Source organism: Dasypus novemcinctus, chromosome 1 (genome assembly GCF_030445035.2).
Source record: "Dasypus novemcinctus isolate mDasNov1 chromosome 1, mDasNov1.1.hap2, whole genome shotgun sequence".
Taxonomy (NCBI): domain Eukaryota; kingdom Metazoa; phylum Chordata; class Mammalia; order Cingulata; family Dasypodidae; genus Dasypus; species Dasypus novemcinctus.
Window position 1 is genome coordinate 63,755,287 of NC_080673.1, and position 144,179 is coordinate 63,899,465.

Sequence of the window (144,179 nt, forward strand, 5' to 3'; positions counted from 1 at the left end):
GCATTTTATAAAACACAGTAATTTAAAATTTAATAGATGCCAGCAATTTGCAACTGAAAGTAGTTTTACACTATAGATAGCAATTTGATATTATTAAACTTAATTTTTTTTGCTGAACTGATGGATGAAAAATGTGATTTCATGAAATTCCATAAGCCACAAGAAGTGTAAATTGATACAATTGATTTGGTAAAATTTTCATCAGCCTCTAGCTAAATAAACATCTGTATATCTACAGTTCCAAACTTCTGTGGTTAGTTATATACCCTAAATAAACATATGCATATGCCCAGAATTCATGTCTATATATATGTTCATTTCAAATTTGTGCTTAATCTTCCAAATTGCAAACAACACCAATTTTGTCTTGAAGCATAGGCTACATAAATTGTCATTTATACAAATTCTGGAGTACCATAAGAGCAATGAAAAAAAAAAAGAAAGAGCTACAGCAACTTGCAACAGAGAAGTCTGTCATAAACATAAGTTGAACAAAAGCATTTCACACAAAAAAATTTTTAAATGACAATTTCATTTGAATTTTCAAATAAGACAAAATTAAGTTATATTGTTTAGAAAGACATATGTGTTGTAGCTCTTTGAAGCACATTGTATTAGTCAGGGTTTTCTAGGGAAAAAGAACTGACAGGAGATATTTGTAACTAGTCTGAGATTTTATAAAATTATCTCATATGACTGTGGAGATGCGCAAGTCCAAATTCTGCAGGGAATTTGATGAAGGTTCTAAATGACTTCCCCAAGACATGCTGGCTGCCTGAGGTAGAGATGGAAATTCTCTCTCTGAATGCTGAAATCACTTCTCCTTTTAAGACCTTCAGCTGAATAAATGAGACATCATTCAGTGCTGAAGGCAAACTCCTCAGTTGATTGTAGATGTAATCAGCCATAGATCCAATCAATTCACTGATAATTAAATCCATGAAATGCCCTTGTATTACCATTACAATTAGTCCAATACTTGCTTGGACTGGGCACCATTACCTGTCCAAGTTGACACATTAGTCAAAGGATCACATACTCAATAAAACTACCCTAAATTTACCTCTCTTGGGAAAGGACACATGAGAGATTCTGTTGTACTGAAAATATTGTTATTCTTAGCCTAATTTGTTGTAGATAGGTTGGTTTTAGAATTATCAATTAAGTTTCACAAATTTGTTTTATGAATGCTTTTGAATCTGAATAAAATGTGCTATCTCAAAAGTTTAATTTACAATATGTGATTTTTAGTGAGTTTGATAGTTTTGGGATCTTTTGTTTTTACTCTTCCAGTAAATGCCTATTTCATACACTTGTATATATCTTATGGTTACTCATTCTTGAGTCTTTTTTAAGAAGGCAAGAGAGTCATATCTCCTGAGGATGTATTGTGAGGATTTGGGTCAGAAAAAGGACAGTTTTCAGCTGGCAATACCTAGAAGACAAGTAGTGGTGACATGTGTCCCTCCCTGTCAACAAGTGTTCTGACTACAAATGGGGCAAGTGAATGGCTCAGAAAAAAACAGGCAGTCTTGCAGAAAATCACTTTTAAAAAAGATGAATGCTAAGGCCAAAAAAAGAATCAATAATCATTTAAGAAATGCCAGCATTATAGGTACAGAGAAAAAGATCTTAAATAAAATGAAATAAACAAATGAGGGACCCTTATAATAGCAGAGGAAGGACAATAAGGGGAGGGCTTCCAAATCACTATAATTAATTTCCTCAGACGGATGCATCCATAGGAAAATAACAAGAAACCTGAAATGGGATCATCAATAAAATGAATACATATATGATCAGCTCCACTTTTCTTTGCTGTGATTTCTGATCTGCAGTCTGCCTTTATAGGAAGTAATAAACAAAAGACCCCTTTCCTCTGGCTTCTGGGTGAATTTAGCGGGATAATGTGAATGATTTGGACTCTAGGGAAGGCAGAATGAAACCAAGGTATTTTTAACCCTGGCTTCCTGCCTGTGACTGGCTTTGTCCCTAAAGCATAGATTATCGTTGCTTCCAAGGTAACTATATTTCCTCCTTCTTTAGGCCACTAAACTTGCTCTCTCAGTGGCCCTGTTAGCCCGGAGGTAATAAAGGCTCTACTCTCATTAACCAAGCATAACTGTACTTTCTTGGGTTCCTTGTCACCCTTTAATAATTTTGTAAAGAGTCCCTAAGCTCTCCCTACATTATCCTTATTGAATTGTACCATCAGTTTCTTTTTATGACCCTGACTGTTACTTGGATTTTCTAGTTACAGAAATGATAGACTTAAAGCACCCTTTTTTTTTTTCCCATGTTCAAAGCCAGAAGGTAAATGTTTTCTATTAAGGATGTGAAACAACTGAAGTGACAGTTCAGTTTAGAGCTGTGCTTTAGAACTACCGATATTGAAAAATACAGCTTCATTTTTCTGACAGTTTGTTCTCTGCTGTCTGGGAGATTTACATTTTCCTTTCCCGTGGAGAAGGTTAGAGTTAGATGGATTGAACATTAAGAATAACTTTAAAAGATCGTTTAAAACACAACATGTCCTAAATGATACTTGTGAAAGCCTCTATTTTAAAATTCCTCACTCAAGGTCAGTGATTTAGAAATCAAGTCAAAATCTTCTTATCAAATGAATGCACATATAGTAGATGAATGTTAGTATTCTAGATGATAACACAAAGCAGATTTTGACAGCATACCCAGGATCTTTGAGCAATCAGCATTTGACAATCGCTGGATTTTCTTTTCATTTTTAAATTTGAAAAGAGAAAAAATGAGCACATGCATAGATATCTATTGCTTTGTAAACAGATGCACACATAATGGAAAACTACCAAAAGATGGTAACAGAAGGAAAGTAAATTTTAAAAAAAATAAAAAGAAAGAAAGAAAAGTTCTTAGACTTTGGTAGACTTAGAAGAATGTCTAGAAATATGCAACTAATGACGATCGCAATAAAATTCAATTTAATCCATACACAAAGAAGAGTTTAAGGTCAGGAAGAACACAAAAAATTGGGCAAATGCCTTATCTTTCACTAGGTACCTTATGTGGAAAAGGTTATAACCTCTTACTTGGGTCAGGAAAAGAGGACACTGATCAGCTGGCATCATTGCAAGATAGACAAAGTGCTTGCTAGCACATACATGCATCTGGATCAAATTTTTAAAATTGACATTAGTTCCCTTCAATGCAATTGTTTCTTTTAACTTTTATATTTTGAAAATTAAAATTCTGCCTAAATGTCTCCATGGATCTTAAACAGCATTGCAAACCAAGTATAAAACAATTAATTCATAATAAAACTTTATGTTTACTGACTTAATTTGTAAGTCAAGGGTTCAAAAGTGGAGCTACTTCTTGGTTTTTCTGCTGTGAGTAATACCAAGTATGAGGTCAAAATGTAGGTATCCATAGTCAGGTATCTTTTTAATTGCATTAACCTTTGAAAATAAGCTTATGTCCAAGCAATGACTTTTTAAAAAACTAAATTATTAAAATTACTCTGTCATTATTATTTCAGCAAAGGTAAAAATTTTAAATTGTTTTATAAGCATGCCCAGGATAGTTATTTGGGAAAATAGCAAATACATAGTTTTTCTGTTGTTTATTTTTGATTGATGATAGATAGTGGTCTGATTTTAATAATCTTTCATCAATCATAACAATGTTTATTGTTAAAAATAGGACAATTATAAAATAGAGCTGTCATCAATTGTAGCAAGTGTTTCACACCAATCTCAGGTGTTTGTGGTGGGGTGGTGTATGGGAACCGTGTATTTTGTGCATGAATGTTCTGTAAACATTCAAATTCTCCAACAAATAAACTAAACAAAAATGATTGGGTAAGTGTGTGACCATTATGGGATAACAAAAGAGTTTTTTTTGCAGTGATAAAATAGTTTTGTATTCTGATTATTGTTGCCCACTCAAATCTACATATGTGATAATATTTCATAACTGTATAATATCCTTTTCCCTGAAACACACACACAAAAAACAAATACAAACAAAGTCTTAGCCCACCTTCTATGTAGAAATCTGGTGAAATCTGAATTAGGTTTGTATCAGATTTAATAGTATTCTACCAATATCTATATCCTGATTTTGACAATGTTTTGTCATAATGTAAGATACTATTATTGAAGGAAGCTTAGTCTTTTGTTAGTCTCAAACTATTTGAAAACAATTTAAATAAAAGAAACATGACTTATTTCTATAGCTAATTACCTGGTTGGGTAGTGTGATTGTTACATTCTTGTGTCAATTTGGCCACATAGTGGTGCCCTGTTGTGTGGTCAACCAAGAACTGGCTTAACTGTTACTGTTTTACAACTTGCATAACATTTTAAAATAGTAATTTCATTAAAAAACAATTGTCTTACCAAAACACTACTCATCCAGTGCAACTCTCCAAAGCTCAACTTAGCTTTATTATTTGGTTATTCCTCTTATCAATTAATATTATGTTTCTTAATTATTCAAGCATTTATTGAGTTCGAAATACTATTGCATTCAACTATAATTTAGTTTGCTTATGTTATTCCATTGGGAAATGAAAATTTTCACTATAAATATAAAAATATATTGTTATATAGATACTGAGATGTATATCACTAAATCAACAATGTTTTCTATTGCATATATCCTAATGTGTTTTTTGCACTCAGAAGGTAAGATAAATGCTTCCTTTCATAAGTTGGAAATTTATTTATTATTCTGCCCCAAATTGCTGTGATCCTGCATTATTCTTTTGTAGAATTCTGTTTCCTGAATTCTCAGATAATATTCACAGTGCAGAGATATTCAAGAAGCATTTTGTGGTAGTGAATATAAAGCACAGAATCAAGGTGATAGTGGACTCTCAGAATCCAATATCAGTATGCAGAATGATAGATATAATGGTTCAAAGAAAAGATTATAACTAAATAGTCTGAGTTAAAAATTGAGTTGACCATGCCCTAATAAAAAATGAAAGTGAAAATACACTTTTATACAGAAAACTTTATTAGAATAAAAATTTTAAAAATTTACATAGTAAACATTGTAATATAATGTAAGCATAGAAACATTCAGAGAAATACTAGTAGAGAAATATTATTATAATTATAATACTATTGAATATTATAATTCACTGATAAAGAGCAATGTACTACCATTAAAGGACTTAGAAGTCCCTTAATGCATTTCTAATTGAAAGTTTCTAATATTACAAATTACATACTGCATTATTCCATGTTATATTCTAGAAGAAGCAAAACTATAGAGACAATGGAAAGATCAAATGTAGGTAAAGTTTCATGGAGTTGGTAAGGAGGTATGGCTAGATGAAGCACAGGGGATTTTCAGGGCAGTGAAATAATTCTATATGCCACTATAATGTTGGGTACATGGCATTAGGCATTTGTCAAAAAATATAAACCTGTACAACATAAAGAGTGAGCCCAAATATAAACTATAAACTTTAGATAATATAATTTTTTAAGAACCAAGAAACATAAACAATATAATATAATTTTTTAAGAACCAAGAAACACAACATGAAATTATATAGGTTTACAAACAAAAACAAATTAAACTAATTATTATTATTTTACGTTTGTGATATAGTGATATGTGTGCTTTAAATAAGATCTTGTGACCACAGTAATTACATAGTGATGATGTGGGATATGGGTGGGAGGCTCTTCATCTCTTTGTAGATAACCTAAGCTGTCTGTGACTTGTGGGTGTAGGACGGTAAGAGGCTGCAGTCCTGCCCTTGGTGAACCATGGCAACAACTCCAGTCCCAGGAAACAGTTTAACAATGCAAAGTCTATAAACTTTAAATATTCAGGGAAAATGCAAACCAAATGTGCTAAAAGCTTATCTAGAATGTATAAAGTCCATGCTAATAGCTTACCTAGGATGTGGACGATATATGCTAATTCAAGCCTATTGAGCACTGAAACAAAGAACAATTTAACCCTTCCTCTCAGTATAAAAGGAACTCAAAATTCTTGTTCAAGGCTTGGGTTTGAAACAGAAATCTCCCGAGTCCGGCCGACCATCAATAAATCATTTTTCCTTCTCAAAATCATTCCTGAGTCCTGGCCTTTCTTTACACAAATAATTGAACCTCTCTCAACTTCTACAACATTTTTGGGGGCTCGTCCGGGATTGCAAACTAAGGCCAGAAATGGTAGCATTTTGATGACTCTTCCAAATCCCCAAGGAAGCCGGGAGGACTTGGGTGAACCCCAAATCTGGGTGCCCCTGGATTAAATTTAATCCAGAAAAGATGTGGGCTCCACCAGAATCTTCCTGACAATAATCGAGGGCAATGGAAGGTCTGAAGAGAAAGATTCTGGGAACAAAAAAGAACTCCAAACATGGAAGAAGGTAAGACTCCCCGGGTGAGCACAGTCTGGAGAACCCTAGCTTTAATTGCTAGGGAGGGAGGCTGGTCACCTCCTGAGAGAACCCTGGTAGCCCCAGAAAATTGGGGGGAAGCCATTCTCTGTAGGTCTGGAAAAAGGAGGAAAACCGGGAAAGAGCCTGGTGTTTTGGGTTTGTCTAACTGCATGTTGAAATCTGGTATTGGTCTTATAGCCACTGAAGGAGTGGAGGCTTGATTATAATAGGAAAGGATGTTTATAGGTTCGAGTCCTAACATCCTGGAAATTGGTCTGGATTTTAAAAACTTGGTTACAGGAAAATGGATTGGCTTTTCTAGTGAAGCTTGGTCTGGGTGTAAAGTTAAACAGTGACAAAAGTCTAGCTGGAATCTTTTCCTATGGTGCTGAATTGCAATAAATTGTCTTTATACCAGATGTTAATGTTAAGTGTTCTGTCTAAGGTTTGTGATGGCTGCAGGGGCAGCCATGCTGAAAAATATATACAATAGAACTTGTGGGTCAGATTAGTGACCTTTGTGCTTCTATCTGTGTCAACTCAGTGCTGGTGTTGGAGTTGTGTGGTTATGTAAAGTGGTGGAATTTAGTTGAGCTGAAACTCGCCCTTGCCATTGGCAAGGGGGTGAATTGATTATAGGGCAAAACTGTGGAGTCTGGATGTTTGCCCATGCTCTGCTGTCTTGTCTCTGGTCCACCCCTTTGCTGGGGCTTAGCGGCCATCTGTGTTCATGCCACAAACCTGGGCTTGTTGGGGCTGCCCTTTTAGGATGGCTGGGTCCCCAGGAGGCATACCAAATTTGAGTAGGTTCTGTCTGCCCATTTTGGCAGAAAGCTGGAAAGGGGGGAATGGTTTGCCCCTTTCCAGTGAGTCCATGCCTTCTATTCATAAGTGGCACTCCTATTTGATTGCTGTGCACCCTACTGCCTGGAAGGGGGAAGGTGAAGGGGATGAAAAGCAAGATCAAAGTAAATGCAGTAAAGTACCCTCTCTAGGGTGTCAAAGGCCAAAATACATTTTCATTCTGCCCAGGTTCTTTACTTTTCAGAATCTGTCTCTCTGTCAGACTAAAGAAATACTTTGAAATGTTTAGAACTGTAAACTTGTCTGAAAAAAGGAGGCTATTGCTTGAAACAATAGACCTCTAATCACTTGATAGCCTTTTCAATGGTCTGGCTGGGAACTTCAGGGTTGTGAGACGATAGAGGGAAAAGGAAAAAAAGAATGAAATGCCACTTTGAAATCTATGTTTGGCTTTTGTCAGTTGCTGGCGCCTAAAAATTCATGGTAAAAAAAAGTAAAAATGTAGTTTAAAATGAATCTTTAAATGCCAACACTGGTGAATTAAATGCATAACTTGCAGATGAAAATTTGTTCCATTACTAAGGAAAGGCAGGACTTCACAGAATTGTTACAAAAAAAATTCTTGTAGCTTAATTAATAAAGGTATCCAATTCACCTTAAGGTTAAAAAATTAATAAAAACTGTAACTAAGAGTAAAGATCATTTATAGATGCATTTATATTATAAAACAATGGAAAGATAATAACCTGAAATTATAACTGAGTGAATTTAGCCTGAAACTATTATTGCAAGTGTAAATTCTAAACTAACCTTACCTTCGTTTATGGTTACTTCAAGCCTAGCCTCACCCCTTCCCTTGCCTTTGCCTATGATTATTCCATAACAGCTTCTACCCCTATAGTCCAGGGAAAGGCAGACTTGGGGACATTCCTGTCTCCTGTGCTACTGGTATTAGTAACCTTGCTTTCTCTCATGAATCCAAGTGTAAACTAAATTGCTCCTGGTGGAATTCTTAGCCCTTGGGGTTAAATGACCACCGGAGTTTTATTATCTCCCAAGGACTGGGGGGTAAAAAAGGAAGTCTCCTGCCTTGACTGTCAAGTGTTCCTAAAAGTGACAATTCATGAGAGAAACCAGTCTCCCTGAGGCTTCAAATAGCCTCGGTAAATATACATAGAATTAATCTTGTTGTTTACCAAAATTCTGCTAAATTTAAGGTTAAAATATACGGTCTTGAAACAAAAGAAAATGTTGCTAAAGCATTGGGAACATTTTGGTTACAAGCCATTAGTTAAGAAACAAAATTCTTGTGTGAAACTGCACAATCATAGTGCAAATTAAAGTTTCAGGAGTCTTTGAAATGTTTTGTAGTCACACTTATTTTGTAAAAAAAATGGAATTTTTAAGTAACTAAAGTTATGTTTTTGTGTCAAACTATTCATGTCTGCCTATTTGCTCAAATTGTTGAGGTTAAATATGCAGTTATATAAGTAATATATATTTCTAGAACCCAAATTAAGCTAAACATTATATAAAATAATGCAAATTATAAGTAAAAAAATGAGTTGTGTTTCTGTGTCTAACTCTATTTGTGTCTGCCTGTTTCCTCGGTGTATGTCTTCATACATCAGGATGATAGTATCAAATTAACAAGTGAGAATTCTTAAAAGAGCTCTATTCAAATTGTTAAAAATTAAATATGCAGTTATATATGTGAATAATATTCCTCGAGCCCAAATTAGACTAAGCAAGATGGAAAGGTCATATAGAAATCTGATTATAGGAACTACTGAGAAAGTCCCTCCTCTTAGCAAAAGCTTTGAGGGCAGGACTAAGTGTGGCAGATTAAACCTATCTACTAGGCTGGGGAATTAAGAATCAGTTTACCCTGCAATTTCCCAGTTTAAACCTTTCGACAGCCATAAAATAAGCGTAATTAGTGTTTCTGTTGACAAATTTCAGTAAGTGAAGAAAAGTCCATAAAAACTATGGAGAAATCTTTCCTGAATTATGATTAAACAAATTAGGTAATTGTGTATTGTGTTTTGAAACCTGGTAGTCAGTATGCTTTTGAAAATTATTCATTTTCATAACTTAAACAAAGAAAAGAAGTTTTAGCTTCCTGAAAGAAAAAAAAAAACACATTGCTTGCATAAACTATAATGGTTTCAATTTTATTTAGCTTGGGTGTAATCTCCCTTAGTTTATAAAATGCCCATTAAATAAATTAACATTATATGTACAAAATCTTTAGAGTAATAAAAATTGTAAGTTTACATTAATGAAATTAAGCTAAAGAAGAAAGACTGTAGATATACTCTCTTAAATAAATAAATTTCTTTGGTTAGTAACTGTAATTTAATAAGTTTATTTAAATGTAAGGTAACTAGTCAATGTGGTTGTAGTCAATTATAAAGAGTTTGTAAAACATCTTCCAAACTGAAAATGTTTAAATAATTCTAGTTCTAGAAGTCATTGTTAATTAAAAACTTGGATTGTTATTGGTGGCAAAGAATAACTTCGTGATAATAAAAGTGTACCTTGAAGGCCACTGCAAGATGCATATTTAAGTAAATGGTAATAAAAAGTTATCTTGATTCTATTGGGAATCTTCTGTTTTCAAATTAACAATGAAATATAGTTTTTTTCCTCTTACTAAAGTAAAATACCTACTGTTATCTTAATAGTGAAATTGAAAAAGTAAACAGTCATTTGATATATGATGTGTTGCATTAAATTGTTTAAAATATATATAAAAACAAGGAATAAACTTTAACGTTGTCAAACTCTTTTGTGCATACAAACAGGCCTTGAATACATTACAGGTTGCCTCTCCATGTGAGTTATTGGCTAGGCTGGTCACTGACCCCTCTATTAGAAATATTTGTTCTGTCAGCCTCTGGTTCTGCTCCTAAAGTTGATGGAAACTATGTTGCAGTTTCAAGCTCCTGCAGCAGCCAATGATGACTCGGTACAGCCAAGTTTAGAATGGATATCACCTCCAGACTGGCACTGTTACATAGTGCCAGAGAGCACTATGCACCAGGCTGATAGAATACTGGAAACTCTCTCTAGGATCAATGATACTGTGACTTGCTCACTGTGTAAAGAACATGCTAAGTGGAGCCATGATACAAGGTTACTGTAAGCAAAATTTAAGCACAATTGGCATTATGGCTTGCTCCCGTGGAGAGATAACGTAAAATATTACAGTCCTGAAATTTAAAACTATTAATTGCAGCTCAAAATCCTAATACATTAATTAATATTAAAGTGTTGTACTTTTTATCCTATACTAAATATATGCCTAATAATTATAATGTTGTCTTTTCTATTTTGGATCAGGTACAAAAGTATATTAGACATGTTAAATTCCTGGTAACTTTATTTTCTAAATAGTTAATAAACATGTCTATAAAATAAGGCCACGGTCTTAGGCAGGCTCAGGCAACTTACTATTCTACTGTACTGTACTGTGTAGCCAAAATGAGGCTTGCTTGCTAATAATGGGTCACCTATTAAACAGTCAAAATTACCAAAATTTGTACTAATAAAATCAAAACATAAAAAACTTTATTCTGTAGTTCCGATCCACTCCCACAGCTAAAAGCTAAGAAAATTTTCATCTTAGTGCACTAATTCTGAATAAAACCAACTGCCCAAAAGGTGCCAGTTCACCAGAGGCATCTAATAGAACACATGAGTGCCAATTATTAAACAGCCTGAAATGCGTCTTCAAAACAAAGCTAAGTATCTATTGCAATTTCTCTCTAAAAATACCTTAGAGGGAAAAATATATATATATATATATATATATATAGAGAGAGAGAGAGAGAGAGAGAGGTGCCATCTTTATAAGTACCTAACCTTGTCTACCTCTGTAATCCAATGTCCTCTTTTAAAAGCGGTTATTCCAAAATTCTAATTAAGTTTGTTTCTTTCAGAATGAATATCTTATTAACCATATGAAAACTTCATCCAGCTTTATACAGATCCAACTTCCTCCAGTTAAAATAAGAGTTTTATACCTTGTTAGACAATGACTACAGCCCATGGCCAGCAGGAAGCAGTTACAGAAAAGAGATCATCTCCCTTCAGCACCCCTTTAAGATTAAAGGTGTAAACTCTTTAAGGGTAAAATAAAAGTAATAGATGGATCTGGAGCCTGACTGGAAATCTTCGTGAGCACCAGTGGCCCCAGGATGACCGCAAGCCCCGTCCCAGGATTCTGCTGCCCAGAATGAAAATTTCTAAACTTCTAAAAACAGAATCCTAGATGCTACACTGAAAATTGATAAGGAAAGTAATCAGTCAAAACAACAAACAACACCCACCTCATAGCTCCAGTAATAATTATTCCAAAGCTTAGCAAGTTAAGCTTTAGCATAAGGGAGGATAATGATGTGAGCTATGAGTGGGAGGCTCTTCATCTCTTTGTAGATAACTTAAGCTGTCTGTGACTTGTGGGTGTGGGATGGTAAGAGGCTGCAGTCCTGCCCTTGGTGACCATGGCAACAACTCCAGTCCCAGGAAACAGTTTAACAATGCAAAGTCTATAAACTTTAAATATTCAGGGAAAATGCAAACCAAATGTGCTAAAAGCTTATCTAGAATGTATAAGGTCCATGCTAATAGCTTACCTAGGATGTGGACGATATATGCTAATTCAAGCCTATTGAACACTGAAACAAAGAACAATTTAACCCTTTCTCTCAGTATAAAAGGAACTCAAAATTCTTGTTCAGGGCTTGGCTTTGAAACAGAAAGCTCCTGAGTCCGGCCGACCATCAGTAAATCATTTTTCCTTCTCAAAATCATTCCTGAGTCCTGGCCTTTCTTTACACAAATAATTGAACCTCTCTCAACTTCTACAACAGTGAGAGCCAAAATATTTCAAAATATCTGCAAAATTTTAAAATACAATGAAGCTGTTATTTCCATTTTTGATAATCAGATATCCCTTTATACGTCTGTGTTTTTTTACCTACATTCATAATTGAAAGATGTGCTAATTTCACTTAAAGCTAATAAAAATAAAATTGTAGTTTTCCCATCCATAAAAAAATTGCACAAAAAGAATTAAAAAAACTTTGAATATACAAATATTTGATAGAGAATGGTAAACACCCAGGAATAGGTAGACAAATTACTAAACTTTAAGAATTTGGGGAAAAAAATAACACAGATACTCCTAAAAAAAAAAAAAAAAAAGACTGACAAAATATTCTCCTCTAGTTTTCCCACAATGGAACACGGTCAATATATTTTTGTGAAAAAGCGTAACACAGGAGTTTAAAATCAAGCTGTTATGGTTAGGTTCATGTGTACACTTGACCAGGTAATGGTGTCTTGTAGTTTGGCCAAGGAAGCACTAGTCTAATTGCTACTGTGAGTACATTTATTGGACTGAGATGATTAGTTAGTTGATGGCATTTATTTCTGATTACATCTACAGTCAACTGAGGAGAGTGCCTTTAGTAATGAGAGAAGTTTCATCCAATCATTTGAAGACTTTATAAGGAGGAATGATGATTTCAGCAGTCAGAAGGGAGAATCTATAGAATTTTCATCTCTATGTTAGTCAGCCAGCTTCTCCTGGGAATTCACTGAAAACCTTCAACAGAGTCCTCAGCTTGCAGCCTGCCTTGTGGAATTTGAACTCATGCATATACATAGTCTTGTAAGACAATTATGTAAAATCTCATAATATTTACAGATATAACCTGTTTTTCTGTTTCCATAGATAACCCTGACTAATGCACAAGCCAAAATACCCTAATCACATGAAGGTAAAGGAAAGGCATTTCACACATTCAAGAAGTTAAAGAATAAAGCATATAAAATCCCTTAGGGTACAGGTTATTAGATGATAATATTGTGCCAACAATAAAGTAAAATACTAAAAAATAATTCATCAGAAATTGATACTAATGGCTGTGACAAATAAATTATATAAATATAGAATATATTTCCAGTTCAGGTTAGAATGTCCCACCTAACATTAGTCTCAGAATCCAGAAATCAAGCAGCCTGAAAGCCTATTAGAAAAAGTATTCTCAGTGGCAGGGCCCTCTCTACCAGAGGTGGATAAAAGCCAAGCAGTATAGATTTGTCTCTTCTCTGACAAAAAGTGGGGCTTGCAGAGGTTTCATATTATTGACCCTGAACCAGAGCAGTTTTTCAGCTTCCCCAGGTGTGGGGACCCAGGGCCCCCTACTCCCAAATGCTCATCACATAGCTACCTGCATGACCTAGACATAAGTTAAAGGTTAACAACCCTCCTCAGTGGGGAAAATGTTATCATAAACTACTATCTCCCCAAAGCATTAAACATCCTTGGTAAGCATCCTTCCTAAAGCATAGAGAAAATATCACCAACCCCATGTATATGACTCATGTGACCCTAGCAGGAACTCTGCTCTCATACCTTAGGGAGTGCCCTTATTTTGAAAACCTTTATGTATCACCCCTCATTTTCTCATCTCTTTGCAAAGTGTTAATTTCATTCATTTTTGACCAGTCATCATCAAAGATTCTCTTCTCTCTGTAAGTCCCAATAAAGCTTAAGCCTGACCAAATGCCAGGTGCATTCCTTGGTCTTGTGGCCTCATCAACTTATACCTTTCAGGAATTGTATTGTAACAATTGGCAAGCCAGGCAGAAGACAAAACAATCACCAGAACTAGTAAGCCTGAGTGGAGGGAAAGGAGAATTTGTGGGGGAAATCCCAGATTGGCTTCTAATGTCCACGTGGGGAGGGGTGGCTGCCCACATGGATGAGTGGGGACTGTTGAGAGAATATGGGGTCATCCTAAAAACTCCAATAAGTATGCTGGCTAAGCTATAGCAGGTAGCAGAGCAGCTGCACTTAAATAAGGAAAAGGGGAGAGTTTAATGGGATCTCATTTTGACAACGTTTTAAGTTTTATTCATATTTTATTTTGATCAGAATTTTTATCAGGTTGTTAAAAGAGAACTTTAAGTTTCGAGTCAATAGCTTATTCCTGAACTTTGTGTCTTAGTGTACTCCTGAAGAGTATCCTAGAATATGTAATTGTTAAATGTCTGTCTGTCTAAACTGTTAAATTAGTGCTTAACTACATTTATACTGCTCAAGTATACCTAACTGGTTGCTGGTTACTAATAAAAGTGTTTCCAAGAATGAATTGCATTTTATAGGCAACACTGATTCCAGAGGAGATCTTAAAAGCAGCAAAAATCAGAGATGCAAAATGATGATGAGCCTGGAGACAGCCATACCAAAGGAGTGACAATTATGGTCAAATTAGTGAGCTGTAGTTTCTATTGGTGTATCTTAACTCTTTTTGTGTTTGCCAAGTTTGCTCGGTGTATATTTTCAAACTTCTGGATGAAATTAAATTAACATATGAAAATTCTTAAAAGACCTCAATTCAAATTGCTAAAAGTTAAATGGGTGCTTCTATAGGTAAGTAAGTACTCCTAAAGCCCAAATTGGAGAAGCCAAACAGGATAAAGGGTCATATAAAATCTGAATAAAGAAACTGTTTAAAGGAAAGACACTAAAAACTTCATCCTAAATTTTCCCACAATAGGCTATTGTGCCCCCAGGGTTTTCTCCTAACCTTGAGTGAATTCCAGTGACTCATTAAAACTAAGGGGATGGGCTGCATGTGCAAAGATAGGGAGATGTGAGTTTAGTCTAGAATTCTGAATATAAGGCCTGGAAATTAAAATAATATGGAAAGAGGGGATATTACAAAATAAACCTTGTTTTGTATAGTCTGTCCTGTAATTCTCCAATTAAATTTTAACATATTGTCATTTGAGATGCCAGTAATAATTCAATAATCAAATTTTAGTAAGTAAAGAAAGTTTCTTGAAAGCTATGGAAAGATTTTCCTAATTATAATTAAACAAATTAAAAAATTATATTCCACAACTTGACAGTCAGTATGATTCTAAGGTTATTCACAATTTTAAAATTTTATTAAAGAAAATAAAAGGTTTTAGCTTCCTGTGGAGGAAGGAAGAATAAACAACATTTCTTACATAAACTATAATGGTTTCAATTTTATTTAGCTTGGGTGTGATCTCCCTAGGTTTCTAGGGTACTAATAAAATAAATTAGTATTATATGCATTAAGTCTTTATGATGCTGAAAATTGTAAGTTTTTAGCTTATGAAATTATGATAAACCTCTTTTTGAAAAATTGTTTTTCCTAAATTGAAATGAATAGTTTTGTTTTGTTTTTTCTTCACAGAACAGAATGAGGGACTTGAGACTTAAAATGGATATAGAAAGAAGTGAAAGGTTTGTGGAAATAGATTCATAGTCAATGCTGACTAAAATTTGTTAAGTTTGTTTAAGGGAATGTGTTTTTTCCTAAGATAAGATGGCTGATTTTCATAAAATTAGGGTAGAAATATATAAAACAAGGCTTGAAGGAATATAGAAAGTTGCAGAAGTTATTGTAGAAGATAGCATTGAAAAAGGGAATGTGTTTTGTAAAGGTAAAATTTGTCTTCAGATATGTGGTTAAGGATAGTTATGGGAAATTTGTAAAAGCATTTTCTAAACTGAAATATTTAAATGAATAATTCCAAGAAGCTTTATTAAACAGAAACTGAATTGCTGTAGATAACAAAAAGTAACTTCGTAGCAGGGAATCCTTTCAAAGGCCACTTGTATCTGCATATTAAAGTGGCAGAAGAGGGAAGATAATCTTGATTCCTTTGGGAATCTTAGATTTTCATAAAATAATAGAGAAAGTAGTTTTCTCTATATTGCTTAAGTAATACCTGTTAATTAGCATAATCATGGTAAAGGTGCAGAAGTAAAAAATAAAGTACTAAAATAGTTAAGTTCATTTGCTATTTTATAAATTGCATTGGAAGTATCTAGAAAGTATTAAAAAATTAAGAGATAGACTTTAGTACAGTCATACCTTGGTACTCAAATGCTTTGAAACACATCATATTTGGTACTCAATGCATTTTGACATGAAAATTTTGTCCTGGCACTCATCATTTGTTTGGTAATTGATACATATGCCAGAACTTGTCAGTGTCAGTTGCCTTGTGGCTCACTACCCTTTCCAGTCAAAACAAAGGGTCATGCATTAGTCACATGGTCTTATCTAAGCTTCTATAGTCATTTTGTGTATTTTTGCATTTTTCTCTTTGTGGGTCCTATGTAAATAAGAAACAATAGCACTGAGTAGAAAAGAAAATTACTTTGCACCATCATTGAGCAAAAAAAAATTAAATAAGGAAATATGAGAGTGGTATTTGCATTACTGATCTTGCTAGGGAACACAGTATGCCTAGAACAACAGTCTCTACCATCACTAAGAATACAGAAGCAATAAAAAAAGCTGATGTTGTGGAAGGAGTTAAAGCGTAACAAAGCAGCACTCCTAAACTCTTGAGGAAGTTGAAAAGTGGTTACTAATTTGGGTAAGAAACAGCAAGTGACAATGTATCAGAAGCCACGATATGTGAAAAAAATGTAAGTATTGCATGCCAATCTTTGAAAAACATACCAGAACTCAGTGATGACAGTATTGACATTTTTAAGGCCAGTCACAACTGGTTTGATAATTTTAAAAAGAGGATCAGCCTCCATAGTGGTGTGAGGCATGATGAGGCAGTGAGGGCTAATAAAAAACAGCTGATGAATTCACCAGTAAATTTCAAGACTACCTAGAGGCTGAGGGTTTTATTCCTCACCAAGTTTTTAACTGTGATGAGACCTGAGGGTTTTTTTTTTTGTTTTTTTTTTAATGCCACGTAGGACCCATATCATTAAAGAGAAGGCACTACCTGGTCACAAACCAGTAAAGAACAGACTCACTCTATTGTTGAGTGGGAATGCTAGTGGGGGCTTAAAACTCAACCTCTATTAGTCTCTCATGGTGAAAACCCATGAGTTTTCAAGAAGCATATGTCATTAAAAGCAAACTCCATATGATGTAGAGGGTAAACAGCAAACCTTGGGTCGTGAGATAATTTTTCACTGAGTGAATAAATGAAGTGTTTGTTCCCTCAGTAAAAAAAAAAAAAAAAATACTTGCTGGAGAAAGATTTGCTTCTGAACGCTCTCCTACTTTTGGACAATGTGCCTGTCCACCCTCCAGGCTTGGAGGATGACTTACTGGAGGAGCACAGTTTCTTCACTATAAGGTTCCTGTCCCCCAACACTACTCCTCTCATCTAGCCCATGAACCAGCAGGTCATTTCAAACTTCAAAAAGTAGTACTCCAAGGCATTTTTTCAGAGGTGCTTTGAGATAACCTCTGACATCCAGATGATCCTCACAGTATCCTTGAAGGAGCATTTCAATATCCTGCACTGACTTAACTTTATTGATAAGGCCTAAAATGAAGTCTCTTATAGAACAATGAATTTGGCATGGAAGACTCTGTGGCCAAAGCCCAAACACATGGGTACAGATATTGTGCATGATATTGTACTGGGCCAATCCATGGGTCTGGAGATCAATGCTTCTGATAATGAGGAGTTAGTGTTGGAACATCGTGAAGAGCTCAGCACTGAGGACCTGAAGGAACTACAGAAAGAGCAGCAACAAGAGGTGACTGAAGACATTTCTTCGGGTGAAGAAGAGACAAAGGAGGAAGTCCCCAGTTCCTTTATAAAAGAAATGTATAAAATGGCATAAGTTCAAAACTTTGTGGAGAACTACCATCCAAAGTTCTGATAAGCAGAAATGTGAATTTATTGAATGACCAAACAATTTCATACTTTCAAGGAATTCTGAAAGAGGATAGAAGCAGTCCTCATTGGATAAATTTTTGGCGATGGTGACAAAGAGTGTGTCAGAGCCTGTGGTGCAAGTCAAATAAAGGCAGAAAAGAGAAAACACCTGAAGTGCAAGTACCTGATATTCTATTGGAGGGGAACTCTCCTCCCAAGCAACACTATGATACCTCTCCTCCTCACCACTCTCCTCCCACCACCCCATTAGGCCATGGACTTTTCTCAGTACAGGTAAAGTGAAGTTTTTCTTTTATTTAATCTAAGTATTTATTAAAGTTTAGGCTTATTTCTCATGTAAAGTTGTTATACACAACCTTATCTTTTCACATATTGTCTTAAAAATGTGCATTGTCTTTGGTTTGGGAATGCATTACATTTATTTACATTATTCCTTATGGGAAAATTTTGTCTGATACCCATCATTTTTAGTATTCATTGTGCCTCATGGAACCAATTATTGATGACTTCCAAGGTACCACTGCATTGTCAGACTCTTCTGTGCTTTCAAACGAGGCCTCCAGTACTCTTCATGGTGCCTCTTCATTTGAGCTGTTGACCCCTAAAATAATAAAAATATCCACCACATCTTTGGACAGAGCTCCTAAAGTGGATGGAAAGTGCATGCAGTTTCAGACTCCAGCAGCACCTGCAATGGCTTGATATGGCCAGATTTACAATGGCCATTGTCTTCAGACTGGCTCTGTTTCATAGTGCCAAAGGATGCTTTGCACAAAGTCAGTAAAACACTAGAGCCTCTCTCTACGGCCAATGGTACTGCAGCATGCTGGCTGTGTGAACGATATACCAAGTGGAGCAATAATTACCAGAGTAATGTGAGTAGAACCTAAACAGATACAATTGGTATTATAGCCTGCTCCCATGGAGAGACTACATGTATGGTATTGCAAAACTGGGAGTTCAAAGAGGAACTTGTGCATTGACTAGTATTAAGTGTTATACATATATAACTGATGAATACAATATCTCTCCTATTATAGATCATATGCAGAAGAATATTGAATAGGTTAAAAGTTTTTGTAAACTTATTTCATTTTCTAGGTATTTGAGGAACATACCTAGTATTGTTTGTGTTTTGCTTACCATATGTTTACCTTGTTGCTTATATTGTCTTTGTGAGTTTATGTCTAGGGCAGTGCCTCTCCATATACCTCTCCTAGGTGCCCTGGGCATAACCAATACTGTGAGAACTAGAGGTGGCAGTTTCCTAGACAGCATTTGAAACTTACAAGATCAAGGCCATCAGCTTTGGGAAGATGTAGCCTCTGGAGGCTCCTGGCATTTCTTATTCCCATGGGCCGTATGTCATGGCTGGTCCCCTTTTTGGGACTTCCTACCACCATTTTCTTTATACTTTTAATAGCACCATATATATTCAAAATTCTAACACAAATTTATTTCTTCCAGAATCAAAGCTTTCCAGAACAAGGAATTTAATCATTTGGGAATTTCATCTAGTTCCAACCAAGGTGCCACACCTACCTTCCCTCAACCCAATTAGAATAGTCAAGAGAGTTTCACAACTCATCATCACAGTCTTCCTCCCCAATGAGCTGGAAGCAGTACAGAAGAATAACCATCACCCTTCATCTTCCCCATAAGAATAAGGGTGTGAACTCTCTGAGGGGGAAGTTGAGGCAGGTTAATATAGGAAACAGGGAAGGTGACTGGTCAGAACAAAGCCCACCAAAGACCCTGGTCACAAGGTCCAGTTTGAAAGTCCCAGACTACTTTGTTACCAAATTTTGTTTAGGTTCTTGACTAAGTGGCAAGAAATGAATTTCAAGAGCAAGTCACATTAATTAGGCCAGTAATTAATTAAGGTAGGTAGGGAAGAGAAATGGGGGAAAAAACAGATCTTGGGTCTCATGTAGAGAGGAAAGGGCTGATAGGTGATAAAGAGAACTGATTTACAGAGTATACTTCCCATTATAGATTATAAATCCCTAGGTTTACTTGCATATTGATCCAGGTGGGGGTGAAGAAGGCCAGAATAGGGCAGGAACAGGCACAGAACCAGGACCTGTTACTTTCCTGCTTGCCTTTTAAACCATTAATTACTCCACCCCTTTGCTAATGGCAGGGAGGGAGTTCCAGCTGGTTGCTGTTTTGATTGATTATCCCAATGCATCAATTGCCTGGAAGGGCCCAATGATAAGGCCCCTGGAGAATATCCAGGGATTCTCCTGGTTTCTGGAGGAAATCTCATTTGGAATGGGAGTTCTTGGTGAATCTATTAGCAGCCATCTTGGGGGTATTGATGTCCACATGCACTTTTTGCCAGATTCCAGATCTGTCTATTGATTCCTTATCCAGCCTGCTTCAATTTTCATTATCTATTAATGGAAATATTGTTTGTATACTGTTAGACCAGCGCAATCTGCCCCTATTGTTCCCTATAAACATCTTTTCACCTGTAGCATCCTAGCCAATACTTTTCTTCAGTGGGCTTCAGCAGTAACCTGCCATAATCAAACCCAATGTTGGGTTTGTACAGAATTACTTCCTTAGGTGCTACTGGCCTTCCTTGGACTGTCAGTCCTACAAATTTGATGGTGTGAAACACTTTGCTGGCATGACAGAATACAACCCCTCAAAAAGTTTGGAGCAAAACCTCATTTAAGACTGAGATTCAGTTGTCATCTCTCAGTGTGACTTGTAATTTATATTTGCCCTTATAAAGGAATAGGTGAATGAGCCCAGACCTTTTTAAGAATATGCTGTATATAATGGTTTATGATGGTTAAAGACTGAGTCTGACGCCATAGATTATATCTCCCTTGTCTGCATGAAACAACAAGAGGGAATCCATGATGTGTAGTGGTTACCCCCTGAGTTGTGTATTTTACTATTACAGTTAGATATAGAGTAAAGAGCACCCCCTGGTGGTTCTACATTTTTACCATTTTTGTGCCAGGTGAAACTGCAATTATCACTGAATAAGACACATAACAGCTTTAGCTGTTGTCTTTTATACTGTTGCTGTGCAATGTGAATACAATACTTGTCCTATGGTCAATGCAGGCCACTATGTGGGAGTGGATGGTGTGGACACAGGGTCCCCTGTCCCCAAACCCTCAGCTTATGGCTGCCTTCATGGTGTAGACATTAGGTTAGTAACCATCCACACAGGGGGATAAATGTATATATGTTATCATAAACTATAATCTTTCCAAAGTAATAAAAGTACTTGGTAAACATCCTTCCTAAGGGCATAGTGAAAATATCACCACACCCCATGTGTATGCTTCATGTGACCCTAGCAGGAACTCTGATCTCATATCCTTGTTCTGAAACCCCTTATATATCATCCCTCATTTTCTCATCTCTGCAGAGTGCTAACTTCAGTCATTCTTTGACTGGCTGCCATCAAAGATTCTCTCTTGTCTGTAAGGCCCAATACAGCTTATGCCTGACTAAATGCTAGCTGTGTTCTTTGGTCTTGCTGCAGCAGCAAATTGTACCCTTCAGGAGTTGGGTTGTAACACCAGAAGACTAGTTATGATGGGGCTTCTTCCCTTTTTCTTTTGGGCTTTTTGTGCTTTGTAAGTGACAAGGAGATTATTTGCCCTTTATGGACTCTTTATACTGCAATAAATGGATCATTTGCTGAAAGTTTCTATTGTGCTGTAAACCTGTGTTACCACATACACTGTTATAGCAACTCACTACACAATGGCTTTTGCCTAATTCTAGGGTATAGTATTAGAAAGTGTAATTGTTCTCAGATATAAGTCAGATTAACCCATATCATCTTAAACATAAAAGCTATTAATTTCTCACCAATTTTCCATATTGTTTGTTTTACTTTTTAAATTGGAACAAAACTTGGGTGTTTAAGAGGGTGCTTTTTAGTGGGACTTTCTTCTTCCCCATCTCTCATACCAACATCATGGACCAGGAATATGGAGAATTAGACAAACAATGAATTATTTTCATGGAGGTAAAATGTGTACCTAGTGGAATTAGCAAATAGGAAGTTTATAATTCTTTAAATTCCAATAAAGCAAAACACTCTATGAAATCAGCACCTATTCAAACTATAGAACTTTTTATCAACTCAGAAAATTCCCTTTTTCTCCTTCCATTTAATTCTTAACATCTTGATAAATAGGCAATCCATTCTTATTTCCTAAACATGTATTACCTTTGTGTGTTCCACATATCATGTAAATGGAACCATACAATATACATTTTTTTTGTTCCTTTTAGCAGCTGTCCCTTTGGAAACCCTCCATTGGTCCATTGGAAAAGCCGCTGTTTCCGAATAAATCATAATTACTGACTACAAATTGTAAATGTAATTTTAGTTTACTTCCTCGCACTTGCTAACTTATGTTTTACAACCCTGCTGTAACCAGTAGCAATCTATTTGTCCCTGGCGGCTTTTTGTTAGTCCTTTTGTTTTTGTCTCATTACTTGTTATCTTATGTTAATTGAACTATTTACATCACTAAGATAAACTGTAATCTAATGCTTACCCCAGCTCTTCAAATAACTTCTTTAGACATACATTAATTCTTCTTCTTAAATTTATATTAATCAATCTACTTAAAATACTGCTGTAAACTGTAACCCAGTACTTACTCTGACTCTTTAAGGACCTCTTAGACTCTTAAATCTTACTCTTATGCTAACTGAATGATTTACAATGCTGTTGCCTATAAGGTAATGCTTCTGCCAGCTCTTGTCAGTCTTTGGGCAAGAACTTACACTCTTCCAAATAACAATAACCAATCAATCAATCTCCACATCCCTTTGTCTAAATTCCATTGGAAAAAAAAAACCCTAAGCCCAAAAGACCGATATGAGCCTGTTTACCTCCTGTTTTCCTACACAGTGCACTCTATAATAAAACATTTTCTCACTTTGAAAAGCTGGCTTATATGGATGTCTGAGAGAGAATATGGTTTGGTAACTTTGAAGTTGGGAGAAGATGGATTCTTCTAGGTTCTTGGCTATGTTACATAAAAGAATTTAAGAACATGCCAGTTTAGTTAGGCCAGCAGTTTATTGAGAAAATGGGAGAAGAGAACAGAAATGGGAGAAAATAGCAGATTATATATCCCTAGATGTAGGTGTGGGCTTCTCCAGACAGAGAGAGAGAAATTTGGCTTGTATAGTTATCTTTATTAAGCTATTAATCACTCCTCCTTTGCTAATGCTTGGAGAAGGGGCACCAGCTATTTGCTGTTCTGGTTGTTGGCTCCACCTGTCAATTCCCCAGGAGCCCCAATGGTGAGGCCCCTTGTGGGTATCCTGGGCTATCCCTTGACCCTGAACATGATTTTGTTCCAATCTCTTTGTTCCAATCTCACTTTAAATGGGGTTCTCATGGGGTTCTTCTGGCAGCCCTTGGTGGCAGTCTTTCCCTCAGGGGGTTTCCAGTCTTCTTGCACAAAGACTGACAAGAGCTGGCATAAGTATTACCTTATAGGTAACAGGATTGTAAATCATTCAGTTAGCATAAGAGTAAGATTGTAAGAGGTCTTTAAAGAGCCAGAGTAAGTACTAGGCTAGTTTACAGCAGTATTTTAAGTAACTTGATTAATATAAATTTAAGAAGAAGAATTAATGTATGTCTAATATGTTGCATGGCCATGTTTTTTTGCCAGGTCATAGACTTGCCTTTCCTTTGTTAGAACTAGCCTGCCTCAACTCTTCTTTCTTTCCATGTAATATTTTATAAAGACCCAAACATTTTATGCATATTCCAGTAGTTCAATTCTTTGTTATTATTTCTGAGATACTGCTTCATTTTATATATATATATATATATATGTACACACACACATAGTATTTCTTTATCATTCTTTTGCTAAGGGGTGTTTGGGTTCTTTCAACTCTTAGGGAATTGAAGAATAAATCTGCTATAATTAGCTAAGAGTAAGTTTTTATATAAGCATATGTTATTATTTCTCTGGGATATATAACTAAGGATGATTATAATCACAGGTTAGGAATTAGCAAAAAATTATGATTACCAATCATTATATGGAGGCCTCTTTATTATAGAATATCAAAAGTTTAATATCTGAAATTACAGATACTATATTTATGGTTACTGGAGACTTAACCTCACCCTTGTGTATGCGTACTATTGTGATGACAATTATAGATTGAACTCACACTTCTGCATACGTATTATTGGAATGCTAACCACCCTACCCACTGCTGGTTAACATCCATATGAAATGCCTTCTAACTGACCTTGTTCGGTAACCTCTCTCCTAAATCCTTGTTACTGACCCTAGTTTGCTACCTGTATTAGTCTGGGTTCTCTAGGGAAAAGGATCAACAGGACTTGTCTGTGAATAGATTTTATAAACTTCTTTCACATGACCATGGGGATGTACAAGTCAAACAAGCAGGTTGCAAACCAGGGAATCTGATGATGGTCTGACAAAGGTCCTTGTTGAGCTCCCAGGAGACATTTTGCTGTCTAAACATGAGCTGGGAAGTTCTCTTTGAATGCTGAAATCACTTCCCTTTTTAGGGCATTCAACTGCTTGGATAAATATCATTCATTGCTGACAGCAATCTCCCTGTTTGATGTCAATGTAATTAGCCACCTAGGCAGTAAACTCACTGATGACTAAAGTCCATAAATGTCCTTGTATTGCAATTAACCCACCGCTTGCTGGACCAACAACTGGGCAAAATTATCTAGCTGAGTTGACATATTAGTCTAACTATCACACTTTCCCACTCCCATCCATCCTGTTCAGTCCCTTAATGTTTATTAAAGATGGAACCTGTATTCAACTCCACCCCAATTATTCATTAACATCCCAATGTAATAAAATATTAGAATTTCTGCAGATCATGCAGGCAGTTTTGACCCAGAAGGCCACTTTGCTCTATTACTTGCAAAACCAATGGAAATCTTTCTCTCTTTGAAACTCAGGTGTCTCTAGAACACACATGGTGGGAGGGAAAGAATCTGCTTTTACATGGTATCAATGATGACCTGGGTCAAAAGGCAAAAATATTTGTGTTTTAATTTTTAGGGATGTTATTAAACTATTTTCTGCAATGTTTGCCACATTTCATGCTTTCAGATTTAAAAATAAAAAATAAAAAGCTTCAAAACAGCTGCATATCCAAAATGTAACCAATGCTAAGAATTAATAAATGATTATAATTGCTGACTCATTGTACAGAAGCTTTTCTAGCATATTACAGAATAGCTAATAGTAAACAACTGAAATTACTGAAACTTGTTGAGCAAGAAAGCAGTTGCTTTGATCTCTGATAATGATTGTAAAACTATATAGCCTTTAACTTGTGACTGTAAAGACCTTGTGATTTATACCCCTGTTTTGTACCCTGCTTCCTACCCTGTTTTACAACTTTAAAGTTTTATTCCCTGTAACAGTGTGATATCATTTATGAATTCCAAAAATAGATATCATATTATGTTTGTGAACTGGTCTGTTCCTCTGGGCACATTAGATTGTATTCAAGTCAGAGATTTCACTTTTACTTGATTAAATTATGATTAGGGCTTTGATTTGGCCATGTCCATAGGATGTTGAGTCCCCACTCCCTTGGTGGGTAGGAAGAGATGTCTCCATAGACACAGCTGAGGACCCAAGAAGAGAGAAAGCCTGATAGTCTATAGCTAACATTGTGGAGAGAACAGAGCAGCACTGCCAGGAGAGAAACAAGCCCCAGGGAAAGAGATGAACCTTGTACCAGCCTGCAGCTGACACCAGAAGAAGCTGGAACCATGGAGTCTTAAGAGGAATGCTGAACCCTTCCAGAAATTGGCAGACATCTTGCTCTAACATGTGGCTAATGACTTTGGGTACTTCTTATGGTACCTTGAGTTGCACTCTGTAGGGCCTTGTGATTTTAAGCTTCTACTCCAAATAAGTACCCTTTATAAAAGCCAACAGAGTTCTGATACTTTGCATCAGTACCCCTTTGGCTGAATAATAGATTCCTTTTAATGTTTATTAAAAAAGGAAAATAAGCCAGCCCCACCCCAATTACTCACTTGCATAATCCGGCATAATAATGGATACTATAAAACTATCAAAATTACTGCAGTTCAGGGAGGTAGATTTTAGGCCATTATGTTTCTGACCTCCTTGCTATATGCAATAAACTCCTTCTTTGAAACCCAGGTGTCTCAGGAATTGATCTTTGAGGCATCAGGCTGAAAAGAACCCCATTTTTTCTCAATATCAACAGCATTTAGTGATTTGGTGCTTTCCATATTTCTTGTTTTTGTTTTTTTAAGAAGTCTAGTGGCTGTGCAATGGTGTCTCATATATATGTGTCAATATATATATGTGTCAATATATATGTTTTCCTTTGTAATTTTATTTTATGCATTTAAAAACATTATCCTTCTGGAGACTTGTTGGTGTGGGTGTGATATACAGTATACACAGTTTACACAGTATAGTGTGGTCTTAGTATAATTTTTATTTTGATGCAGCATGTTCTGAGTGCAGTGGACACTTTCTGCAAAAAGTTTGGTAAGGATGACAGAGATAGTTTTATGATGCCCTGGAAAACTCGAATTTCTAAATGTTTGCTGAAAGTGACCATTTGAACAGATATTGAACCAAGTTAGGTTATCAGGTATTGAAATTATGGGAAGGTTGTAAAATGTGATTTTGAATAATTTATTTAATTTGAATGAATTAAAATTTAATTTAAAGACATGCTGATGTTGAGTGTCATAAAACTATCTGCTGCTACATTCAGAAAAGGGGTCCATAGTACAAAAAAGGTTAAGAACTCCTGATTTAGACCATAGGTGATATCATAAATAGCTTCTGTCAATGTTAGTTATCAATGTCTTACAATCTTTTCTGTTTTCATGATTCCCATCAGTGCTTGTTTGCATAAACAGTGAGTCAGTAATTCCCCTCTGTAGAGTGCCTGAATAATCAATGGTGATTTTATTTTGAAGCTAGTATCTGGGTCAAAACTTCCAGCCTTGAAATTTATAAAACTAGGATCTCTATGTGTAGACATGTCTAGGAATGCTGTTTGTAAAGTATATGAGCTGTTAGTCTGATGCAGACAGGGTTGGGAGATTCGGCTGAAAAGAAAGTAGCAGCCATTAGAGACACATAGAGATACAGGGGATAAAGAGGTTAAGACAGGAAGTGGTAATCAATATCTTACAGTATATGGGTTACAGATTTGTATCTCTATATGTGTCTTCCAAATGGCAAGACTTTGGCTCATCAACTTACAAGGTTTAAATTACATAGCTTTTGATCAATAGATCATAATAGATTATAATCTATTTCTTTGTAGTGTTTTGTTTTTGTTTTTGTTTTCTGCCTGAGAAAGGTTTACTAGTAATGTCACAGTTTGACTTAAGATCATATGTCTGTTATATTGGGCTTCAAATTTCGGGGAGTTCTGGATCACAGAGTGTTTCAACAATGGCAATGGAGGGATACTGGTATGGGATACCAATGACAGGTGATATATGACTGACAGGGAGCTGTACAGAACATATGTCCAGGGTGCATGGTAATGTTTGGATATACTCATAGTGGCAACAATTAAAAACCACAGTAGGGGGGGTACTGGGTTCCTGGCCAGTGGTGCTCTGTCGTGGTCCCTAGGGGAGCAGCGACAGTCTCCCAGGTACAGTGGTGGGGACCGGGAGGGAGTGAGGGTTCAACAGTGAGCCCCAGATGCTAATGACTATGCTTGTGAGCTGATAAACCCAAAATAAGAACAAGGCCTAGAGCAACTTTGTGCCTGGGAATTTCCTTCTGTCAGCCTTCATGTTACTCAAATGTGGCCAGTCTCGAAGCCAAACTCAGCATGTAAATGCAATGCCTTCCCCCCAGCGCGGGACATGACACCCGGGGATGAGCCTCCCTGGCAACGAGGGACCACTATCAACTACCAACTGATGATGCAACTGGAAAATGACCTTATACGGAAGGTTCAATGCGGATCAGCAGAATATCCATGTCTACATAAAATACCATGACTTTAAAATGCTGTTTGACCTAAAGTAAGGGGGAAATGGAAAAGAGAAATGAGTTTATATGGCTACGAGTTTCTAAAAAAGAGTCTGGAGGCTGGCAGAAGGTTTGCCCTCATGCACAACTGAGCAGAGTCAGAGAGACAGATAAAGCAGATACAACCCCCAGATATTGGTTCCTTTGAGGGCTAAAGAGACCCATGGGAGTTATGGTCATGGCCGATGGGGTTAACTACCAGGGCAGATGGCCCCTCTTTGGAAATGGTGTTTATGTGTGATGAATCTGGACTCAGATGGGATCTCCCTTCATAAGACTTTCATGCTAATGTGCTGGAGGTGCAGTTAATGTTGGGGTTTAAGATATATTTAGGGGATTTGAATCTCTGGACTGACAATGTGATAGCCAGATCCTGAGCCTCAACAGACTCCAGCACCTACAATCTGATTTATTGGACTTACCACACTCAGCTAAGATGGAGTTGAAGAAGGACAACCACCACACCATGGAACCTAGAGTGATTACAACTGAAAATGGGAGGATTGCATCCAGCATCCAGGTGGAATCTGACCCTCCTCTTGACATAGAGGTGCAATGGACACAACCAATCCAATGTCCACATAGAAGAGGTGGCATTGGATTGGGAAAAGTGGACATAATGGACAAAGGGTATGGGGAAAGGCAGGAAGAGATGAGAGGTGGAGGCGTCTTCGGGACATGGAGCTGCCCTGGATGGTGCTTCAGAGGTAATCACCGGACATTGTAAATCCTCACAGGGCCCACTTGATGGAATAGAGGAGAGTATGGGCCATGATGTGAACCAATGTATATGAGGTGCAGAGGTGCCCAAAGATGTACTTACCAAATCCAATGGATGTGTCATGATGATGGGAATGAGTGTTGTTGGGGGGGGGGAGGGGGTGGGGGGGTGGGGTTGAATGGGACCTCACATATATATTTTTAATGTAATATTATTACAAAGTCAATAAAAAATAAAAAAATTAAAAAAAAAAAAAAAGATCATATGTCTGTGTTGGTACAAGTGGAAATACTATAAACTGTAATTCCTTAGGGACTTGATTGATAAAACCGAATTGCTCAGAGATGTTTATCATGTGGGCCTGGTTATGGATGGCAAATTCAATAGTTAATATGATTGAGGGGAGTGTCTTCTTTTTGGGATAATCTAATAGGATTCGAGTGGGAATTTTCTAATTTAACAATTTTAATAAGGAGGGTAGGAAAGAAAAAAGGTCTTCGGGTAGACTGAAGATGTACACCATCAAAAGAAAATTTGTGTTTCGATGGGTGTGAACCCATTTGTAAATAGTATCTTTGAATATGTTAAGGTAAGTCAGGGTGAACTCTTTTTTTTTAGGTACCAGGACCAGGGATTGAACCTAGAACCTCATGTGTGGGAAGCCAGTACTCAACCATGGAGCCACATTGGCTCCCTTGATTTTTTTTTTTTTTAAGGAGGCACTGGGAATTGAATCCCAGGACCTCCTATGCGGGAAGCAGGAGCTCACATACTTGAGCCTTATCTACTCCCATCTGAATCTATTGCCAACAGAATCAGAGTTCGTCTTAATCCATATCACTGGAGGCTTTATAAAGAGAAAGCCACATTAAGGAGACAGAAGTCTGTGGACAGCAAAAGAAAGATCTCCATCTGAAGGGAGGCCAACGTGTGGAAAAAAAACCCCAAAAACTAGGGAACCTCAAGGATTGCTGCAAGCCAGCACCCAAATGCTAGGAGGTTTCAGGGAGAAAACATGGCTTTACTGATACCTTAACTTTGGACTTCCAGCCTTTGAACCTGTGAGACAATAAATTCCTGTTCTTAAGCCAACTGGTGTATGGAAGTTGTCATAGCAGCCCTGTCAAACTGGTAATGCTATGCATACACAGGTATATCTATATCACTTTTCTTGATCAAGTAGGAGGCATGAACATCTGCTAAGAGTGAGGAGAGGGAGAGGAAGCAAAGGTTTTAAAAGTTTAGAGAATGGTACCAAGAATTGATTATATTATATTAGCTTTAAAGAGGCTTATTTTAAAATTTTTATTAATTTTTTAAATAGACTTTATTTTCTTTTATTTTTTTAGAAGGTACTGGATATTTAAACCTGGGACTTTGTACATGCAAAATGGATGCTCAACCACTGAGCTATACCAGCTCCTAAAGAGGTTTAATTAACATATAGTTGAATAATTATTTATTAAAGGTGAACATTTGTGATAATATATTCCATAAAATGGAAAATCACAAATGCACACATGGGATCTGAAAAAAATTAGACATGAATAAGATTACTAATGTAATGATGTGGCTCTTGAATGTGATTGGTGGAATAATGAAACAGGAAATGATATTATTCTCTAATTTCCTAAGTTAGGAAATTCAGTAAAATCAACAATGAAGAATCACAATCTATGCAAAATAATATCTAGTTCTGCTTTTGTTTTTATTTCAATAAAAGTGGAATATCTGAAATATTTTGACATGTTTTTATTACTGTTTTGGTTGTGTGTGAGGTTCTGTTTTTTATTATTTATTTTTCCTTTTATGATATTTTAAATACAGTTTCTTGTGTGCATGTTAAAATGTCATTTTTTTACTTTTAAAAATATTTTTCAGTATACCTTAGTTATTAGCAAATCTATTCTATATAAAATACTGTATTTTTTGTCTTCTAAAGAAAACAATTATATATTTTTAGGCAATGGTTGACCTTGAAAACACAAAATATTCACAGACGACACAATTTTCAAACTGAATTTAATTGTTTAACTGTTGTTTAATTCATTTAATCATTTTTCTTTTGAGAGAAAGAAACATATTGAATAATTAGGTAAAAATTCATTCATCAGCAGCAACCACATGTATTTGGTGATTTTTGTATGCAAGGCAGAATATGATAATCTCGAAGAAATATATTCTCTGGCTAAGAAATCTTATTAAAATATATATATTATTTCAACAAGAAGAATTCAAAATAAGTATTTTTATAAAAAGAGAATTTTGAATTTGTCAATAGGGCTTTCTGATCTGATTATAAGAAAAGAATACCAAATTAGTAAACAGTATCAATATTAATGTCTATCATGAATACATACCATTGATGCTGTTAACAGAACAAAAGGAAATGAAGTAAATGAAACCTCTTGCAAAATACTGACTTTCATAATAATATGTTTTTCCAGGATCATGGTATTTAATTCTTAAAATGCCTTGATAAACATCAGTAAGGAATATTATCATATGACATATTTCTAGTCTATTGCCATTTTCTTAAATAGGCTATGTTTACTTATATTTTATAGTTTAATGGCAGGGTCCTTAAATTTTGTTTAAATGCACAGTTGTGGTGAAAGTCCTTTTAAAAAATAAAGTAGTACATGTTCACAGCATTTACAGAGGCTGCATTAGTGCAACTTTAGAGAATATTCCTAATAAATGCAGAGGAAAAATTTTGAGAGGAAGTTAAGGGAAATATTTAAGTTTTTATGATAACTCTCAATAAAGGAATGGTATTCATTAATCTTCTTCATCTTCTTTCTGCTTTTGTTCCTTTCCTCTTCCCTTTATTTCATGCCTATAGGATCTGGGCATGTAAAATAAATAAGTAATATACATCAAGAATAATAAAAATAGACTTCGGTAAAATGAAACATGTAGATTCTGTTTATAAAAGACACCTTCTACTAGTCCATGACAACCTAATTTATACCAAGTGCTTCCATAACATCTGTTTTTTTGCCAAGATAATGTACATGTATTTTTAAAATTAAACACTGAAAATGTCCAATATTGGCAATGGACTGAAATAACAAACAAATCAACAAAAGCAAAACAAAGAAATCATTTCGATGGCCAACATTGAAATCCAAAATAATTTGGGAAGCGCATTTATCTCAGGTGCTTTAAAGTTATAATTTCTGTTTTAGGAAGTAGGTAATAGGATAAACCGTTGAGATTATCTATCTGGTTTTAAATTTGTATATAATATTTACTGAATCTATTGCTTATCCATTGTAACGTCCTTATATTTTGAATAGGGAAACTACCTCATATTTAAATCATATTATTTGAATACTAAGTGGGATACTGGTAATAAAGTACATTGGGCAGTTCTTAGCACATAGTAAGTATTCAATAAATAAATAGTACCTATTTTTGTTAATTGCCAAATAACTGCATAGATGTCCTAAAACTCACAATTCTATCAGACATTATTTCTAGCTGAATTCCCAATGTTGCTTTCTCAGAAACCAATATGGAGTACATACCTAATTAGACATTTAGAGGCTTTATTTCTCAGTCTTACTCAACTTTTAAATGTCAAATTAATGTCTTAGCTTGCCATATTAGTTTGATGCTATAGTATATAGTACACACTGGTGTGCAACAAGAGCAATTTATTTTCTCATGATTTTAGAGGCTAGCAGTTGAAAACCAAGCATTGGCAAGGCCTTGCTTTCTCCTCCAAATTCTGTAGCAAATCCATGGCATTCTTTGTCCTGCATATTAGGCTTCCAGTGAGTAAAATTATCTAGGGAGAATGTATAATGTGAAAGAGTAAAGCATTTGGACTAAATCTCTGAGTTAGTCCAATCATTTATAGGGAAATCAAGAGAAGATCAAATTGCCAAAGTATGTCAGAACTAATAACAAAACATGAGTTAAATCAGGATACTGTGATGTCACAGAAACTAAAGTAAGAACCACTTCAAGAGTTACTTTGGGGAAATAAGCATGAAAAAGATAAAATTAAACATTTTAATTTTAAAATGCTTTTACATTTTCTTATTATATGCTCTTATTTTTCTACTCTCACATTCAGAACTTACTATATCTAGCAGTTTTAAGTAGGTATGCTTTCCTACATATGCCCACATCAATAAATTACCTCAGCCATATTTTCCTCTACATTTCCTTATTCTGCTGGAAGACATACTGGTTTTAGCCATTTATGTTGATTTACTTTAGAGATTCAATGTTTTTTGTTTTGTTCTATTTTTATGTTTTACTGTTATTTGTTTTTGTAATTGTTGGAAAGAAAGCTGTACCTATAAGAGAATAAATTCTAACCTGATTGTGGAGGCGAAAAGAATTTTGTTAATGATCTTAAAAGAATGGGTGTGCAACCAGAATACAGAGATTGGCACCCTGAATGGTAGAACACAGCAATATTTATTCCCTAAGCTTAACTCACAGATCCCTCCCCTGTTTCTCCATTGACTGGGTACTCCAGAGGTTACAGCCTATCTGAGATGTCTGACTAACACACATGAGTCCCATTCCCCACATTCTGGTGACCCTGGTCTTCACTTATTTTTACCCACATAAAGAATTGGCTCCACTTTCAAACTTGGCACCACCTTTCAAACTTGGTGCCACTTTCAAATTCAGTGCCAGAGCCACTGAGCCATTTTTCCTCCTTTCCTTAACTGCAGAGACTCTTTTAGCTAGTTTCCCTATTAGGATGTGGATGGAAACCACAAGGCTGTCTTTAGTTTCTCTTTCCCTGATTCCGTGTCACTTTCATGTGAAAGCTAAACTTAACTCTTTGTCTTACATAATGGAAGACAATTCTGAACTTAGGAAATAGTACACTGTTTTAAATTTTGAGATTATTTTTCTCAAACATTATCATCTTCTCATGGACCTTTGAAAATGATCTTGAAAACTTCCCATAGAAATTGACAGTCATTCATCATGTTCAGAGAAGAATTGTGTCACTTTACACAATCTATAACAATAGAACATAGATGTGATTTTAATAACCATATTCACATCACTGAAGTTAACAAGCAAGGCAGACTCAGGCAAATATTTTGTGCTTGTTGTACATTGAGAATGTGCTTGTGCTGAGGGAATCCCCTGCCTCTCCCTTCCATCCCACTATGTAATGCTGGTACAGGCTGCCTTCTGATAATGGAGCCCTTGGGTGTGTGTGTGTGTGTGTGTGTGCGCTGTGAGCTGCAGGGTGTGCACCTGTAACAGTTTGTGTGAGCTAGCAGGCCAATCTGGGCTAGCAGCTGTTGCCTCAGCCTGTGTCCATTTATCGCAAGGTAACCAGCATTTGCTTCTGTACTCCGACCTGCTTCCCACCAGCCTCCCTATATAAGCCTCTGCAAACTGCAGTGGGGGACCCATAATTTGGAATTAAACTCTCCTCTGGGTCTGTGTGCACAGTAAAACTTCATTCCTCCATCTCTCCAAGTGTCACCTTGGTTTCTCAGCAAAACCTGAACCTCTTCTGCAACATTTGGTTCCCTGACGAGGAAACCCAACCGAGAAGGCCTGTTGTGTCTCCGGCCTGGGAGACAGTGGGCACGGCCAGCGGTGGGCTTTGGATGAATGACGTAGGTGCCACTTGTCCACTTGACAGGACCTTCTTCTGAGGAGTTTCACACAGGGCTGCGTCCCTGCAACCCGGCCTGACTCAGTGGAGAGAGGGACCAAATGATACGGGAAGACTTCAGGGAAGGTAAGGCCCTGGGTGCTGAGCCCAGTCCCAGTCAGGCCCATCTCTGGATGGAAGAGGAGACTGATAACCTCCTAAATTTCTTGGTTAACAAGAATACAGAACAGGGCAAACCCGCAGGAGGGCATGTTTAAACTCTGAGTGAAAGTGTGAGTGAATGAGGATGGCAGAGGCTTGCACCTGTCATACCAGTCTGTGGCTCCACAGCTTGTGCAATGGAGTCTGAGTGGGTCCCAACCTGCATTCCACGGCTACATCATATGGCATAATGGCCAATCTGGACTCTTCACAGACACCTCAACCAAGACGAGACTAAGTTCTCTGAGAGATGCAGACAGGTGGGCATCTGAGGGACCTCAAAAGGGGCACCCTTCTCATGCCACCAACACAGGAATGGGTTCATCACAGTTGAAACCCACCATTTTAACCTGCATGCTTAGGAATTTTAAAAAGGGCTTTTCTGGAGATTATGGCATCCAGATGAATCCAAAAATCTCTGAACACTCTGTAAATCTGAGTGGCCAACTTTCGGTGTTGCCTGGCCTTCAGAGGGGACTGTGGACGTTCCCAAGTTTCATGCGCTATGGATAGTGGTCACCGGAGATCCAGGGCACCCTGATTAGTTTCTCTACATTGACTCCTGGTTAGAGATTGCCCAAACACTGCCCCTGTGGGTTCAATTATGCACTGGGAAAAAGGGACAGAGTAGGATTTTAGTAACTCAGGAAGTGAGGCTTCAGAAGCCCGTCTTTCACCAAGGACCAACAAAAGAGGACTCTCTCCCTCCCCCCACCTCCATCACGACCATATGCCCCTACTGCACTGGCCCTTCCCCCAAACTCTGGTGCATTACCAGGTCTCCCAGAGACACCCCTTCCTTCGGTCTCTCCTCCAGGCTTGGAACCACGGGCAGACCCTCCTGCTGTGCTGCCTCCACCGGCAACCGCCTTGGACTACACATCCACTTCGGGGGAAGACCCTGGGACCCTGATGGCCAGGAGGCTCTAGTCAGCTCAGCCAGGCTTTCAGATTCCCCTCCAGGAAACACAGGGTCTGGATAAGAATGGGGCTTTCCAGCCTGGCTGGCCCATCCTCTACTATCATTCCTTTACAACCACAGACCTTCTGAATTGGAAACACCACACTCCCTCTTACTGTGAAAAGCCCCATGACCTCATCAACCTCATGGAATCCATTTTTCAGACCCATTGTCCCACCTGGGATGACTGTCATCAACTCCTCCTAACTCTCTTCAATATGGAGGAGAGATGGCAAGTCCTGACAAAGGCTCAGAAATGGCTACAGGACCATGCCCCACCCAAAGTTCTGGATCCAGAAGAATGGGCCCAGATAATGGCCCCAGACACCCAGCCCAATTGGATTTCAACACTGAGCAAGGGCAAGCTGCACTTCAACATTACCAGAAAGCAATCCTTTGAGGGGTCCTAGAGGGAGCCAAGTGGCTCATGAACATGACAAAAATGACCTCAGTTGTTCAGAAACCTGACAACTCTCCAGAGGACTACTACAAATGACTGTGTGAGGCCTTCTGGGTCTACACTCCTTTTAATCCAGAAGCCCCAGAAAACCAAAGGATGGTGAATGCCACTTTCGCCACACAGGTAGCCACAAACATCAAGAGGAAACTATAAAAGTGCTATGGCTTCGTGGGCATGAATATCGCTCAACTGCTAGAATTTGTGAACAAGGTCTTTGTCAATTGAGATGAAGTCACTGAACAGGAAGCCAGGAAGAAGTTGAAGCATCAGGCCTCCCCTAGCAGCAGCCCTGGGAAAACCTGACCCCGCTGGATGAGAAGAGCCACCCCAGAAAGGGGGCACCAATGCCAAGAGGATCCCACTGGCCAGAGACCAATGAGCTTATTGCAAAGAGAGTGGTCACTGGAAGAATGAGTGCCCTAATAAGACCCAGATGCATGGAGGAGACACTCCAAAAGGAAAATACTGACCTGAGCCCCAAGACCACCAGATCGGACTGGCAAACCTGGGCACTAAATAGGGGTGACTGGGCTCATTGGACCTTGACCCCCACAAGCCCTTGGTCAGGTTACAAATTGGGAACCAGACAGTGACCTTTATGGTGGACACCAGTGCAGAGCACTCTGTTGTCACGACCACCATCACCCCCCTCAGCAGGAAAACTGTTACTCTCATAGGAGTGATAGGGGACCTGTTGGACACACATCCATTCTGCCAGTTGAGGACCTGCTGGTTTGGTGGCCATAAGGTAACCCATAAATTCCTGTACCTGCCTGAATGCCCAATCCCCTTACTTGGAAGAGACCTTTTGACCAAACTGGGGGCTTAGATCACCTTCAAACCCGGGGAACCCGCAATCCTAAGCCTTTGGACCAGTCTCACTCTCCTAGTCACTGTTCCCTGGGATGAGGAATGGAGACTGTACTCAGAGGACAGCTTGATCCAGAACCCAAAAAAGTTACTAGAACTGTTTCCTGATATATGGGCTGAAAGGAACCCCCAGGAATGGCACGAAATCATGCACTGGTCATTGTCAGCTTGAAACCTGGAGCACTCCCAACCCTACAAAAACAGTATCCAAACCCGCTTAAAGTACAGTTGAGCATGATTGAGCATATTAACAGCCAAAAGAAGAAGGGGATCTTAGTCAAGTGACAATCGCCCTGGAACACCTCACTACTACCAGTAAAAAAGCCAGATGGGACTGGATATAACCAGTACAGGACCTGAGGGCCATCAACAATGCCACCCTCACCCTGCACCAAGTTGTCCCCAGCCCTTACACCCTACTGGGACAGCTGCCACCAGAGGCCACCTGGTTTACCTGTCTGGATCTAAAGGATGACTTCTTCTGCCTATGATTTGCCCCTGTGAGTCAACCTTTGTTTGCATTTGAGCGGGAAGATCCCAACACTAAAAAAAAAAAAAATGCAGCTGACCAGGACCCAGCTCCCACAAGGCTTCAAAAACTCCCCCCCACTTTTCACAGAGGTGCTGGCAGCAGACCTGGTAACCTACCCGCGAGAGGACTACAGGTGCACCCTCCTACAGTATGTTAATGATTTCCTGCTCACCAGTAAAACAAAGAAGGACTATTGAAAAGGAACTCAGGCCCTCCTCCAGCTCCTGACACAAACCGGGTACAAGGTGTCCTGGAGGAAAGCCCAGATCTGCCAACAGCAGGTCAGGTGCCTGGAATTCAATATCATACAGGGGCATCAGATCCTCAGACCCAATAGGAAGAAGGTGATCTGCACCATCCTGAACCGCACCAGGAAGAGGTGGCTCCATGAGTTCCTTGGGGCACCGGGTTTCTGCCGCATCTGGATTCCTGGATATGCAGTAATAGCCAAGCCACTCTACAAAGCTTTAGTGAGCCCAGAGAGGGACCCCCTCATCTGGGGAGAGGCCCAACAACAGCCTTTTGGGAAATCAAAGAACCCCTTGGATGAGCCCGGGTCCTAGGGCTCCTGGATGTAACTCAGGATTTCAACCTGTGCGTACACAAGAAAAACAAGGTGGCCCTGGGGGTCCTTAAACAGATAATCGGGCCTTGGAAAGGCCCATCACTTACCTCTCCAAGCAGTTGGACTCAGTGGCTGACAGATGGCCAGCCTGCCTGAAAGCCTTGACAGCCACAGTAACTCTTATTAAGGAAGCTGACAAACTGACACTTGGACAGGTTATCCATGTCACAGTCCCCCATGCAGTCACCGCCTTGATGTACTCACATGGACACTGGTGGATATCCAACCCCTGGCATGCACACCACCAGGCCTTGCTCTGTGAAAATCCCAGGATAACCACAGAAACCATGCACAACCTGAATCCTGCAAAGTTGTTACCCAAAGAAGATGGAACTCCCGGACACAACTGTATAGAAGTGATGGAGGAAGACTACGCCAGTTGTCCAGACTTCCAAGACAAACCACTCCTTTCCCCAGAGGGAATGCTATTCACTGATGGGAGTAGCTTCATTAATTGTGGAAAAAGATGTGCAGGGTATATGGTCACCACTGCTGAAGAGGTATTGAAAGCAGCGCCCCACAACCACAATGATGGTTGGCAAAACAGGCAGAACTCTAGGTGCTGGTCTGAGTGCTGAGGTTGGCCAAAGGACAAACGGTCAGCATCTACACTGATTCCGAGTACACGTTGGTGACCATCCATTTCCATGGGGCCATTTATAAAGAGAGGGGGCTCTTAACTGCCAGGGGAAAGGGAATCAAGAACAAGGAGGCAATTCTTCAGCTGCTAGAGGCAATCTGGGAGCCAGCCAAAATTGCTCTCATCCACTGCCGGGGCATCAATAGGGTGAAAACATTGTCACCCAAGGAAACAGGTTTGCAGACAAGTCTGTGAAACAAGTGGCAGGAGAAAACTATGTAAAGCTGGCCCTGGAAGTAGTCCTGCAGATGCCCCTCCTAGAACAAGGGACCGACCCATTGATCTACACCAAAGGAGAATAGGACTGGATTAAGGGAGAGGGAGGGAGCTTGGATACTCCCAGATAGTCGGGTCTTCATGTCTAAGGGAGCCCATGCCCCTGTCCAACAGTACCATCAGCTCACTCACCTGGGAAAAGCTGCACTGGAAACCCTAATGGGTAGATACTAGTACATAGCGCAACTGGCCTTCCTCTGTGCCACCATCAGCAACCAGTGCCAGGTTTGCGCTAAGAACAACTCTGTGCAGGGCCCTCACATTCAAGCAGGGGTCCAACACATGGGCACTGCTCCCTTTAAAGATATCATGGTAGACTTTACGGAAATGAAACCAAACCGGGGGTATAAATACCTGTTGATAATAATATGTACTTTTTCGGGTTGGGTTGAAGCATTCCCCACCCGCACCAAGAAGGCAAGAGAAGTAACTAAGACCTTACTCAGGAAAATAGTCCCACGGCATGGGTTGCCAATGTCAAAAGGAAGTGACAACGGCCCAGCTTTTGTGGCGACCATAGTCCAGGGACTGGCAAAAATGTTGGGAATCAAGTGGAAACGCCATGTCACCTAGAGGCCTCAGAGCACAGGGAAAGTTAAATGCATGAATTGAACCCTCAAAACCATCCTAGACAAGTTCTGCCAAGAAACTGGTCTCCCTTGGGTGGACTTGCTTCCTTTAACCCTTCTCTGGGTAAGATGTACCCTAGGATTCACCCTTCAAAATCTTATTCAGACAGCCACCCCTGATTGTTCGGGCGTTTAAAGAAAACTCTAAACTTCTAGGGGAGGTTACCCATGATTCCTTCCTCCAGCAGCTAAGGAAGGTCCTAGCTGAGATACACAAAACTGTTATGTCCCAGAACCTCCTTCCCATGGAACACCCAGTTCACCCCTACCTACCTGGGGAACAAGTCTGGGTTAAAAACTGGAAGAAAGAAACCCTCCAGCCTTCCTGAACAGGGCCATACACAGTGATCCTTGTAACCCCCACTGCTCTTAAGGTTGCAGGTGTCGACCCTGGGACCCAGCCCCACACCTGTGCCAGCTGCCCTCCCCCTTGAAGAAACTAACTGCAATTCCACTTACCCATTTAAAGGAACCAGATGATGTGCCAAGAACTCCACACTCTGGATCTCTGGTACTCAAGGGTACCAATGCTTGCCCCTGTCAAGCCAAGGCATGTGCTACCTAGCTTGGCCAGTACCATCATTCTCAGTATATGGAAATGAACTGCCTGGAAAACTCTCCCAAACCAAATGAGCAGTACAGGCAATCCTTATACTCCTGGGACTAGGAATGGCCACAAGTGTGGCAGCAGCCAGGGTCTCTCTCATGGTAGGTCAGCTGGGCTTGTAAAACCTGGCATGGGAAACATTGAAAGACCTTGAGGAAATAATGGGGCCCTCAGTAGGATTCAAAACTAAATAAACTTGTTCACAAAGGTGGTACTGCAGAATAAACAAGGATTAGACTTGCTAACTGCTAGCCAAGGAAGGATTTGTCAGGCCCTGGGAAAAGAGTGCTGCTTTTACACCAACTCTTCAGGTATAGTCAGGAACAAAATAGTTGTGCTAAAGAAAAGAGTTAAAGCCCACTTAAATCGATCTTACCAGGCAGCCGCCAGTGAAACTATCTGCAGTATCTCCTCTCCTGGATATTGCTGTTCATGCCAGCAATAGCAGCAGTTTTCTTCCTCATAACCTTTGGACCATGCATCCTGTAATGCCTGATGTAGTACGTCTCTTCCCACTTAAATGACCTAAAGTACCAAGTGATGCCTCAGGTGAAATATCAACTGCTAGGTACAAGGAAACAGTATTCCGTGTCAAAGGGTGATGCTCCATAAAAATTATTAGGGCATCAAAGGAGGGAATTTTAAGGGAATCCCCTACCCCTCCCTTCTATCCTGCTATGTTATGCTGGTACAGGCTGCCTTCTGATAATGCAGCCCTTGGGTGTGTGTGTGCTATGAGCTGCAGGGTGCACACCTGTAAGACTTTAATTGTGTGAGCCAGCAGGCTAATCTGGGCTAGCAGCTGTTGCCTCAGCCTATGTCCATTTATCACAAGGTAACCAGCATTTGCTTCTGTACTCCCACCTGCTTCCCGCCAGCCTCCCTATATAAGCCTCTGAAAACCGCAGCGGGGAGCTCAGAGTTTTGAAATTAAACTCTCCTCTGGGTCTGCACACACAATAAAACTTCATTTCTCCATCTCTCTGAGTGTCGCTTGGGTTTCTCAGCAAAGCCTGAACCTTTTCTGCAACACTTGAATATTTGCTCAATTAAATAATTACAGTTCAATTATACTGCAACCTTGAATTGGAATGATAACATGGGTCAATTTGAATTAAAAATATCTTCTGGTTAAATCCATCATATACAGGCTTATGGGATGATGTCAACATTAAAATAGGGAAATGTTGTTTGAGTTAATAATAAGAGGTTTGAATGCAAATAACAATTCTTCACACTTTCAGATTTGAAATTTAGTAGAAAACAGTCCAAATTTCTCTCTTTGTTTTTGTAGTAGAAATGTCATAAATAATAGAAATAAGGCCTCATCCTTTTTAAGGATGTAGAGATATTATTTATAACATGTTATTTTGTTCATATGCTTTGATTTTATTGTAAAATATACTTAAAATAGATAATTTTCTGCTAAAATAAAATAAAATATTCATCTCAAAAATCAAGTGGTTTTAAAAGTGTCCAGATATTGCTCCAAGAAGACAACACAAGCTTATCTATTCATATGAAGGTAAAATATGCAAAAAATAAATATTACAGGAAGACAAAGCTATAATCTAAAAGCATAAAAAAATTCAGTATGTTATAGGCAGATAATATTAGAGTCAGATTCATTTGGAATGATTAAGCAAGTCACATTTGATTCATTGCATATGAAAGAAAAATAGATCTAGGAATTAAATTAAGTAAGCTAGGATAATATTTCTAAATAGCCTTAACTGGTAACATTGGGATCAAGTATTAACATAGCACAGTGTCTGAGGAACATATTTAACACAGGCATGTGCAAAGGGAATAATTGTATCATCCACATTCATAACTTCATCTTTAAAAAGGCAAAGGGTTGAAAAGAGACAAGAGCACTGCTCAGCCCGATGTTAATATGTATTGCATCTGGGAAAAAAAGTGAAAATTGGGGCCCACATACCAAACGTGTAAATATGTAAATGTTATAAATAAAAACTACTCCAGTGACCTGGCATGCATCTTAACCTCCATTCCTCACAGCCCTCTTGCTGCATACCATAGTCTCTGGCAGCTCAAAGAGCTGTGCTTTCCCCAATGTCATCCTACCAATGTCCTGAGTCATATTGCAGATCAGAGCAATGAGTGGTCCATCACAATTACTAAAGGTGCAGGAACTAACCTGTCAATCTCCAACAGGACCTTAAGTAGGAAACTTTCCCTTTCAGAGCCACACATTTCTGACAGTATTTTAAGGCATTTCTGAAAGACTCACAAAATTACGCAAACAAACGAGAGAGGTTTCTCTCTCTCTCTTGTTTATCTGGAAAACTGAGTCTACCTAGACTTCCAAGTTTGATCAATTGAGGCTATCAGATCTCAACTAAAGGAGGCCCTCTTTCTCTGTTAACTTAGCCAGAGGTGTGGTTTTCTCTTCTACCCACCCACATGCTCTCAGCTATATATCCTCTAACCATATGCCAAAATTTATTAAGTACTGTCATACCACGATGAGCAAAACAAAAAACCCAGTATCAGTTCTTACTGCATTTGAGTCTAAAGGGGATAAAGGCCTTAATTTAAAATGGCAAAACTAATAAAAAATTTCTACTGTACTATGTTTGAAAGGAAAACATGGCACTGAAAAATCATTTAATAGGATCATTTGACATATAGATCATTTGAAAGGGAGTAATTATAATTATGGAACATGCAATTTAGCCTGGGTAAGTAAGGAAGATAAGAAATGAGAAGGCTAAAGAAGAGAAGATAGTGAAGTCAATAATTGACAGTCTTCAAAGGGTAAAAGATCTGTCCTAGTGTGTGTTGTCCGGGAGTGGTGATGGATAAATTGGGAGGTAGAGATGGTCAAAAAGTATAATATTTCAAATTATTTTTAAATATCAAGAAATAATTGCTTTCTAAATCAGAGAAGGAAAGTGATTACAAATGTGGTGGTTAAAAAACTGGAAGTAAGTTTTGAAAAGTTTTTTCAATTTAGGTAAAAATCAAAGTATAACAAGGGTTTCGTTGGAGAGAATGTCTTTGAAAACTGTCTTAGTTTTCCAGATTCGCTTTGACAAACCTTGTTAGCTTAAACAATAAGAATTTGGACTTCTGAAAGCCAGAAGTCCAAAACCAAGATGCTGGCAAGTCTATACTTTTTCCTAGAGTCAGTAGCATTCTGATATGTGGTCCCCCATCACATGATAATGAGCTTCATGTTAGGTTCAGGGGGAGCCAAGGAAGTGAGACGTTTCAGAAGACTGGGAGCCAAGTCAGTCCCAGCAATGTTTTAATGAGAGTCAGCCTAGCAGGCTGCTGAGTCTAGACAGACTGTAGTAGCCAGGGATGGGGAGAAGAGAGTTTTTATAACTCGTTCTGGGGTTAGTCTACAAAAGTTCAGGGGTAGGTTGTGATAATTCATGTTATCTTTGTAGTTCATGGCCAGGAGGTGATAATTCATGCCAGCTTTGTAGTTCTGTTTAGGTGTAATAGCTCCTTGGGTTGTTACTTTTGCCAAAACAAGAGAGGAAAAGGGGGGAATGGGGATTGAGAAAGGAGGCAGAGTGGGAACTCTGGATTTAATACTTAGTATCTTCCTGTGGCTTTCTCTGGCATTTAGCTTCTGACTGTGTCTGAATTACCTGTGTTTAAGACCTCCAGTATATGAAGGCTCATTCTGATTCAGTTTTGCCACATCTAAATAGGATCTTCAAAGATTTTATTCACAAATGAGTCTGCATCTTGAATAAGCTTACAATATTCAAAGATACTATCTGTAAATAGGTTACACCCACAGGAATGTGGATTAAGATTTAATCATGTCTTTTGGGCATACATAATTCAATCCCCAACAAAAGCCAAAAGTAAAATTTGTCATATGGTTCAAACCAAATGGTTTGAAATACTACCCAAATGTATGGAGCTCAGTGTACACATATATCATGAGCAATACATCAGAAAAGGTTATTGGCAGTATTTGTTTACTTTAGATTTATTTGTTTCCAGAAGGAAAAAACAGTAATAACTTAGAAGTATCAAATTAAAATCAAAAGTAAATATATCCAACATGTTGATCAACAGGTAGGCCATGGGCAAGAGTTGGGGTGGGGGGGAGATGTAAGGAGTAGCGTCTCTTTGAAAGGACTGTTAAGGACTTAACCCTGATAACTTAGGGAGCTGCCACTCTCTGGAACATAATTCAAGCTAATGTTATTACAAGGATTTTGTTTAATGGAAAGATAAATAATGCTTGGACATATGCAAAACAATCCACTATTATATAATCCCCAAATCGTTAACTTGACAATTATGAGTATAGGTATTTTCTCATCTTTTTTACGATTTAAAAAATTTTCCTTAGTGAAATATACTACTGTACTAAAGTTATTTTTAATATGAAATTTTGTTACATAGAAAGAATAGATAAATACTCTGTTTAAGAAAGACAATAGATGGATATTATGGTTAACATCATTTTTTCCACATTATTTATAAATTTTGTCTACTGCATTGGTATTTGAAGGTGTTCTTCATACGTACAGTTAAACGAAATCATTGTTTACTTATGCTTGTAGAGCCAACCTAGCTTTAACAAAATTAATTCTAATTTTGAATATTTTATTTTTTTGTGTTTGTAGGTTAACTATGGCTTGAAAAAATGTATTAGAAGAATTTTAAATTAAGAAAATCATTGGAACATTGGAAAGGATATTCTATACAAAACATTTGCTCTATATCCATCTTATTTTATCATGAGTTTAATTCTAATCTGTCCCTTGACCTTCCCATCTCTAAAATATGTCCATATAACATTTTAGCTTCTCTTATAGGAATTTAAGAATATTTTTAAGTGTAAAATTTATTAGAGAAATTGTTTATACTATGAGAATACTTTCAGAATGACTTTGTAAAATGAAAAGCCACCCTAAAATAACATATTACCAATATTCAGTCTTTGCTTCAGTCCTCAACTAATTTTACTTATCAACATTTTATCATTGACTTTATTTCAGTTGATTTAATGTATTTATCTGTGGATTTAATCATCTAAAACTGTTATCTTTGTGGGTAACATATCTGTGAAGCAAATTGTTATGTGGTATGCTGTAGGAACACAGGCTCAGGCACAACACAAACTTTTAGTAAACGACTGTTTTATTACTTAGGAAGCTCCACAAGCCCCGCTTCCTGTCAGAGGAGAGATAAATCTGAGTTACCAAGGGGATCCATTTGTACTATCCTGGGGCAGGGAGGCCCTGCCACTGAGAGTTCCTGCCCAGATAACCAGCTGGGGCTTCTAGTTGCCAGTTTTTGGCTTTTAAGGTATAGTCAGGCTTTTTCATTAGACTTAACTTCTCCCCTGGGCTACAGAATGGAAACATAATGAAACATCTGCACACAATAGCAAAGGAGATGAGGGTAGGCAAAGTCTAAAAGAGGGCCTCTAAGTGTGTCTGGGTTTTCTCCAGCAATATCTTTATGATATTGGGTGGGGAAAAAGTAATATACAACAATAAAACCATCTACTACCGAAAAACTCGATCTAGTAATTGTATTGATTGTTTATGGGTTCTATTTGGCATAAAATCCAGAAATATCACATCTACATCTTTATTTTATCAGTGTGTAATTATAGTAGTATGATCACAGAGAAGTTTTCTTTCAGAATTTCACAATCCACTGATAATTATTAAACAATAATAGGCTTATTTTGGGTGATGATTTGAGTGATCTTCAGACACCAGTAAGTGGCCCATACCAGTATCAATAAACTGAATGGTTTACAACTACTTTGAAATTTTTACAAATCAAAGACAAATATTTATTCCTTTCAGATAGACATTAAAAAAATAACATTTATCATGCATTAGTTTATTGAAAATCTGCATTGCACATGTCCTTTTGCTATTGATTGACAGGGTAGCAGCAAAGTAATGGACAGTGTTTTCCCAGACAAACATTATAAAAGCATATTTCCAAACCTAGAAAATTAAATGGCTTTAAGAATGATTGTATTATTTTTTAATCTTTCAATTTTTATTATCTCTGTAATTTCAAGTATCCTAAAATATTCTCCTTTTGAATATTTAATCATTAATTTTTCATGTCTTCAGTATGTTTGAATGTTTGGCTATAGTAAGATGGTAAGCCCATATAAGATTGGCTATATAATTCACAGATCCCAGGGCAAAGTAATAATGAGAGGTACATCTTATTCAGAAACTATTAAGATTTTCAAGACAGCAACATCAGACCATTAAAGCAAGCACAAATTCCTTCTAAGTGTGGGATCTTGCCTGCCTTCACAAGTTGCACAAATATGGAGTCAACCCTAAGCCCATAACATTACTGCTAAATCTTAGAGTTTGTGAAACTAAATAAAGGAGAAATGCATACACTGTATGGAATAATTGTGAATAAACAGGCAGTAGCATAGGGATATTTTAAAATAAAGAAAAAGTTTTTTTCTGAGATTATTCCTGAAATGAAGAAATTATAATAATGTATAATTCAATGCCATATAATGATTCCATATAATTGTATTAAAGAAATATGTAATTTTCCATTATTACATTAAAAAAGATAGAAGGAAAATGTATAATAAAACTGCATTTTTCAGTTACTCATATTATATTGAACTAAAGAAAATCTGGGAACAAAAGAATGACAGTATTTTTAAACATTTAAAAAATATTTTCTTGTTTTTGAAGCCTGTTTTGGTAGAGTGGGGGGGCCCACTACTCACCCACTCTTACTCAGATAACCCAATAATGTGATTTTCAAGTGGATTGTAACTTTATCCAAAACATGTTACAACAAAGAGTGTAGCTAGTATCACAGGCTTTGACATACATAAGAATTTTTAAAGGGAAAAGAATTGTCCTTCTGCCTGAACTTTATTACCATTCCTTTTGAATTCACATGAATATTTACATGACCCATCCTTCTTTCTCCATATTTTGAATTATCTGGTGAAATTAATTTGAAATATAATGGATAGGTTGTCAATTCCAAATAAATGAATTTTAAAAATGCAAATGCATGTGTGTATTTTACCACTGTACAGATTCAAAAACTGACTTATTTTTATCTGCTCTTTTATTCACTTCTTAAAAAAATTAGGCTACTGATGCATATTAGAATTTAATTACACCAATTAGTACTGCCACATCAGACATATGATGTGCCTTTAATTAAGAAGTACCTAATGGGTATTAGAAAAATTTAGCTTCATAATTAAAGTTCTAAGAACAGCACAAATTAAACATTATGATTACAAAACATTAAAAATATACTGGTGATATTAAAACTGAATATTTAATGTTCTCCTTTAAACTGATTTTTATAAAGAAAAATCAGGATTACTTAGAACACAATGTTAATATTTGTGAAGCATGCTTAATTAAAGTACAGAATTATGCCTACATGCACATATATATACATATATAATGATTGCTTTTTTAAGTATCAAAATTAACACTCATGTCATCTAATAGGTAGTAAATGTTATCACTTCAGGATTTCATTTTGTCTGAGGGTCATGTAACTATTTTATACCTGTAGTAGTTATGAAATTATGTCACTCAAAACTCCTGCATCAGGGAGCATAGTTGACAGTCCTAGCTGCTGTTTCTCTGGGTCCATGACTGTGTTTGTACCACAGTCATTTTTCCTAAGGCTGCTCTTGGCCAGTGACTGAGCATAGTGGGGATATGAATAGAGAGCCATATTTTGGAAATTGTGGAACTTGTCTAACAGAAGACTATGGCTTGAGGAGTATCATTTGTCTGGTCAAAACTTACTAGAATTGTTCTGCAGCCTGAGACACTTTTTTCCCAGTCTTTCTTCCATCTTCTTGTCCTTTTACAGGATTAGAGCTGCATTGTGGGAAGTCGATGTGGCTCAAGGGGTTGAGCACCTCTTCCCACGTGGGAGGTTCAGGGTTCAGGCTCGGTGCCTCCTGAATAAAACAAAAGCAAAGAAATGAAAACAACCAACTCAGGGAAATAGATGTGGCTCAGTGGTTGAGTGCTGGCTTCTCATATATGATGGGGTTCAATCTCTGGCCCCTGGTACCTCAAAAAAAAAAAAAAAACCCAAAAAAGCAAAAAACTGCATTACTATCTGAGCATCTGAGAACTCCCTTTATTTATTCTTGTTTTCTTTCCTTAATCATTCATAGGTATTTCTCTCCATAAAACTTTTGCCCAGCTAATAACTTCTTAGAAAACCTGTTATGAAATGTATACACTTAACAACCTTAAGCCTTATTAGAACACCAATTTAAAAATATTATCTGAAAAGAGCTAATTTAAAAATATATACAAGAATATATTCTTATTGTGGATGGATTACTTTGAATTTTCTCTTGTAATAATTTAACAGAATATTACAGAAAATTCCAGTCTATCTATCTATATAGATAATGAAAGTTCATAGAAATACTAGTATCATATTAAAAATAAGGATTATGGTGTTGTAGAATTTGAGAGAGGTTCAATTATTTGCATATAGAAAGGCCAGGACTCAGGAATGATTTTGAGAAGGAAAAATGGTTTATTGACGGCCGGCCGGACTCGGGAGCTTTTTGTTTCAATCCCGAGCACCGAGCACCGAACAAGATTTTTGAGTCCCTTTTATACTGAGAGGAAAGGCCAAATGGTCCTTTTGTTTCAGTTCTCAATAGGCTTGAATTAGCATATATCTTCCACATCCTAGGTAAGCTTTTAGCATGGCCTTCATACATTCTAGATAAGCTTTTAGCACATTTAGTTTGCATTTCCCCTGAATATTTAAAGTTTATAGAGTTTGCATTGATAAACTGTTTCCTGGGACTGGAGTCGTTGCCATGGTCACCAAGGGCAGGACTGCAGTCTCTCATCATCCCACACCCACAAGTCAGGACAGACAGCTTAGGTTAAGGTTATCTCCGAAGAGACAAAGAGCTTCCCACCCATAGCCCACATCAATGTTAGTTTTGTCTCCCTGATTGCTGAGAATTATATTTAATGTAAAAATACTTACCCTGGGAACCCATTCATGTGTGTCTGTAGCACAGCTGCACCAATGTCTAGTGTTGTGTACTTAACATTTTCTTGTTTCTTAATAAACTCTTTACTCCTTGCTTTCCTTAAATATATATATATACACATTCCATGAAAATGCTTAAAACACATTGACCTCAATCACTTTTATTGTTTTTTTGTGAAAATAAAAACATTAAAACAATTTATAGATTAATTAATATATTTTAGCTACTGTTATAAGAACCTTGCTTGCATTATCTCAATTATTAATTATCATAAAAATCCTCATTAAAACTGTGTTTTCTTGACTCCAGGCACACTTAACTGGGTCACCATACATGGTAGTTTTATACAAAAACACATTAAAAAACACTCACATATGAAACCTGAAACTTATCTACAGATTTTCAGCACTTGGTGTCTTGATTTCTTTGAGATACTTTGACAATTTCCACACAATGGATTGGCTCAAACAATGGGAATTTATTGGCTCAAAGCTGTGAGGCTAGGGCAAGTCCAAACCTAGATATTAGCAAAGTTTGCTTTCTCCCTGAGGATTGTAGAATTTTGGTGCTGGCTACAGGTTATTTTTGGAGTTTTGTGGTTTTCCCATCACAGAGCGATGACCTCTCCTTTCCCTTCTAGGTTCCTGTTGACTTGCTGCTTCTCCTTATTTCCTTCTCTGACTTTGGATTTCTGTATCTCCTCTTTATAATGCTTTCAGTAATCCAGACTAAGGCCTATCCTGCTTAGGTGGCCACACCTGAACTAAAAATATCATCTTCAAGAAATCCTATCTACAATTGTTCACACTCAAAGGAATTTGGATTGAGATTAACAAAGTCTAAATTGGTGTGCATAAGTCAATCTACCACACTTATGTAGGACACATATATGGCAAGAAGTGGAAACCTCATCATTTTTTCCCTTATTTATCTAGCTCAGGAGCCTAGGAATTAAAACCCACAGGGCAATGCCTCCTGCTGCCAAATGTTGGAAATGAAGTGTTTTGGGGGCACAGTCATGAATATTTGTCCACATATTGTCTATGCCTACTTTGGGGCTAAAATGGCAGTGTTGAGCCATTGTAACAGAGACGTTATGGCCCATAAAGTCTAAAATATTTACAGACTTGTACCTTACAGAAGAAGTCTGCTGGCCCCTGAACTACTTCAGAAAATTGAGATGATAATCAGGCTACTGAAAATTGTGATCTCCTGTGTCAATAGGACACAGCCCTTAGAACAAGAACCAAGATCTTCTGGTCAAAATAAATTGGTTGGTTGTTCCAGAAAGTATTTGCTCAGCACAGATAATGCTATAAATCAATAAATGACTTCAATGTTTGCTTCAAGAAGTTTGTGCAGGTCAAATTCTCTGAAGTAACATTCTACTCATAAGGGGTAAAAAACTCTTTTACCAAACAACAAGTTTACTTATCAACTCTCATTCAAGACCCTTGCTTCATTCTTTCACCAGTCTTAGACTACTATCTCACAAATTTATCCCAGTCTCAATTAGTTCCCTGTCCCAGAAGATCTCAATCATACCACTTGAGAACCAACTCCAAAATTTTATAAATATTCTCCCCAGATTCCTTGTTTTTGCCACTGAGGATTCACCAATGTGCTCGTCTTGCTTACAACTATGACTTTGAAACAATTGGCTTTGTTTTTATTTTAAGAGATTGTTTGCAATATTTGGGGGAGCACTATTTGTGTTTCTGAATGGTAACAGTGTTAAAACAATACAAAAACTATGAACTCCTGTTCAATAAATAGTTGGTCTCATTAAGAGTATTAAGAAAATATATGAGGAAATTATTCTGATATGTATGTGACATTTGTAAAATGAAGCTTTGTAAATGTAAATGAAATTTTAAACATTTACTGACAAACAATAGATATACTATAACTTGGAATGATAGTCACTATTTAGGAAGGAAAAAAATAGGTTAGGTAAAATATTTCTGATATCTGACAGAGATGCTACAAATATGTTAAATAAGGTTTATTTCAACATTTGATTGTCTCACTGAGACAAAAATGGTCCTCTCTTTATCATGGTGGATAAAGTGAGTCACCATGTATTATACTTTACTTTCCCAGGCAAAGATAATCTAAACGATCCCTATTACATATGTTTATGCATAATTTGTTTCCCATTAAACTGGAAAACATTTGTATTAGATTATTTTGTGGTGGGGTTAGTCTTATCCTTCACAATAGGAGTTGTGAATTTATTGTCTGAATTGCTTGAAAAACCCGAGATTTTCTTGAAAACTATTTAAATTGTTAAAAAGTATTAATTATTAAAGAACATATTTTGAACTAGCCTAGGGTTTCTAAGACAAATATTAACTTGTTTGAAAAAAGAAATAAATGACCACCCCGCAAAAAAATATGCCTAAATTCAACTGGGTTATTGACAAAAGTTCAGCTGCATGGAGAAAGTCATGCCACTAGGAAAAATACTCACTGGGATAACAAAGCCTTGACACCTTGAATAGAAAAAAAGGCCTTCAGATATTGAAATTTCTGACAGTAATGATGAATGTGCGTGCCCTCAAATAATTATTTGGAGAAATGAAAGAGATATGTTTTTTATCAAGTAGTGAAGATGGTGAAACCCTGTTACTATCATAGAGATAAAAAGAAGTAAAATGATTAATTGGTATGATGAAAGCTACCAGTAAAGAATTCTATATTTATACCATAATCTTGAAAGGTGTAAAGCTAAAGTAAAGTAATAATAGGACAAAATTGAAAGATTAAGGTCAACAAGTACCTACATCTGCTGAGCAACTACTCTTCATACACACAATTCCCATTAAAAGAGCTTATGTTTAAGGAAGAAAGTGATAGGAGAAATGCATTAATTTGTACATTTCTTCAATCACTTGTTTAACAAAATGTACTGATCAAAAAGTTAGTAAAGTTAAAATTCTATTCCGTTGCAATTAACAAGATAGTAAGTACAAATCTTAATGAGTTAAGTATTCTTTTAAAAGTCAGTAAATTAAAGATCAGGTCTGAAAGTGATCTTAAATGAAGTCAAAATATTATTTCAAGGGTTTCTTGTTGTTGTAGTGATGGTGGTTGTTTTAAAGCAAACTGGAACAAAATGTCTGGAATACAACTACTTCCATAAAAGAAAGCTTCATTCATATTAATAGCAAGATACTGGTAATGATGGTTACTTCTGAATGATGATATGTGGAGATAGGAGATAAAGGGGTGTGGAAGGGATAGCAGTATGCTTTCCAAAGAATACCTGTTTTTTTTTTTTTTGGTTTTTTTTTTTTTGCATTTTCTATCATATGCATGTGTTATTTATACACATGAACATAATTAATAAATTAACTTATTAAACTTCTTAAAATAATTAGTGTTTCTTCCTAGTATTTGTAAATGTGCTTCTACTGTTATAGATACTCAGTTTCTGTAGGGACTAAATGGAAAGTGGAGAAGAAACTATTTTAATTGAAAGACTTTTATAATGTAAACTGGCATGTTTAAGATGTATTTTATTTTATTTCATATTTTATTTTATTTTACCTTATCTTACATATAAATCCTTCATGTGCTTAAATTAAAGATCAGGTTAGGAAGTCATTATGGGATGCAGCTAAATCAATTATGGGAAGAAAATTTATAACCCTAAATGCCCACATTAAAAAAGAAGATAGAGCTAAATTCAAAGACCAAACTGAACACCTGAAGGAACTAAAAAAAGAAAAACAAGCTAATCTCAAAGCAAGCAGAAGGAAGGATACAATTTTAGAGCAGAATTAAAAACACTAGAAAACATTTACAAAACTAAAAGCTGGATCTTTCAGAAGATTAATAAAATTAACAAAGCTTTAGCTAAACTAACAAAGAAAAAATGAGAGAAGATGTAAATAAATAAAATAGAGAAGGGATATCCCCACTGACCCCATAAAAATAGAGTATCCATAAGAGAATACATTGAAACATTGGATGCCAGCAAGAAGGATAGATTAGATGAAATGGACAAATTTCTAGAAACCCATGAGTAACTTACACTGACAAAAGAAGAAATAGAATCCAATCAACCATTCACAGCTAGTGAGAATGAAATAGTCATCAAAAACTTCCCCACCAAGAAAGCCTAGGATGAGATAGCTTAATACATGAATTCTACCAATCAATTAAAGATAATCTAATACCAGTCTTACTCAAGCTCTTCCAAAAAAATTGAAGTGGAGGGAACATTACCTAACTCATTCTGAGATGTCAACATCACTCTAATACCAAAGCCATACAAAGACACCACAAGAAAAGAAAATTACAGACCAATTTCTCTAATAAACTTAGACGCAAAAATCTTTAACAAAATAAATACATTCAAACTGAATAAAAAAGTATACATTAAAATAATTACACGCCACAATCAATGGGGTTTTATTCCAGGTATGCAAGAGTTTCTCAACACAAAAAATCAGTTAGTGTAATAAACCACAGAAATAAATTGAAGAAGAAAAATCTCATGACCCTCTTCACTGAAGCAGAAAGGCATTTGACAAAATACAGCAGTCTTTCTTGATAAAAACAAAAACAAAAACAAAATAAAACAACAAAGCACTCCAAAAGAGAAATAGAAGGAAGCTTTCTCAATACATTAAAGTGCATATATGAAAAATCCACAGCTAACACAATAGTGAAGGGACTGAAAACTTGGGAATAAGAACAGGATGCTCACTGTCACAACTATCATTCAATATTGTGCTAGAATTAGGCAAGAAAAATAAAAATAAACTGGCACCCAAATAGGAAAGGAAGAAATAAAACTCGCTATTCATGAATGATGTAATCCTAAATCTAGAAACTCCCAAAAAACCCACAACAAAACTACTAGAACTAACAGATCAGTCCAGCAAAGTGGTGGAATACAAGATGAATACAGAAAAATAAGTAGCATCTCTATATACTGCTGCTCAGCAATCTGAGGAGAAAGTCAGAAAAAAAATTCCATTTAAATAGCCACGAAAAGAATAAAATATTTAGGAATAAATAACTGAGGACATAAATGACCTGAATTCAGAAATTTACAAAACATTGCTAAAAGAAAGCAAAGAAGAGTTAAATATTTCGAAGGACATTTCATATTTCATATTCATGGATCGGAAGATTAAATACTGTTAAGATGTCAATTCTACCCTAACAGATTTACAGATTCAATGCAATTCCAATAAAAACCCAAAAACCTTTTTGGCAAAAAATGGAAAAGCTAGTTATCAAATGTGTTTGGAAGGGTAAGGGCCCCCGCAGTAGCCAAAAACATCTTTAAAAAGAATGAAGTTGGAGAACTCTCATTTCCTGACTTTAAATCACAGTACTTAGCTACAGTGGTAAAAACAAACACAAAAAAAGCATAGTACTGGCATAAAGGTAAGCACATTGATAGTAACCAAAAGAACTAAGTTGAGAACTCAGAAATAGACCCTCACATCTATGATCAAGTGAGTTTTGACCCAGCTGTGCCAGAACAATCTATTCAACTAGTGGTGCAGGAAGAACTGGATATTCATATCCAAAATATACAAAGAGGAACCCTATCTCACATCTTATAAATAAATTAACTCAGAATGGATCAAATACCTATATGTAAAAGTTATAACCATAAAACTCCTGGACAATGTAAGGAAACATCTTTAAGACCTTTGGTAGGTGGTGGTTTCTTAAACCTTACATCCAAAGCATAAACAATGAAAGAAAAATAAAAGATAAATGGGAACTATGCAAAATTAAGCATTTTTTCTTTTTATCTTTATTTTTTATCTTTTATTATTCTTTATTCATTTGAATGGAAAGTCATATTACATGAATTTATTCACTTTTGCCAAAATCATAAATTATTTAAGAAAAGTATTTTTGTCTATAAAAAGAAAGCAATGGCATTTGAAAGCACTAAAGGCTGTTGTTAAAAGAGACTGAGAAAAGCTGCTTGGCAAATGGTTTCAAAGAAAACCTTCTCAGACTGAGGATTGAGTGAAGGAGCCAAAAAACATAATTTTTAAAATGCTCCAGAGTGAAATTTCCTCACAGAATTTTTCTAACTGTTGACAATCTTGCATAGTGCCACTATGAACATTGGTGTGCAGATGTCTGTTCTTGTCCTTACTCTCAGTTCTTCTGGGTCTCCAGTAGTGGTATTTCAAGGTCATGTGGCAAATCAACATTTATCTTTAGTCCTCCACATTGACTATACCATTCTGCAGTCCCGCCAACCATGAATGAGAATTCCTATCTCTCCACATCCTCTCCCAAACTTGTTCTGTTTTTATTTTTTCATTTCTTTATCTTTTATTTTTTATTTTTTTTTATTTTTTCTCTCTTTATCCCTCTTTAAATGTTGCATTCAAAAAATACAAGAGACCCCCCACCCTTCCCACACCAACAACCTCCCCCATCATCATGGAACATTCACTGCATTTGGTGAACACACCCTGGAGCACTACTGCACCACATGGACAATGGCCCACACTGTAGTCCACTCTCCCCCAGTCCACCCAGTGGGCCATGGCAGGACACACATTGTCCAGCATCCATCCCTGCAGCACCACCCAGGACAACTCCAAGTCCTGAAAATGTCCCCACATCACATCTTCTCCTCCCTCTCCCTACCCCCAGCAGTCACCGCAGCCTCTTTCTCCACATCAGTGCTACAATTTCTTCCATTACTAATCAAAATAGTTCCACAGAACTTTTGTTCTTCAAACGACTTTGTCAAGAAAGTAAAAAGGCAGCCGACTCAATGTGAGAAAATATTTGGAAACTGCATATCTGATAAGAGTTTGATATCCATGTTATATAAAGGAGTTATACAACTCAATGATAAAAAGATAAACAACCCAATTGAAAAAATGATCCAAAGACTTGAATAGATACTTCTCCAAAGAGGAAATACAATAGGCAAAATGCACATAAAAAATATTCAACATCACAAGCTATTTGGAAATTGCAGATCAAAACTAAAATGAGATGAGATACCACTCCACACCTTATAGAATGGCCATTATTTAAAAAAAAAGAAACAAAAACAGGAAACTACAAGTGCTGGAGAGGATGTGGAGAAAAAGGCACACTCCTTCACTCTTGGTGGGAATGTAGAATGGTGCAGACTCTGTGAAAGACAGTTTGTTAGTACCTAAAGAAGCTGAATATAGAACTGTGGTACAATCCAGCAAACCCATTATTAGGAATATATTCAGAATTGAAAGCAAGTAGGCAAACTGGCAATTCATGACAGTGTTCATACAATCATTATTCACATTTGTTAAAATATGGTACCAACCCAGTGTTCACCAATGGATGAATGTATGAACAAAATCCAATACATGCATACAATGGAATACTCTTCAGCTCTAAGAGGAAATGAAATTGGGAAGCATATGAAAACATGGATGAGCCTTGAGGAGATTAAGTGAAATAAGCCAGTACAAATGGCAAAATATTGTATGGTCTCACTAATATGAACTATATATGTTGCATAAACTTATGGATGTAAAATTGAGAGTATAGGTTACTATGATATAAAATGTGGATTGATAATGGTAGCTGATGATCAATGTATGCAGAATTTTTATTTGTGTTTATTGTAAAAGTGTGGAAATGAATAGAGTTCATGGTAACACATTACACTGAGCATAACTAACACTGCTGACTTATAATTGAGATAGTGGCTGAAAGGGGTAGTTTGGATATAAACGTCAATTTAAAGGGAACTAGAGAATAATCTAGATAATCTGGAGATTTCAGTAGTGATTTCAGTAGTGGATGAATATTGTGGTTAATACCATAAATAAGAATGCTTTTCTTTTACAAAGTGTTAAGAATAGGCTATATATAGGAAAGTTACAATTAGTATAACTTGTGGACCATAGTTAACAGTAATATCATAATATTTTTTCAGTAATAGCAAAGAAGATATATCAATTCTAAGAGACAGCAATAAGGGGCATAAGGGAGTATGGCATTTTTCCTTTTGGGGAAATGAAAACATACTAAAATTGACTGAGATGCTGGCTGCACAACTCTGTGATGAATATGAGAGCCACTGAGAGTACACTTCAAGTGGATTATACAAAAGATTGGGCTATATAATACATGGAATCCAGTGGTGGAAGATGGACTGTGATTAACAGAAAAAATATAAGAATGTTCTATCATGAAGAATAACAAATATATAATACTAATAAAGGGTGTTAATAAATGTGTGGGTTGGGGAAAAATACAACAAATATAAGAAGGCTATAGTTTGTAGTAACTTCTAAAATATATTTTTTATTTTTTTAAAGAAGATATTTAGATTACATAAATGTTACATAAAAATATAGGAGATTCACATATTCCCCTCTCCCTACATCTCCCACATTTTCCTACATTAATAACACCCCTCTTTAGTGTGGTACATTCATTTCAATTGATGAAAACATTTTGGAAATTGCCACTAAACGCAGATTACAGATTACATTTTAGTTTACACTCTCTCCCACACATTTTTGTAGGTTATGGCAAGCTGTGTAATGGCCTCTATATGTCACTGTCCTGTCATTTAGGACAATTTCCAAGTCCCAAAAATGCCATCATATTTCATCTGTTTTTCCCTCTCCCTGACCTCTGAACCTCCAGGGGCCACTGCCTCCACATCTTCTTTCATTGCTAGAATCACAATAAATCTATAGTAGAATATCAGTAGAATATTAGTTCATAGTCCATTCCCCAATCCTGAGGATTCAGGATGGTGATGCCCACTCCACCTCTAATTAAGAGGGGTCTTTGATCCCATGGGGCAGATGGATGGGAGTCTCTTGCTTGCAGCTATACTCTCTCAGCTCCTTGGAATGTTTGTTGTCCATCATCATCTGCTTGTTAGTTGTCCCAGGGTCCCAGGTGAGTCCAATGAACTGGAGAGTAGGTGTTGCAACTCCATTGAGATTCAGAGTTCAGCTGGCACATAGACAACTCAAAGATTTTAGTCTCTTGGATGTACACCTATCAATCCTAGTAATAATTATAGGTTCAAAAATGAGGGTCAGAAAAGCCATGTTTAGGGAAATCACAACTGAGTCCAACTCTGTTACATGGGGGAGCATAAATTCCAAGATAGGGCCCACTGACAAGGTAACAATCCCCTGAGTGATCTTCCCTGACTATAGTGTCTGGAAGTTACCAGAGACCTCGTGAACTCCACTATTTGAGGCGGTATTTACTTTGGCAGTCAATGAGATCCTGCTGAAACATGCATAAACATAATCTCTGGATTGACCTCCCAACTCATTTTGAAGTCTCTTAGCCATGTAAATCAATTTGTCTTTATCTTTTCCCACTTTTGGCCAAGATTAAGTTATCTTGCATGTTAGTGCTTGGTAGTGATTCTTTGGTGCCAGGGAAGCTCATACCTCAGTGTCATATCCCATGCTGGGGGGAAGGTAATGCATTTTATATGCTAAGTTCAGCTTAAAGGCCACAGTTGAGCAAAAAGGAGGCTCTCAGGAAGTAAATCTTGGGTACTCTATAGTACTAGGCTAAGTTTCAATTTCAAGAATAAAGGTTCATAAGTATAGTCATCAATATTAAGGGCTCATTAATGGACCATCCTCCTTCACTTGTCTTTGCCTCTGTACTCACAAGATTCTTGCTGTTTCATTAGAGAATGTGGCAGACCTCCCCAGGTTGGGAATTCAATATTCTTTTAGTTATTGTGTGACTGTCCACCCACAGTGGCAATGCCTCATGAACAACTGAACACATTTATATGCTTTATATGTATGCCCATGTGACCCTCCTCCCATGTTTCCCCAATCACTGACAACCTTCATTAATCATCCTTCCCTGTCATATTTGTAAGCTTTCTGTGATCCAAAACTCCTTAAAAAAATGAAGCCAACAAAATAGTCAAAAACAATTCATAAGAAAATGAAATACTAAAGATAGCTTTAAAAAATAAGAAATAAAATACAAAATAATTAAAATTTAAGATTTAGAATAATAAAAAATGAAAAAAAATATTTTTAAAAAAATTTGACATTGTGTCTTTCATAACTGTAAGATCTGTTGTCTTGTATGTATAGTAATATTTTCTTCCAGTTATTCCCCTAGTGTCTTACTTTTTTCTTTTTGTCTCTAAACAATTTTTAGGTTACAAAAGTCATGTACAGAATATAGGGATCCCATATATTCAACATTCTCCTCCTTTAACCCTTCCCTCTAATTTTTTAAAGATTTGTTTTATTTATTTCTCTCCCCTTCCCTTCCCCCATTGTCTGCTCTCTGTGTCCATTTGCTGTGTGTTCGTCTATGTCTGCTTGCATTCTCATCAGGTGGCACTGGGAATCTGTGTCTCTTTTGGTTGCATCATCTTGCTGCATCAGCTCTCCATGTGTGCAGCGCCACTCCTGGGCGGGCTGAGTTTTTTGTGTAGGGCAGCTCTCCTTGTGGGGCACACTCCTTGCACGTGGGGCACCCCTACGTGGGGGCCACCCCTGCTTGGCATGGCACTCCTTGTGCACATCAGCACTGTGCATGGGCCAGCTCACTACATGGGCCAGGAGGCCCAGGGTTTGAACCCTAGACCTCCTATATGGTAGGTGGATGCTCTATCAGTTGAGCCAATTCCACTTCCCCCTTCCCTCTATTAATAACATTTTATATGTGAATGGTACATTTGTTGCAATTGATATACAAATTTTGGAACATAGCTACTAACCATGGTCAATGGTTTACATTATGGTTTACATTTTGGACCATACAATTTTATAAATTTTGATGAAATTTAATATGGCCTGTATCCATCATTGCAAGATAATTAGAACATTCTCATCACCCCCAAAACACCCCATATTCCATCTATTTTGTTCCTCCCTCCCTTTCCCTTGAGACCCATGGCAATCAACAAGCTTCATCCTGGAGGAAAAAGATTCAGTTACTTACAAAAATATCATAGCAGTCTTGACATACTGCCTTGTCCTCCCCTATTAAACACAGCCTATGCTATTGAGAGACTTCTGCCCCTCTAGTGGAGAACAAAGCAGGACTCTCAAGAATGGGAGTCCAACAACTGCTGCTCATTATGTGGGTCTCCACCCACTGATAAACTCATTATGACAATATAGACACTCACACACTCTTTAGAAGCCTGCCCCAGATGCAGCCTGTTCCAAACACCTCTCACATCCAAAACTTTAAGCCAGTAACCCTCATCTGCCATTTTGCCAAAAGAACATTCCCAACTTGGTAGCTTTAACCACATACCTGCCATTCTCCATTGTTCACCTGTTCTCTCCCCCAACCCTTCTATGGGCAGTCCAACTCATCCTCCCCCCTGACAAGCCAGCATTGCCCAATGCAAATTTATCACTGTACCACTGTCATGACCCTCTCACTGCACAACACACTTCCAGCTTATCATAGATTTTGTCCATATATGCATTGGCTCACAACTTTCTTCTCTCTTTCTAACTCTTGTAAACCTATCTTCCAGACTCTAACCCTGTGAGTCTGCTCAATTTACTTAATTCAAATCAGTGAGCTCATGTAATATTTGTTCTTCAGGGCCTGGTTTGCCTCAGTCAACATAAGGTCTTTAAGATTCATCCATGTTATCCCATGTGTTAATACTGCATTCCTTCTTACAGCTGAATAATATTCCATTGTATCTATATACCACAATTTGTTTATCCATTCATCTGTTGATGGGCATTTGGGTTGATTCCCATTTTTGGCAATAGTGAGTCATGCTGCTATGAACATTGGTGTGCATATATCTGTTTGTGTTCTTGCTTTAAATTCTTCTAGGTATATATCCAACAGTAAAATTGCTAGATCACATAACAATTCTATAGTAAGCTTTCTGAGGAACTGCAAAACCGTCCTCCACAATAGCTGCACCATTCTACATTTAAACTAGCACTGGATGAGGGTTTCTGTTCCTCCATATCCTCCCCAACACTTGTAATTATCTGCTCTTTTGATAACCACCAGTCTAATGGGTCTAAGATGATATCTCATTGTAGTTTTGGTCTGTATTTCCCTATTATTTAGTGATGTTGAGTGTCTTTTCATGTGTATTTTAACAATTTGTTTTTCATCATTGAAGAAATGTCTATTCAAACTTTTGGCCATTTGTAAATGGGTTGTTGATCTTTTTATTTTTGAGGTATAGGATTTCTTTATATATGCTGGATATTAGGTCCCTATCAGATATATGGTTACCAAGTATATTCTCCCATTGAAAAGGCTGCATTTTTTACTTTCTTGGTAAATTCCTTTGAGGTACAAAAGTTTTAATTTTGAGGAGGTCCCATTCATCTATTATTTCTTTAGTTGCTTGTGCTTTGGGTGTAAAGTTCATGAAATCTTTTCCTAATACAAGATCTTGTAGATGCTTCCTTTCTTTATTGTCCAAGATGATTATGGTATGGCTCTTATATCTATGATACATCTTGAGTTAATTTTTGTAAAAAGTGTGAGATGGTGTCACTCCCTTATTCTTTTGGTTATAGAGATCCAGTTCTCCAAGCACTATTTGTTGAAGAGGCCATTCTCTCCCAGTTAAGTGGGCTTAATGGCCTTGTCAAATCTCAAAGGTCTGTTTGGGACCTGTAGCCCTTCCAAATAAATTTCACAGTTAGTTTTTCCAATTCAGTAAAAAATTCTGTTTTATTTATTGGGATTGTGTTAAGTTTGTAGAACAGTTTAGGTAGGATAGACATCTTAATGATGTTTTGTATTCCTATCCATGAACAGGGAATATTCTTCCATTTATTCAGGTCTTCTTTGATTTCCTTTAGCAGTGTTGTGTAGTTTCCTGAATACAAGTCTATTTTATCTTTAGTTAAATCCTAGATATTTGATTCTTTTAGTTTCAACTGTAAATGGGGTTTTCCCCTTGATTTCTGCCTCAGATTGATCATTATTCATGTACAGAAGTGGTACTGATTTCTGCATATTAATCTTATAACCACCCACTTTATTGAACTTGTTTACTTTGTTGTGGATTTCTCAGGGTTTTCAAGGTATAGGATATATCATCTGCAAATAATGAAAATTTTGCCTCTTCCTTTCCAATCTGGATGCCTTTTATATCTTTTTCTTGCCTAAGTGCTTGACCAAGTACTTCTAACACAATGTTAAGTAACAGCAGTGTCAATGGGCATCCTTCCTTTGTTCCACATCTTAGAGGGAAATCATTTAGGATTTCACCACTGAATATGATGTTAGCTGTGATTTTTTTTTTCATTTATGACCTTTATCATGCTGAAGACCTTTCTTTCTATTCCTCTCCTTTGACGTGTTTTTACCAGGAAAGGGTGCTGCATTTTGATGAATGCATCTATAGAGATGATCATGTAAATTTTTCTTTCAATCTCTTTATGTGTGGTGTATTATATTGATTTTTTCTTTTTTAAATGCTGAGCCATCCCATCCTTACATACCAGGGATGAAACCCACTTGGACATGGTGTATAATTTTTTTAATTTGTTGCTGAATACATTTGTCAGGTATTATGTTGAGGATTTAAGCATCTAATTTCATTAGAAAGATTGATCTATAGTTTTCCTTTCTCATAGTGTCTTTGGTTTTCATATTAGGGTGATGCAGGCATCACAGTATGAGTTAGGCAATGTTCCCTATCCTTCTATGTTTTGGAAGAGTTTAATCAGGATTAGTGTTAGTTTTTTCTGGAATGTTTAGTAAAATTCACCTGTGAAGCCATCTAATCCTGGGTTCTTCTTAGTTGCGAGGCTTTTGATGACAAATTCTATCATGTCTCTTGTGATTGGTCTGTTGAGTTCATCAGTTTCTTCTTTTGTCAATGTAGGTTGCTTGTCTATTTCTAGGAATTTGTCCATTCCCTCTAAATTATCCATCTTGTTGCCATACAACTTTTCAAAGTATCCTTTCATGAAACTCTTTATTTCTGTGGGATCAGTGGTGATATCCCCTTCCTTGTTTCTTATTTTATGTATTTGCATCATCTCTCTGTTTTTATTTGTTATTCTAGCTAAGAGTTTGTCAATTTTATTAATCTTTTTGAAGAGCCAGTTTTGATTTTTTTTTCTAGTGCTTTCTTATTTTCAATTTCATTTAGCTCTGATTCATTCTTTTTTATTTCTTTTTTTCTTTCTACTTCCTTTGGGCTTGTTTGTTGTTATTTTTCTAATTCCCCCAGGTGTGCAGTTAGACCTTTGATTACAGGTCTTCTTCTTTTTTTAATTTAGGCATATATGGCTATGAATTTCCCTTTCAGTAAAGCTTTTTCTGCAACCCATAGGTTTTGATATGTAGTGTTGTCTTTTTCATTTATTTCAAGATATTTACTGGTTTCTTTTGTGATTTCCTCCTTGACCCACTGTTTGTCTAAGGATGTGTTGTTTAACTTCCAGATCTTTGTGCCTAATCTGGTTCTCTGCCCCTTATTGATTTCCAGTTTCATTCCATTGTGTTCAGAGAAATTGCTTTGTATAATTTCAATCTTTCTGAAATCATTGAGAGTTGTCCTGTGGCTTAGCATGTAGTCTATCTTGGAGAATGCTCCATGTGCATTTGACAATAAGGTATATTCCACTGTATTTGAGTGTAATGTTCTGTATATGTCTATTTCTATTAGGTCCAGATCCTATAAGGTATTATTCAAAGTCTTTGTTTTCTTACTGATTCTCTGTTTAGATATTCTGTCTGGTGGCGGTAATGATATATTTAAGACCCCAGGATAATTGTAGAGGCCTCTATTTCTCCACTTAGATTTTCCAGTGTTTGCCTCATGTATTTTGAGGTGCCCTGGTTAGGTTCATAAATGTGTATGATTGTTCTTTCTTCTTGATAAATTACTCCTTTTATGAATATATAATGTCTTTCCTTGTCTCTTAAAATAGTTTTGCATTTAAAGCCTATTTTGTCTGGTATTAGTACATCTACTCCTGCCCTTTTATGGTTATTGTTTGCTCATAAAATTGTCTTCTATCCATTCACTTTTAGCCTTCTTGCATCTCTGATTCTAAGATGGGTTCCTTGTAGACAGCATATAGATGAGTCATATTCCCTTATTCATTCTACCATGCTGTCTCTTGACTGGTGAGTTTAATCCAATAACATTCAATGTTATTACTGTCAAGAAATTACATTATTCACAGTTTCTTTAGGTTTATGTATGCCATATGTTGTTTTTATTTTTTATTTTTTAGTAGTTCTTACACTGTCCTCCTACTCTCTCTCATGTTTTTTCCTTTTGACCTGCAGAACTCCCTGTAGTATTTCTGATGGGCAGGCTTCTTATTGACCTTAATTTCTGATTACCTGTGAGTAATTTTAACTCTTCCTTATTTCTAAATGCCAGCTATGCTGGATAGAGAATTCTTGGCTGGAAGATTTTTTTTTTTTTTTCCTTTAGCACTTTAACTATGCCATATCACTGCATTCTTGCTTCCATGGTTTCAGATGAGAAATAAGCACTTAATCTTATCATGCTTCCCTTGTATGTGATGGAATGCTTTTCTTTTGCTGCTTTCAGTATTCTCTCTTTGTGTTGAGCATTGGACAATTTGATGAGTATATGTCTTGGGGTAGGCCTGTTAGGATTTAAAGTTTTTGGGGTTCACTGCACTTCCTGGACATGTACATCCATCTACTCAATAGGGTTGGGAAATTTTTAGCCATTATTTCCTCCAACACACCTTCTGTGCTCTTTCCCTTTTCTTCTCCCTCTAGGATGCCTATACTGTGCATGTTTTGTGTGTCATGTTGTCATTCAAATTTCCAAATCTCTGCTGGATTTTCCTATCTTTTTATCTATCTGTTCTCCTATCTGTTTGATTTCAGATCTACTCTTTTCCATATTTCTGATCCTTTCCTTTGCCTGTTCAAATCTGCTAATATATGCTTCCAGTGTATTTTTTATTCCTTGCATTATGCCATTCATCACCGTCATATCTGTTATATTTTATATATGTTTACAATTTCTTCAGTATGTTCTCCCAATGTCTTCATTTTTTAAAAGATTTATTTATTTATTTATTTATTTATTTATCTCTCTTGTTCTCCTTCTGCCCTGCTGTTTTTGCTGTCTGTGTTGTCTTCTCTTCTTATTTTCTCTCCTCTAAGATTCACCAGGATTTAATCCTGGAGACTGCTGATGTGGGCAGAGGTTCCCTGTCAAGTGTGTCACCTCATTTCCTGGTTTTGCTGCACTTCACCTTGACTTTCCCCTTGTCTCTCTTTTGATACATCAGCATCTTGCTGCATGACTCACTTGTGCAGGCACTGGCTCATGACATGGGCACTTGTGTGAGCACTGGCTCACCATGCATGCACTTGTGCTCACTACACCAGCACTCATGTGGGCACTGGATCACCATGCAGGCACATGTTCTCTTCTTCTTTTCACCAGGAGGCTCCAGGGATTGAACCCAGGTCCTCCCATATGGGGGAGTCACATCTGCTTCTCACAGTGTATTCATACTACCCTTAATCTCTTCCTTCACTTCATTAAGTTGATTCATGATATTTGTTCAGACAGCTCTGATTCATTGTTTATGTTCTGCATCTCCTCCTCATTTTTAGTTTTTTCATTGGACTGGGTCATGTCTTCCTGTTTCTTAGTATGGCTTGTAATTTTTTTGTTGGTGTTTAAGCATCTGTTTATCTTGATGGGTTTGTTCAGGTGATTAGCTTCTCTCTCTCTTCTCTAGGGTTTTATTTTGTTGTATTATTTGTGTGTGTATGGTAAGGTTTCACTTTGACACTTCATTCCTTGTTTTTTGTTTCCTTGCTGTTTGTTTCCTTGAAGAAAATATTACGACCAGAGAAGGAAACCAATAGCAAGAGAAAATGAATAACAGTAATAATAATAGTAAAAGGTAGGAAAGGAACCATACAAGATCTAGGGAAATGAATAATTAACATGAATAATAAATACAGAGGAATAAGATTTAAAAAGTGGAATAGAAACAATGAAATAAGACATAGAATGGAGAAAAATATATAGAATGAGTAGAAGGGAGGAAAAGAAAAAAGAAAACAGAGAAAGAAAAACAGTAGAAAAGAACAGCAAAATGAGAGAGACATAAAAACAAGAAAAATTGAAGACCAAACAAAAAGAGGTGCTGTGAAAGATCAGCAAAAGTAAATAGAACATAGAAAGATGAAGGAGAGAAAAGAAATGGCATAGGCTGAGACAATAGGTGAGCAAAACAAAACAAAAAACAAATAAGGAAACAAAGAAAGGGAAACACAACAAACAAGAAAAAGGACAGCAGCAACTCATTTCAAAAAGAAGAAAGAGAGAGAAAAAAGAACAAAAATTAAAAATAAACATGTAAAAACAGCCTTCTGTCTTAGACCCCTAATGATCTTTTCAAGATGCTGGTGTTAATCAATCACCCTACAGCCTGCCCTCTGCAGATTTTCAAATGGGTTTTAGTGAATAAAATAAGGAAAATTTTAAAAAGGAACCTTAAAAAAGAGAGAGAGAGCCAATAAAAGCTAATACTAAGAAAATGTCTATATCTTCCCTTTCAAAAAGTTTCAGCTGGATGCCTGAAAACCCAGTGGATCACTTCTCTAATAAGCCAGGAATCCAACCAGATACCTCATGTATGCAAGGTAGGAAATCTTCCACTGAGCCAGCCTGTCTTCTTACATTAGCTACACTTTTTGGAAGGTTATTCCTCCTCTTTCCCTTGTGCAGGTTAGATTCCTTGCAGTTCGGTAGATTGCTGTCCCTGTTTCCCCTCTGTTTTACTTTTCTTTACTTGGGCATGACAGCTTACCTGAGATCCCCTTCCTCGCTCTTTGTCAAGTTGGTGTCCCTTCTGTTATTCAAGGGTTGCTCACCTGGCCAAATTCACCACAAAGAAACCACTCTCTACCCTCCCAAACCCCTTTCTCTCCCTGGGAATCCACCTACACACTCAGTTAGGAGCTGAGAGCCAGGAGATCCACCAAGCTATTTGCTCTGAAAGCAGGGTATATGTGCACCTTTCAGCCACAAGGATGAGCAGTCATGATTTTCCTTTAGCTTCCTTAACTTTCCAGTACTCTCCTAGATAACTCAGAACACCTTTCTGTTCTATATATATCCAAAGCAGCTGGCAGGGAGGAAGATGTCTGCTCTCCTTTCAGTTAGATGTAGTTCCCCAGGAGTTTTACCCTCATTTAACATCTCAGGAGTTGGGGAGGGGAGACCTACCCAGTGCCTGGGAGGTTTACTAAATCATGATTACTTTGTTTTGGCTTCTTCCTCTCTCTGTCCGTCACTCTCCTGGGTATTGTGAAGCAGGATCCTGGTCTGCTATACCCCAAAGCAGGTCCCCAAGTCAGCCTTTATCTCTTTCTCCATTGCTTTAGTGAGAGCTAAGCCTTATCTGCCTGACCTGATGGCCATGGTCTCACAATTCTCAGTAGTAATATTTTGATGATTCTTTCTCATAGTTTGTAACAAAAGTTTCACAACACTGAAAGTTGTTGGTAGTAGGGTGATGTATGGGAAACCTGTTTGATGACACACGTTTGGTTTGTAAATTCACAAGTTTTCCTATGTACTGATTGCTTAGTATGTTCATTTATGAATTATATACCTTAATAAAATTTTATTAGAAGAAGAAAATAGGACAACTGTAACCACAAATGTCAGGAATGTAGTTGCTTCTGTGTGGTTGATAATAAATTAAGATAGCCGCATAGTAATTGACAATGGTTTTGTTCTTAGAGTGTTCATTCTATTAATATGTCTTATTGATTAGGTGCATTTTAATTAAACATTAAAAGGTAGAAATACAAAACACTAAAATAAGATAACTACAAACATATTGCAATAAAAAATAAAATTGAAATTCATAAAGGTGGGATCTTTATAATGCCTGAACTTCTGCTAGGCAAATAAATAGCTTTTAGAATAGAAATTATCACATCTGTATTTTTGTAGACATAAATTAATGCAATGGAATAAATTAATTGTACCATGCTAAGCAAGTGTCTATAAAAAATACAAATAGAAGTCCTGAAAGTATAAAAAATGGAAAAAAAAAGGGAAAATGGTTTAGTATATGCAGTTTATTTAAGTTTCAAAGCCTAGTGCTTATTAGGTATGGAAATTTAAGATTAATTATGAATCCCCAAAAGAAAGATTGTTTGTAACTTGATCTATTCCCCTGGGTGTTATACCCTTTGATTGGATTATATTCGGCTGAGATGTCTTTGATTAAATTAAATTAAGATTAAGGCTTTGATTCAACCACATTGTTAGGATATGACTCTGGTTGATCCCTGCCATCTTGGTCAGCTGATTTTAACAGATGCTTACTCAAGACACAGGGAGAGATCCATAGATGCCAGAGGAAAGAAGGCTCAGGCAGCTTAAGTCAGGGAAGAGATGAGCCATTCACCTGATAGCTTGCGGCTGAAGAGAACAGAACAGCTGAGCAGCTGATTAGTCATGGAAAGAAATGAGCCCTATGCCAGAATGATATAGAAAGCCCTGAGAGAGGATCCCTATGCCAGCCTAGAACTGAGATTTGAAAAAGCTGGGCCCTTGGAGTCTTAAGATGAGGAAGGCCTCAGAGACCAGCCATCTTGCTTCAACATGGTGCAACAGACTTTGGTGAGAAAGCAGCCTTGCTTTGGACTCTTTAGGTCCTTGTAACTGTAAGCTTCTACCTCAAATAAATGCACTTTATAAAAGCCAACGGATTTCTGGTGCTTTGCATCAGCACCCCTTTGGCTGACTAATATATTATATATATATATAATGTTTAAAATTTAGAATATACAGGATAATTACTGTTTGGAGTTTCCAGAGTTGGGGATTCAATCTGGAACCTCACTTGTGGGAAGCCAGTGCTCACCCACTGAGCTACGCTGGCTCTCATGGGTAATTTTTATTCTCCTATTTTTTATTACAAAATACAGTAAAATTTTCTTGAATAATATTACTATTTTAAATTTTTATTTGTATAATAACAATTGACTATGACTGAGGAAGAAAAATTAAATTATAAAAGATTTTAATCTGTAAACCAGCAATAAATACTGATTCCCTTTTTATGAAGTTGATGATTATATATCTGAAAACAATTCAGAATATGCAAAATATGAATCCTGTAGTATGGAGTATTTGATATTTGTATAGACTTAATATATTTTAAGGATAACAAAGGATATTGTATAATGAAAAATATAATTTCTTTTTTATTGTAGCAAACCTATTTCTTAACAGATTTTCCATCTGTTTAATTTATGTCATTGCTGCTATGAAGTAAGTGCCCATGAGCTGCTAGGCAAAAACTTGTTTCATCAAATGTCCCTTGACTCCAGCCAACTATAATGCTATACACATAGCACTGCAATATCTCCTAAAAAAAAAAATAAAACTAGTAATATACATTTTACTTTAAAAAATTATATTTTTCATGCCCTAAAAAATTAAATAACCCCACATAAGTCCACTCTCAAATTTCAACAATTACAATGTTATTACCATACATACTTTTTCTATTTATTCTCACTTTTTGCCAAATCATTTTAAAAGAATAATTCAGAATGTCATTTCATTCTCATCTTTGCATAATTAAGGATGCATTGTTAGAAAATACAGATAGTAATATATATATATATTTAAGTTTAATTTATTTTTACTCAGGACCTCTATTCAAATATTATCTTTAATAAACCATGTTTAGCATATGTATTTTTTTATTTATAACATTTTATTTATATATTATTTTCCAGAAATACATCAGTTGCATAAAGAAAGTACTGCCTGTTTGATGAAGAGAGATTAGTATACTTCATCTAGTGGCACAGGTTTTAATGGTGCTGGGCTTCGTGTATGCCCAGGAGACTTGAATCTCTGGACTGTCCATGTGCCAGGTGGGCCCTGAGCCTCAGCAGGGTTGCAACACCTACTCTCCAGTTCATTGGACTTACTCAGGTCAGCTAACAAGGAGGTGAGGATGGTCAACCACCACACCAAGGAACTGAGAGAGTCTACAACTGCAAGTAGGAAAATCACATCCATCAGCCATGTGGAATCTAAGCCCCTTCTCAGTTTAGAGGTGGAGTGGGCATCACCATCCCAAGGTCCTCAGGATGGAGGAATAAAATATGGATTAGAGTGGACTTACTGGTATTCTGCTAAAAATTATTGTGACTCTAGCAATGGAAGAAATTATATCATAGATGTGCAGACAGTGGTCATGGGAGTTGCTGGAGGCAGGGAGAGGGAAAAGGAGGTGTGATATGGGGGCATTTTCGGGACTTGGAGTTGCCCTGATGATATTGCAGGGACAGATGCAGGACACTATAGATCCTGCCATAACCCACCGAATGGACTGGGAGAGAGTATAAACTACAATGTAAACTATAGTCCATGATGTGTAGCAGTACTCCAAAGTGTATTCATGAAATACAATTAATGTACCACACTAATGAAAGATGTTGATGTGGGAGGAATGAGGTGTGTGGGGTATGTGGGGTACATGGGAACTTCTTATATTTTTAATGTAACATTTTGTGTGATCTATGTATCTTTTTTAAAAAGGAAGATAATTATACACACACACACACACATATATATATATAATGACTTTGCTAACCTTAAAAAATATATGATTTTGTAGATTACAACTGTATCTGAGATATTTGTTTTGGGAAAGATTCTTTATGAAAGTGTTTTTTTTACTTGTTTAAAAATTGAATTTATCACTGATACATGAGCATCCATAAGTAATAAGTGTATAGTTTAAATTCTAAACTTTCAGAACAAATGTGCATAACATCGTACAGGGCTCTGATACATTACCCCACCACCAACTCTTCGCATTGTTGTGAAACAGTTGTTACAAATTATGAAAGAACATTATCAAAACATTACAATGAACTAGAGCCAATATCTTATATTTGGGATACCCCCCCCCAAACCACACAGTTAATGACACCCTGTACTAGTATTATGTATTTGTTATAGTTTATGAGAGAATGTTCTCATATTTGTTCTGTTAACCATAGTCCATCTTCCACCTCAGGATTCATTGCATTACACAATTCCATGCTTTGTACAGTCCATTCAAACTGTAAAGTCACTGACTTCATTTTCATCACACAATTGTGCTATCATTGCCTTAGTCAATTTTAGAACATTTTCATTACTCCAAAATGAAAAATCCCATACCCCTTATATCTTGCTAACATTGTCCCTTAGAATTGCTATATCTTCTTGCCATTGCTGAAAAATATTACATTATTACTGATGACTATAATCCATAAGTTACATTAGATATAATTTTCCATGTATCACCATACACTTAACACTTTGTAAAGGAATAATATTTTTATACTGATAATATTAATGGCAATCTTCATCCACATTAAAATCACTGATATACAGTCCCTACATTATCTTTAGCTTTCTTTCCATTGAAATTACATCCACAGATTACCACTGTCAGCCACAATCACATTTATAAATCAGCATTGTTATGCTCATTAAAATGTATTACTGTCAACTCAATTTATTTCCACACATTTACAATGCACCTTACTAAAAATTCTCTACACTTTAAGCATCAGCTCCCATTCTTGACCCACATCCAATTTCCTAGTACCCTATATTCTAGAATTTACCCCATAAGTTTGTTTATGGTTTTAGTTCATATTGGTGAGATCATACAATATTTGCTCTCTTCTGTATGACTTATTTCATTAAATATAATGTCTTCAAGGTTCATCCATGTTGTCATGTGCATCCTAATTTAATTTCTTCTTATAGTAGATTAGTATTCCATTATGAATACTATTTTGTTGATCCACTCATTGGTTGATGGACACTTGGGTTGTTTCCACATTTATGCAATTGTGAATAATGCTTGTGCAAATATCAGTTTGAATCCAGGATTTCAGTTCTTCTAAATATATTTCTAATAATGGGATTATTGGATCATATGGCAGTTCTATATTTAGTTTCTTGAGATACTGCAAAATTCTCTTCCACAGGGTTGCACCATTCTACATTCCCACCAACAGTGAAGAAGTGTTTCCCTTTCTCCACATCCCCTCCACACTTAAACAGTTTTCTATTTTTGTAACGTCTATTACAGAAAGAGTGAAATTATATCTCAGTGTAGTTTTGATATGCATTTTTCCTAATAGCTAATGATGTTGAACATTATTTTTCATGGTTGTTTTTTTAGCCATTTGTATTCCCTCTTTGGAGAAATGTCTTTTCAAGTCATTGGCCCATTTTTTAATTGGTAGCTTATCTTTTTATCCTTGAATTGTAAGGTCTCTTTGTATAACATGGAAATCAAACCCTTACTGGATATATGGTATTAATATACATTTTAGAAACATATATGATGCAAAAATCCCAGATTCAGCATCCATGCTCAATGAATAATTTTAGCTAATGCAACTAATGTTCTTAAAGGAAGCAATGATACCAATACCTATTTCCATTTTCCTACATAATCTCAGGATATGTTTATCCTAAAAAGTTTGTTCATTATTGGCTTCAATGATGTTTAATAAATCAATTCCCTTTTCTATGATCAAGTGAATGAAATAGATTGTATGATTGATTGCAAAGTGTAAAAAGACAAATATAGATTTCAAAGAAAAAGAGAAACTTAAAAATTTTGAATTAGTAGTGATCAAAGTCAATTAATTAAAATATAATTATTATTTTAAGATTTATTTCTCAGTATTCTTCCATCCTAGGCTTTATTGATATATCAATGAACACTGTTTATGACTTCAAGGAATACAGAGGCTGAAATGAATATGGATGAACAGTACCATAAGCAAATACAATAAAGTACAGAAATTGTCATTTTCAAGATTTGCTCTTTTGTAATATAATAAACTTAATTTTTAAAGAGGTTTTAGATAACAGAAAAGTTACATTGAAAGGGATTCCCATATACCTCCCCCTTCCCCCTTCCCCATCTTCCTCTATTAATAACATTTTACAATTTTACGGTAGATTTTTTTACAACTGATAAATACATATTGAAGCATTGCTGCAAACCAAGGTCTATAGTTTACATCATGGTTTACACTTAATTTCTGTGTCCTAAAAGTGCACTATTTTTCCTCCTATTATTCCTTCCTCCTCCCATCGGACCCTCTGGAAACCACTGTCTTTATATCACTGTTACATGTTCTTCCATTAATACAATATTAATAAGTTTACTTTATCCATGGTTGGATTCCCCCTTTATGTCTGGTGATTCCTCAACCTTGAGGATTTTGGGTTGGTGATCTCCACTATGACTCAGATTGAGAGGGGGTTTAGATCTTATGAGGTAGACAGGAAATGTTTTGCTTACCATTGCAGATAATATTTTTTGTAGGGAAAGGGATTGTCCATCATCATTTTGTTAGTTTTCCTGGGCAAGTCCAATGAACTGGAGAATAGGTGTTGGTTTCAATTCTTCTGAGATTTGGGCCTTAACTAGCATATGAACAGACTGAAGATTTAAGTCTCTGAGACCTATATTTTACGGGTATAGTGCTACTTATAAACTCAAATAAAATGCATGAAGAATCATGTGCAAGGCTGACAGGGAGGTGAAGAGGGTCAACCACTGCACCAGGGAGCCAAGAGTACCCACAGCTGCAAGCAGGAGAATTGCATCCATCATCCATGTGTAATCTAAGCCCCCTCTAGGGGACTGGACATAACCATCCCAGGGTCCACAGGATGGCGGAATAGAGTATGGATTAGAGTGAATTTACTAGAGTTATGCTGGGGAACTATTGTGATTAGTAAGGGAAGAAATTGTAGTAGTGATGTGGAGAGGGTGATCAGGGTGGCTGCTGATGATAGGGAGATGGAAGAAGAGATATGGTGTAGGGGCATTTTCAGAATTTTGGAGTTGTCCTGGGTGATGCTGCAGGACAGATGCTGGATGTTGTGTGTCCTGCCATGGCCCACTGGGTGGACTGGGAGAGAATATGGACTACAATGTGGACCACTGTCCATGTGGTGCAGTGGTGATCCAGAATGTATTCGCCAGGGGCAGTGAATATGCCGCAACGATGGAAGAGGTTGTCAATGTGGGAGGGGTGGGGCAGGTGGGGTGGGGGGGTATATGGAGACATCATATTTTTTAATGTAACATTTAAAAGAAAATAAAAAATAAGTCTAATTATGTTACATTGGGGAAATAGGTTATCATGTATTCCAAGGCAAGACCCACTGACAGGTTGCTTATGTCAAGGTTTTTTTTTTTTTTTTTGTCTTGTCTATAGTGTTCAGGTGGCTCTCAAGCCCTCAGGAGCATTCCTATTTGAGGCTTTGTTCACAGTGACCATTTGTGAGATCTCCCTGAGACACATATAAGTGCAACCTGTGGAATGATTTTCTGACTCATTTTGAAATCTATTAGCCATAAAAACATTTATTTGATGTTTCCCCCTTTTTGTCAAAGTCTTTGTCTAAATGTGTCAATGGTTAGTACTTGGTATTAATCCCTTGGTGCCAGGAAGGCTCATCCCTGGGAGTCATGCCCCATGTTGAGCGGTGGGGCGGTCGTGCCTTTATTTGCTGAGTTTGGCTTGGAGAAGGCCACATTTGAATAACCAGGAGATTTTCAGCAGGTAACTCTTAAGCTTTAGGTATTTATTAGGCTAAGTTCCAATTTTACAAGAATAAGGTTCATAGACATATGAATCAATATTGAGGTCTTGACAAATTGATCTGTTTTCTTTTATTAGACATTGCTTATGTACTTGAGATTCTCTATTTGAAAATGTAGCCAGGCTCTCCAGGATGGGAGTTTAATATTCTGTTGTTTATGGTGTTGGTCTCCATCCACTAAAATAACACTCTGTGACAAGATGAACACATATATATTCCATAGAGTACTGCTCCAGGTACACCCTTTCCCACACATCCTCCCCACCACTGGCACCATTTACCAGTGACCCTCCCCTATGATATTTGCCAAAAGAACATTCCCAAAATTGTATTCTCTTCCACAGTAATCTACCTCCCAAGAGTTCACCTGTTCTTTCTTCCAGGCATCCCCCCAGGACCATGGATAATCCAAACCTTCCCCCAACCTGCCCACCCTCATATATCAGCACTATTGACTCCACTCAAATCCCTGCACCACCATCACCACTTCCACCCACTGCCAAATCACCCCCTTCCACCTTATCATAGGTTCTGCCCAGATTGAGCCCTCCAGACTCTACCTCTGTGCGTCTTCTCAAGATTCATCCATGTTGTTGTATGTGTCATTAGTTTATTCATTCTTGTGACTGAGTAATATTCCCTTGTATGTTGCTTATATACTCACCCATTAATGGACACTTAGTTTGCTTCCAACTTTTGGCAGTAGTGAATAATGCTGCTATGAACATTGGTGTGCATGTTCATGTCACTGCTTTCAAGTTTTCTGGGTATAAACTGAGAAGTGGGATTGCTGGATCATATGATAATTGCATCGTTAGCTTCCTGAGGAACCGCTAAATCATTCTCCATAATGATGGTAACATTCTACATTCCCAACAGCAGTGTATGAGTATTCCTTTTCCTTCACAACTCTCCAACATTTGTAGCTTTCTGTTTTTTTTTTTAATCGCAGCCAGTCTAATAGGTGTAAGACCATATCTCATAGTAGTTTTGATTTGCATTTCCCTAATAGCTAGTAATGTTGAGAATCTTTTCATGTGTTTTTAAACATTTATATTGCCTATTTGGAAAAGCGTCTATTCAAATCTTTTAAATGGGTTGTCTTTATTTTTGAGATTTAGGATTTCTTTATATATCCTGAAAATTAGACATTTATTAGATAAGTGGTTCCCAAATTTTGTCTCCCACTGAGTATGCTGCCTTTTTACTTTCTTGACAAACACCTTTGAAGCATAAAAGTTTTTGATTTTGAAGAGTGTGGGGAGCCACCCGCTGTGAGACCTATTTACAACCTGCCACAACATGGCGGATTTCACAACATGGCAGAGTTCACAAGTTTGCCCTGTCATTTCCTTGTTCTTCTTCCTCTTTGTTTCTTTGTTCTCCCTTTCCCGCCGCAACTCTCTTTGTTTCTTTGTTCTCCCCTTCCCACTGCAACTCTGGCGACCACAGCAATACTCATGCGCAAGGCGGGCGAGACTCCGCAGACCCCAGGCGAACTGTCGGCCAATCCCCTCCTTGGACGTCTGCCACCCACAAAACCAGCCTATCACCTATGTACACGTTCCCTTCCCTCCCTATAAATTCCCGTGTTTTACCCCCAATAAACGAGACTTGATCAGAATCCTGTCTTGTCTCTATTCTTCTTTCGACTCCTGCCTGACCCTGCTTCTTTCCACAGGTCCCTGGATTTGCCCCCGCTGGCTGGAGCAGAAGAGGTCCCATTTATCTATTTTTTCTTTGTTAGTGCTCTGGGTGTAAAGTATATGAAATCATTTCCAAATACAAGATCTCATAGATACTTACCTACATTACCTTCTAGGACAGAGGTTCCTAACCAGCGGTTCACAGACAACTAACAGATCCATGGAAAGATTTCTGGGGGTCTGTGAGCTTGAATTGAAAAAAAAAAAACGAACTATCTTTATTTTCTCTGACTTCTAACAGAAAGCTACCATTTTCTTCACTTATGAATGCATGCAATAAATAAATTACTGTAGTTTCATTTTACCTACCTGGCAAAGTGATCCATGGACCACTTTGTTTAAGAATTCCTATTCTAGAAGCTTGGTGATCTTGGCTTTTATAATTAGGTCTTTGATCAGTTTGAGTTAATTTTTGTACAGGACATGAGATGGTGTTTTCTATTACACTGAATGATTTTCTTCTGTTGAACCAAGCTTGCATACCCAGAATAACTTGATCATGGTATATAACTCATTTGATGAGCTGTTGTTTATGATTAGCAAGTATTTTGTTGAGAATTTTAGCATCTAAATTCATTAGACAGATGGGTTCATACTTTTCATTTCTTGCTGCATTTAAAAAATTTTGTAGACATATAGTTCACAAATGTTATAATTCACATTTTTAAGTGTATAATTCAATGCTTTTTTGAAATATTTAAACAATAATTTTATTCCCAGAAAATGGAAAACATATAGTCAATTAGCATATGGATTTTTTTGCATAATTAGTAATCAGAAAAGTAAAAATAAAAATAGAGTAATAAAATTTCCAAACAGAAATTGGTAACATTTTAAAACTTTGGTAATATTATTTGTCGGTAAGTTTCAAACAATATTGTCATACACTGTAATTTATATTTTATAGCTATCTTGAATGATTTTTTAGTTATGACATTGATAATTGGTTATAATCAGTCTGGACATATTTTTAATGCTCATTTAAAGCCAATTTACTGATTCACTGACTTACCCTAACTATACAATAGCATATTATATTTGCTTTCCTAGGATATTTTGTAAATAATGATTATTTTTTCATAGCGTTTATACTTCTTCTATTATTTTTATTTTTTAAAATAATTTATTGAAATATATTACCCACACACAAATATACATAAACAATAAGTGTATAGTAATAGTTGTGAACTTACAAAGAGCAGTGACAGTGGGCATCCTTGTCTTTTCCAGATCTTACAAAACAACCATATATATCATCATACAGGACTCTGATAACTTACCCTACCACCAACATCTTACATTGTTGTTAAACCTTTTTAACTAATGATTAAAGAGCATTGTCAAAATATTAATACTAATCAAAATATTTTCCCCTAACCAACCCTATTATCTTTATATGATTTATATATGAACATACATAAACAATTAAGTGTATAGTAAAAGTTGTGAAATTACAAAGCAAACATGCATAACATCATACCAGGGTCCCATATATCAACCCTCCACCAACATCTTGCATGGTCATGAGATGTTTGTTACAAATTACAAAAGAATATTGTCAAAATCTTAACACTAATTATAGTCCTTTTCTTACATTTGGTGTGTTTTCCCCCAACACACTTTATTATTATTTTAAAATATATTTTTATGACAAAAGTTGTAAACTTATAAAACAATCATGCACATATGCAGAATTCCCAAGCAACACCCCCTCTATCAACATACCACACTGGTGGAACATGTGTTACAGAGAAGATAATATCATCTGATTGTTACCATGTCCATAGTATACATTTGGCTCACATTTTCCATACTGCCCCATTATCAACACAGTACATCTTTGGCATAGATGCAAGAATATAATATTATTATTACTGCTAACCACTGTCCATAGGTCATTACTGTTATATTTTTCCCATGCATTCCCAATACACTGCAGTACTAATATACATTTACTCTAGCTCACAAAGGACACGCTTGCATCTGTATCATCAAACACAATTCTCATCCACCTCTTAGTTTACTGTGCTATTCAGTTCCTAGATTATTCTCTAGCATTCTGTCAATTGGCATTTACATCCCTAGACAACCATTTTTCAGCCACATCCCTATTTATAAACTATTACTATTTTTATCATCCATTCTATACATTTCCACACTTTTACAGTAAAGCTAATTAAAACCTCTACATGAATTAAACATTAGTATCCATCTCAATCCTTCTGTTATCTCCATTAAGAATCCAACACCTACCACCAGGTCTTGAAGATATTTCTGTAGAATTTCTTCTAGACATTTTATAGTTCTTGTTTTTTATTGTTAGGTTTTTTATCCATTTTGAGTTAATTTTTGGATAAGGTGTGAGATAAAGGTCCTCTTTCTTTCTCTGGGCTACAGATATCCAGTTCTTTTAGCAGCAGTTGTTGAATGGACTGTTCTGCCTGAGCTGTCTGGGTTTGACAGGCTAGTCAAATATCATTTGACCATACATGTGAGGATCTGTTTCTGAGCCATTAATTTGGTTCCATTGGTCTATGTATCTGTCTTTGCACCAGTAACATGTTGTTTTAACCACTATAGCTTGGTAATATGATTTAAACTTTGGAGATGAGGGTTCACTTTTCCTTTTACAATGTTTCTGGCTATTCAGGACCCCTTACCCTTCCAAATAAATTTGCTAATTGTGTTTTCAATTTTTTTTGAATGCTGGTGGAATTTTTATCAGGGTTGCATTGAATCTGTATATCAATTTGAGTAGAACTGACATCTTAAAGATATTTAGTCTTCCAATCCATGAGCATGGAATGTTCTTCCAGTTATTTAGGACTTTTAAAATTCCTTTTAACATTGAATTGCAGTTTTCTGAATACAAGTGCTCTATATTTTTGGTTAAGTTTATTCCTGACCACTTGAGTTTTATCTGTTATATTTAGTTTTCACCACTCTTTTGACAGTTTTAATTACTTTTATTGATATAATCTTCATTTCTAGATTCTCTTCCAGGCACCTCTCTCCTGTCTTCTTTTCAGACTCTAGCACACCCATTAGTATTTCCTGAAAATGTGATCTTTTCTTAGAACAGTTTCTGATTATCTGTGAATATTCTAATCTTGCCTTCATTTTTGAAAGATAGTCTTGCTGGATCTAAAATTCTCGGCTGAAAGTTTTTCTCTTGTAGTATTGTAAATATAGCAGACCACCACCTACTTGCCTCCATGATTTCTGGTGAGAAGTCAGCACTTAATCTTCCTGGATATCCCTTATATGTTTTTCATTGCTTTTCTCTTGCTGCTCTCACAATTCTCTTTGTCTTTAGCATTTGACATTCTGATCAGTATGTTGGTCTATTTGGATTTTTTTTGGATGAGAGTATATTGGGCTTCTTGGACATGTATATCTATGTCCTTCAATAGGGTTGGAAAATTTTCTACCATTATTTCTTTGAATATTCCTTCTGCCCCTTTTCCCATCTCTTCTCCTTCTGGGATACCCATGACACATATATTTGCACATCACTGGTTGTCATTTGATTCCCTGAGACCTTGTTCAAATTTTTCCATTCTTTTCTTCACCTGTTCTTTTTTATGTTTACTTTCAGAGGCCATTTATTCAAACTCACCAATCCTTTCTTTTGCCTCCTCAAATCTGCTATTATATGATTTCAATGGTTTCTTAACTTCATTTATTGCACCTTTCATTCCCATAAGATCTGTTATTTTTCTGGGCATGCTTTCAAACTCTTCTTTGTGCTCATCCAGTGTCTTCTTAATATCCTTAATCTTTTTAGCCATCTCATTGAATTTATTAAGGGGATTTCTCTGAACATCTATGAGTAATTGTCTCAACTCCTTTATGTCATCTGGAGACTTATCTTGCTCCTTAACTGGCCCATAGCTTCCTGTTTCTTGGTGTGGAGTGTAATTTTTTGTTGGTGTTTTGGCATCTGGGTTACTAGAGTATTTATTCTGGGTGCAGTGTTTCTCTTTAGTTTAGGCCTTTCTTCCTTTCTCCCTTGCTGGTTGTGCAGTAGACGCCAAGGATGTAATTAGTGCTATAATCTGTGGAGGCTCAAGCTGCACTCATTGTCCCAGGGACAGATGAAGCTTCTCCCAACTTTCTCCCTTCCCAGATACAGGGACAGAGGCCCAGAGTTATGTGGAATAATCCAAGTCACATAGGCTTAGACTGTAGTTACCCAGAGAGACTGATGAAGTTTCATACTCCTTTCTTCCCTGCCTGGGCCATGGATAGAGCTGCAGGTGTGGGCAGCAATCTATGCAGTACAGGTCCAAGATGACCACAGTTGCCCCAGTAGACTTTAATTATTCAGTTTGTGCCAATCTAAGTTTGTGCCAAACTAAGGTACCCTTAGTTACCTGGATAGACTGATGCTGAGGTAGCCTGCCTCCTCCCTGCCAGAAGTGGGACTGAAGCCTAGGCTATAGCTGCAGGCTGATCCGAGTGAAAGAAACCGGTTCCTGCAGTCACTGTGATATTTGGTCAGGCCAGCTTCAACCTGAAGCTGGAGGTGGAGTCAAAATATCAGCCACCAGCCTTTTTCCAACTTGGACAAATGTCCTTCCCAGCTGTTCTTAGGGTTATGACTTAGCCATCTGAAATCGGCAGCCAACTGTCTCCTCCTTCCATTTTTGGGACATGGAGCTTCCAGTTCCAGTCACAGAACAACTCCTGGGGTGGCTTGCACCACCAGAGTAGGACAATCAACGACCTCTGTGATTTGGCTGGTAATTTCCAAGACAGGCTGGCACAGGTCCCTGCATCTTCCTCCCTGTTGGAGCACTGAGTCTTAGGCGAGGCGTGCAATCTGACCTGAATGGAAAGAAGCCAGTCCCCACCAGCACTGGGATTTTCAATCTGCCTCACTTCCCCTTGTGCCAGGTGTGGAGTTAACATGGTGGTTCCGAACCTCTTCTGACTTGGATAGACTCAAACTTTAGCTGTTCTCAGGATTATAACAGTAGCCACTGAATTTCCTTATTATAGCTGAAACTGGTGCCCAATCATCTCTTCCTCCCCGTTTTTGGGGAAGTGGAACTTTCAATTCCAGCCACAAAACAGCTCCCAAGGAGGTTTGTGCCTCCAATGGAGGATGGGCACTGGCCTCCTGGGTGTGGAGCACTCTATTTATGAGTCTTCTCAGCAGATGGGCAGCCTCCTTCTTCCATTCTTTCAAGGATGTTGTAGGATGACCTTCTGGCCTCCAGAAGCCCCCAAACAGGTGCTTCAGCTAATTCCAGAGAGCTCTGGGTGTTTCCTAACTGCCCTGTAGCAGGAGCTGACTCTAGGAGCTCCTTACTCTGCTGCCATCTTGCTGTAATTTCTCTCAATGCATTTTTATTGATTTTGTTCTATTATTTTTTCCTCATTGTCTAATTGTTTTCTTTAGGAGGCACTGGGAACCAAATATAGGACCCCTCATGTAGGAGATGGATGTCCAACTGCTTGAGCTACAGCCACTCCCCTCATCTTGAATTTTTATGTGGGTTTGGTATTATTGGCACCATGGAATGAGTTAGGTAATGCTTCCTCCATTTCTAATTTTTGGGAAAGTTTAAGCAGGATTGTTATTAATTCTTTCCAGAATGATTGGTAGAATTCACCCGTGAAGCCTCATGGTCCTGGGTTTTGCTTGGTTAGGAGGTTTTTGATGACTAATTCAATCTCATTACTTGTGATTCGTCGGCTGAGTTCTTCTATTTCTTCTTTTGTCAATGTAGTTTGCTTGTTTGTTTCTGGAAAATTGTCCATTTTATCTGTTATCCATCTTGGCAACTTTTCAAAATAGCCTCTTATGATATTTATTTTGTTGAGATTAGTTTTGATATTCCCTCTTTCATTTTTTATTTTATTTATTTGAAACTTTTCTCTTTAATTCTTTGTGCATCTACCTAAGAATTTGCCAATTTTCTTAATCTTCTCAAAGAACCAGCTACAGGTTTTGTTAAATTTTTTCTAGTGCATTTTTAATCCATAATTTCATTCAGTTTTTCTCTAATCTTTGTTATTTCATTCCTCCTGCTTGTTTTAGGATTAGCTCATTGTTCTTTTTTTTCTAGTATCTTCAGCTGTGCAGTTAGGTCTTTCATTTTAGCTATTTCTTTTTTTTTTAATACATAATATCTTCAAGGTTCATCCATGTTGTGATATGCATCCCAATTCCATTTCTTCTTACAGTTAAATATTATTCCATTTTATATAAATTCTACATTTTGTTTATCCATTCTTCAGTTGATGGTCACTTGGGCTGGTTTCTTATTTTAGCAATTGTGAAAAAGGCTGCTCTGAACATTGTTGCACAAATGTCAGTTTGCATCCTTGCTATCAGTTCTCCTGGATATATTCCTAGTAACAGAATCATAGATTATATGGCACTTCTACATTAGGCTTATTGAGATATTGCCAAAATGGTTTCACAGAGGCTGTACCTTTCTACATTCCCACCAACAGTGAATGAGAGTTCCTATTTCTTCACATACTCACCAGCATTTGCAGTTTTCTGGGTTCTATTTTTTTTTTTAATTTTTAAAAATAATGGCCATTGTATAAAGTTTGGAATGGCATGTCATTTTAGTTATTTATTTATTTATTTATGTATTTATATTTATTTAATTGTATTTTTTGAAGATGCATAGATCACCAAAAAAGTTACATTAAAAAAATATGAGGTTCCTGTGTACCCCACACCCCTCCCCCCCTTCTCCCACATCAACAACCTATTTCATCAGTGTGGCACATTCATTGCATTTGGTGAATACATTTTGGAGCACTTCTGCACCGTATGGATAATAGATTATATTGTAGTTACACTCTCCCCCAGTACATTCAGTGAGTTATGGCAGGATATATAATATCTTGCATCTATCCCTGTCGTATCATTTAGGACAACTCCAAGTCCAAAAAATGCCCCCACATCACATCTCTTTTTTCTTCTCCTGGCCCTCAGCAACTACTGTGGCCATTTTCTCCATATCAATGCTACATTTTCTTCCATTACTAGTCACAATAATTTTGATGTACATTTCCCTAACAGCTAGTGATATTGAGCATTTATTCATGTGTTTTTTGGCCATTTGTATATCCTCCTTGGAGTAATATATACTGAAGTCTTGGTTCATTTTTAATTGGGTTGCTGGTCTTTTTATCATTGAATTGTATGATCATTTTATATAACATAGATATCAAACCCTTATCAGATATGTGGTTTCCAAATATTTTCTCCTATTAAGTAGGCTGCCTTTTTGCTTTCTTGACAAAGTATTTTAAAGAAAATATCTTTTCTTTTTTTTAATTTTTAATTTTAGAAGTTTCCATTTACCTATTTTTCTTTCATTGCTCCTGCTTTGGGTGTAAGGTTTAAGAAACTACCACCTACCAAAAGATATAGAAGATGTTTTTCTACATTTTCTTCTTTTATGGTTGCAGCTTTTATATTTAGGTCCTTGATTCATTTTGAGTTACTTTTTATATAAGGTGTGAGATTGGAGTCCCATTTGTTTCTTTTAGATATGAATCCAGTTTTCCCAACGCTATTTCTTGAATAGACACCTCTGCCCCTCTAAGGAAGGATTACAGTCTTGTCAAAAATCACTTAATGGTGGACTTGGCCCAGTGGTTTGGGCATCCGTCTACCACATGGGAGGTCCACGGTTCAAACCCCGGGCCTCCTTGACCCGTTTGGAGCTAGCCCATGCACAGTGCTGATGTGTGCAAGGAGTGCCCTGCCACGCAGGGGTGTCCCCATGTAGGGGAGCCCCATGCGCAAGGAGTGTGCCTGTAAGGAGGGCCACCCAGGGCAAAAGAATGTTTAGCCTGCTCAAGAATGGTGCTGCACACGTGGAGAGCTGACACAACAAGATGATGCAGCAAAAAAGGAAACACAGAGTCCTGTGCCACTGACAACAACAGAAGTGGACAAAGAAGACACAGCAAATAGACACAGAGAACAGATAACCGGGGTGGGGGGGTAAGGGAAGAGAAATAAATAAATAAATAAATAAATCTCTAAAAAAGAAATCACTTGACCATCTCAATTCACTTCTGTTGGTCAATATGTCTGTCTTTATGCCAACACCATGCTGTTTTTTTTGTTTTTTGTTTTTTTTTTCCCACAGTAGCTAAACAATATTATTTAAAGTCAGGAACTGAGAATCCTCCAAATTTGTCTTCATTTTAAGGACATTTTGGGGCCCCTTACCCATCCAAATAAATTTGAATATAGGTTTCCCTCCATTTATGCCAAAAAATATGTTATTGTTTTTATTGGGATTGCATTGAATCTGACAATCGTTTGTGCAGTATTGACATTTTAAGAATATTTAATCTTCTAATCCATGAACACAGAACATCCAGAACATCCTTCCATTTATTTAAGTCTTCTTTAATTTCTTTAGCAATGTTTTGTATTTTCTGAATAGAGGTATGTCCTTGGCTAAGTTTATTCTGAAATATTTAAATATTTTTGTAACTATTCTCAGATTGTTCATCAGTAGTGTATTGAAATGCTACTGGTTTTTACATATTAATCTTATATTACACAACTTTGTTGAGCTCATCTATTAGTTTTAATAATTTTGTTGTGGATATTTGAGGACTTTCCAGATTTAATATCATATCATCAGCAAATAGTGTCAGTTTTACTTCTTTATCTATCTTAATTACTCTAGCTAGAACTTCTAGTACAATATTGAATAACAATGTTGGCAGATGGCATCCTTGTCTTGTTCCTGATGTCAGTGTGAAAGCTTTCTGTCTTTCACCATTGAGTACAATGCTAACTGTGGGTTTATCATATGTATACTTTAACATGTTGAGAAAGTTTCCTTCTATTCTTATCTTTTGAAGTGTTTATATCAAGAAATGATGCTGTATTTTGTCAAATGCCTTTACTGCATCAATCTACAGTATCATGTGATTTTTCTTTTTCAATACATTAAGGTGGTTTGTTAAACAAACTTATTTTCTTGTGTAGAGAAACCCTTATTACCTGGGCTAAAACTCACTTGATTGTGTTGTATAATTCTTTTCATGTGCTATTGGATTAAATTTGCAAGTACTTTGATGAGGATTTTTCCATCTACATTCATTAGAGATATTGACCTGTAATTTTCTTTTTTTTTTTAAGTATTATTATCTGATTTTAGTATTTGTTGATGTTGGCTTCATAGAATGAGTTTAATAGTGTTCTTTCCTGTTCGGTTTTCTGAAAGAGTTTCAGCAAGATTGGTATTAGATCTCCTTTAAATGATTGATAGAATTCATGTGCAAAGCCATCTGGTCCTGTGCTTTTCAAATTTGGGAGATTTTTGATAATGGTTTCAATCTCTTTACTTGTAATTGATTTGTTGAGGCCTTTTATTTCTTCTAGGGTCAATATAGTTTGGTCATATGTTTCTAGGAATTTGTCCATTTCATCTACTTTGTCTAGTTTTTTGGCCAGCAGTTGTTTATAGTGTCCTCTTATGATCTTTCATATTTCTGTGGGGTTAGTAGTAATATCCCCTGTTTATTTCTGATTTTATTTATTTGCATCTTCTCTTTTATTCTTTGTCTGTCTAACTAAGGGTTTGTTGATTTTGTTGCTTTTCTCAGAGAATCAACTTTTGGTTTTGCTGACTCCCTGCATTTTTTAAATTCTCAATTTCATTTTTCTGTTTTGATCTTTATTATTTCTTTCATTTTGCTTTGTTTAGTATTAGTTTTATGTTCTTTGAATAGTTCCTTCAGGTGTGCAGTTAGGTCTTTGGTTTTTGCTTTTTCTTCTTTTTAATTTAAGCATTGAGGGCTATAAATTTCCCTCTCAGCACAAACTTTGCATTGTTCCACAGGATTTGAAATGTTGTGTTCCCATTTTCATTTGTTTCAAGATATTTACTTAATTGTCTAGCAATTTCTTCTTTAACCCACTGATTATTTGAGTATGTTGTTTAATCTCCATATATTTATAAATTTTCCATTTTGCCATCCATCATTGATTTCCAGCTTCTTTCCATTACGATCAGATAAAGTGTTTTCCATAATTTCATTCTTTTAAAATTTATTGAGACCTGTCTTGTGATACTTGTAAATTCTGTCTTTGGGTACCACACTCTCTCAATTTTTGTTTGTCTATGAAGACTTTAAACTAACCTTCATTTCTGAAAGATAATTTTTCCAGATATAGAATTGCTGGCTAGCCATTTTTCTCTTTCAACGCCTTAAATACATCATAACTCTTTCTTCTTAGTTTCTAATGTGAGATTAGTACTTAATGTTATTGAAGTTCCTTTGTGTGTGATACCTTGCTTTACTTTTTCTGCCTTCAGAATCCTCTCTTTATCTCTGTTACCGTCATTCTGAATAGTAGAAGTATTAATGTAGGACTATTCAGATTTATTTAGAAATATTCTTCCTGGAAATTGATATTTATATTCTTCATAAGGCTTGGGATGTTTTCAGTCATTGTTTCCTCAGATAGTCTTTTACCCCTTTTCCATTCTCTTCTCCTGGAACAGCAATAACACATATATTTGTACATTTTGCATTGTCATTCAATTCCCTGGGTCCCTGTGGCAGTTTAATATTATTTATGAATTCACAAAAAAGAGAAAATTATGTTTGTAAACTGGTCTCTTTCTCTGGGTGTTATACCCATTAATTGTATTAAATTCAAGGGTTTTACATTTACTTGATTGAAGATTAGGGCTTTGACTCTACCACATTAATAGGCATGAGTCAACATTGATACCTTGCCCCAATGGTGGGCTTATATACATGGACACTCACTCAAAAAGACAAACAGAAAAAGATATGTGTAGAGAGAGAATCTCTAGATGCCAGAGGAGAGAAAGCTCAAAGAGCTAGATTCTAGGGAGTAATGAGCCATTTGCCTGAAAGTTTGCAGCTAAATAGAACAGAGTAACTGAGCAGTAGATAAGGCCTGCAAAGAAATGAGCCCTATGTCAGACTGATATAAGAAGCCCTGAGAGATGAGCCTTATGCCAGTCTACAGCTGATATTGGAAGAACTGGGCGAATGGAGTTTTAAGGGGAAGAAGGCCAGGGAGAAAAGGCAGAGATTGCCCTCCATCTTGCTTCAACACATGACAACAGACTTTGGTGAGAAAGAAAACTTGAATTGGACTTTTTAGGGCCTTGTAACTGTGATCTTTACCCCAAATAAATACCCTTTATAAAAGCCAGTGGATTTCTTGTACTTTGTATCAGCACCCCTTTGGCTGACTAATGCATGCCATGTTCCATTTTTTCTCTTCCTTTCTCTTTTTGTTTTCCTGTTTTTCATATTCAGATGTTTTGTCTTCAATTTCACTAATTCTGTCCCTCATTAATTCAAATCTGCTGTTTTATACTGCTAGTGTAGTTTTAATCTCATCCATTGTGTCTCTTGTTCCCATAAGCTCTGTTACTTTTCTTTGCAGGCTTCCAAGTGTTCTTTATGCTTACCTAGTGTCTTCTTAAGATCCTTTATCTTTTCAGTCACATTTTCCTATACCTTTTTAAATTGATTTAGGAAATGTGTGTGATTATCATTGATTAGTTTTATTAAATCTTGTATCTCATCAGGATATTTATTTTGCTGCTTTGGCTGGGTCATATCTTCCTGTTACCTAGAATGACTTGTAATTTTTTTTTTTCTGTATAGGCATCTGAATATGTTGGCAAATTTACACTGATGACCAATTTTTTTCTCTTGCCTAGTGTTTTTTTTCACAGTTCTTCACTGATTTTTGGTTTAACTTATTCTGAGTCTTTAAAATTACCCAGCTTAAATTAGCAAAATCAATCCAGGAACTCACTAGAGGGGAGCAGAAATTTTCCCCAAGCATTTTGGATAAGACAGAACTTAAAGCAGCTTTTCTTCTTGCTGTTTCCTGGCTGGCTAGTGGATGATGCTTGTTCACCAACTTTTCCATGAAGATGTTTATTTCAATCTCCAATGCCAGTGCTTCTGGTCAGGCCAGAACTGAGATTCAAAATGGGCTCTGCTGGCCAAATTTGTTAAAGAGAAACCCGTCTGCCCTTCACCATACCCTCCATATTCCCAGTAAGGAAGACTACTGTTCCCATCTCAGTTGGCTGCAGTAAGTCCTGGGATTTATCCACATTGCCCAACTTGAATGTGGGGTCTGTGTGCTGTTTCAAACCACCATGGGTCTCAGTAATTCACAGTTGTCATTTGAGGTTCTTGATCCCTTTGTCCCACAGCCTCCTGGGAGTTGCACTATATTGTTCTCATCTGCTGAACCCCAAAGCTAGCACCTCAGAAAGCTTTCTTCCCTTTCTTTATTATTATTTTTTTGCAAAAGAGTTCAGCTCTAACTACCTTATTTGATTCCATCTTCCTGAAAGTAGAACAAAAGTATTTCATTTTAAGAACACCTGCTATAGGGTTCTTTCCAAAAAATAATATGTGTTTTATCAATTTATCCTACATTCAATATAGGAATCATTCAAATTATCTTTCAAGTAGTCTTTTGGAGTTGCCAGAAGTCAATGGTTTATATGTATCTCCCATTTTTTATTTCATAAATTTGATTTTTGTTGTGATTTTCCTAACCCTAATTTTATCTTCTGGATAAGAAATTGAAGATAAGATCCTGGAACAAGTGGGGATATTTCAGAACCTGATATAGACTGGTTCATTGTACTGAGAAATACTACATTTTTGTGCTAGATATGAAATGGATGGAAATCTGGCTTGTCTTCCTTTGAGTGAAGATGATTGTGCTTCATATGTTAAATGAGTGATTTCTGATCAAAATGGTGGGTGGTCGTAGGGAAAATGCTTTGCTTTCTCCGTAATTTCTCATGCTGGCCCATGGAAAGACTACATTTACCAATACCCCGTCATGTAGGTTAGAGGAATGTGTCTAAATTCCATCCAGTCAAACTGGACAGAGAATCATTTGCCTCTTCTAGGCCTGGTCCTCTAAAATATCCCTTGTAATCCACAGATTTCTTTTACTTTGTTCAATCAACTTTGAGGGCAACATGCTTCAGATGCGAAAGTCTTCCCAATCCATCTTAGAGTTTACACAAATGAATAATAAAAATATACGGGGAATTGGATTGGCTCAAGCATTTGAGTGCCTGCTTGCCACATGTGCAATCTCTGGCTCTGGTACCTAAAATTAATTATATTATTAATGTGACATTTGTGAGAATATTTGTTACTAAAGACAGCTTAGTGTATTCTGATTAATATAAGAGTTCTAAATTGGGATTATTAGATAAGAAGAAGTAAAATATTAGCTGTGGTTGGTGATGATAAACTAAACTGGGAACATGTCAAGCTTGAGTTGACTGTGAGACATCCACATAGAGTTGTATATTTAGTAATTGAATAAGGTTCAGAGCATTTCATTATGAAACAAAATGTTATTGGTTGTAGAGACTTGGCAATTATCATTAAGTGAAAACTACATGAAAATTTTGGAATAGTTGGTATCTTAAATTGCTCAAAAGAGTTCAAAAGAGAAGAAATACATAAGAGAATGTTGATTCCATTTAAGAGTTAATTACTTATTATTAGAATTAAAAATCGACAATAGTTATGCATTAAAAAATCTGCTTCTTTGGTATTATGATTCTACAAGATATATATCATAATCTAGATTTTTTGCAGATTAGGCAATTGAATTCTGGATCTTAAATATATTTTCACAAGTGATTTACAAGGTTGTTTTGAATTCATATCTAATGAATATACATTATCAAATGACACCATGCTTAAAAACACATGGAAATGCTGTTTTTGCTGAAAATCATGTACAATGACTTGGTATTAACTCTTAGGTCTACATAATTTAGGGAAATTGATGAATTATTTGAAATTTCAGTTTTATCACTTGTAAAATGGAAATGATGATCTACATTTTTCTAGGTTGTCATATAGATCATATGTTATGCCATAAGGCATCGGTGAATTCCAGGTTTTATTTTTAAATGTTATTTTCCTTCACTTTATCCTAATTGCTTTCATTTAAACAAAACACATACTGTTCTTTCAACAAATACTCATATGGTATATTTCAGTCTTGCTAGGCTTTTTTGAATAAAGTCCAATTTTCCCTGTCAATTATAATTTTCATGAACAAGCTGTGTAGGCAGTTAGTAATATCATACATTAAACACAAAGAAGGTTTTAATTATTAAGCAGTAGCTTATGAAGCTATTGTTTTAAAAATGTTTTAAAAATGGCAGCTATTGAATGTTCCCTCTGCACTGTGCAATGTGTTGTGTTACATGTCTTATCTCATTTATTGTCTCACTAATCTTAAGAAGCACATGTTATCATTAACCTGATTTTGCTGGTGAGAACAATGAACAATAAAGATGCAGAGTAGTGGTTGATAGAACTCTAATTTGAATCCAATTCTGACTTATTGAAGCCTGAATACATGTCTTGGACTATAATATAATACAGATAGTCTGAGACCACATTTCCATTAGATAGTGACCTAACATATTAACTTGTATTGAGAACTTCCAAATACAAATAAATATTTAAATATTTACATTTTTTTCTTTTAAAAGGTGCTGAAAATAATTTGCTTATTTGTTTACTGCATTTTTTGTTTTCCATGTAGACCATGTAGCATCTATAAAGGCAGGGCCATATCTATTGTGTAAATTTATATCCAGTTTCTAACACTGGTCAAAAAAGGCTGGTTGCAATGTTAAATATGTTGGCCATGATAGGCATCATTGATAAGGAAGCATTTAAGCAAAGACTTTGAAGGAGGTGAAAGAATTTTTGCATGTAGATAGATAACATGTATGTGAGAAAATTCTGTACAGAAGGTAAAGATTCAAGAGTGGGTAGGGAAGGGCGAAGTAGCACTTCTTGATCAATTCTCTACCATGAGGAGAGCAGTTGTAGGGAGGAAGTTCTGGGAAAAAATGAAAGGCAGGTATTCTGGTCTAAATTTTGTAAATATATTAATTCAGAGTTTCTGGTAAATAAATAAAATAGTTTTTAGTAGCAGGAGAGTCCTTATCTATAAAAGGTTTTCAGCACAGTCTACTATGCAGGCTTTTCTAGCATTGCTTATGATAAAGAAACCAGGAATCAATAAATTTAGTATCATATTTCTCAGGAAAATGTCATGCTAGCAATGTATAAAAAGGAGATGCATTTTCACTGAGAAAACTCCTTCTATTTAAATAAAGCAACTGTATATTTTACATTTAGGAACATTTTAGAAGCCAAGTCTAATATAATAATAACTTGGACCTTACCACATTTAATGAATAAGAGAAAGATCCTGGGAATCTTCACTATAAGTCCTGGCCTTTCCCTGCTTCACCCATGCCTTCACCCATACCTTACTAATAATTCTTGAAATGACTAGTAAACCTTTATACTGCACAAGCTCTCTGACTTATGAGTGTGATTTGATAATGCAATACTTTGTGTGAGTTCAGATTGGCAATACAGGAAAGTTGTCAGAGCCAAAGAGCATAATGCCTAAGGAATTTCTTGATACCAGCTTGGTTTGCTATCCACCATTTTTACAAAGTGGTGAAAGCTTTGAGGCAGATAAGGGGAATAAATGAAATTTGGAGGAATAGACTGAGATCTGTGGTCATGGGCCCAGGGAGTCCAAGAACAAATGAAAATTAATGGAAAATTATATTTTCTTATTTCTGTTAACATGTCTGTAAAAACCAAACATGTAATAGCTGAGAAGATGATAGGAAAAAAGTATTGTAAGGCTGTAAGGTCTAAGATGATTAATTTTATGTGCCCACTTGGCTAAGTTATTTTTTTTCTTTTTTTTATACTACTGTAATTTATTTATTGCACACATTTTTTAGTGTTTTTTTCCCCTTATGTCTCCCCCCTCTCCCACCTCCATTGTCTGCTTTCTGTGTCCATTTTCTGTATATTCTTCTTTGTCTGTTGTATTCTTATTAGATGGATTCTGGGAATCCATCATGGGATCTTCCGGAGTGGGAGAGAGGTGATCATTCTCTTGCTCCACCTCAGCTCCCTAGTTCACTGCATCTCATATTGTCTCTTCTCTGTGCTTCTTTTTTTTTTTTTCGGTATCATCTTGCTGTGTCAGCTCTCCATGTGGGAGGCAACTCTCCTGGGCAGTCTGCTCTCCTGTGTGGGGGATGCACTCTTTGTGTGGGGACCACTTATTGCATAGGGGGCAACCCTGTGCAGGACAACACTCCTTGTGTATGACAGCACTCCATGTGGGCCAGCTCGCCACACAGGCCAGGAGGCCCTGAGTATTAAACCCTGGACCTCCTATATGGTAGGTGGAAGCTCTATCCATTGAGCCATATCTGCTTCCTTTGGCTAAGTTATTGTGTCCAGTGGTTGGGTCAAATAATGGCCTTGTTGCTATTGAGGTATTTCATAGATGAGATTAGCATCTACAATCATTGACCTTAAGTATAGGAGATTACTATATATCATATGGGTGGAGCTCATCCAATCAGTTGGAGATCTTTACAGCAAGATCTGAGGGCCCTCCAAGACTTCAACATCAAGTCTCACTAGAATTTTCAGCATGCCAGATTCTTAAGTAATATTTGAAACTGCATTGCCACTACAGTAATTTCCAGCCATCAGTCTGCTCTATGGAATTCAGATTTGCCAGCCCCCACAATCACATGAGCCAATTCCTTTTAATATATCCCTCTATCATGCTTTTCTGGTTTCTTTCTCTGGAGAACCCTGAGTGGTTACAAGGTCTTTCACTAGAAGGCCTTCTTATTCTTGAAAAAATCTCATACCCCCTTGGAAAGTGACTCAATTAAGGCTGTTGATTACTTGAAAAACTATTCATGCAACTTGAGGCCGAAGTAAGGGCATGACTAAATACTGAGGATATTTTATTGAAAAACTACACACTTACCAGCAGAAGACTAATGAATCATTATTGAATCTCATGAATTATGAGGGGCACATTGTAATTCTATTATCATAAGATGTAAGGAATTGTTTAAATTGATGACTAATCATTAAATGGCTATACACTTTGTTGAAGAAACATCCAGATATTTTGACAGCTTATCTGCTGCAGTGAATTAAGTCAAGTTTTGGCAGACTTATCCTGAGAGAAGCAACTACTCCAAACCTTTTGCCAAACCACAAATGGCATATTTCTTTTCATGTGATACAAATGCAAGTGACCTTAGATAGACTTGATGTTTTCCAGAAAGATACACCCAATTTAATGTCACTGACATAGATGGAGGTACATACAGTGAAGGTGGGGCAGGTGATATGCCCCTATTTTAGGAAACTTATTTAACCCTGGAAGTCAAGAAAATGTTCAGAAGGCAGTGACAGACTTGCAGGCTGTTACCACACGTGGGACTGCATGAAATAAAAAAGTTTTATGACATTCAAAAAATATGTGCACAAAGAGTAGAAATGAAAAATCAGGGGAGGAAGGGATAGCCAGCTTACACAGATGGATTTACTTTTGAAGAAAAATTGAAGAGACTTTAAAAAGTGGTCCTTGACAGGCTTCCCAATGAGGAGATGTTAGAAAACTATTAATATTTCAATAGAGGGGCACAGCTCTTAAAGTTCCATGAAATATTCACTGTATCTATGGCCAGAAGAATTAAAATCAAGTTATGATGATAGTGATGGAAAACACAATATCCTTGACAGGGAGATGAATTTACCCTTTCAGTTAAAGCCAGAGAATCAGCAAAAGACTGAATGTGAGTTGAGATTGTTCATTCAATGCCCAGTGCGGGGTCTAAGGCCATAGGATAAAATTTGAATGAAGTTGCCTTTGGTAGTATACAAAATACTTTAGAATTGTTAGACAGGAGACCTGAATATAAGTAACCCTTATGGGAGATAGAAAAGGAACTCACACATGATCTAAGTTGAAACCTGGAATGTATGGCTAGAACATGAAGGAAGAAACCAAGGTAAGGATGAAGTTACAGACTGGAAAGTGTGACTGGTGAGAGTATAATGTGGTTGCACTAACTTTACATGAACCTGAAGTAGAATTAATATATATATGAGGAGGACATTGTTCTTTTTGCCCTTCTCATAAGTAAGGTGACTAGGTGACTCCACCTGTTTTCAATTAGCCAAGCTAATTGCCCAAACCTCCTCAGTAGTAGACATTAAGCAATGTCGAAATCCAGGAGGGTAATAAGAGATTACTGGTCTAATTAAGGAAGTAACTGGAAGGAAGTTTTTCTTTCACTAATTCTGTCTTACTAGTTCTGACTGGTCAATAAGTAAGGAAGACATTCCAGGAGTTTAATGGTAAACTCACAAGGTAGTTCCTTAGAATGCTTCAGCTGTACCTGATTTGATGAAGAGTGTATAGAAAATAAAACAAGGTAAGGGTAATTAATACATCATCATAAGAGGCTACATGCAATGTGGGACCCAGTACAAAATGAAAATGCAAGTCCCTTTGCTCAAAAATTACTAAGAATTTCAAGACGGCTAAAACAAAGCATTAAACCAGTCTTACAGCCCTCCTAAGCACAGTGCTCTAACTACATAAGTTGCATTCCTGTGGAGCCAGCCTTCCATGTCATTACAGAACTACCTAAACCTTCCTTTTTATCTCAATTTTGAATTCCAGTTAGGCATAACTGTTCAACTTGTGAATGGAAGCAAATACATATTTAATGTCTTATCACAGATTGTTTTAATTCGGGAACACACTGTCAATCTAGGAAAGTGAAATTAATAATAAACAATAACAAATTAGTATACTACATTGAAGTTAACCTGATAATTTTCTTCCTAGAGGAAGAAGAAGGAGAGGAGTTAAGGATCATAATCATCCATATTATACTTACAGGCTGTCTGATAAATCCAGCCAAATTTCAAAGTCAAGCCCAACATGTAAAATTCCTGGAAATTATTATGGAACAATGAGGAGCATTCCTTAAACTATGAGGAGTAATTTATTTCTCACAGAACTCAGACCCTGCCATTAAGCAATCGTTTTAGAAACTGGCAAGCAGGGCTATTCCTCATCTCAGAATTTTGTATTCCCCTCTTCATGAAGTCCCTGAAAAGAAATCTGAATGTGAATAGGGCATTGAGCAGAAACAAATATTAAAAGTATTATGGTAGATATCTTACTTTCCTAGGACTGCCATTACAAAGTACCACAAACTGGGTGCCTTAAAATAACATAAATTTATTGTCTCACAGTTACAGAAGTCCAACCTCAAGTTGTCAGCAGAAGGATGCTTCCTCTTCAATCTGTACAGGAGCATCTGTTCCATACTTTTCCCCTGTCTTATGGTGATGGTTTGCCAGTAATACATGGTGTTCTCTGCCTTAGTTCTCACATGGCATTTTCCCCTCTGTCTTTGTCCAATTATTCCCTTCTTGTAAGGACACCAATCATATTAGATTTGGACCCACTATAATCCAGTTTGTCCTCATTAGCTAACAATATGTTCAAAGGCCCTATTTTCCAAGCAGGTTACATGAGAACTCACTGTATCCCAGAGAGCTACAAGTAGCTATTACTGAGATTCATTCCTGTTCTAATCAACAGTGTGCTTATTGCAGAAGAGACCTTAGAGAATATAATTAAAGGTTTTGAACACTATATTATTTATGGATTACCCAAACTGGACATATTTTTTCTTATCAAAGTGCATAATTTACTGTTGTCAATGTATAAAATGCAGAAGAAAACATGTTATAAGAACATATCACATTTTTTAACACACTAAGAATAGTAATCACACTGAAAATTAGAACAAGAATTAAAATAAAGTATTTTCAAAACAGGGCACAGAACAGTTTAAGGACTGACTGAGTTAATCGTTTTTCTCTTGAGAGAAATAAAGAGGAAGTAAGTCATGGAATTCTTTGAAATTTTTTAAGAAACCAGAGGTGGGAATAAGGAAGTAATCTAGGATGCTGTGGTAGTTTGAGTCTTTTGTGGACCCTAGAAAATTATGTTCTTAAATTGGTCCATTTCCATGGATGTGATACTTTGATTCAATTAGATTCATTAAGGGCCATTTAATTAGATTATTAAGGCATAACCCAGGGTAGGTTTTAATCCTCTTACTGGAGTTTATTATAAACTGGAATTGGTCAAACCACAGAGACAAAGAGAAATGCTCAGGAGCTGAGAGCAAAGGTCTTGGGAGCCAGAAGCTGAAATCAACAGAACAAAGAAGTCGAGAGAATCCTCTGAAGCTAGAAGCTGAGAGCAATACCATATGGAGGAGAGATGAGTAGATGCCACCATGTGCCTGGTCACTCACAGCTGTAGCTCAAGGAGAAAGGATCTCCTGATGATGCCTTGATTTGAACATTTTACTTGGTCTTGAAACTAAGCATTTAAACTAACAAATCCCTATTGTAAATGCCAGCCCATTTCTGGTCTGCTGCCTTGACATCTTTTTGCAAATTAAAACAGATGCTATTACATAACTTTATATCTTTGCAACCCCATAAAATCTGCGGTTTTATTCATTTGTTGTTTGCCTCCAGAGGTGGTCCCAAACCCTGGTTTGAGTTTCTGAGTACAAAAGGAATGTTATATCAGTACCTATGACATGATATCCATACCATTGAATTTGACTGTGGATATTCTAGAAGGATAGCTGCGAGGGGTCTTCTTCCTATGTATCCTAATTAGGGCTAAAGGTGAATGTTGTTCCATTACCAATCAGAAGAGTCAGCCCTGAGGCTGTCAAATTTTATAATATTTGTTTGGGCATTTTAGCAAGCCTGCTGTGTTGTCTAGGTGAATAAGTAAGTGCGATGAGTCACAAAGCTTGATAATGAAAGGCATTATCTAGGCAGATGGGAAGGTACTTATAAGTGGATTGCATTACCATTGGTTGAAGCTATTTCAATATTTTCACTCAAGTACTTCAGAGAAAGTTCTTTGCCCATTCTGATACAGACAAATAAACAATGTTGGCAGAAATCTCAGGCCATGTTTATTCCAGAAGATAGGAAATGGACTCCCACTGATTTGGATGCTGTCTTAGTTTGCCAGACTGCTATCACAAATACCACACAATGAGTTGGTTGAACAACAGAAATTTATTAGCTCATGGTTTGGAAGTACAAGATCGGGGTATCAGCAAGGCCATGTTTTCTCATTAAAGTCTGTAGTGTTCTGGTACTGACTTGTGAAAACCTGGGTTTTCTTACCTCTTATCACATAATGGAGACCTTGATCTCCTCCTGTGTGGTTTTCTCTTATGGTTTCTGCTAACTTCTGGCATCTTCTCGTGTGGCCTTCTCTGACTTACTGTGTCCAAATTTCTTCTGCTTATAGAAGATCCAGTAATAGGTGTTAAGGCCTACCCCAATTCAGTTGGGCCACACCTTAACTAATGTATTCTAAAGGCCCTATTTATAAATGGGTTCATGCCAGTAGGAATGGTGGGGGTTAAGATTAAGAATATTTCAATTCAATTTACTACAGATGCTTTCCTGTATAATTGGGATAAAAGAAGTAACAAAGTCAAATGCACGTTTGTATTTAGAATGCATGTAGAATGTTTTATAAAGTCAATTATAAATATGTGGTATTACCTGGAGTTGATGGTAACACATTATAATGAGTATTAACAAACACTGCTGATTTATAAATGTGATTGTGGCAAAAAGGGATAGTCTAGGGAGGTTAATAATGTTAACTGAAAGACACTTAGAGGATAATCTAGGGAATGTATAACAGTGCTGTTATGATAGAAGAAGTGGTTAATAATATAAAAATAAGAATGTTCTACTACAAGGTGTTAAGCATATGGTGATACACAGGAAAAATACAACTAAGGTAATGTGTAGACTATAGCTAACAGTAGTAGTATAATGGTTTTGTAGCAAAGACCATGAAGGCCTTTATATATGTTAAAGGTTAAGACAGAAAAAGAGAATATGGGGTTTAGTTTTATGACATATGAATATTATTAAGCATTTTTTCTTCATTTTCTTCATTAACATGGAGACCTTGGATATGCCATTTAAGCAATTTGTGCTCATTTATGTATCTTTCTGAACAATGGAGAAACAATTGAGTTTGTTTTTAGAATTAAATTACATAAATGTTTTAGACTAATGCTTCCATAAATTTGTTAAGCTACCTTTTGTCTGTTATATTATTTTTTGAAATTAGAATAAAGTATATTTTAAAAAAATTAAGGTGCTTCAAGATTGCTAGTGACACTAACCAAGGCTCCTGCCAGCTGCAAAAAGTAAATCTTCTGGAAAAACATGAGGTCATCCCAAGCTTCAGATTATTTTCACTACTAATCAAATAAATTATATGGCACTCAATTTAAAAGTCAAGTATCTAAAAGGAAAAAGAAAAAAATAACAAAGTGTACCCTGATGCCTTGGTATATGGGTAGCTGGCTGCAGTTATCAAACCATTTCTAGGCCTTGTTTATCATTCTAATTTCCCCTCTTACCAAAAAAGAATACTACCATTGGAACCTATAGAGCAGAGGTACTATACAGCAGACTTTCTGCAACTTATGTGGCTATAAATCAAGACGATACATTCTTAAAGCAGTTCTCAGTATAGTACTGCCTAGTATTGTCACAGTTTGATATTTTCCTGTGAATATATCAATAATGTGAATGGAATTAATTTAAAATAGGGTTTCTTAACAAGGGATCCATGAGCTTGAATTGAAATTCAAAACATTATTCTTGTGGGACATGCTTATGTGAGTGTGATATATTTATTAAATAATACATAGTATAGCATGGGCTTAGCAAAGGGTCCAGGGTTTTCACCTGATTGGCAAAGGGATCCATGGAACAAAAAAGTTAGGAACCCCTGGTTTAAAGGATGTGAAAGTAGACTCCAAGAAGCTTTAGGCATGTGTATCTTGGTTTAATTTGTTGGACAGCAATTACAAATAACTCTCCTCCAGACCTACAAAAGCCTTATGGCAAAACCTGATGAAGCTGTATTTAACATATACCCAATTTACAGTCTGAAGAAGCACAACATTTTTGAGTACTGGCAATTTTTTTTTCAAACTGTGCTTGTTAACATGTAATGTTAACAATATATGTGGTAGATTGACCAGAACTGGTGCCTTTGTGCCAGGCATTTTATAGGAATCCTAGGAATTGATGGTGAGGTATATTGAATCAGGTTGAAATAATACCCCTGTAAATACATTTGCATGGTACAAACTACTTGGTACCTCAAACAGGGAGACACCAGTGGGAGCTTGCACTTACAGGATTAGTTGCAGTTGGAAATCAGCCTGAAAAAAAGATAAAGAACTAATTGATTGTGCTGAATGAATAATGTCTCTATCATACTTATCAAAATCTTTGGGACTAACTTTGTACCTTGAGAATTGGATATTTGATATTGGTCATTTGAATCACTATGGAATATTATGTCTTTAAAGCTCAGGGTCTGGAAGTCCTAGAATCCTTAGTTAAAGAAGTGAAATTATAGGTAAACTATGTTTAGCATAAGTTATTACAGGGTATCATGAACAATATGAACCTTAGCACTGTTTTCTAACAATCCCAGGCATCACGGATAAAAAAAATACTTTCCCTTTCATGTTACAGAATTGGTTAGAGTTGGACAAAGAACAATATCCATGGAATGGGGGTGGGATATAAATAGGCTGTTACATAATGACCTATGAAAGCCGGTGTCTATAAATATACCTATGCTATGTCCACAAATCATATAAAATACAGAATTAACTGAATATTGATCTCCAATCACCATTTCAATCATAAGAATTACATGGCACATGGGAAAAATAATTTCTGTTGGAAAGTGTCATAGATTGAGTTATGGGTCCCAGAAAAAAACAAAAACAAAAACATGTGCTTAATCCTCTAAGTGTGCACTCTTTGTATATAGGAACTTTTGAAGATGTTATTTTTCATTAAGTTGTGGTATGGCCCAATGGAGTGAGGTTTGGCCTTAATCCTATTACTGGAAACTTTCTGAAGAGAAAACCACATGGAAGAGCAAGAAGCTAGAAGTCAACCAGACCAGGAAGAGGAAGTAGAAGACATGGTCATGTGCATTTATATATGATGAAAAAGTCAAAGACCCAGGGATTTGCAGCAGCCAGCCCCAAAATGCCACAGTGTTCAAGGAGAAAGCATCATGTTAATGACACCTAGAGTTTGGATTTCTCCTAACCTTAAAACCATCAGCCAATGAATTTCCATTTTTAAGCCAACCTATTTTGTGGTATTTGTGATTGCAGATGGAAGGCTACAACAAAAGAGAATGTCATTTTCATATCTTTAAGGTGGGTCAAACATTACTTTAATAACTTTGTCGTGGCTAAATGGTGTTAAAAGAAGTTCATAACTTCATTGATAGAATTAAATATACACCAAACTTACATAGATGGTGATCATCACTGAATGAAAAAAAAAAACATGTTGGAAGCAAATATGAATACTGTCAATTAATTTAAATCAATAGAAGCTAATTTGTCAGAAAAAAATGAGCTGATAAATCATATATACATTTCAATGCCTGTATAAACACATAGAAAATGATGCAAATAATTAAAATTAATGGAAAAGGAAAAAAGTAATTGAATTGGTAAATGATGACCAAAAGACCTGTACAGGGCACTGTTAACAAATGACAAGATTTAGAGAGAATGCCTAATCTCTATTGAATTGCACAAATCAAGGTCAGGGAGTTAGTTTGCTTGAGTGAAATATTGCTGAAAATGTTGTAAGAGAAAAACTGAAAAGATACCAGAAATACCTTGCACAGTGATGTTGGCCAAGGTCTGAGGGTGGATGGGGAAGGAAAGTTTCTAGCAGCTAGTCTGAGATACTTTCCTGTAAATGGGAGACACTCCCAGGACACAAAGAAGGCCAGGAACCCAGTGTAATTGTGTAAACATGCTAATGACAGAACTCGTGGGGAAGAATCTGGATGCTTTTAGCTAGCAGAAATAATGTTTTAAGCCAAATATGCCTGGTTGTTTAGAGTTGCTTGTAGTTAACAAAGCAGGAATCCATGTATTTGTGGGCATGGCTCCCTCAAAAATGCCAAATGATACCCGAGTTTAAAAAGATATTTTCTTTCCATGTAAGAGAACTTGCTACACACTTCACTTAAAAATCTCATCTGTCTGTCTGGACAAAGGCACATCTGGTAAGAAAACAAAAGACCTGGTAAAACATGCTAAAATTTTTGAACCATTCTCTGCTTTATATATACCTAATAACTACCTAAATCCTTTAAAATACTAATAAAGCTTGCTATTCAGTAAGATTTCTGATTTGTTTGAGCCTGATTTGTATTATGTCAAGGAATTATGTCAATGTAAAAGAATGAGTCCAGAAATCTTGTAAAATATCAACATTTATAGGTCAGAGTAGATTAGGACTCCCCAAATGGCTCTATAAATGCATAAGCAAAATTAGGAAATAAAAGTGTTGTACAGTTAAAGAGAGACAGAATTTTGTGAAGTGATCTATAGCAAGGTCAAGTAAAATAAAAATTAACAAGTGCCTATCAATAGTAATGAAAAGCACAGGAGTCAGAAAAGAGTTGCTAGTACCTTGAGGAATAAATACTACCTCATAAAATAAGAGTAAATATTTAAAAGAGTTTGGAGGATCCTAGTTGTCCAGTAAAGGTTTATGATGGCAAAGAATATCTATCAGAGAGAGTTACCTGCATTAGGAAGGATGTATCCTTTTGAGGGGGAGGGCGATACAGTATATCCAACTGGATGGTGCTCTTTAAGAAAGCAGAAAATCTACAAGCAAAACTGGAAAGAAATAATGCAAGAAAAGACCTCTCGTTTAAACTTCATTGTCTTCAGACAAGGGTGGTCACAACATTTTCTAAACAGAACAAGATTGTAGACACTCTAAGCTTCTTGGCCTTACAGTTCCTGTTGCAACTACTCAACCCTGCCCTTGTGGGGCCTAAGCAGTCATAGGTAATGTGTATGGCTGTGTGCAATAAAATTTATTTACAAAAACAGACAGCAACACAGATTTGGCTCCTGGGCTAAGTTTGCCTATGCCTCGTTTACTGTAAATTGCTTCTGGTCATGAAATGTATTTTGCTTAAGTTTCAAATTTGCCCATGTGATCCACGTAGAGTAAAAAATTAAAAAGTATAGGAAAGGGACAGGTATATAATGGAAAGAAGTCCCAGTGGCAGAATAAAGGGGTGTATTTATGAGCATGGGAAACAGGATTTTCCTGTCATCTCCTTCTATACGAAATGGAAAGGAAAAGTGTAAATACTTTTACAGATGAAGGAAGGCAATTATAAATGAGGAAAAGAACTTTATTCCAGGAATTATAAGGCAAAGTCCCGTGCTAGGAATGGGAGGACCAGGGGCGGGATGGAATATTTGAAAGATTTGGTGGTTGTTTGGAATATTCACTGTTGGAAATTGGAAGCAATTGATCAAAAAGCCAAATAATTTCAGAGTAATATTATGGAAAAGTGATCCAGACACACAGTTTGTGTTCTTCACTAAAGCATTTAGCCAAAGGAGTAAGCTGTGTGTCCTGAGGGTGAAAAGGCATCAGGATTTCATTGCCGAGACTCAGTATTGTTTTCTAATTCATGGCAAAGTGCAGCTTGCCCTATGTAATGGTATACTTCTTATTTTCAGAAATGTTAAGCTTTCTTTTTATGCATGGGATTTTTGTTATTTATTTCACTCTATGTATCAAGATTAGATAGAAGTTAACAATTTCTCTCATTCTCCCTGATATTTATGGAAGTTTTAATAACAAGTTCTGAAGTGTATGTGAATGAGTGAAATGCGTAGATGAGAAAATAGAATATATTAGCAGATACTTGTACGCTTTTTGTAAATGTTACAATAAGCACTAATAAAACAAGTAAATCATTTTAAATTATTTTTAGAATGCTGTCAATATACATACATCTTAACCTATGACCAAAAATCTAATGATGTGAAAAGCAAATATTTCTTGATTTTTTTTAAACTAAGCAGATGTAAAATATTTAGATTCAGATTAATTGGGAGAATTTCTTAGTATCTTATAATTAAATTGCCTTTAAATATGCCTGAACCTACAGGCAAACATCTGTGGGTATTTGTCTCCACATGTTCCAGCACAATGAGGTGATTTGAATTCAGCAAAAATTTAATAGCTGAAGTTGAAACAAAAATTCTCCAAAGGGAATCTGGTGGAAGTATATTTGAAAACAAAAGAACTATCTCAGTTTCTTTCATGAGTGTTTCCTATGCTTTTTGTGTACTAAGTAATCGTTCATAGTTAAACACTCTATGAAGATAAATGACTGATAAAATCATTGACCTAAAGATGCTCAAGAGCACATGAAAACAGAAATGTCTTTGCCCAGAAGATTGTATTCTTACATCTATAATTTGAATATAAAATTTGAATATAAAACTTGTGGCTGAAAATACTCTAAATTACAAAAGCTGTATTCAAACTAGTGCTAAGGCATCCATTCAACACATCTGAGGCCATTTGTCTTTCTGAATTGCACCCAATGTAAACCTTTTTCACACAGTACTAAACAGAAGTGAGCATCAGACACATTTCCAACATGCATACATTTTTTTCTAAAGGAACAGCTGTTACTTGATGAAAAGTCGATGAAAGATGCCCAGCATTTGTTTTTTTTCAAAAAGTTATCACCCAAACAAGAATTGTTTGAAACCAGATGTTAAAATTGAGAGTGGACTGTTTATTTCAGTTGAGAGTGTTATAAAAATATTAATAAGATCCGGTTTCCCAACTCCCACTGGTGCTGGTTCTACCCCTCCCACCCGGCGCACTGCGCTCGGCGCGGGCCCGCCCCCGCCCCCGCCCCCGCCCCCGCCTGCCGCTTTCAGCTCGCGGGCCGGCGCCGCTTCGGCCGGGAGCGCTGGCTTTGCCGGCTCCGAGAAATGGCCCAATTTTGACAAGATGTAGTGCTACAGCGTGCCTGATGGGATGTGTTGAGTCATGGCCTCCGAACTTTGTAAGACGATATTTGTGGCAAGGCTGGAAAAGCACAAGAATTTGTCCTTAAATTACAGGAATCTGCACCATTTCCCACTGGAGTTACTGAAAGACGAGGGACTGCAGTACTTGCAAAGACTCTACGTGAAAAGGAACTCCCTTACAACCTTGCCAGAAAACCTTGCTCAGAAGCTTCCAAACCTTGTGGAACTGTACCTTCATTCAAATAACAAACATAGTTATAGTTCCGGAAGCCATTGGAACCCTTGCAAAACTCCAGTGTCTGGATCTTAGGAACAATGCCTTAGAAATTGTTTGCCCAGAAATTGGTCGTCTGAGAGCTTTACGTCATCTTCGATTAGCTAACAACCAACTACAATTCCTACCTCCAGAGGTTGGCGATTTGAAGGAGCTGCAGACACTAGACATTTCTACCAATCGTTTGCTAACTCTACCAGAGAGTCTTCACCTGTGCCTTTCCCTGCAGTACCTAACTGTGGACCGAAATCGTCTGTGGTGGGTACCACGTTACCTTTGCCAGCTTCCCAGCCTCAGTGAGCTCTCCATGGCTGGAAACCGTCTCACATTCTTGCCACTTGATTTAGGTCGATCCCGAGCACTTCAATACACATGGATAACAATGTTCACCTGAAAGGCTTGCCGTTCTATCAGTACAATAAGGTCATCGGGTGCAGTGGCTATGATGCTCCCATTCGAGTTTCAGAGGTGACATTGCTTTCCTTTTCATCAGGGCAGCTCACTGTTCTCCTTTCAGCAGAGGTGAAGTCCATAGGGACAAAGAATGACCATGTCCTGCCTCTGCAAGAGCTAGCTATGCGGAGCCTGTATCACACCTATCACAGGCTTCTAAAAGATTTGAACTTTCTGTCTCCAATCTCACTACTGAGAAGTCTCCTGGAGCTGCTGCACTGCCCTCTGGGGCTCTGTCACCGGTGTAGTGAGCCCATGTTTACGATTGTCTACCCTAAGCTCTTTCCCTTGAGAGAGATACCAATGGCGGGGCTGCACAAGGGGAGGACAACTGTTAGTTTTGTGATCTACTGCTCCTCCACGCAGTGTCTGCAGACTTTGACCTACTGAGTTGATAAACATTCAAGAACCCTTGGGCGCGGTGCCAGTCAGCTTGACGTTGCAGTTGCCTGCCTATCGCACCCAGTCTATGAGGCAGAGGGGCTGGAGAGGCCAGCCAGAGTACAGCAGACCTTACCTCCTGCCCTGCCAAATATGGATAGGTTGCAGAAATCTCTGGAAATGAGATTCCAATCTAAAATGCCTTCCCTTTCTTCCCCAAGTTGGAATATATCCCCCCAAAATTTAGGAAAAAATCTTTTAAAATGTTAATAAGGTGTTGTTATATGTATGTATATTGAAGTTTGACTCTTTAATGTGCTTTTTGTTCTATTTGACTGTTATTTCTATGAATAGTATTATTGGCATTAGATCGTTGAAGAGTAAATAAAGAGAAAAAGAACGCTATCTTGTAATTCGAGAACTGAGCTTCAATGGAGATAAGTGACATGATTTCACAGATAACTTACGAAGAAAAATTTGAAACATTAATTGTCTTTTCTATGTTGAAAAATATTTTTTTAATAATAACTTAATTAAAATCAACCCAACAAATGCAAATATATCACCTAAAAGGTACATCTAAAGTTCATAATTTCTAATTTCTTACATATATTACTCCCCATCCTCATCCATTTTTCACAAGTTCAAATTGGTCACTTAGTATTTAATATTTAAATTAGTCTATTAGCATAAGTAATACATTCTCCTTATAGAAAATTAAAACATTTCAGAAGCATAGCTTCATTTGAAAATTGCCTGAACCTAGTCTCCCCTTCATAGATAACCTTTGTTTCCAGTCTGATACGTATTTTCCACAAACATATTCAATGCATTTATAAATTGCATGGATGTTTACCTGCTGAAAATATGCACAATTGGCTTTTGTGTGTTTGCCTTCCTAGAATTATGCACCATGATAATAGTTTGAAAGTTTCTTTTTTTCCATTTGACAATATATCTTAGAAGTCTTACCTTAAGAATGTTACTAAGATAAATAATAATAAAATTGGTAATATTAGCCAAATTTAATTGAATGCTTACTGTGCAATGGATATTAAGTGTAGTATATGGGTTATCTCATTTACTCCTCACAACAACCAAATGATGTTGGTAATTTTATCTGTTTATAGAAGAGAGAAATAAAGACTGAGTATTTTGCTCAAGGTCAATACAGGGAAAGTCAATCATTCAAATTCAGATAGTTCTGCCATCAGAGGATATGCTATTAATCATTCTATAATGGCTCCAATATAGTCTGCAAAATGGATAAATCATTTTTATTTAGTCATTCTTATATTGATGGATATTTAGAATTTTTCCAATTACAATTGGAAATTCTTGTGCAATTATTTTCAAAAGTGGAAAGACTGAGCCTTATATTTATTTTCATAGATTATAGGCTATATAAAAACCATCCTTCAAAGGAGTTCCAATTATACAATTATATCAACAGAGTTCAAGCTTATATCCACAAAAACATTAACATTTTTCATTTTGTAAATATGATGGATAATAAGTACCTCATTGTTTTAATTTTCTAAATATTATTGCTAAGAATATTTCATCTTTGCTTTTCCTCTACTCTTGGAAGGTTACTCATAACTTCTGTCTACTTTTCCATTGAGTTGAGTTTTCATGAACCAATTCAAATATCGGTTCTTCCAAAGAAACTTCCCTGATCCCCTTAGCAGAAAACACTCTCTTCCTTTTTTAGATTTTACAGTATTATATCTATACTTATGACACTGTTTCCTGCATTGTATAATTGTTATGGTTGTACCATATTATCTCCCCTAAAATCTCCTTGAGTGAACCGATTATGTGGATTAATCTTGTTACTGAGCAAATGGGCTCTAATTTAGTACTATGACACTAGGTTTTCAAGGAAAGAAAGAATTTATTGCAAGGCAGCCACATAAGGAAAAAGAAGATAAAACTCAAATCTGTCTCTCCAAGCTAAAAGGGTATAGGACTTTCATATTCTTTGTGGGGTTAGTTTGGGGAGGTGGAATGAGGTGACACAGGATGGGATGAGATGATTAGGTCTAGAAGCAGAGTTTAGTGGATCATGTGCAACAAAAGATCATGCCTGATCACACATTGAGTGATAAAAAATGGTGGGCAGGATAATGAAGAGAAGTGGTCTATGAGGCAGGACAAGTGGGCTTGTAGGCAGTTTCAATCTTTAAAACTCATTTTATCCATCATCTTTTGGGAAAATGTTTTGTAAATATTTTGTAAATAAGTTTAAACATTTAAGTAATGAATAATTTATCTTTTATCTGTTTCAATTATTATTTAGAGTGCCTCCTGAGATAAATAAACTTTGGCCTAAAGTCTTATTTTGAAACAAGTATAAGAAGACTGAAAAAAAAAAGTTATTTTTGTAAGATCATGCAGATTGGAAAAATTGTCTGTTCTTTATAATGAGATTAAGCCTATTCATTTATTCTAAAAAACTGATCATCTGCTTAAAAACTTCTGATTTTATTATTTAGGAAAATTCCAAACAAAGCCTTGTATGCATTAAATTATTAAAAAATACTAATTTGTAGGTGAGCGAGAGGGTTTCGTCCTCGCTCAGGCCCAAGAGTCAGGGAGGCTTGCTCCTGCCAGGCAGCTGGCGGGGGGTGCCCCAAGAGGGAGCACCGGTTCTCCAGGCGTGGGGGACGCGCGGTTGAGGAAAAACCACGGAGACCGCTTGAGCGCAAGAACAGGTCTGCTTTATTACGGAAGTACACTTAGCTATATAGCGTTGGGTAGAGGGAGGGGCGTGATGAAGGGAGGGCTGGCTAAGGGGCGGCTGTGGACAGGCTGAAGCTGATGGATAGACCTGAGGTAAGCAGTTACTGGGGAAGAGGGCAGATTGTGGGTTGGCAATATGGGCGGGACTGGCGGGAAGGACGGCGGGGGCTGGAAGGGGAGGAGGGGTGGAGAAAGGTGGCAACAATTGCTCCTTTTGTTTTTAAAAGGAAATAGAGGCAACAAGTTTTGGTGCGCACTGTGGGTGTGAATAACTCGGTGTGCGCAGCAACAAAAGACAAGGATTATGAGGAGGAGGAAAAGGAGGTTATAAGGACAGGTACTGGAGTAGGACGAGGGCTGGGGGGAGACCATGAGGACCAGCTGGCCGTGAGCGGACGACGTAGCATCTGGCCAGGACGTATGTGCCCGCCATTAGGGTCGGCGCACGCCGGCGCCTGGCGCGCGCCGAGCCTTGCTAGCGAAACGGGCTCGTGATGTCCCCAGACCCCCAGCCCGAGGGGGAGGAACGGTTGGGGAGAAGTGAGGGGAGGAAGACAAGAAGCTATAGGCGTGCGGTCTGGAGTAGGTGGTGCGGGCGGAAGGGGCGAGGTGGACGGCTGGGGGGGACTCAGCGGTGGCGAGGCGTTGGTAGTGGACTTGTACAAAGGAGCTGAACACTGCATTGGCTTGATCTTTGGCAAGGTGGACTATCCTTCTGATGGCCCAGGGGCCCACAGTGAGGACTAAGAGGATAATGATAAGGGGGCCTAGGAATGGGAGCAGGTACGGGAGGAGAGAGATAGGTAATATCTTGATCGACCGCCTGCCGGAGGGCAAGGGCGGCGATCCCCGTGCCTGCTCCAGCGAGACCTAAAAGGGTGGCGACGGGAGGGGGCTGGGGTACAGAGTAGGGGGTAAGCGAGGCTTGGGGTTGTGGAAACTGAGGGAGGCAGTGGCGAGGGGGGTGCCGGGCGAAGGAGCGGGCGAGGTGGAGCGGGGCAGAGAAGGGGGCTGTGCTTTTGGAGGATTGAAAATTTGATTTGGGCCCACTGGGGTGGAACGTGTGTGAATTGGCTCCTTTTTTATAGTGATAATGGCGCCGTAATTGTAGCCTACTGCATACAGGCGGGCTCCCCACATGCGGCCTCGTAACCAGAGGTCGGAGTTGGGGTCTTTGACTGTGAGTGTGATGGTGTTCCATCGAGTAGCATTACGCTGGAGAGTGAGGTATGGGTCTTTGTTAGGGGCGCTGGACCATCTGTGGGCGATGGTTTCGCACCCCCAGGAAGGACAGTAATAGTGCGCTGGGTCATGGCATCCTCTGGCAGAGGATGGGCACATGTAGAAACCTGTGGCAGCGGGGTTGTGTCCCCCCCACTCATAAGACGGAAGGTTCGTGCGTCCAGTGAGGTTGGCGACATCAGTTGTGAAAGAGGGGGCGGAGGCGGTTACGTTTGAGGCGAGGAGCCTTTTTTGTTGCCAGAGGGAGAGGGTCCAATTGAAGGGCTGATGACTCGGGTTGGCAGCGGCTGGGAGAGCAAGGGAAGCCAGGACGAAGAGAACAGCTGCGAGGTTGTGTAGAGGCATCATCTGATGGTGCGGCATCTTGATGATGGCTGGTGCTGGATCCGGGTGAACGGGGCGACATCTGGGCCATACCCACTGTCGATATTATCTCTCACCGAAGGCATAGGGTGCTGATCGTTCGGTTGAACTAATGGGTCAGTGGCAGGCTGAATGCAACATCCAGGAATCCAGAGCGGCTGCGGCTCAGAATCTGGAAAGACGCAAGCAAAGCCCCTCCCCTGTGCTAGGAGGGGAGCTGGATCTTGCCAACGATTTGTGGCAGGGTCTTTCCAATGGACAAGGGGAACTTGCGAGGGTTGCCACATGGGTCCCCAATGCTTATGGGTGGGGGAGAGTCCATGGTCATCGAAGGTTAGGAGATTGTGATGAATGAGGCAGGCAGTCACGACGTCGGCGGGGGCCTTGTGGGGAGATGAGGCTCTTTCTTTCTGAATGAGTAGCTTGAGCTGTTGGTGAGTGTGCTCGACGATCCCTTGCCCCTGTGGATTGTATGGAATGCCAAAATGATGCGTGATGTGATACATCTGCACGAAGCTGGCGAAGGCGGCACTGCGATAGGCAGGTCCGTTGTCTGTTTTGAGATCCCATGGAATTCCCATGAACAAAATAGCTTGGCGAAGCGCCTTGATGCAATGTTTGGCGCTCTCCCCCGCAAGAGGAACTGCATAGCACAGATGCGAAAAGGTGTCAATTGCCACATGAAGATATTTGAGGCGGCCAAAGGCGCTGACATGAGTGACATCTAATTGCCACCTTGAGTTCGGGCGGAGGCCGCGGGGGTTAACACCCTGAGGCTGCAAAGGCCCAAGTGGCAACAATGGCGCGCGAGTCCGGCACGCGCGCACAAGGTGTTTGCAAGTTTCAATGGGTAGGTCTGGGAAGAGCTTCCGGATGGACCGCGCAGAGAAGTGGAATTGGGAATGCAGGAGCTTGGCTTGATTAACAAAGTCTCCAAGCCGTGGCCCGTCGGCAGGGCTTTCATGTAGGAGGACTGGGTTTACCTGGCGGCTTGACACAGAAGCATCAGCAAGGTCATTCCCTTGAGCCAGCGGTCCTGGTAGGCCAGAATGGCTTCTGATATGAGCAATGAACCAGGGCTGTTGCCTCGCTTCAAGAAGTCGCTGTACGAAAGCGAGCGCTCGATCAATGTTTGAGTTACCCGGTAAGAAAGTGGCAAGCGGGAGGCTGCGGCACACTTGAAGAGTGTATAGGCTGTCAGTGAAGATGTTGAGAGACTGGTTTGGGTGGAGGTTAAGGACTGCAGCGACAGCTAGAAGATCGCCCACTTGAACAGAAAAGTCATTTGCGAACAGCAGTTGCCGTGCCTCAGGATTCCCAGGAGTGTATATGATGGCAGCAAACGCCGTTTTTGAGGCATCTGTAAAGGCAGTGATGGCTGAAGGGATCGGGTTCTGTGCGGGCAATGGATGGAACGGGTTGGAAAACGCCAATTGAAACATTCCCTGCAGCAATCGGTGATGAGGATAGTGGTTGTCAAAGGAGCCGCGAAAGAGCTCTATTAGGCTTTGCATTTGGGCATTGTTCATTATGAGGGAGGTAATTTCTTTGGTGTCTAAAGGCCAAACAATGGTGTGTGGTGGGATGCCATACGTTTGTATGGAGAGAAGTACTAAGTCAGTGGCCAGCGCGATCCAGGCCCTTATAAAAGGGCAGATTTTCGGGAGTTTGCTCTTTGACGTATGCAGAAAAAGGAGAGGTCCATCTTGCCACAAGAGACCTGTGGGAGTGATTGGCGTTGGCAGAACTAAAGCCAAAATTGGAAGGTTAGGGGAGAACCACTCTAGGCGGCATTGCTGCAGAGCGGCGCTGACCTGTTGGACGGCTTCTCGGGCAGCGGGGGTGATGGTGATGCTGCGAGTGGCTGCAGTTGGTGGGCTATCCTTGGTCTGCAAGAGCTCGAAGAGGGGCTGCATTTGCGCTGTTGTGATGGGAAGCGCCGAGCGAAGCCAATTGATTTGCCCACAAAGTTGCTGGAGCTCGGTTAGCGTCATCCTATCAGAAAGGTGGATTTTTGGGCTTGCGGGTTGGATGAACCGATGAAAATGAAGCCTAGGAATTGAAAAGGAGGCTGGAGGTTTATTTTGTCAGGCTGCACAGTAAGCCCGAGGCTGGAGAGGTTTGTTATTATCGCCGAGAGCAGATCATTGAGGAGCGCACTGGAGCTTGCTGCTAAAAGGAGGTCGTCCATGTAGTGGAGAATGTATGTGTGCTTCGGATTGAACTTGGAGCGCAGCGGCTCAACAGCATGGTTGACATACAGTTGGCACATAGTCGGGCTGTTGCGCATGCCTTGAGGCAATACTCACCATTGAAATCGCTGAGCTGCGCCTTGGTTGTTGATGCGTGGAACCGTGAACGCGAATCGTGGACAGTCCTGGGGGTGAAGAGAAATAGAGAAAAAGCAGTCCTTAATGTCAATGGTTGCCGCGTGAAAATGCTGGGGGACTGCGGTGGGATGCGGGCATCCTGGCTGAGGTGATCCCATAGGCTTAATATGTTTGTTGATCTCACGGAGGTCGAGGAGAAGGCAGTATTTGCTGGTGTTCTTTTTGCTAATGACAAAGACCGGTGAATTGTAGGGACTAGTGGACGGCTCTATATGCCCTGCTTGTAGCTGCTCTTTGACGAGGGCAGAGAGAGCCTGCAATTTGTGAGCTGGCAAGGGCCACTGCTCGACCCAGATGGGCTCCTCTGTGTCCCATTCCAGAGGGATAGGGTCAGGTTTTGAGATGGGAGCAGTGGCCCCTAGAAGGGGGGGGGGGCAGCGCAGCTGAGAAGGCTTCTGTGGTGATTCGGGCCTTTAGCTGGCTGAGAACATCTCTCCCCCATAAGATGGTCTGGACTGACGAAAGGACGAGTGGACAAATTTGGCCTTCGTGGCCTTCTCGGTCGCTCCAATGCAGAGGCTAGGATGTTTTCCAGGAGGCAGCGGCTCCTGTGGCGCCGATGACTTGAGGGCCGGTTTCGAGGGGCCAGTGATTGAATGCGGCGATTTCGAAGGGAACACAGGAGACTTCAGCACCAGAATCCAGAAGCCCATCAAGCCATTGCCCATTAATCTTAAGCTCTAATGAGGGTTTCTGGCGGCGTGTGATGGGCATTGTCCACATTATGGCTTGGGAATTTTTCTGGGGGCCTCTTGGGGGTGGGGCTGAGGCCTGCCCCGCTGGAAGTTTAAAGGCTGCTGGGAACTTTGGGTGGAGCGGCAGTCGTGGGCCCAGTGATATCCTTTCCCACAACGTGGACATGGTGTAGAAGGGCCCCTTGGCCACCGCAACGGCGGGTCTGAGCGAGGCGCTGGGCTTGGTTGGGAGCACTCACGGACGAAGTGGCCGGGCTGGCCGCACCGAAAGCAGACGGAAGTGGGGCCGGATGAAACAGCCATGGCAGAGGCAAAGGCAGTAGTGAGTGTTTTGACTTGTGGGTCGACATCACGGCAAGCAAGGACCCATTCGTGCAGAGCCTTGTCGCGCATGGGAAGGACTACGGCCCGGAACGGCGCAAGGCACCCGTCAATGACTAACTCTTTGGCTAACGCAAATTGGGCATCCTCGCTGGAAATTTTCCGTTGACAAGCTTCCAGGACGCGGGTGACAAATGCTGGGAAGGTCTCATTGGAGTCCTGAAGCAGCTGCGCGAGCTTGGTGGGCTGCTTGGTGGAAACTAGAGAGAATGACTGCTGGACGAGGACTTTTACCAAAGGGTGCCAAAACCCTTTGTCAATTTCCAGATAAGAACGAGGGTTTGCATAATTGTTGGTGCCCGTGTATGCATCAGAGGGATCGAGGACGCTGGCCTGGGCATTTTCCACGATTTGCCGGTCAACAGCCGCTTGGTAATGGGCGCGCCATTCAATAAATTGACCTGGTGTCAGGATGGCACGGGCTAGTGCAATCCAGTCATATGGGAGAATGAGTTGGGTCCCCAACTCCTCAAGTAGTTGCTGCGCATAAGGGCTGCCAATTCCGTCTTCCTTTACAGCTTTGCGGAGGGTCCTGACCTCTTCCGCTGTAAAGGGTAGCCAAGTTTGGGGTCGCTGCGGCGTGGGCTGTGGATTCAGCAGATACAGCTGGGGGGTTTGAGAAGACGTGGCACCGGGGACTGATGGAGCAGCCAAGGCAGGTGAAGGGCTATTGCCGTACGGCGGCGGCAAAAGGATAAGCGGAACACGGGTGAGAAAATGGCGGCTTAGCGGCTTCCGGGCGACAACAAAATGGCGGCGGGACCCTTCCAGGCGCCGGCCAAGATGGCGAAGCTGCGACATCCGGCAGCAGACAAGATGGCGCAAGGGGTGCTTCCGGTTTAGTGGAAGATGGTGACCACACAGTTTCCGGGCCTGAACCGGATGTTGACTGGGCAGGAAGAGGCGGGTAGAGGCGGGAAGAGGACACCGGCGAAGAAGAAGCTGGATGCGCGCCATCTTGGGCAGAAGTGGGGGAAGAAGGCGGAAGTCCGCCATCTTGGGGAGCGGCAGGAATGGTTTCTGTTTGCTGTGGGGAGCTCGGGCGGGGAGGTTCGCGCTCGAGAGCAGCAGCAAGTTGGTCAGACAGAGAGTCAGTGTCGGTGGGCTCATCGGGATCACAGTCTAGAGGCCGTTTAGGAGAAGCTTCATAAACGGCCTCGGTCGGAGCGCCAAGGAGACAAGCGCGAATGGCAACGAGAACGGGAAAGAGGCCCGTTGGGAAGGTGCGTTTCTCGTGCTCCATGGTGGAGGTGACTCGATCTATGAGTCGCAAGTATGTGTCCGGGCTCCAGAGTTGGCAGGTGGCGAGCCACAGATTAAAAGGGAGCAAGAGATCCCAGTACTTTTGGAGCTGCCGCAAGGAGACACGGACTCCATTGGCATCGAGCAGGTCAGCGAGGGCTCTGACTTGCGGCGCCTGACGCAATGACAAAGAGGCGCCCATGACGGGATAGGGACGGGACGACGGCGAGGGGTCCCTTGGGGCTCGTCCGGGCGAGGGGTCCCTATCTGGAGAGGAGGACGATCACAGCAGCAGCAGCAGCAGAGAGGGGCCGGGGGAGGAGCTGCCACGTTGGGCGCCAGTTGTAGCTGAGCGAGAGGGTTTCGTCCTCGCTCAGGCCCAAGAGTCAGGGAGGCTTGCTCCTGCCAGGCAGCCAGCGGGGGGTGCTCCAAGATGGAGCACCGGTTCTCCAGGCGTGGGGGACGTGCGGTTGAGGAAAAACCACGGAGACCGCTTGAGCGCAAGAACAGGTCTGCTTTATTACGGAAGTACACTTAGCTATATAGGGTTGGGTAGAGGGAGGGGCGTGATGAAGGGAGGGCTGGCTAAGGGGCGGCTGTGGACAGGCTGAAGCTGATGGATAGACCTGAGGTAAGCAGTTACTGGGGAAGAGGGCAGATTGTGGGTTGGCAATATGGGCGGGACTGGCGGGAAGGACGGCGGGGGCTGGAAGGGGAGGAGGGGTGGAGAAAGGCGGCAACACTAATTCAATTTTAAGAATGTTGAAAAACTCATAGAAAAAAGTAAAATTATTTTTATTATTTCAATTTACAATTATGAAATTCTCATATAATTATTATTTAGCATATTTCCTAGAGGTTAATTCTGCATAAATTTATGAAATATGTGACTTAAGACAGTGAGAAAAAGAATTAAGTTAATTCTTAATTAACTTCAATGGGATTCAGGGTAGGAGTACGGCATTTTTGAAAAATTCAACCAAATAACATATATGTCTATGATATAGTTGATTTTTCAGTCACTCTCAGTTTTAAAAATTTCTTCAGGTGCTCCTTGCATGGTGAGTACAATTTATTTTGGATTCTTGAATTCCTTGGATGACTAGACCATTGTAAATGACCTTTTGAAAGCCCCAGAACTAATGCTAGATATCCCTAGAATAATTATATCTTATTTACATGAATGTATAACTATAGTGGGGAAAATTCAAGGATATTGTCATAGAATTGATAGTTGAATAATTTATTGCATATGATCAGTGCTCACTGGCAAAAGCAAAGAAGTAGCTGAAATTTGGGATCATAGGGTCTCCACGTCTTACTTTTAGTGCTTAGAAGGATTCACACTTATTTTAGAAGTCCCAGATATTTAATGTGGCAAAGTATTACTATCCAGAAATAACTACTGCAAAGTCAAAAACAGTTTGTTAATGATCTCAAAAAACAATTCTACACATGCAGAGGTTCTGCAGGACACTAGTTTCTTGAAGTAAAGTGAGAGGTAAAAAGAATGATATTCATATGTAAATAAATATGAGAAAATTAAATACTCTTTTTAGCTGCCTCTTGGAGATTCACAAAGAAAATTATCATATTAATAGCTATAAGGCAGTCTGGTAGCAAAGAAACTTTTTAAATGATATTTAACATAATGCTAAAAAAAAATTAAAATGATTAATTAGGGAAACTTCCCCTACTCAAGATTGAAACTTTCAGAACATGGATGGCTAGTCCATATGGTTTCATCAGGCAAATAGATTGCAGTTATTTTTCATTATATGTAGTATTCTTAAATGTGGTTATTGCTTTTTTTCAACAGTTTTATTTTATTGATACAAAGTAAAAAAGCATAAATCCTTTCAAAGCGTATGTATTAGTCAGCCAAAAGGGGTGCTGATGTAAAGTACCAGAAATCTGTTGGCTTTTATAAAGGTATTTACTTGGGATAGAAGCTTACAGTTACTAAGTCCTAAAGAGTCCGACTAAAGGTACCGTAAGAGGTACTTTCTCACCCGAAGTCATTTGTCAGGTGTTGAAGCAAGATGGTGGACAGTGTCTGTGAGAGTTCAGCCTTCCTTCTTCCTTTTAAGGCTCTGTGGTCCCAATTTCTTCCCATCTCAGTTGGACGCTGGAATAAGGTTCATCCCTCAGGGCTTCTCAGTTTCTCTGTTCTCTTCACAAGGTCAGCTATAAACTATCAGGTAAGTGACTCATCTCTCTCCAGGCTCCAGCATCAAAATCAAGTTCTCTCCTCTGCCATGTCGTTTCTTTTGTATCCACTTCTCTGTGTCTCCTTGATTGAGTGTCCATTTATGTAGCCCAAAAAGGGAACAGGGGCTCAAACTGAGTCTCCCTGATGATATAGTTGAATCAAAGCCCTAATCTTAACATAATTTAATCAAAGACATCTCAGTTGAATCTAATACAATCAAAGGTATCATGCCCACAGGAATAGACAAGTTTAAAAACATAATCTCTCTTTTTGGAATTCATAAATAATTTCAAACTACCACAGTGTACAAACAATGGTATCTGGTGTAATCATATATTTGTGCATTCATCACTTCAATTATATTTTTAGAGCACTTTCATTATTCCAATAATAATAATAATAATAAAACTAACAAAACTTAACTCTCAATCTCTCTGTTTCCCCTGCTCTACATAGCTATTTTTTCCTTCTCTCTAGTATATTTGTGACTATATTTCATAGAAATAGCTTTATATATGCAATGTCACCCACATTCGTGTTTTATTTATATTCCCATGTTACAGTTTTTGGCTTTCCTTCTGGTAATATACCTGACCTTAGACTTTCCCTTTCAATCACTGTCAAACCCATGTAATAGCTTTGCTAGTTACAAACACAGTGATATGCTTTCACCATTTCTATTCATTTCCAAAGATTTACAAAGTCTTTTTACCAATTCTGCACAGATTAACCCTCAGCTTCCCATTCTTGATCCTCCTTCTATTTTCTGGTGACCTTTTTCTCATTATTAACTCCATGAATTTACACAATATATTTACTTCATAATAGCACAATCATATAGTATTTATACTTTTGTGCTTGACTTGCTTCACTCAACATGTCATCTAGGTTCATCCATGTTGTCATACACATCAAAACTTCATTTCTTCTTACCACTGTATAATATTACATCATGTGTATACACCATAACTTGTTTATTCATCAGTTGATGGACACCTGTGTTGTTTCCAACTTTTGTCAATCATGAGTAATGCCACTATGAACATCACTGTGCAGATGTCTGTCTGTGTCTCTGCTCTCAGTTCTTCTGGGTATATACCTAATTATGGTATTGCCATATCATATCCTAAGGCCGTATTCAACTTCCTTAGGAACTGCTAAAGAGTCTTCCATGGTGGCTATACCATTCTACATTCTCACCAAAACTGAATAAGTGTTCCTAGCTTTCTACATCCTCTCCAATATTTACAGTTTTTTGACTTTTTACTAATGGCCAACCTAATAGGTGTGAAATGATATCTCATTGTAGTTTTGATTTGCATTTCCCTATTTGCTAGTGATGTTGAACATTTTTTCATGTGTTTCTTCACCATTTGTATTTCTTTGACAATTGTCTTTTCAAGTCTTTTGACCATTTTTTAATTGGCTAGTTTGTCTTTTGATTATTGAGTTGTATGATCTCTTTGTATCATGGGTATTAAATCCTTATTGGGTATCTGATTGCCAAATATTTTCTCCCATTGAGTCACCTGCCTTTCCACCCTTTTGTCAAAAAGTGTTTAATTTTGAGGAGATCCTGTTTTTCTTTCTTCTTTTTTTTTCTTGTATTTTGGGTATAGGGATTAAGAAACTACCTCCTACCACAAGATTTTGAAGATGTTTTCCCACATTTTTGTCTAGGAGTTTTATGGTTGTCACTTTTATGTTTAGGTCTTTGATCCATTTTGAGTAAATTTTTGTATAAGGTGTGAAATAGGGGTCTTGTTTCTTTCTTTTGGATGTGGATATCTAATTTTCCCAGCACCATTTATTAAATAGACTGTTCTGGCCCAGCTGGGAGGGCTTACACACCTGTTAAAAATCACTTGACTGTAGATGTGGGGGTCTATTTCTGAGATTCAGTTTGGTCCCACTGGTTAATGTGTCTGTCTTCATGCTAGTACCATGCTGTTTTACAACGGTAGCTAAGTAATGTGCTCTTGAGTCCATAAGTGGCAGTCCTCCAACTTCATTCTTCTTTTTTAAGATCTTTTTGGCTATTCTGGGCCCCTTTTCGAATAAATTTGATAATTGATTTTCCTTTTCTGCAAAATGGGTGTTGGGATTTTTATTGGGGTTGTACGAATCTATAAGTCAGTTTGAATAGACTTGACATCTTAACAATATTTAGTTTTCCAATCCATGATAACAGTATGTCCATTCTTTTATTTAAGTTTTTTTTTTCAGTTTCTTTTAGTAAATATTTGGTAGTTTTTTGAATTCAGGTACTTTATGTCCTTGGTTAAGTTTATTCCTATTTTATTGTTTTAGTTGCTATTATAAATTGAATATTTTTCTCTGATTTCCTTCTCAGATTGCACATCAGTAGTATGTAGAAATGTTCTTGATTTTTACATATTAACCTTTTATCCCACCTCTTTGCTGAATTAATTCTAGTAGCTTTGTTGTGGGTTTTTTCAGGAGTTTCTAGAGATAGGATCATATCATCAGCAAATAGGGTAAGTTTTACTTCTCCCTCTCTTGTCTGGTTGCCTTTTATTTCTTTATCTATCCTAATTGCTCTAGCTACAACCTCTAGCACAAGAACTACATAGGAAAAACATCTTTAAAACTATTGTTCACATTATTATTATTTCCTACACATGAAGGTTGTCTTCAGTGGGGTCATTTTTGAGAGAAACAAATTTTTTTTTTTAAGATTAATTTTATTTATTTCTCTCCCCTTCCCATCCCCTGTTTTCTGCTCTCTGCATCCATTTGCTCTGTGTACTTTTGCATCCACTTGCATTATCCAGAGGCACTGGGAAACTGCATCTCTTTTTTGTTGCATAATCTTGCTGCACCAGCTGTCCATGTGTGTGGCACCACTCCTGAGCAGGCTGTGCTTTTTTCACACAGGGTGGCTCTCCTTGTGGGGCACACTCCTTGCGCATGGCACCTTAAGCAGGGGAGCCCCTGTGTGGCACAGCACTCCTTGCATGCAGCAGCACTGTGCATGGGCCTGCTTACCACATGGGTCAGGAGGTCCTGGGAATCGAACCCTGGATCCTCCATATGGTAGAAGGACGCTCTATCAGTTGAGTCATGTCCACTTCCCTAAAGCATGTTTTAACCCTAGTCATAATATGATATTATAAGTCATAATATGATAAATATAAATAATACATATGATTTTTTATTTTAATGTAAAGGGTAGGTTAATTAGGCACTTTTGTGTACATGTTTTCTGATATTTTAAAAATGGGAATATTTTGGCAAGGATTGCTGATTGACTATTCAAAAACTAGTCATAAACTTTCCCCCTTGCCTATTTTTTCACCTCACACTTAATACCACTCTTCCTGGCATGATCTATGATCCAGTCACATAGTGAATTTTACAAGGTGAAGTTTCTAGGAAAACCCTTTAAAAAGTTCATATATGACTTGTTTGTCTTTGAGTCTTGCCTTTGCTACTTCAGTCTTACCCATTCTTCTTGCTTCTTGCCTAGAAGCTGGATATCTTGCCATTTGGTATTAAAGCCATCATGCAACCTTATATTGTTTCTGCAAATATGGCTGTTTCCAATAGAAGGGCATGCCCCATCCAGGGCCGCAAAGGAGAAACACCTCTTTCAGTGAGAAGGTGTCTTAGTGAGAGTGCACAAGCGAGGAGCTGGGGGAATCTTCCCAAAGCCAGTTCAAAGTGAGAAAGGGAGCTAGGGTTTTTATAGGCAAAGAAGAAGGGTAGGGGAGAAGAAAAACAAGAAGAAAAAATAAAGAAGCAAATGATGGCATTAGATCTTCCAGAAGTCTTGTGAGGAAGCTACGTGAAATTTCCCAGTCCTGTGTTGTCTCACGCATGGTAAACTTACTCCCGTTTTCCTGGTTTCGGTAATTTATCAGTCACAGTTTAGATTTAGATACTGGAGCTTCTGATGTTATTCTGTGATTTTGCTTTGAGATGTTATTTTCTTCTTGTCATTCCTGTACAGAAATGGAAAGTTCTGGTTAATGTCCTTCATGGAACTAAGAACAAAGAGTAAACTATTAAGATTAGATTAATAGAAAACCATCTCAGTTATGTCTAGGAAGATCTAGAACTGCTTATGTGAAGAGATTTTAGTAAATGTATTTTCTGGCTATCAATATGACTCCTCATTCTAAGGAAATGCTAAGTATGACTAGGCATAGATAGAAACTCGGTCTTCAATGTCACTGTATAATGGCTCTTCTACCAGTTCTGGACTGCATTCCCTTGCTCCTTTTGTAGATGAAAGTAAACCCTTGATATATTAAAGTTACTTTTAATTGCATTCTATGTTATTTATGGCTGTACTTTATCCTAACCATAATAGATTTAATCCAGAGATTATATGTGATTAAGTTGAAAGAGTTCTGTTTATCCAATAACAAATATGTTTGATTGACCACTATTAGTGATATGACAGTTTATCTAATGGAATAGTGTAATAAATAAGATTATATAGTCCTGGAATTCTTAGAATTTCATGATCATAATTGGGGATAGCTAAAATGCAAATAAATAAATAGATAATTATAAATTTTGACTGTACTGTATGATAAATAGCGTAATATGGCAGTAAGGACTGTAAGTGTAGGGGTAGAGAAGAAGAGGTGATAAAAAGGTGGTCAAAGAAATGTTACTCTAATACATAGTATTTGAAAAAAAGGATACCCGAATGACAAAGAATCTAACTTTTTAAAAATCTTGGGAGCAACTTTCTTTTACTGTAGTTAGTGAACTTTATCTAACATGAAAAAAGTATTTTTTTTTTTGGCAAAAGCAGAAAAAGAATATTACTTGATTAATTCCATTATAGGGACTCTGAAGGATATTAGAAAAGGAGCTGAAGAAATAAGCAAATGCCAGATTATATGAAGTTTCTTAGGTAATAAAGAAGAGATTTTCTATGTAATCCCATTACATTGCTGCATGATAAACTGCCCCAAATTCAGTGGAGTAAAGAGTAAATTTTACTAGTCTTATATGTTCTGTGCATCAGAAATTCAGAAAGGGAACAATGGGGCAGGCTCTTCTCTGATCCTTGATGAACGGGCCTCGGCTGGGGAGATTCACATGCCTGCCTGTGAGTGCTTGGAGGCTGGGAAGCTGGGACTTCCAAGATTACTTTGCTCACATATCTGGCACATGATTTTGAACCTTTGAAGCCAGGGGTAAACCAAGCCTGTCAACCGGAACTCCTATACATGGTCTGTCCACATGGCTTGGACTTCTCATAGCTCGGCAACAGAGGGGGCCTCCTAAGTGTGAGGATTGTGGGAAGAATGAACATAAGTTACTTGACCCTTTCTGACCAAATCTCAAAAGCCACTAGCATTGTTTTTTGGTACCATATATGTGGAAGATATCACAAGCCCTTCAAGATTCAAGGGAATCACTCTCATGAGAAGCAGTGCTGAAGAATTCTGAGGCCGTGTTTTACAAATGCCATACTAAATCAAGTGGAAAAAATGATTTTTTTTTTACTACATCCATTTTGTCCAAAAGTATTATCTTTATATTCTCTTCCATGTCCTAATACTCATAATCTTTCTCCTTTTACTCCATTGAATTGCATCTTTCAGGGACATTCCATCCTTCAGGGACAAAATAAATCAATGATTTATTTTGTATTAAATTATAAAATCATGTCAAAATTTTAAAATATTGCCACTTGCAAGTGGAGGCATATTTAACTCAGAAAATAAATCTGGAGATGAAAATGCAATTGCCTACAAGACCCTGAATGGAAAGTAAATAAAGAGTCTGCAATAGATATAAGTAAATACGTATATATTATATTAACAGCAGAAATTGTGGTGAAATGAAGAGCACCTAAGTAAAAGCACTATATCTGTTATTCAAGACTATTCTTGCCATATGAGCTTCAGGGCATATATTGCAGTCTCATGTTTCCCAGGTAAGTCAGAAATTGCCATTTTCTTTCTGAATTTTTCTAATTATTAAATGTTATCTCCAAATTAAAAAAAAAAAAAAAAAGCTTCATTTTTAAGCCTTTATTCAGCCCAGGACTTCCAGATCAGGAAATTTCCTTAAAGTTAGATATCGGTTTTAGAATTTTAGGCAGAAATGGAGAAAATTAGTGTTTGAGGGTGTTAATCATCAACATTTAATCATTAAATAGTTGCTTTGAGTCATGATTTGTTCTATTACCAGTATTGTTCTTCTTTCACTTTTTTTAGAAAAGCTAAAATTAAGCATTTCTAATACATCTTTATATTACAACTAGGTAATTTTACAACATTGGGTGTTTATCTAATTAGGAAACATAATTTACCTTAGTGAGTTGTAGGTACTAAATCAAATGATGATCTTATGTTTGTAGTATTTCAGAAAGTTTTCTTCCATATATAATCCTTTTTCCTTCTATGCATAATAAAAACTCTTTTTCACATTGTAATAAAAAATATTAGTGCCTTTAAGAAAAAAAAACAAAACACTAGGACAGCTAATTCTAGTGTCATTTGTATACCATTTTGCCCTTATCTTGCCTGGTTAAAGAATCCCCAAAATTCCATGCCATATAAAAAGAAATTGAGTGTCAGTTTATCAAACAGAACCACTGTAACCAGCCATAAAACATGCAGAAACAAAGAGTAAAGATGTAATCCCTGAAATACAGTAGCATGATACAGTCACAGAAAATATTCCCTTTTGTTTCCAGAAACAATCATGGAACTTAAGAAGAGGGAATATTATCAGAAAGATGTATTTTGAAGGGTCTAAAAGTTCTCTTTTTCTTGCTGCATTCGTTTTCATGTTTCAGCTCTCATTTTTATATTGACAATTCCATAACAACTATTTTTGTTTATTTTTTCTCCATGTAGATTTCATCTAAAAATGAAAACTCCCATTCAAAGTGTCAGAAACAACTCATCGAATTTTCTTCAGAAGATCCTTCTCCTCTGTGTCCCCATTTCAGTTAATTTTAGTATCACCATTCCCATCTCCCAGATACAGTGGCATCAATTGGTAAGTCATTTATATTTCTTATATGTATTATTTTTCATGACATTTCCCCATTTTCCAGTAGTACTGCATGTCACATCAAATATCAGAACTGCATACTGTTTTGACCCTCTCAGTAAATGTTCCTATTCCACTTAGTCTAACAAAGTGCTCTAAGTTATACGAAAATTGCAGTTTTGCTCACAAAACTTCAATGACTTCCACTAAATTTAAACAGAATTAGAATAGATGATCACTTCAATTGTGTATTGTGGCATAGCAAAATACCACAATCATCTATTCTTCTCTACTCAAATTCAATCTATTATTTAAAAAATATTCAATTTCCAATTAAATATCTTAGACACACCGAAATTAATTTAAAAACCTTCTGGTACATAGTCATAATAAATAAAACTATACTACTATAATTTATTTTCTATGAACAATATATTTTGCAACTTACAAAACAAGTAAAATATTACTTTAAAAAATTAATGTCTCATTCCAATCCCTTCCTTATCTCTTTTCATTCATGGATAGTTATGGGCTTAATTTAGTGATTCATTGCCATGTATATTTCTATAGTATAAGTATAAGTGTAAACATAGAATTTTATGTATGGCATATAATGTGGTTGGTATCTTTAAGATAAAATAAAAAATTTCATTAAATAAATAAGAGAAAGGTATCCATTTTCATAAGTGATATTTAAGATAATTAAGTATTTTAAATTATATAATATATATAATATATAAAATGCAATTAGCATGCATAGATTGGACTCTGTTCATATGTGTTAGAATTTCTGTAAGATGGATATAGAGCAGAATTTTAAAACTTTTGCCATGAACATCTTCAGTTGTATTCAGTATTGCTGGGTAACTTTACAAAGTGATTGTATAAATTTATCTTTCTATAATAAAAACATTAGATTTCCTGTTTTCCCATAGCCTCACCAACAGAGGAAAATTTTAAATGCTAAACAGTAAATAAAATATGATAAATGTGGTCTCATTAAGATCAATTTAAATATATTTTATATTTCTTTAAAATAACACAATGTGTCTTTCACATTTGGAAGTAGCCTGACATTGGGAGACAATCCCTGAGTCAATGCCACACAACCATAATTACTATAGAATAATAATTTATGCTCTTTTTACTTAATGTTTACTTTGTGCCAGGTGTCTAAGGATAGAGTATTAAATGAGAAAAGAATATCACTGCCCTTATGAAGATTATAATCCAGTAAAGGATGCCAAAAAATAAATAAAATGTATCTTGAAATGTCATGCATTTTATGAAGAGAAATAAAGTGGGGAGAGGCATACAGTAATAGTGATAGACTGCAAGTTTAAAATTAGTCAGTGCATGACTTTGTAATAAAACATTTGAGTAAACACTTTAAAAGGAAGAAAACGCAGTGTTATTTTGGGTTTACATCCCAAATTACTTGCACTTGAGTCTGTTCCAGAGCATCTGTTTTTAAGGGATAAGAGAGTCATATAGTTCAGGATATAGTCCGACACTAGAGCAACAAGACTTACTGATAGGTTGTATGTGCAGTATATGAAAGAGAGAAGAATCAGGGATGACTCCAAGATTTTTGGCCAGAGGCAAATTTTATTATATAAAGAAAGTTTACACATTCCATGTATGAGATGTTTATTAGCTCCTTAAAATGAAGATGTCACAGGAAGTTGGATATAAGAGCTAGGCATTCAGAGGAGAAATCAGAACCAGAGTATAAATTTGGAATTTTTTGGCATAAATATGCTGTTTTAAACCATGAGTCTGAGAGACGTCAACAATGGAGTGAGTGTAGAAGAGTACCAAAGCACACAAAGAGAAAGAAGAGGGCCAAGAGAATGTGTGTCCTAGAAACCAAGGAAGAATATTTTTAAAAACAAGGTATTACTAAGTTAGAGTGGACACAACCATTCTAAGGTCCACAGGATGGAGGAATAGAGTATGGATTAGAGTGGACTTACTGATATTCTATTCATGAACTATTGTGATTAGTAATCGAAGAAAATGTGGCATTGGTATGGAGAAAGTGGCCATGGTGGCTGCTGGGGGTAGGGAGTGGGAGGAAGAGATGTGATGTGGGGGCATTTTCAGGGGTTGGAGTTGTCCTGGGTGGTGCTTGACAGGGACAGTTACTGGGCATTGTATGTCCACCCATGGCCCACTGGGTGGACTGTGGGAGACTGTGGGCTAGGATATGGACCATTGACCATAAGGTCCAGTGGTGCTCAGGGATGTATACACCAAGTGCAATGAATGTCTCATGATGATAGAGGAGGTTGTTGTTATGGGGAGAAGTGGGATGAGGGGGGTGGGGGGTATATGGGGACCTCATATTTATTGAATGCAACATTTAAAAAATAAAGACAAAAAATAAAAGTAATCTAATAAAAAAATAGTCAATTAATGAAGAAAAAAATAAGCTATGTCAAGTGCTACTGGTAATCTGGTAATGTGAGATCAGAGAATTAACCATTGATTTGAGCAACATGAAATCATTTAAAAGAGCATTTAATTGCAATGGTTTATACAATTCCAGTATTTTAACTATAATATGTTTTATCCTTAAAATGAATTGTCATTATAGGTAGTGATAATAGTACTAAGTTTTTTATAATCAAGACTCATTTAGATTTGCCCTCAAAGTTAACAGTTCTTATACTTACTATTGTGTCTTGTTTTCCCTTCTTTCCTTTTTACCTTTGTTTATTTCTTCCTGAATTATTTTTTTGTATAATTGTTCTTGCAGCGATTATCTATGATTTTAAATTCTTACAATTTTTATTGAATTGAAATGTGTTTTATTCACCTTTGCTACTGTTTTTATTTTATCTTGAACTATATACTTTTACACTCTGAAGTTTGTATTCCATTCCATTATTGTTATTGTTCTTTTGCATGTGAACAATCTCTTTTTCTTGAAGATTCTCCAAATCACTGCCATTTGTATTTTGATATTAATTTTATTCACCCTGCTCAGAAATTAAGTATTCTTTTCTTTAATGACATGTTGAAAATTTCCAGCCATTTACCTTTGAATATTGACTCTTTACCTTTAATGGCATCTGAAACTTCACTTATTTGTTGGGTCATCTTCATCTCAATCTATCTTTTGTAATTTCATCTCTTGATTCTGCTGTGATATATTTTTTAAATCTATCTTTTCTATTACAATTCCTCATCTGTATCTAAAAGTTTATTTATAATTTCAATGACTTTTTATTTTTATATGTCCTATTTTCTAAAATGTGCTTGTTATTCCTTAATATCTTTATTCATTGTATATCCTTATTATATATTATTTCCATTTCATAATTTATCAGATTATTCATCTATTATCAAAAATTCTTATAATCTTTTTATTTTGTTTCTGCTGATTCTCATAGATGGTAGATCTATCTTCCTTGTGTATTTTGTAATTTTTGTTTATGAATTTATTTTTAATAGAATTTTAAATTAAATTTAATTTACATTTTTACTTCTATAGCAATTCCCTGAATGTTGGAATTTTGGACCATTCTTCCAGAAAATGTTTACCTTCTTCTGCTAAGAGATCCATGAGAAATATTGGCTCTGGCCCAATTTTTATTTTAGTTTTTCATATTAAAGTTTCCTGGGCCACATGAGTGCTATAAATTCCAACCTGAATTATGTGTGAGACAGTACTTGTGACAAATTCAAGGCATATATGTTTTTCTCTCTAAAGATGTGAGAACACCAGAAAGTGTCTCATCAGCTGTAATTTTGGTCATAAATTTTTGTCCATATACTTCAGGGTTCTAAGTATGTGGGATTTCCAGCAAGTCAAAAATACCTAATCTCAGATCTCTGTTAAAGTGTAATTTTCAAAAAGTTAAACTCATAGCTTTCAGAACAATATAAAATGAATACATTTTTAAGATGTTATTTAACACTGTTGATTAGGGAACAAGTAAGATGCTTTTAAATATTACAGGGAAGCAGACTTGGCCCAATGGATAGGGCATCCACCTACCACATGGGAGGTCTGCGGTTCAAACCCCGGGCCTCCTTGACCTGTGTGGAGCTGGCCCATGTGCAGTGCTGATGCGCTCAAGGAGTGCCATGCCACACAGGGGTGTCCCTCATAGTGGAACCCCACATGCAAGGAGTGTGCCCCTTAAGGAGGGCGCCCAGTGTGAAAGAAAGTGCAGCCTGCCCAAGAATGGCGCCGCACACACGGAGAGCTTACACAGCAAGATGACGCAACAAAAAGAAAGACAGATTCCTGGTGCCGCTGATAAGGATGGAAGCAGTCACAGAAGAACACAGCGAGCAGACAACTTGGGGGCGGGGGAAGGGGAGAGAAATAAATAAATAAATCTTTAAAAAATAAATAAATACTACAAAATACATCTGACAATCAGGGATATTTAGAAGCAATTTAACAAATAATTGTTAAGATGTTGACTGGGTTAAATATAAAACTGATTGAGAGATAACGAGACATAAATCATCGAGGTTATCTCTTCCACTAGAGAGAAATATTTGCATCTACGTATCTATATGTTAACAAAAGCAGACTTGGTCCAGTGGTTAGGGCGTCCGCCTACCATATGGGAGGTCCGCAGTTCAAACCCCGGACCTGATGTTCGCAAGGAGTGCCGTGCCACTCAAGGGTGTCCCCCACACAGGGGGCAAGGAGTGCACCCCATAAGGAGAGCCGCCCAGCGTGAAAGAAAGTGCAGCCTGCCCAGGAATGGCACGGCACACACGGAGAGCTGACACAACAAGATAATGCAACCAAAAGAGACACAGATTCCCATGCTGCTGACAACAACGTAAGCAGACAAAAAAGAACACACAGCAAACAGACGCAGAGATCAGACAATTGGGGTGGTGGGGGGGAGAGAAATAAATAAATAAATAAAATCTTTAAAAAAAAAAACAAGTCACTTTACTAAGTCTGGGATCTTTACTCATTAATGAACAATGATATGAACTAAGTGTCTTCCCCTAAAATTTATTTGGGTACATTTTGCCCTCACTTGACATTATTGTGTTGGATTATGTCTCCCCAAATGATATGTTCAAGTTCTAACCCCCAAATCTGTGAATAGACTCTTTGAGGATGTTATTAGTTACTATAAAGTGGAACTAGATTGAGATGGGCCCTATGACTGTTGTCCTTAAAAAGAGAAGAAATATGGACACAGAGAGATGAAAATTAACTTATATTACCACAAACTAAGGAACATCATGGACTGTTGGTCACCCACAAGATGCCAGGGAAGAGACAAAGAATGGATTCTCCCCTTTAAAAGGCAGCTTGAGCCTGCTGATACCTTGATTCTGAACTTTTGCCTCCACAATGGCAAAACAATTTTAGGCCATTCATGGCCTTTAGGTCTTCATGGTTATTTCCCTCTTAGAATTCCTAGATAGCCACTTTCAGAGAGGGTGAATAGTGTCCTCAAAACCCAAAAAAAATTTGCCGAGGTCCTAACCTCCAGTACCTAAGATTGTGGCCTTAATTGGAAATAGGGTCATTGAGATGTAATTAGTTAAAATGAGATCATACTGGAGTAGGGTGGACCCTTAATGCAATAGGACTGTTGTTCTTTTGGGAAGAGGAGACAGAGACACACAATAGAAAATCATGTGAAGACAAAGACAGAACATGGAGTTATGCAGCTACAAACCATGGAATGTCAGGAATTGCCAGCCACCACCAGAAGCTAAGAAGAGACAAAGAAAGATACTTCCCCCAGAGCCTTCAGAGAGAAATTGATTCTGCCGGCACCTCAGAAGTGTTTTGTGTGTTTTATCTAGGTATTTAGGTATTATCCTGTCAATCTTTAGGGAAGTAGCATCAATTAACAAGGTATCAACCACTGCACAAGTACATATTCATACGTTTTCATCAATCTAACAGAATCTTCATCTCCACAGCATCTGAATGTATGCTCCCAATTCATAGACACTTGATTAATTGAATAGCAGGTATATTCTTATCTGGTGTTTTTAACATACACAATATGTAGGTGTTTCTTAGCTTCCCAGAGAAAGGAAAAATCACCCACTAATCAAAAACATATGAAATTGCTATTATAATCTTTAAATAAGACCTAAGAATTTATAATTATATAAGCAAATAAATAGAAGTAATGATTAAAGTACTGAGATAAGATAGTACAGAGTTTAGTATGAATAAATTTTGTAAAATTGAATCATAATCTTGTATCATCATAATAGATATTATATACACTTTTGCAAATAGAATGTGGATTTAAGTTCTAAAGGAAATTTAGGAATGAATACAATTAAGAAATGCTACTTAGAACAAAAAATAAAGCAGAAAATAAAACAGCTTTTAAATGAAACATTAATTTGTAAGGTTTTTATGGCTATTTTTTAATAAATTGTAGATGCCTTTAACAGAGACTAATTCAAAACTATCCTTAAATGTTAACATAATCATTTAAAATTTACTTAAAACATCAGTAAACATTCTCACAAATTTACAGATCAGTGACTATAAAATGCTGTTGATGTTTTAAAAAACACCTTTTAGAAAAATAACATGATTTTATGTCCTAAAGTGAAGACCCTTGGAGGCATCTTTTTACATGGCCTGTCAAGTTGTATGCCCAAACTATAAGTGGATGTCTGAGTAATAATGCATTTACTTTTATATGATTTGTCAGATTTTATTTTTCAAAACTACAGTCTCTATCAGGGCAATCTTTTAGCTGAAAATTTTCCATTATTTAGGAAGATGCCCAAGGTACATATATAGTGTTTCAGCAAAATACAAAAATATTACCAAATGATTATTAATCACACAAATCTATTCAAATGATATAAAACAATAAAGCATAATTATCTCATGATTTTTATAAAAATTTCCAAATATGGAAACTAAATCAAGATACCAGAATAACAGCTTGTGGAAAATAGAGAATAGTATTAGAGTGGATATTATAATCAAAGCTTAAAATATTTATAATATTTTGGAAAAGCATTATTAATGTGAACAAAATTATGCTGTTTTTAAGATGTCTTGCAAAAGTATGATTTAAGAGAACTCAAAATTATCTAAAACATAATATGATTTGTGTTCCCATTTTACCTAGTACTAAGTTGGGCAAATAATGATGTGGTTAAAAAGAAAATGTGTTTTTCTCAGTACTCCAGCAAAAAGCCCTAGCCTCTTGAGACTCTTCCTAAACCATGAGAGCAGTGGCTATTTTTCTAGTTAGTTTCTCTAGTCAAAAAAGAATAATAAAATTCCTCTATCCTTAAATAGGTCATTTTGATACCAAACTAGATGTGGCAGTTTGATATTACAGATGAATTCTAAAAAGAAATACTGATTATATTAGTAAACTGGTCTGTTCCTCTGAGTAGTGATACCCTTAGATTGTATTGAATTCAGAGGTTTCACTTTTACTTGAGTAAATTATGACTAGGTTGATAAGGCAGAGGAGACAGAGTTTTGGTCCTGGAACCTGGGAAGTAAGGACACAGAGAAACAGATACGTGAGGAAAAAGAGAAGTCTCCATTAGACATGGCAGAGGTCCCGGAAAGAGAAACGAACCGTTCACTTGACAGTTTAGAGCTGGACTTGCAGAGAGAGCTTGGAGAGAAACAAACCCCAGAAGAGAGATAAGACTTGTCCCAGCCCGCAGCTGAATTTGAAAGAAACTGGGACCACAGACTGAACCCTCACAGATATCATTGCCATCATGTGCCAACACATGGCAACAGAATCTGGGTGAGAAAGTACCTCTTATGGTAACTCGAATTGGAATTTTTAGGGCCTTGTAATTGTAAGCTTCTACTCCAAATAAATACCCTTTTATAAAAGCCAACAGATTTCTGATATTTTGCATTAGCAGCCCTTTAGCTGACTAATACAGAATTTGGTACCAGAGAGTAGGGAAACACTTTTGCAATTTCCAAAATGCTGGAATGGTTTTATAAATGGATAAGGAGTATTTTGGGGAGGAATTATGAGATATTTTATAGAAAAGGCCTAGAGAGCTTTGAAGAGACTTTTTATGATACCTTAGAAGTAAATTATGAAACTATTACTGGAAACTGGAGGAAAGGTGATCTATATTTTGAAGTCACAGAGAGCTTAGGAAGATTAACTCCTGATGTTTTATAGAAGACAGAGTTTGAAAATGGCCAGCCTGGGCATTTAGCTGAAGAATTTTCCAAAGTAAACTCAGAGAACATGCCTGGTTTATTCTTGCAGCTTATAGTAAAATGCTAGACAAAAGAGTTAAGCTGAAAACTGAACTGTTGGGCACAAAGAAAACAGAAACTGATTCTGGACATTCCAAGTTTCTGGAAATCAAGCCACCAGATGACAGTGCCCCATTTGAGGATTTAACTAAACTTGGAACTTGTTAATCAAGATTGAAAATACAGTTATCTAGGAAAGACTTGTGGAAATTCTTACTGTCTGATGGCTTGGATACCTGCTTCCTGCATGCTAAACCAATAAGGTTTTTGAGAGTGCTGTATGAATAAAACCACTATAAATAGGACTAAAAGGGACATGTAGGGGAGATGTAGAAGGGAAAACAGTGTTAAGAGGAAAACCATGGAAGCTGAAATCTGTTATTAAGACATCACCTTGGGTCAAGAGATGAACCCCATCCATGTGTACAGAGAGGGTGAGTTTGCCCCAGTAGTTGAAGAAGGTGGATGTTCCTGCCCAATGTTCAAGTAGACTTTTGCCATCCGAGGCTACAGAAAGGGTGGTGCACATTCCCCAAGGATTAATGAGGTTAAGGTCACCCTCCATAAGTGTGAGAGGGGTGGACTTGTACCTGCATAGATTAGGGAAGTCCAGATTGCCAACTTGTTGCTCTTAGAGAGTTGGGTAGAAACCAAGAAATAACAAGTCATTTTAAATGATTTGGGCCTGTATGCCAAAGGTTAGGGAGAATGGTGTCTTCACTTCAGTGTACTAAGGAGACTAAGGCTTTACCCCAGAGGTTAGGGCCATCACCCCAAGGTACTTGGGTAAGGTCTGAAACTTGGTCACTACCCAGATACTTGATGAGGGTGGAACTAAGAAAATGGATGTTGGGCAAGTCTGTGGAAAGTGTGGGTCCTTATAAGGCCCCAGGGAGAAGAAACCATCATCATAAGAATGACTCTCAGACTTTGACATCCAATGAAGTACACCCTGCAAGTTTTCAGAACTGTTCTAGACTCATGACTCATATTTCTCTTCCAATTTCTACTTATGGTAATACAAATGTTTATCCTTTTCTGTCCTTTCATGTACTGGAAGCAGATAAATGGTTTTGTAGATTTCAGAGGTCTATAGCCAGATGGAACTTTACCCCATGACAAACTGTATTTCTTTAAACTGATTGTGATATGAATTGGGATTTAACATTGTTACTAATTGAGGGTTTTTTGAATATTATAATGTCTTTTGTAATTCGGAGTATGGAATGTTGGAATGTGGCAGTTTGATATTACTGATGAATTCCAAAAAGAAATACTGATTATGTTTGTAAACTGGTCTGTTCCTCTGGGCTAGTGGTACCCTTAGATTGTATTGAATTCAGAGGTTTCACTTTTACTTGATTATATTATTCCTCATAGAGAGGAAAAGCAAGACAAAATAAAATTGGATAATGTTTTAGTTTCCTAGCTGCTAAAACAACATTATACAATGGATTAGTTTAAAAAGATAATATATTGGCTCACAGTTTCAGGGGCTAAGATGCTTGCTTCTTCCTGGTATCTCCTGACTGGCAAGCAATCTTTGGGATTCCTGGCTTTTCTGTCACATGGCAACATGCATGGCAGTGTCATGTCCTTTCTCCTCTGGGTGCCAATCACTTCTGTCCTCTGGCTGTTCCTCATGGCTTCTTTCTCTCTGTCCAATTTCTTTTGCTGAAAAGGACTTCAGTCATTTTAGATTAAGGCCCACTCTCCTTCACTTTGGACACATCTAAACTAATAGCACTTTCAAAGGTTCTATTTACAAATGGGTTCACACATTTAAGACTAGTATTTGTGTCCTGAACATGACTTTAGTAGAGGACATGATTCAATCTCCAAAACTACAAGTGAAAATAAAGAAGAAACAATTTTTTCCCCTGCTATATGACCATTATACAATCTTATTTTTTTTTACTTTATTAGAGAAGTTGTGGGTTTGCAGAACAATCATGCACAGATTATAGAGTTCTCATACACCTACCACAACTTGCATTGGAGTGGAAAATTTGTTAAAATTGATGGTAGCATATTTTAATAATGACAAAATTCTATTATATATGTTTATATGTTTTAGAAGAGTTTTGGACCCAAGTAATTAGCTAGCTAATATAAATGGCTCATTTTGAAGAGAGTCAATAAGAAACTGTTTCATTAAACTCTTAAATGCAATATTTTTAGAACTTGTGAAAGCATGGAATGTGTATCAGAGTAAGAAGAAAGGTAATTTATGAAGATGAGGAAGAATAATGACTTGGAGTTGAAGAAGGAAAATGTTTAATGTATAGATTAGTTTTAAAAACAATATAAATTAAAATTAACCAGTATTAATTTCCAAGTTGGATAAAGGTTTGATGTTGCATATATGGGAGTCCCCAATATTGTATATGTGAATTTACTGTGATCTAAAACTTTTTAGAAGGCAAAATTAAAAATTAAAAAAAAAGGATATAGACAATGAAGGGGGATGGAAGAGATTGCCTTCCCACTGCATATGCAGGGCAATACCTATTATTGTGATGAAAGGCAAAAATGTTAAAAACAGAGTTTCATGATATTTTTCATTTTTAAAACTCCAATTTATTTTTTACTTTATTTTAGTTTTTCTAAATTATTAGGTATGCTATTTCTAATCTTCAAACCTGTCAATACTATTTCATTTTCCTACTAAGGGAATTTGACAATATATTAGACTTCATTTTTGAAGAAGTTTTGGATCACAGAAGAGTTCAACTATGCCAGGGGAGGACCACTGGGGTGGGTGTTATTGGGGGGGGCATGGTTGGGAGGGAGTTCTCCAGGGCATGTATATAGGGTACATGGATATATGCCGGCTATTTTCATAGTAGTTAAAGTTACAAATGACAACTGAGGGGGTGCTGAGTTCCTAGTCAGGGGAGCTCTATCACATTCCCCAATGGAACAGCAACAATCCCCCAAGTGCAATACAAAGATCAACAAAGAAGGATGGTCCAATAATGAGCTCTTGATACTGATGACTCTACTTATGAGCCTGTGTGCCTGAAATATGAACTAGGCCTAGAGCTGCAAGGTGCCTAAGAGTTACCTTCTGAGAGCATCCATGTTGCTCAAATGTGGCCAATCTCTAAACCACACTCAGCATGTAAATGCATTACCTTCCCCCCAGCATGGGACATGACTCCTGGGATGAGCCTCCCTGGTGCAAAGGGATTACTACCAAACACTGCCTAGTGATGCAACCAGAAAAAGACCTTGAATAAGAAGGGGAAATGGTAAAGATAAATTAGTTTATATGGCTAGAAGACTACAAAATGAGTCAGGAAGTCATTAGAGGGGTTGTGCTTATGCACATCTCAGCAGGATAACAAAGACAACCAAAGTAGATACAACCCCAGGTACTGGTGCTCCTGAGGGCTACAGAGACACACAGGTTCTACAGTCATGACAGATGGTTCTGGATTTTATTGCCTTGTAAGTGACCCTACTTTGGAATTTGTGCTACTGATTGTGATGGAGTTGGACTCGGATGTGACCTCTCCACACGTGCTTCTTCTATCACTTTTACTGGACCTGTGATTGGTGCTGGAGTTGGTATATGCTTAGGAGACTTGAATCTCTGGACTGTCCATTTGCCAGCTGGGCCCTGAGCTTCAGCAGAGTTGGGAAACTTACTCTCTGGTTCATTGGACTTACCCAGGTCAGCTAATGGGGAGATGAGAATGGTCAACCACCACACCAGGGAACTGAGAGTGCCTACAACTGCAAGCAGGAGAATCAGATTCATCAGCCATGTGAAATCTAACCCCCCTCTTGATTTAGAGGTGGAGTGGACATCACCATCGCAGGGTCTACAGGATGGATGAATATAATATGGATTGGACTGGACTTGCTGGTATTCCAGTATAGAACTGTTGTGACTCTAGCAATGGAAGAAATTGTATCATTGATGTGTAGATGGTGGCCACAGAAGTTGATGAGTGTAGGGAGATGGAGGAAGAGTTGTGATATGGGGCATTTTCATGACTTGGAGTTGTCCTGAATGATATTGCAGGGACCGATGCAGGACATTACGTATCCTGCCATAACCCACTGTTTGGAGTGGGGGAGAGTATGAACCACTATGTAAAGTATGGTCTATGAGGTGTGTCAGCACTCCAGGTATATTCACCAAATGCAATGAATGTCCCTTACTGATGAAAGCAGAGGTTGATGTGGGAGGAGCGTGGGGGGGCGAGGTGGGGAATGGGGCATATGGAAACCTCTTATGTTTTCTAACTAATGTTTTGTGTGATATACTTATCTTTCTTAAAAAGACAATAAAAATAAAGAAAAATTAACTACTGTTAAGTGCTCTCAGTCAATTCTTTTTAATAGCTAGATAATCTCTATATACCTATTATATTACCACATCTTCTTTTAAGTATTGTGATTTAAAATTTCAAGAACATAAAGACAATTTTAATTGTACCATTATTAGTAGCATTTGTTTTTTTTAAATCCTTAAGTTATAACTAATATTCAATACAATTTTGCATATTAGGATGTTTTTGATATTGTTGATTATTTTTTTTGTTGAGTTGGTTATGTGTTTTTCTACAGAAAAGTGGCTGTTCATAATCATAAATTGTTAGGTTTCAGAAGCAATATAGATATTATGATTGCCTTGATATTTCCCTTACTCTTCAGTTCTGAAATATTTATCATTGTTAAATATACAACAATATATGTTGAATAATAACTATTATAATAACGATAAAGAAGGCTTCATGCCTAATTATGGAATTCCATTTGAGGGTTTGGTCCATAAGTTTAAAAATATCAATATTTGTACTGAAATTTACTGATGCCTTTTAATTTAACTCAGTCAAATATGTTTTCTTTCTCTCTTGCTATATGCACATAATCATGCCAGGTATTGTGAAAACAGTTAAAAATTACATACAATCACTCTCTCAAACAATAACACCTAGTTAGGGAGCAGCCTTATTCTGTAAGAAACAATGACAGTATGATACAAGATATTTTAATTTTTTTATTTATTTTTATTTTTTAAGATAATTTAATTTTTGAAATATATTATAGAGCCAATTAATATATATGGATCATCTATTAATATAATAGAGGTGAAATTGGTCTGTACTAGGATAATGCAAAGCATATAAGAAAAGATAATTATCTTGAGAATTATCTTAAAGAAAGCTTTAGTAGAATATAATAAATTGATCAGATACCTAAAAAGATTAGAAAATGGAAAATTGAGTCCAAAGTTGCCTACATTGAACACAAGTTCATTAAATATATATTCTCTTAAGAATTGCTTGATTCTGTGGAGAGTATAAAGATATACAAGACATAGGCCTATAACTAGATTTGAAGAATTATTAATTTTGCATGCACTGAAATAAGATTTTGGGGATGTGCTATTGGGGAAATATCTTTCATAGGTGTCAAAAAACAAACAAACAGGTGGTGGACTTGGCCCAGTGGTTAGGGCCTCCGTCTACCACATGGGAGGTCCGCAGTTCAAACCCCGGGAATCCTTGACTCATGTGGAGCTGGACCATGTGCAGTGCTGATGCGCGCAAGGAGTGCCCTGCCACGCAGGGGTGTCCCCGGTGTAGGGGAACCCCACGCGCAAGGAGTGCGCCCCATAAAGACAGCCGCCCAGAGCGAAAGAAAGTGCAGCCTGCCCAGGAATGGTGTCACACACATGGAGAGCTGACACAACAAGATGATGCAACAAAAAGAAACACAGATTCCTGTGCCACTGACAACAACAGAAGCGGACAAAGAAGAAGATGCAGCAAATAGACACCAGAGATCAGAAAACTGGGGTGGGGGTGGGAGTGGGGGTGTGTGGAATAAATAAGTAAATAAATCTCTAAAACAAACAAACAAAAAAACCCAAACAAACAAAACTTTGCTCATCTTAAATTTTGTTACCATGATTTCAATTCCTGTAATTATTAAGGTAACAGTAGTTGATGAAGCTTGCAAATCTTAAAGCAATACATACTTTTTTGTTGCTTACGTAGTATGGAGGCTACTTGTGTTCTCCCCCAGGGTGATTCAAAGACCCACTCTCCTTCCATCCATGGCTTTACCCTCCTCAACACAGCTCTTGAGGTTTTTCAGTGAATTGTACCCATTCTAGCAAACATAAGAGGGGAGAATGTGGAGAATTATGATTGTGAGGTTTATATAGCCAACTTGGAAGGAGGCCACATTAACTTCGGCTCACATTCTGTTGTCTAGAAACTCAATTTCTATTCCAAACTGTGGGAGAATCTAACAAACATAGTGCAACATCATTCTCCAGAAAAGAGAAAATGGCTATTGTTATCAGCTAACAGTTTCTCATGAAATCTTTAACATTGGCATTAAACGACCTTCCAGATTTTCCTTTGTAATAGATGTTATTGGTTGATTGCCAAACTCCATATCTATTCTTTCCCTTTCCAACACAGAATACATTCCATACACTAGACCTCCCAGTTCATCACTGTTCCTCAAAGTTGGTGTCCTATCCACAGATTCATGTTTCACCTGATTTATCAAAATATAGTCCAATTCTTTTGGCCAGTGATGGGAACACATATAGGTATATTCATTAGAAATTCATTACAAGTAGACAAATGAGGATAAATCCCCTTAGAAACTCTTAAGAGTGGTGCGGTCACCCCTCAGGCTGAAGTGTGGTTTGCTGGCCTGGCGGGGGAGCAGCCGCGGCAGGCCAAGCCGCTGCCCCCATAATAGGGTGGCTGGTCGGACTCACCGCCACCCCTGAAGGAAGCTCGGCATGGGCGCAGAGTGCCCTCGGGTCTCCCCTTCTCGGCAGCCATGCTTCCGCGGCCGCCCCTCCTCCCGGATAGCGCCACACAATGCCTTGTGGGGCGGCACCCTTCTTCTTCTTTCTCCCTGCGCAGGCCCAGGGCGGAAGATTCCAGTCTGCCCTTTTCCCTTCCCCCGACAGCAGCAACAGCCAGGTGTGGGCGGAAAAATCCAGCCCGCCCTTTTCCCCTCCCCCGACAGCAGCAACAGTCAGGTGTGGGCAGAAAAATCCAGCCCGCCCTTTTCCCTTCCCCCGACAGCAGCAACAGCCAGGCGTGGGCGGGAAACTCAAGTCTGCCCTCCACCCCAGCAACAGCAGCCACCAATCCCTAAACCCTGCCCCTTCCCCCAGCAACAGCGACAGCCAATCCCTAACCACCACCCCTCCCCCGTCCAGTACCGCCCACTGACCTTTCGCCGGCAACCAATCAGAACAGGGTGTGGCTTCGACCAATCAGCCTTCCCCAGCCCCTATAAAACTGTTGCCTCTCCCTCAGTAAAGTGGACTTGTGTGTTTACCTTGTCTCCGCGGTAGTTCTTCTGCTGTGCGCCCTCCAGTCCTGAGAGCCCCCGACAAGGGCCTGGCCTCCCTTGTCCCCAGTTCGTCGCCTGCTTCTCCGGGCGACCCCTTCGTCGCCTGCTTCTCCGGGCGACCCCTTCGTCGCCTGCTTCTCCGGGCGACCCCTTCGTCGCCGGCTTCGCCGGGCGACCCCTTCGTCGCCGGCTTCGCCGGGCGACCCCGTCAGCCGAACCGCGCAACCCCTTGTGAGACCGATCCCTCGTCTGCTGCCGGACCGACCCCTCGTCCCAAGCGGGACCGACCCCTCGTCCAGAGCTGGACCAACCCCTCGTCCGCAGCCAGACCCCACCTCTACCGACCGAGCAAGCCGCCGCAGTTGGCGCCCAACGTGGGGCAAAGCAACCCCACCACAGCACAACGTGGGGCAAGGCAACTCCACCACAGCCTCACTCCATAACCTGGCGCCCCCCCTCCTCTCTTCTCACCTTGGGACTTCTCTCGTGCAACATTGCTGCTACCTGAGCCTTGGCTACCTCATACGATCCACGGCGGTCTGGGAGAATCGCTGGATGGCTTTCTCCTTCCATGTCGGGGGCTTATACCGACCCGCTATGATTAAGAGGAGCCTTGGATTTCTCGGGAGCGCGCGCTTGCACGTCTGAAGTAATCCTACCATAGCCCTACGCTCTCCTCTCTTCTCACCCCTATCTTTTCGCTCTGCATTGCTGCTCCTGAACCTTGGTGACCTCATACGATCCACGGCGGTCTGGGAGAATCGCTGGATGGCTTTCTCCTTCCATGTCGGGGGCTTATACCGACCCGCTATGATTAAGAGGCGCCAATAAAACTCTCAGGAGCGCGTGCCTGAGCACCTCCACCCCTGCCTTCACCTCTGCCTCCTCCCCTCTGCGCTTGCTCCCCTTTGCCTTGCTCCACTGCTCGTCGTCCCGCCCTCCCCTCGTCGGGGCCTTCTCTTGGCCCGCGACCACCGTCGGAGCCCCACCGGCTCCGACCCCTCGTCTCACCGCGCACCTCGGCTCCCATCGCCGCGCTCTCAAGGTAAGGGCCCCTTTTCTTATCGGCTCCAAAAGGCCATTAGCAATGGGTAACGTCCTATCTGCTAAGCAAGCCCCGCAAGTTCGGGCTCTCACCGGTCTCCTAGACACTCACCGGTGTAAGATCTCTTCCAAACAGCTTCAAGTATATTGGGACCTTCTTCTCCCCTTTAATCCGTGGCTTACCACGTGTCAGCTTTGGGACCCAGACACCTATACTCGCCTTATAGATAGGGTCACTTTTGCTGTGGAGCAGGAAGGTAAAAGATTCCCTCCTGGCTTATTACAGGCAACATGAAGTCCAGAAGAAATCTTAAAGGGTATAATCTATGATATGCTATATAAACAAGGATTTAAAAGCAGCTATACCAAGAAAGTAAGAATTATGAGTCAACTGTAAATAAATTATATATTTCTGTTAATGTGTTGTAATTGTTCTGTGTTTGTCTGTCTGTTCGTTCAGTGTCAACGTATATTGTGATACCTCCGGATGGTAAATATAAATTACTAGAAATCTTTAAAAGAGCTCTATTCAAATGGCCAAAAATTAAATAAGCGCTTATATTATTACTTAAGTTTATTCATAAAAAGTTGTTCTTGCCTAGATTAAAATGAATAACTTATTTTTCTTCACAGGATAATATAAAGAATGTAAAACTTATATGAATATTAAAAAGGTTAAAAGTTTGTAAAAATGCTAACGGAAATGTAATAAGTTTTGCAAAAAGACGTATTTTGTCCTAAAGTAAGATGGCTAATTTTTCATAAACTCTTGAAATTTAATTTGCATGCGGCAAGTGTAAAAGGTATTGTGATAACTTTATGTAAAGGAATGTGTTCTGTAAAGATAAAATTTATCTTCAATAGCTTACATTAAGGTATTAAATGGCTAATTCCAAAAGGTCATTCTTAAATATATATATATAAAACTAAATTGATGATAATAATAATAAAAGGTAATTTTATAACAGGAAAGATTAACAGCAACCAAGCTCCCCTGCCAACTTGCTTTTAGGAAACAGTTTCTAATATTGCATGCTACTAAGTATTTAAAGAAAAGTTATTCTTAAGGAAACAGAAGATGATTTTGTCTTTGCAGCCATTGTCTATTTAGCAACACCCCTCGCTATCGGCCTAGCCACTGTTGCACCGGACGATTGGAACCTTAAACAAAGACTCCTCCTCACTGTCATCTTCCTATCTATCGTTACTATATTTACTGCCCTCATTCTCCTTCGTTTATAAAGCAGTCTCCTACAAACCACAAAGCTTCTGTCTTAAACATACCATTCTCAACCCTATCCTCTAAATGATCTTCTCACTTCCCCCACAGCCTTTAATACTCTATTTCTTCCTCATAACCTTTGCTTTCTTGATAATATTTTCCGCCATCTGTCTAGCCACTACCACCCCAGAAGATTGTAACCACGGCCCCCCATGCCGCCATCGCTCTCAAGCAGCTCCAGCCCCGCGAAACGGCCCGCAACCTGCTTTCCCCGGCCCGCGGCCTGCTTTCTAGCATCCAATAACACTTCTGCTCTTGCCTCCCCATACTTCTGCGGAGCTTCCTCCTGTCTCGACCTCACTCCTCTTCTCAGCCATCCAAAGCGTCCTTTCTCGTCCCCCGCCCCCCTCCTTTTTTCGCTTGAACCCCTACTGCGTTGCAGATTGGGCCGCCCCATGTCGGCCCGCCCCGTTAACATCGGCCTCTCTCGGCCTGTGGAGACCTTGGCCTTCTTGTCCTCGCCTACGTCTCCACCACTCCCGACGCTGCTGCCACCACCGTCGCTGGTGCCCTGACGCAACTTGTCCTCACCACTGCGATCCTCCAGACCATCACACAGTCTGCCTCTGCCGCTCTTCGCCACCAAGAAGAGATCAACCACCTGTAATGCGCTATCATCCTGGACTTTTAACAACAGATAGACCTTATAGCCACCGAGATCAACGGGAATTGGACATTGGCCACCCTTGCTTGCAACGGCAAGATACCGCCCCCCAAATTGTACATTTGTATCCCCGTCATACTCATCTCCCTCTTCAGCCCCGCTTCCCTCATTGCTTACTGCCTCTTGGGCCTCAGCTACTTGTTGCTGCTGCCATCCTGGTGCTTATTTGAAAAGAAGGGGGAAATGCGGTCACCCCTCAGGCTGAAGTGTGGTTTGCTGGCCTGGCGGGGGAGCAGCCGCGGCAGGCCAAGCCGCTGCCCCCATAATAGGGTGGCTGGTCGGACTCACCGCCACCCCTGAAGGAAGCTCGGCATGGGCGCAGAGTGCCCTCGGGTCTCCCCTTCTCGGCAGCCATGCTTCCGCGGCCGCCCCTCCTCCCGGATAGCGCCACACAATGCCTTGTGGGGCGGCACCCTTCTTCTTCTTTCTCCCTGCGCAGGCCCAGGGCGGAAGATTCCAGTCTGCCCTTTTCCCTTCCCCCGACAGCAGCAACAGCCAGGTGTGGGCGGAAAAATCCAGCCCGCCCTTTTCCCCTCCCCCGACAGCAGCAACAGTCAGGTGTGGGCGGAAAAATCCAGCCCGCCCTTTTCCCTTCCCCCGACAGCAGCAACAGCCAGGCGTGGGCGGGAAACTCAAGTCTGCCCTCCACCCCAGCAACAGCAGCCACCAATCCCTAAACCCTGCCCCTTCCCCCAGCAACAGCGACAGCCAATCCCTAACCACCACCCCTCCCCCGTCCAGTACCGCCCACTGACCTTTCGCCGGCAACCAATCAGAACAGGGTGTGGCTTCGACCAATCAGCCTTCCCCAGCCCCTATAAAACTGTTGCCTCTCCCTCAGTAAAGTGGACTTGCGTGTTTACCTTGTCTCCGCGGTAGTTCTTCTGCCGTGCGCCCTCCAGTCCTGAGAGCCCCCGACAAGGGCCTGGCCTCCCTTGTCCCCAGTTCGTCGCCTGCTTCTCCGGGCGACCCCTTCGTCGCCTGCTTCTCCGGGCGACCCCTTCGTCGCCTGCTTCTCCGGGCGACCCCTTCGTCGCCGGCTTCTCCGGGCGACCCCTTCGTCGCCGGCTTCGCCGGGCGACCCCGTCAGCCGAACCGCGCAACCCCTTGTGAGACCGATCCCTCGTCTGCTGCCGGACCGACCCCTCGTCCCAAGCGGGACTGACCCCTCGTCCAGAGCTGGACCAACCCCTCGTCCGCAGCCAGACCCCACCTCTACCGACCGAGCAAGCCGCCGCAAGTGGCATGCAAGTAGCACCTTTTCTTGTAGTCTTGTGGCTATTGTTATATCTGGATATTATGACCCCAGACTTCTGCTGATATTTTGCTGCAAAGTTGAGGGTGAAGACAAAAAAAACAATGGCTGTTCTTCCTGTGTTCTTTTGATGAAGAGTCAGCTTTGTGTAAAATCTCAAAAATAAGGAGAATAGAGCAACATAAAGATATGCAAGGATTCCTATATGGTGAAATATGGGAGCTGAATAAGGTCATACTTGAGGCCAAAGAAATCAGCATGTACAAAATATCAACATCCCTGCATGCCAAAGCTAAAGGTTATATAATTTTGCCCATAGCTAAAATTTACATTATGATGCAGAACCTCATATTTTATTTTATCACTGTGTCTCCTAAACCTAGCACAGAGTGGAATAGAGAGCAGTTGAAAGAAATAATTTAGAGAGTAAATCATATCTTATTTTCAGGGGGACAAGATGTTTCTAGTTCAAAAAGTCCCTCCCCCATATTTTAATTCATAAAATTATTTAGAAGTGAAACACTGATGGGAAAACTCCTTATAGAAAGCTGTTTCAGGAAAGCATGCAAATGATATTTGTTTCAG

At 38.0% G+C, this 144,179-nt stretch overlaps 1 pseudogene; it reads left to right on the top strand.

Annotated features, from left to right (window-relative positions):
• The first annotated feature begins 17,570 nt into the window (after positions 1-17,570).
• LOC101442501 (leucine-rich repeat-containing protein 28 pseudogene) lies at positions 17,571-105,527 on the top strand (annotated as a pseudogene).
• Positions 105,528-144,179: the final 38,652 nt, after the last annotated feature.